The sequence below is a fragment of the Lepidochelys kempii genome, chromosome 7, assembly GCF_965140265.1.
Source record: "Lepidochelys kempii isolate rLepKem1 chromosome 7, rLepKem1.hap2, whole genome shotgun sequence".
NCBI lineage: Eukaryota > Metazoa > Chordata > Testudines > Cheloniidae > Lepidochelys > Lepidochelys kempii.
In genome coordinates this window covers 17,965,614-18,109,792 of record NC_133262.1, presented here as the reverse complement: position 1 = coordinate 18,109,792, position 144,179 = coordinate 17,965,614, and the positions used below count along the sequence as shown (strand labels likewise).

Below are 144,179 nucleotides of genomic sequence, written 5' to 3'. Positions count from 1 at the left end.
GGCACCCCTGTCCATGGCTGGTGATTTTATTGATCCCTGACCATGTAGCAGCATTCCTTGGTAAACATGCTTTGTAAGTCATGCTGAGGAAGACCGAAGAGTGGTGTATTTTTACTCTCATCATCATTGTCAGCTGCTCCATATTAAGTGGCAGGGCAAGATCAGCAATGAGGCTATTCGTAGCCGAACACACTGACTGCCTCCATTGGCACTGATTTGGTTTCAGCGTCTTTCTTGGTATGGGCATATTATTAAGATGGAAGACCAACGAATTATGAAAGCCATTGTAGGTAATTTATAGCAACATGCCTGTGCGTGAACCCCATTTAAAAAATAATTGTCAAAGGGCCCCCTGAAAAAAACCTGCACTCTTGAACTGGCAGACTTCACTCATCTTGTGTTTTCAGTGTACAAACCTCACTTGTGGGTGGAAAGCCATGTATTCTGCATGCTTGCAATACTGACAATTAATCAGATGCATACGAGTCCAGTACAATGACACCTGCATCCGCTTTGCCCCCCACTCCCTGATTTAACTGTTCATTGAAGAATCGTGGTTATGCAATTAGACCTCATTACATAAATTTGAAATAACCATAATTTCCAATGGCAAAGCTTTGAGTATGAAAATGTTCAATTAAATGTCAAAGAAAAATGACAGCTTTTTCACATTCTAAAAGAGAGTCTCTCTAATTAGGTTGCTTGAATGTGAGCAAATGCTATCTGAACGGATGGCCTTGATGATCTAGAAATGCAATCTAGGCCTTTTCAGGCTACAGCCTGAGCACACAAAATGGCTGGTAATTTCTAAATTGGCTAGTAGGGGAAAAGATAGGTAGAAAGATGCAAAAAGCAAGGAAGCAGCTATCTCTTTGCTATGACAGCTTCTTTAGAGCTTATTCACTTCCTAATCAGACAATGGCAAGTGGGTATCAAGCAGCTGAGTAGTGGTGTATCTCTGCTTTTCAGCATAACACAAAATAAAGAGCAAGAAATTCACTGAGATTGGAAAAAAATTGGCTTCTATCCCAGGGAAGACTTAAAAACAATGTGTCTTAAACATAAGTTGATTTATTTTCCCTGTTTTTTCACAATTTCTTTTTACCACTTGCAGCATTCGAGCTATTTTTGCTTAAAGGGAAATAGTTTGTTTTGCACTGGACTATGGAAGGGTTTTGGGGGAAATCCCATTGGTTTCTCATGGTAGCATTAAATCAGTGAGAGTTGGGCCCACAAATTTGTGTGTTGATCAACTGGGGACATGGGAGTCAGGCCAGGATGTTGGGGAGGATGTAGGTGGATTCTGGGATCAGGATCTCCAAAAGCCACAATTTCTTCTCACTGGACGCGCCCAGGTTTTCTTGCCTATGCCTAAAGATCACCAAATGGCATTTTCACGTTGTTTTCCTGCTATGCTTTCTACCTTGCAGCATCCCCATTTATCATCGCCATGCTCCTAGCAAGTTTAAACAGCTGTTGCAACCCGTGGATCTACATGCTTTTCACAGGCCATCTCTTCCACGACCTTATACACCGGTTCCTCTGCTGCTCCACACATTATTTAAAATCCAGGCAAGGATGTGACCTGAGCATCAGCAAAAAAAGCAACTCCTCCACATTTGTCCTGAGTTGCAAGAGCTCAAGTCAGAAGAGCTTCACTCAGCCGTCCACAGCCTGAGAACTGTCCCAGCACTCCATGGACTACATCACTACTTCACTCTGACCATCTTCAATATGTATTTGTAAAGAAGCTGTGATTAAGAATATGGTGGGGAGGCGACCGGGGTTGATATATGTATACATATATGTGTGTGTGTGTGTGTGTGTTGAATTCTTTATTTAACTGGGGCAGGAATAAGAAAAGAACTGCTGTAGTCAAAAGCACAGTTCGGAATGGATAGCTTAATGGAGTTCAAGTCAATGGACCAGATCTTGAATCCTTCACGTGTTCAAGTCAATGGAGGTTTTGCATAACGACTGAATAATAACTGAGGGGCTTGTCCTGAAAGCTGAGTAGACTTACTGAAGCTGACGACCCAAATTCAACCCTGGTATAAGTGGGTACAGCTCCATTGACTTTTGAGGAGTTTCACCACAGGGATAGCACAGAGTAAAAGCTACCTGGGCTGGCCTTACTCAAGTAAGAAAGTATTACTCATGGAAGCAGTTCCATTGATTTCTGTTTGGCTCCAGGTTTGTTTAAGGCCTTCCAATATGTCCTTATTCAGCAATAATGCCCATTGGCATCAAGAGAGTTTTGACTGAGTAAGGATTTTGGTCCTGATCCTGAAACTATGTATGCACATAGAATCATAGACTATCAGGGTTGGAAGGGACCTTAGGAGGTCATCTAGTCCAACCCCCTGCTCAAAGCAGGACCAATCCCCAACCAAATCATCCCAGCCAGGGCTTTGTCAAGCCTGACCTTAAAAACCTCTAGGAAAGGAGATTCCACCACCTTCCTACGTAACCCATTCCAGTGCTTCACCACTGTCTTAGGGAAGAGTTTTTCCTAATATCCAACCTAAACCTCCCCCATTGCAACTTGAGACCATTGCTTCTTGTTCTGTCATCTGCTACCACTGAGAACAGCTCCCTTTCAGGTAGTTGAAAGCAGCTGTCAAATCCCTTCTCTTCTCTTCTGCAGACTAAATAATCCCAGTTCCCTCAGCCGCTCCTCATAAATCATGTGCTCCAGTCCCTAATAATTTTTGTTGCTCTCCGCTGGACTCTTTCCAATTTTTTCACATCCTTCTTGTAGTGTGGACACCGTACTCCGGATGATTAACTTGAAGCATGTGAGTAAGTCCCATTGGCTTCAGAGGTACCATGCACATGGTTCAGTTTAAGGATGTGCATAAATGCTTACAAGATCAGGGTGCTGGTACGTGTATGCTGAATGTGTTCAAAAGCTTTAGTTAAGGCAAAAACTTGGGGTGAACTTCTGGCTCCATTAAAGTCAATGACAAAACTTCAGTGTGGCCAGGCTTTTACTCTTTGGTTTACGTAGGCAGTGAAGTATTACACCAATACACTTTTCTTGCTATGTAATTCACGCGATCTTGGTTATGGCATGGAGTATTTGTTAAAAGATTTTTTTTTTTTTTGGTAAATAAAATTTGATAAATTCAACTTGAAGAAAAGAGAGGAACAGTGAAAAAAAAAAAAGCATACGAAGGAAACCTTGGAGAAAACAATGCTTCATGCACAAACTACAAGTATATCTAGATTGTATGGAATGCTTTTGTTTCTAGACTAATGCACCAAACATTTATGAACTGTACAACATTGTATTACATAAACATAAAGCTAGCAAAACTATGGTACCGCTTTGGAAAAGTGCAAATAGTTATGGCACGATCCTGTTGCTGGTGAAATCAGTGTGACTTTCCCACTGAATTCAGTGGCAGCAAGATGAGGTCATGCAGGACTGAGTGGCCAACTCTTTGCTCATGTTCATCATCCTTTCTCACACAGGTAGTTCCAAAAGCAATGGGACACCATGCATGAGTTATGACTGCACACAAAGGAGGGGCTGACGGATTTGACTGTATTTTTGCAATGGATATAAATACTGCATATTTATCATAATGGATATAAATACTGCATATTTGCTGTTTCATTATCATCAACTGATCCATTTTCAGCTTTTAGGTCTATAGATTTTGTTTTGGTGTTCAGGCAGTTTTTTAAAACAGTAGCTTGGGACTGACTCTTAAGCATCGTGACACTCATTGGTTCAACTTGGAGTTTAGATCCCAGCTTGTTCCCAGGCACTAAAACGGTGGAACAGTGAAGTTCTGCACTTTCTCCATCCTCTTCTCATTTTCCTTGAGTTTAAATGGATAATGTGTAGATTGCCCCCTTTCTGCACTCCCCCAAGGAAGGAATGTACTTTTATTTAAATGGTTTTATTGTGATCATGGGAAAAAATCTACAGCTAGAAATACAGGTTCTCATTCATCCCTATTTACTCTTGTTTTATGTGGGTCAACTCCACTGATTACAGTAGAGTCAGGCCTGTTGAGAGTAACTTGGGTCCCGGTACATCATGTGTGCTGCCCACCCTCCCATTTCACCTCAGTTACAGATACTTTAGGGGCCCCCTGAGCTTGGGGCCCTGGAGCAATTGTCCATCAGCCTTGAGTAGAGCTCCGGTGGTGTAAAGCAGAAGTAGATAGCTGCAGGGGTGAAAGTAGACCGGTACAGCGTAGATGGTAAGAAGAGGCCACCGGTACCGGCCCGTACGCAGCCGACGTTAAAGTACTACTTCGGCAGCACTTTAACATCACTGCCCCTTTTGCCCTGCCCCTTGCCGGCAGGGACTCTACCAGCAGGGCCACTGCCGACAGGGGGAAGGAGGGGAAGCAGCAGCAGCCAGAGCCCCAGGCCCTTTAAATTGCTGCAGGAGCCCCACCAGCCCCACCCCTTCCAGGGGCCCAGAGCTGCCTCTTTCACCCCCCACCGGTAAGTGCTTAATGTTACTTTCACTCCTGCATAGCTGTGACTCAGTCCGACAGCTGAGCACCAGGCTAGTGCGGCAATCTTAGCATGCACAAAACTCCAGTTGGACGATGTCCAGTCTTGCACTGTTCTATCATGCACAACTCCCACTGAGTCGAAGTGTGCACTGCCTGATGGAGCGGGATTCTGATTTAGTTAATTGCAAGATTTCAAAGCACTTGTTTCCTATTCAAATTAGAGAAAGGACAAAACCAAAGACCCAAATCTAATCTTTCCCAAAGGTTTGGAAAATTCAGAACCTTGTCCTTATTTATATAATAAGCCCAACTAAAACCCTAAATCCTACCCACACATGCCCTCATATCTCAGGATTATTTAGACTGAACTTTGTGGCTTGGACCTATCTCTACAAATTGCCCACGACACTGACTTTTTGTATAAAACCTAGTAGAATTGATTCTCCTCCTGGGCCCGATTTGCATCTGAGAAAACTGGGTATTAATACAATAGCCAATGATGGCCAAAAATTGAGTATCCTGCCAGACCACCTTGAGGACTGACCTAGCGATTGAGCCAGGTGGTGCTAAAGATGCAAGGAGGGTATGGCCCTTTAGGATTGGACAGGATGATTGATGATGACAATGGGTATTAAATGCTATTGTTTTGCTACGATGAAGTTTTAGTGCCACTTTGCACAGGTGTAAGTGACTCCATAATGTGCCAGCCAGTGGAGAATCCAGGGCCATTGCGATTTCCTTGTGTTATTCCTACCATCCATTGTACATTCCAGATCTTTCTGGAACTGATTACTGTACAGTGCATTATATTTCACAGTGTGCTGGAAACAGACGGCCAGCACGTAACCTTCTTACTCAACCCTTACTTGGGCAAAACTTCCGTTGACGTCAATGAACTTCAGTTTTGCCTGAATAAGGACTTAAGATTTTGTCCACTGAGCTTGATCATGCTCTTATGAAAGTCCAGTTCTGCACTTTCTTCTTACCACCATCCAGATACGGCAGTTTAATTTGTTTGTCCTGCAGCTGCATCAGCATGCTGTATATTAAGGGAAGTGAATGATGAGCTTTTTTGCAGAAATGGTTTACAACCAGAAAGCTCAGTAAATTGTTTTTGAGACACAATCGCTGATTATATTTTAAACCTTGGGAACAACAAATCATAGTAATAAAAAATAAAGTCCCCACCCCCCTGCAATCTACCTATTTTTTAACCTTTATTATTTGGGACAGGTCATGATCCTGGATACAATCCTACAGCATAGTCAGCAACTTTGCGGCACCGTCTAGGCTATTGGTCTTGTGTGTGGAGCGCAGGGGAAGAGCAGCCACCACTGAGCCACTCCTTCTCCTCCTCCTGTGCATGGTGAGTGATGATGGGTGGGCAGAGATGCGGAGAGGGTGGAGTCAAGGCTCTGATACTTCCTCCCCACCAAGTACCAGGCAGCACAGCTGAGTTAGCATGGAGGAGTGTGTGAACTGTACCAGGAAAAGGTCTGATGCCACTTACTTCCTCCACCAAGCAAGAGGGAAGCAGGGAAGCTTCTGGGTTGATGTAACTACTCCATACTGACTGCACTGCAAGGTGCCAGTAAGCCCACTGGAAGGATTTCACTAAAACACTGCACGGCAGAATCCCTGACCCAAGGCACTTATAACCTAAGATGCAGCTGAATGGATTGGCAGCCCAGGACAACTGCCCTTTAACTTCCAGACCTCCTGCTTTGAAATGGCTTACTTTGGAACATTGAAAAGATGAAACAAGACACCTTAAATGAATAAGTGCATTGCATTAACACATTTCAAAAGGCACATGAGCTCAGAAACAACACCGTAAAGGCTGCACACGTACTAATAGCCCAAGAATACAGCTGGGAAGAGGTGTGTGTGTGTAGCTTTTTGAGTTGAGCGTGTAATCAATAGAACAACAAGCCTTATTCTTTTTTCAATCACGACATCCTTTTTTTCTCTATTAATCCTTTAAAAACATTCGTGTCATTGGCGTGTTTAGTGCCATTACTTTGCAAAAATGAGAGCACAAATCCCCGACATCATTGGAGTAGCACCAGTAGAGAATTTGGCTCTTAGTAGTCATTGGAGGAGCACCATTGATTTCAGTGGGAGTTAAGCACCTAAAGACCTTTTGAAGATCTGGGACCTAGTACTTACGGGAAGCCAATGCACTGAACTGAGTAAAGGACCATTAACCCGATCAGGGAAAATGTCTGAAAAGTGAGCTAGCTCAGGCACTGATTCAACAAGGCACTTAAGCACATGCTTAACCTTAAACATGTTTAAGTGCCTTGCTTGATAGTAATGGAATTACTCACATGCTTTACATCCAGAATAATCTTCCTAGGGAATTGATGGGTTCCTCACTGTGTGATTCCTTAAAAATGGGCTGGACAAATTACCTGAGAATACAGAGTAGGAAATACCTTTGCACTTGACATAATGGCCCTTTTTTAATCCCTAATTTTTATGGGCCAAAACCCCTCTGACCTGAAATGTGCAACTTCCATTGAAAACAAAGGGTCTCTTTCTCCTCTTGCTTGCACGGTGGTATATCTGAACTAAATGCATTAAAGACACTAGGGTATCTCGTGTTAAATACTGCATGAGTGAATTAGGCCCAATGAGCTAAAATCTATTCTTGTTTATACCAGTGCAACACCATTGATGTTAATGGGGCCCCACAATTCTAGGAATTTTAGCTAATTCTTGCTCCAGTGTTAAGACAGCTGTAACTATAGGGAACATAGAAACATGGCAACAGGACTGATTAGCTAAGACTAAACACCATTAGGGAGGAAAATGAATTCCCTAGTTTATCATGAGATCAAACAAGCAAATAACATAACCCCCCCCCCCACCTTCTCAGCAAATAAGCCAAAATCTTTTATGAAAACCAATCTGGTAATTATTTAAGTGACTTAGTCAAATATGTTTGCGGTCATTGAGGTAAATATTCAGATGTGGTGGGGAGGCCCAACCGTCCGGTTTGTAAGTGTAATTTGGGTCTGAGAAAAAAATTGGGCCAAATGTCTGCAGCTTTTGTGCCTGCCATTGAATCCTGGATACAGCTTGTAATAGCTGCATGTTTAACTACCTGATTTATGCCCACAGTTAGTTAGCGGGTCTAAATGCCACGATATGCACTTGCAGCCACAAAACAACAGACACAAACTGCACCCCTCGAAAAGCATGTTCAGCAGTCAAACATTTACCCAGTAAGGTTACCTGGATTTAAAAGCTTAAATGGAAACACACCTGGAAACAAAACTTTGTCATTTACATCATCAATCCATACACTTCTGGCATATTGCAAATTAAAACAAAAGCGTTTACAACAGCCACTATTTGCAGCAATAATACATAATTGTGCTTCCTGATACTATTTTGAGCTAATGGCTAACTAAACCGACCATTTTGCACGATACCCTAATGTACTTTAGCTTTCTCACACCCTTATTTGTTACTTAATAAATGCATGTGTTAATCTAAGGTTGTGGTCCATGAAATAATTACAGAGGAAGTTCTGCTCTCCTTTACATTAGATTGAATGTGTAGTAACTGCATAGGCATCCCTGGTTACTCCAGTGTAACTGAGAGAAGAATATGGTGCACAGTCTTTTAGGAAAACTTCGGAAGTGTGATTGTTGGGTGAGTGATTGTTTCTGCTAGTTTTCTCCACCAATCGCTCTAGACTTCCTTGCGTAGGGCAAGTTTGATGCTGCTAAAGATCTGCCCCAGGGCCTTGCACAGTGGGTCACAGAAGGTGTGGATGCAGAGGGAGTAAATTCTGCTGAAACACTGGATTTCGATCACGTAGCTTTTGATGCAGGGTACCACTGCCCAGATATGACAAAAGGAGATTAAAGCAAAGAGGAAGCCCCAGATGACTGCCAGAGGGATTCCCAACACAACCGAAAGCAGCCGGTAGCACCAGTACTTGCTGACTGTGAAGGTGGTGTAGCTGGTTTTCCACACTCCATCAAAACTGTATGTACCTGCTGGCTCAGCAATGACATCTTCAAAATCCACCTGAAATGCAGACAAGACAGAGGGGCGGGTTAGGGGGGTGCCACTCACACGGGATTCAAGCAGGGCAGGTAATCATCATCCAACTGAAGAACAGTGCTCACAATTACTCTTCTGTTTATTGGCCAGTTGAGATCTCTTGTACGTCGGCATGCTCCTATTCTAGTAGTGAAGATTCCAAAGTTTCTGAAGATGGAATCTTAACATACAAGTAATTGTGTTAGATCTGTAGAAGCACAGATCTTTCAGCCACAGTACAAGGCTCCTTTTAATCTCACTTAAGTCTAATACCATCTTCCTCCTGGAAATTTCAAAGAGATTCCTTGACGTAATTCTGATAAAATTCTATAGTTCCACCTGTAGCAACCTTACACCTTTACACTCTCTGTTTTTCATTTAGGTATGGAGACACAGCCAGTCTGTCCTATGTTTATCCCCTTATACAGCAGTTAGTGACAGCAGCAAAGTGCTTTAGGCCAGTATGTTGGAGGACGTAAAACGGAGTCAGATTTCTGTTACTGAGGCAGCAACACTGCAGAAGAGGGCAGCAGCAGATCATTGCAGTAGGAGAAGAACATGAGGAGAAAGAGGGATCAAATGTATTTGAAGATCTCATTGGAAAAGAAAATATTGTGAAGTGGAATTTATTTTTATTGTGTGAGATGATGTCACTGGGGTGCTTCAAAGGTGAAGAAATTAGAAAGATCGGCAGTCTCCTGTGATAGCTTTTGCCCTGAGCGGTTTACTTAATAAAATGTGGTCATCTGGGGAGGGATGTTCTTGCAGAATCTACTTCAAAGAGAGGACAGTGGACTAGGGGGGAAAGTGAGCACATTACATGCTTTTCACATGTCATTAAAGCTATATAAAGGCCAAAGGAGGACTAGAGATGAGATGAAGTGACCTGGAACAGTTCAGATGTTTGCAACCAGGGGCTGCTGGTCCATTCTCCCCGTGTACAAGGTAGCCATTTGGTGACATCTTAGAACTAGGGGCTGAATGGCTCCAAAGAGTTTTGGTTCCGTTTTTAACTCAAAAATTTGCAAACGCAAACTTCATCTGCAACCGAAACTAGCTGACTCCAGCGGAGTTGCTCCTGATTTACACTGTTTGAAGTGAGAAAAGAAATCAGATGATTTCCATCTTCTCTATCTCCCCCTCCTCTCCCTCCTCATGATTGAATGCAGGGTGTTTTAACCTCTCTCTCCTTCTTTCTTGGTTGCTTAATGGCTTAAGGATCTTTATGCCTCCAGTAATTTTTCTGTGTCACCCTGTGTGCACCAAACAGCACGGGGAACATTTCTGCCCTTAATGTTCCACAGCCACTTCCTATGATTAGATTCACATCTGATACATAGTGGCTGCAGAAAAAGACTTTGGGATCATAGACAGTCTTTATTCTCACTAGATATGATGGACACTTACTGCTCTCACTTATATGGGTGTCTGATCAAAAATAGCTTTACTCCATATGTACATTGGTATAGCTGAGTGCAGTGTCTGGAGCAATATATTTACAGGTATTAACAAACCAGATAGTGACGTGCAGAAGAGATACAAGAATGCATGTTTGGTGGGGAACATATGCTGGATATAACATCACTACCCAGCTGTTCCAATCCCATTTTGCCCTGCTCATTGAATGTCCATCTACAGCACGCGAGCAGTTGTGCTTGGTGGCTGATCAGTGAGCCTCCTAGTTCAAATACTAAGCTGGCCTTTGCATCACCTATCTTCAAAAGTGGCTCTTTTTCTAAATGCAGAAACCAAAGCTCACATTCCAAGACATCCTCTATTGATTTTAAGAGGTTCAATCCACACTCATTTATCGCATCTGAATTCCGGTAATGCTTCAAGGAAACAGAATAATTTAACAGAGCCTTTTCAATCTTCTCTCTTACCCCCAAGGGGCCAAATTCACCCTTGGTGTAACTCCATTTAAGAGGATAGAGTTGCACCAAGCCCACACTCTTCAATGGTAAAAGTTAGAGATAACGCCCTTTTGAGGTTCAGTCCAGTGTTCCTCGCTCAGTGTCTCTCTTGATCACGGCATGAGGGAGAAACAATTCTATTCTAAATAAGACTGTGATACTGTGAACACATTCAGCTGCCCCATCGACTTCTCCACTGCTCCAAACAGGGTGAATTTGTGTGGGGGGGTGGAGGGTGAGAAAACCTGGATTTGTGCTGGAAATCACTTTAGATAAGCTATTACCAGCAGGACAGTGGGGTGGGAATAGGTATTGTTTCATATTCTCTGTGTATATATAAAGCCTGCTGCAGTTTCCACGATATGCATCTGAAGAAGTGAGCTGTAGCTCACGAAAGCTTATGCTCTAATAAATTGGTTAGTCTCTAAGGTGCCACAAGTCCTCCTTTTCTTTTTGCTGACACAGTGTCCTGAATTTTGGCAGGTTTTTTTTTAAAGGTTCACTTTAATTCTTTAGAGTGACATGGGCATGAGTCTTTGTTTTATATTTGGCTTCCTGCTCCCCAAGACTAATGGGAAAAGGTCAGTCAATTGGCAAGCTACAGCCACGGAAGTTGGAGTGAGTATGTTCAAAGAATTAAACAAGCGCATTCATCAGAGATGGGAAAGCCACATGGGAAAGCCACATGAAATCACCTAGTCAGTTTATGCATCTCCCTGGCAATGCAGGATTTCTCCCTACAGCACATTTTCAAACTACTGCCCTCGATAATTCCTCTTCCTCTGGCATATTGTCCAGCTACACCCTATATTTAGTGATTTAAACATACAGTAGAATTTGAGCCTGATATAAAAGCAAAATACCAATAGATTTATTGCACTAAAATGCAGAGATGCATATAAAATCAAAGGCGCTCAGAAAATGTACCTTTATAACATCTTCATTAATGTGCTTTGGATCTCTGTTCACCAGGTCTATTTCCTTTGTGTGCTGGTCCTTTATTATTATCCGCTCCTCGAGTCCAGTTTGCTCTTCTGCCATAGTTTCTTGATAGAATGGCACAAGTCAATTTAAAAAAAGTTCCAGAACCTTTGCTCTGCTGGCAAAATACCTCGAAAGATAGTTGTGCATTCAGTATCTCAAGCGTTGTGCTCTTCTTTACTAAGCAAACCCCACCCGGGATACCAGTGAACAGCTGCCTCGCTATAGCTTCAAGACCCTCTGCGAAATCTGCCTGTGGCAAACCTCCAAGCTAAAATTAATATTGTAGCTCACACTGAGGCCTGAAAGCATTCCTTAAAGGGGCACTGGACTCATCTATGCTTTCATACCATACAACTATCTTTTCAAAGGAGTTAGCCTGGATGAGTCAGAGAGAGATTGAAGAAGGGTAATTTTAAAGAGAAAATAATGCAAAATACATTATTGGAGGCTTTAATGGGACTGCACTCTGGCGGGCTGTTAATTCAAGGTATAGAATAGAGAACTTCAGGGACACTGCAGGGGTACATGCTGGAATAGGAGGTTAGCATACATTTCCAGAGTGCAGTATGATCGCACTCTTCTGGTTTAGCTTCACTGGTGACTGCAGGGGGGGCTTGGACTATCCTACTCCCACATGGGACAGTCTAACAGTGGTGTCTGTGTTAGACTAATGCAGTGTCAGGACTGATCACCATAGTTATGTCTACTGTTGCAGAGGGAGGGGATAGGAAGTAGGCTGAAGGTTCCTTGTGCCTCCTCGCCTCTTGTACACCTGTGTAAGGCCAGCCACAATCTGGACCATGGCATCACCCATTCATCCTTCGATGTGCCCAATGGCAAGATGTAAGCCCACCCAGAAACATACAAGAGACATTATGGGCCAGATAGTGGCTAGTCTTTGAGTAGGTGTGGAGCCTGCTCCCTGAGAATAACTCTTGGGTCTCACAGCACCCCACAAAAGGGTAAGGAAGGTGAGGTGGCTGAAGCCCCTGCATCCTACTAACTGGCTGGGTGATGAAGAGGGAAGGGAGAAACGTACACAATCTGCTCCTAAGAGATTGTGTAGCAAGCATGCGCTCCTCTGTATGGTGGAGCACAATGTTTCCCTGTGCTACCAGAAGGCAGCATGATACATCCCATTGCTCCCACTGAAGCTATGCAGCTTTGCACTTCCCCCAACACAAGTCATCAACTAACTACCAAAAAGCCAGGCAACACAAATAAGAGCACCCCACGGGCAGCATCATGATGAACTATGCTCTGTGCAATCCTCATATCAATAAGGGTTGTATTTTAAACATCCTTCCAGCTCCCCATTACCAAAGGAGACAGAAGAAAGCAACAAAAATGATACATAGATCAGAGTGCAAGACCATATGAGAGGCTGAGGCAAATAGAGTTATTTGGAGCCTGTAAAATAAGTGACTCAGGGGAGGCAGATCATGGGCTATAAATATCTCCAAAGAAGCTATACTGTCACGGAACAGCCGAACAAATCCCCAGAGTCCTTTTAAAAGGCAGCCAAAAATATATAGTCTCGGGGAAGGAACTTGGAGTCTTCTAGCTTTTTCACGTAAATAAAATTTCAAACAAACAGAAATAATCAAAGTCACAAATCAAGAAGGGCCCATACTAATGGATATCCGGCTTCTTAGAAAGTTAGGCAAAGTGCCATCATAAGTATATTAATTAGGATTCATTGAACACTTATTGCATTTAAATATCCATCTGCTATCTCTTTCCAATGCTTTGTAGGTTCTGGTGACTAAGTTAGTACATTTATTCTAAACAGAGTGTAAAAAATTTCCAGTAAGAAAAAAATGATGTTTACAAACATCTTAATTTGAAGAAATTACACAGATTATCTGGACAATAACTAATCATTATTTTCTCCTGCCATAGACATGAAGGGATTGGAAAGACCTCACTAAATCATCTAGTCCAGTCCCCCGCACTGTGCTATCATGTGCTATTGTGGAATAAACAACTAAATGAGAGTTATTTTTCAGTGTTAGATTTTCCCTAACGGGGGTTGTCAATAGTACCTACATTAGCTCCTGCAAAAGCAGCAGGTTCCCACAGCAAAGCTGCTGGCTGGCTGGCCCGTTACAATCCAGTGAGGTTAGATAAGACAAATGCGGTCTGTTCACAAATAGTGTGTTGTGACATACATCAACGACCAAAACGGGCCACAGTGAAAAGCAAGCGAATGATCCACACTGTTATAGGATGGTACAGTAAGGCAAATAGTAATGGCTGGCATATAAGGAAGAAAGGGCCTGATTCTCCCCATACTCTGTACCTTGTGTAACCATTACAACTGAGCGAAGAGGGAGCAAAATGCATGTAAACAGTCCTGCAAAACGCAAGGAGTCAGACTGGAAGATGGTCTCTTCAAACCCTTCTGAGCTGCCTGTGTCATTAGGGATTCATTTGCCAGTGTTATTGGCTGGACTGGTGAACAGATTCAGCAAAGGATTTGTAGAATTTGCAATTCAGTCAGAAGAGTAGTAATGTTTTCATTGACATGGGTTAATAGATTTCTAGTTGGGAACCATTCCGTTTATTTTTCACACAAATGAAGCTAAGATCATGGCTAAATACAAAAAAGGAACCTATTAGCATGTCATAGTTCTAGTCTCTATAGTAGGCAATGGTGGCCATGTTGGATGGGTATGTCGATCTAATGAAAGAATTCTCTTCCCTCAACTGAAGCCGCGTTGCAAGATGATGCCAAAGCCGAAACATTAATGAAAATGTGAGATTTCACACGTTCTGCGACTTCTCCCAAGAGGCAATACTTCAGTCAAAGATATTTGTGTCTCTGTGTGTGTACATAGACATTTGTGTCTGCATGTTGTGTGTGTGAAGGGAGATTTGGGATGTGTTGGAGGTTTGGAAGGGGTGTTTTCAGTAGGTCCACAAAGTGTGAGGAATGGCAGGTGAAGGGAGGAAACTATTAACGGCAAGAGTTTACAGCCCCTGTCCTAATGTGCCTATGTAAATGATAAGTCTAGTTACCTATAGACTTGATTTTGGTCTCATTCAGATTGTACACCAGTCTGACTTCACTGACTTCATTTACAGAAATGCAGAGTCAGGTCCCAGACTCACAAGAGTTGCAGGGCCTGATTTGCAGAAGTGCGGAACATCTATAGCTACAGCTGAAGTCAGTAGATGCTCTGCACCTCTGAAAATCAGACTCTGTCTGCTATGCATTTCAGCTGATTATCCCTAGCATGATCTGAGCAAGCGCTGGTAGCAGGTTATCCAACAGTTGCCTCACTTCCTGTTATAACTTTCTGAAACCTTCATGTCTTGGACGCTTTCTCACAATGAACACTGAGCAGAGACAGTTAGCAACCACACAAGCAGCAGGTTCCCACAGCAAAGCTGCTGTCTGGCTGGCCGATTACAATCCAGTGGGATTAGATAAAACAAACGCGGTCTGTACACAAACAGTGTGTTGTGACATATATCAATGACCAAAATGGGCCAAATTCAAATTGTCTGCAGTGAAAAATACAGCTTTAATTCAGTCAGCTGGTTCTACTGAGGTCATAGACACGTAGGCGGGGGTGCTTTTCAACATTAGCTCCCTTGGGCCTATGATTTAGTACTGGACAATGCGTTCTGGTTTTATGGTCTCTTTCCTTTACAAGCATCTTGCTGGTAAAAAGTTCCTTCCAGGTCAAAAATCTGCCATGCAGAGAGAGTCTGATTTAGAGGCTGTTATGATGAGGTTGTATAATGAAAGCAGTAGGAAAAAGGAAAGAGATATGACTCATTAGAGGAATGATCATTGCCTAGAGACACAAGCAACTACCAAATAAGAGTCGGTGATTTCTAGTGAAGATTTTATTATGTAAACAACAAACCACTAATGACTGCAGCCACTTGGAATGGGGCTAAAACATCACAATAGCAAAAAAAATATTTTCCCTTCAGCTTCAACACCCCCAACACAGTGCCTCTGCTGCTTTCATCAACAACAGTCTTTGATGTCTGAGGTTAGCAGTGCTGAGGTATTTTCTGTACAAACCCTTTCTCCTTAACTACCTCTTTAAAACAGTTCATATAATGAAGCACTAAAACCGGATTTCATTCTCTCTTTCATTGGTTGAAATGTGACCGGCCTCTTAAAACCATCTCTCCTACAAGGGCACCTTTTGTAGTGGTAGGGACCGGACTGAACTCCAACCACCTTCTGCTTGCTTGAATTCTAGAGTGCACCATACTTGGTTTCATATTAAAGTCAATGGAATCACCCAAGGAAAAAGATATCTTCAACGTGTTTAAGGGGATCACCATCTGGTCCTATGAAAGCATATGTGATGGCCGCCATCTTGGCTAACACACGTGGGATTGAAGCAGGGACCTAACCAGAGCTATAAGCATGAGATGCTATGGTGTGAGTTAAAGAGCCTCCATCCCATAGCCTCCATCCCATAACAAACTCAAACCATCTCAGGATTGCCACAAAGGCAGACTGTAACCCACACTGGCCAGTGGGTTTTATGGAAATAACGCCCCCCTCCTCCCCCTCCCCACAAATTCAGGCCCAAATTTAGCAAGGTATACAAATACGTAGTCCTTGTGTCTTCAGTGCTCACATGCGTAAAGTTAGGCATGTGCTTAATCAAGTGCTTAAAGTTAAGCATGTAACTTGGTAACTTACTGGATCAGGGCCCAGAGAAGATTGTTGATGAACAGGAAGAATCATAGAATCATAGAATATCAGGGTTGGAAGGGACCTCAGGAGGTCATCTAGTCCAACCCCCTGCTCAAAGCAGGACCAATCCCCAATTAAATCATCCCAGCCAGGGCTTTGTCAAGCCTGACCTTAAAAACTTCTAAGGAAGGAGATTCCACCACCTCCCTAGGTAACGCATTCCAGTTTTCACCACCCTCCTAGTGAAAAAGTTTTTCCTAATATCCAACCTAAATCTCCCCCACTGCAACTTGAGACCATTACTCCTTGTTCCGTCGTCTGCTACCACTGAGAACAGTCTAGAGCCATCCTCTTTGGAACCCCCTTTCAGGTAGTTGAAAGCAGCTATCAAATCCCCCTCATTCTTCTATTCCGTAGACTAAACATTCCCAATTCCCTGAGCCTCTCCTCATAAGTCATGTGTTCCAGTCCCCTAATCATTTTTGTTGCCCTCCGCTGGACTCTTTCCAATTTTTCCACACCCTTCTTGTAGTGTGGGGCCCAAAACTGGACACAGTACTCCAGATGAGGCCTCACCAGTGTCGAATAGAGGGGAACAATCAAGTCCCTCGATCTGCTGGCAATACCCCTACTTATACATCCCAAAATGCCATTGGCCTTCTTGGCAACAAGGGCACACGGTTGACTCATATCCAGCTTCTCGTCCACTGTAACCCCTAGGTCCTTTTCTGCAGAACTGCTGCCTAGCCATTCGGTCCCTAGTCTGTAGCGGTGCATTGGATTCTCCCATCCTAAGTGCAGGACTCTGCACTTGTCCTTGTTGAACCGCATCAGATTTCTTTTGGCCCAATCCTCCAATTTGTCTAGGTCCCTCTGTATCCTATCCCTACCCTCCAGCGTAGCTACCTCCCCTCCCAGTTTCGTGTCATCTGCAAACTTGCTGAGTGTGCAATCCACACCATCCTCCAGATCATCTATGAAGATATTGAACAAAACCGGCCCCAGGACCGACCCTTGGGGCACTCCACTTGATACCGGCTGCCAACTAGACATGGAACCATTGATCACTACCCGTTGAGCCCGACAATCTAGCCAGCTTTCTATCCACCTTATAGTCCATTCATCCAGCCCATACATCTGACTAAAGAGTTAACTTCTTTAACTTGCTGGCAAGAATACTGTGGGAGACAGTGTCAAAAGCTTTGCTAAAGTCAAGGAACACCACGTCCACTGCTTTCCCTTCATCCACAGAACCAGTTATCTCGTCATAGAAGGCAATTAGATTAGTCAGGCATGACTTGCCCTTGGTGAATCCATGCTGACTGTTCCTGATCACTTTCCTCTCATGCAAGTGCTTCAGAATTGATTCCTTGAGGACCTGCTCCATGATTTTTCCAGGGACTGAGGTGAGGCTGATGGGCCTGTAGTTCCCAGGATCCTCCTTCTTCCCTTTTTTAAAGATGGGCACTACATTAGCCTTTTTCCAGTCGTCCGGGACTTCAGCTGATCGCCATGAGTTTTCAAAGATAATGGCCAATGGCTCTGCAATCACATCCGCCAACTCCTTTAGCACTCTCGAATGCAACGCATCCGGCCCCATGGACTTGTGCATGTCCAGCTTTTCTAGATAGTCCCAAACCACTTCTTTCTGCACAGAGGGCTGGTCACCTCCTCCCCATGCTGTGCTGCTCAGTGTAGTAGTCTGGGAGCTGACCTTGTTTGTGAAGACAGAGGAAAAAATGCATTGAGTACATTAGCTTTTTCCACATCCTCTGTCACTAGGTTGCCTCCCTCATTCAATAAGGGGCCCACACTTTCCTTGACTTTCTTCTTGTTGCTAACATACCTGAAGAAACCCTTCTTGTTACTTTTAACATCTCTTGCTAGCTGCAACTCCAGGTGTGATTTGGCCTTCCTGATTTCACTCCTGCATGCCCGAGCAATATTTTTATACTCATCCCTGGTCATTTGTCCAATGTTCCACTTCTTGTAAGCTTCTCTTTTGTATTTAAGATCAGCAAGGATTTCACTGTTAAGCCAAGCTGGTCGCCTGCCATATTTACTATTCTTTCTACACATCAGGATGGTTTGTCCCTGTAACCTCAATAAGGATTCTTTAAAATACAGCCAGCTCTCCTGGACTCCTTTCCCCTTCATGTTATTCTCCCAGGGGATCTTGCCCATCAGTTCCCCGAGGGAGTCAAAGTCTGCTTTTCTGAAGTCCAGGGTCCATATTCTGCTGCTTTCCTTTCTTCCTTGTGTCAGGATCCTGAACTCGAGCATCTCATGGTCACTGCCTCCCAGGTTCCCATCCACTTTAGCTCCCCCTACTAATTCTTCCCGGTTTGTGAGCAGCAGGTCAAGAAGAGCTCTGCCCCTAGTTGGTTCCTCCAGCACTTGCACCAGGAAATTGTCCCCTACATTTTCCAAAAACTTCCTGGATTGTCTGTGCACCGCTGTATTGCTCTCCCAGCAGATATCAGGGTGATTGAAGTCTCCCATGAGAACCAGGGTGTGCGATCTAGTAACTTCTGCGAGTTGCCGGAAGAAAGCCTCGTCCACCTCATCCCCTTGGTCCGGTGGTCTATAGTAGACTCCCACCACGACATCACCCTTGTTGCTCACACTTCTAAACTTAATCCAGAGACTCTCAGGTTTTTCTGCAGTTTCATACTTGAGCTCTGAGCAGTCATACTGCTCTCTTACATACAGTGCAACTCCCCCACCTTTTCTGCCCTGCCTGTCCTTCCTGAACAGTTTATATCCACCCATGACAGTACTCCAGTCATGTGAGTTATCCCACCAAGTCTCTGTTATTCCAATCACATCATAATTCCTTGACTGTGCCAGGACTTCCAGTTCTCCCTGCTTGTTTCCCAGGCTTCGTGCATTTGTGTATAGGCACTTGAGATAACCCGCTGATCACCCCTCTTTCTCAGTATGAGGCAGAAGCCCTTCCCTCTGACGCACTCCTGCTCGTGCTTCCTCCCGGTATCCCACTTCCCCACTTACCTCAGGGCTTTGGTCTCCTTCTCCCAGTGAACCTAGTTTAAAGCCCTCCTCACTAGGTTAACCAGCCTGCTTGCGAAGATGCTCTTCCCTCTCTTCGTTAGGTGGAGCCCATCTCTGCCTAGCACTCCTCCTTCTTGGAACACCATCCCATGGTCAAAGAATCCAAAGCCTTCTCTCCGACACGACTTGCGTAGCCATTTGTTGACTTCCACGATTCGATGGTCTCTACCCAGGCCTTTTCCTTCCACGGGGAGGATGGACAAGAAGACCACTTGCACCTCAAACTCCTTTATCCTTCTTCCCAGAGCCACGTAGTCTGCAGAGATTTGCTCAAGGTCATTCTTGGCAGTATCATTGGTGCCCATGTGGAGAAGCAAGAAGGGGTAGTGATCTAAGGGCTTGATGAGTCTCGGCAGTCTCTCCATCACATCGCGAATCTTAGCTCCTGGCAAGCAGCAGACTTCTCGGTTTTCCTGGTCGGGGCGGCAGATAGATGACTCAGTCCCCCCGAGGAGAGAGTCCCCGACCACCACCACCCGCCACTACTGTGTTTATTCACAGGCAATGCAACAACCAATAAACAAAGAGAAATTAGACAAAGTTCAGTACTGGCAGGTCCTGATTTAATAAACCATATCCAGCCTGGGTATAACTCCATTTGAGTCCTTGCTAGTTAATGCTGGGTTCGCTTGCTTACTTTCCGCAGCATTAAAGCTAGGTCTGCCCACCATGAAGATAAATAGTCCTCATGCTCTTCAAGAAAGGAGAGATGACTACATCTAGAATGGAGCCCCCACACAGTCTGGAGATCAGGCATATGAATTAGGAGTGTTTAAACAATATTTGCAATTTTTTTTTTGAGACAAGGGTCCTGTGAGTAAAAGCAGCATTAATCCATAGCTGTGCTTATTGTGGTTTGTTCTCTGCATTTCAGGAAGTTCAAGGGTTTTGATGTAAGTTAAGACTTAGCTAGTATGGGGGTCAATGATCTCCACAGAGGGCAACCTCGGGCTACAGAAAGAGTAAATCTCAGTGATGTTTTCGTTGCAGAGATTTCTCTCCAATTATTCCGTCATAGTGTGGGGTTCACCACTGTGAACAAGCTCTTGGTGCCCACTGGCAGAGGATAGAGAGGTGCATAAGAGTTAGAGGGCCCCCTGGGTCTGGTAGCTACATACTCGTTTGCCAGAGAATGTCATGTAAGGGCTGTGTCACACTGATCACCATAATTATTGTGAAATGTGTGTACAGATAATATGTAAGGAGTTGTGTATTATGTGTCTTTCAGTGGAAGTCTATTTGCATATGGACTCACCAGCTGATCAAGATTGTAAAGCTGACAAGAAACACAAAATCTGCAGGAAGGAACGCATAGCAGGAGGCTGTCTGGTTTATGACTAAGCTAAAATAATTAGTCTGGTATATCAGGAAAATGCAAGGAGACACCTGATATCCTTCACCTAGTAATGAAGCTGACAGTGGGCTTGCTTCATGAACAAAAGATCACAGTCTTGCCTGGTTGTAACACGTTGGAAGGATTTTGGGTGAGCTTTTGCCCTCATGACATAATAATGTCCTATTAGTTAAGTTTAGGCTCTAGTGTGTGTGTTATGATTTTATTTTATATGTAACCCTTTGTTTCCAACATTTCTGCTGGCTAGCATTTGAATCTCCAGTCATTGTTAAATAAACATATGCTTGTTTTCTCTATAAACCAACCCAAGTGCTGTGTGGTAAGTGGAGCTGTGGTCTAAGCGGTAAGCCGTGGTGTCCTATTCCTTTGGGAACAGCGGGTCTGGTAATTCTGCAAGTGTGCTGTGGATCTGGATCTGTACACTCCAGGGAGATGTTTGGATGACCAGGGGTTGGCATGTGCCTATCACTAACCTGCAGAGGTACAGCGGAGCTTGTGTGTGCTGAGGGGAGAGTGCTTGTCTACCTGTGGCTGGTGGAGTCAGGATGTTGACACCTGCTAGGCACAGACAAGGCTTGTTCATGTTAAGGGAAGTTGGTAGGAAGGTGCCTCAGGTACCCAGGGGGGGTACCTTTGGGAAACATCACAGCCACCTGCCCCTTCTCTCCCCCACCAACCCCCCCACCCCAGATCTGGGCAGGGGTACTAACCTCCAAGAAGTCCTGGGATCTTATGTATCCTAGGCAGGGATATAAGGGATCCTAGAGTGAAAGGCTCCACAACTCTACATCAACTCCGGGTGTCTGGAGCTCCACCCTCTGTTCCCCCCAGGACCACCCTCTGTATTCAAGATCCCCATCTGAGTGGGGGAGAAAAGGGCAGAAAAGTAATACAGCCACAGACCATATATCCTCTATGCGGGGAGTGGAAAAATGATGAACTTCACACCCAGTACACACCCACTGTGCTTGAATGGATCATCAGACCTGTGGAGTGCCAGCCATGCCATCTGAGAACGGGAAGATGGTGCTGTGGAGTTGGTTGGCGCTCCTTTCCATGTGGGAATGGGAGATGCATACAGGAAGGCTTCCCTTTGGAGGCATATCTTGGAGGAATGATCAGGCTCACTGCTGCTTCCTTTGAACTGCTAGCCAAGATAGGACTTGTCAGTTCTGTATTAAGCATACAAAGCATATTAAACATACAAAGAATATTAAGCATGTTAACATACCAAATATGTACAAAACTCAGGAGAGTAAAGAGGCTTCTAGAGACCAAAGCAACAGGAATAGAAAGGAGAGACATGACCCTACATCTCCAAAGTTGGGATACTTCAGATAAGTTCCTGCCTCTACCACAGGCTTCCTTTTGCAACCTGAGGCAAGTTCATTAGAGGTCTACATGCAAGCTGGGCCTCCAGTTGTGTTCGATGCCTGCGATGAACTGTGCCCCCACCAGTTCTTTGGCTGCAGTGAACTGCCAACAAAATGTCCAAATGAAGCCTTGGCACAGAACTGTGGGTGCAATGCATTAAGGTACAAAATCATGGATTAAGAATTAGATACAAAATCCATTGCTGAAAGGCAACCACATCTGGGAGAGAAGGAAGCAGCTTTTAAATTGTGTAAATCAGTACTACCTAGGACAGATCGTGAAGCATACCTTATCCAAAGGAAGCTATTTTTGCCTTGCTCTGTGGTTGGGACACACACTTCCTAGTGCAATCAGTTATTTCACTCCAGACCCCTAGCAGTGGAGTTGATCGCTGAAAATTTATGAGCAACATAAATCTCATGGAAGAGCAATGCTTGTCTGGCAGGGATCCAGAGAACAGGCAGTGAAATTAGGAAACACAGCTGTTCCAAGAAATACCGTCTCCTGACAGACGGAGAAGGAAGTGATCTGGGATATTTTCCCCACTAGCAAGCCTGTCGTTTACACTGAGCAATGATAATGTTAAGGGCCCTGCTCTGGTTTTTACCAGCAGTAAATGCACTAGGAGGTGGGCTAGATGGGAAAGAAGGCAGAGGGCTGGTCTGAAGACACTGCGGCCCACTAACAGACCCAGAAAGGATTCTAGCTGACTCGGCCAGAATGCCTTTAGGAGCAATGGGGACATGAGAATGCCAGAGCAGAGGCTGTAACATAGTTTGAAAGGGTGCAGCACGCACCCTCCCCTACTTTGGATGTGCCCTGCCCCCACTCTGCTCTCTCTAGGATGTCTAATGGTGGTAGTCATTCACTGTCTTTATGCCCCAGGAAACTTAATCCCGCCCTGCCCCCTTCCCCATTCACACATAGACACAAAGAGCTCTCCTTGAATTCAGAATAAGAGGAAGTTACTCAGATAGTTTTGTGATAAAGGCAATGGCCTGGGAGTGGGAAGGTCGGAGTGAGATTCCTGGCTCTGCCACTGACTCCAGGTGTGACCTTGGGCGAATCACTCTCTCTCTGTGTCTCAGTTCCCCATCTGTAAAAAAGGGATAATAAAATGTCCTTCCCTCACAGAGCGGGGTGAGGATAAATCTGCTAGTGTTTACGAGCACCTCAGATTCTATATAGTCGGGGGGGGGCTTATAAATACTTCTGGGCCCTTGGGGTGGAAGGGCTAATATTGGTGCTTCCTATTCCACATAAGGTAGGAGCTAGAAGAACACCTGGACGACTTCCTTAAGGCCGACTGTAATCTAGAACTGAAGGTCTTTCTCCTTTGTCCCTACCCTCCCAGTTGCCAAAATCCAAATCCACTTGTCACACATTCCTGAGCACCAAAAGCGCCAGCTTACCCAGCTGGCCAAACCTTCAGCTACTCTCACCCCTGCCAACTTCCACAATGGCTATTTATTGTCCATACTCAAACCTGCAGCACAATGAGCAATGAAAATTGGGGGCAGGAGGTGAGATCGGGGTGGATACTCTCTTGAATTGAATATCAAAATAAATAAAACACCCTGGAAGCTATAGTACTGGTACTGGACTTGCCTGGCATGGGAGACCACAACGGATGGTGGTGCTTGGGGATAGACAGCTGTATAAGCCTAAAGGTCCTGCTATATAACTTAGGTCTGATGTACAGAACAGGACACAGGGCTTGTGCATGCAGATGGAAGGCTACACGATAGCTCAGTGGTTTGAGCATTGGCCTGCTAAACCCAAGGTTTTGAGTTCAATCCTTGAGGGGGCCATTTAGGAATCTGGGGCAAAAATTGGGGATTGGCCCTGCTTTAAGCAGGGGGTTGGACTAGATGACCTCCTGAGGTCCCTTCCAACCCCAATATTCTATGAATAATGTACGTCTCTGTGGTATGTGTCTACCATCTTCTAAATATTACATTTGCATTACATTTTATAGTGTATAGATCTGCTACATGTGTTATTCATACCTACTTTCTGTGTTGTGTGCTACAGTCTCAGGTCATTAAAATTCCCTCTGCCCTGCAATGTGGAATAACAGTGATTTCCTATAAGAAATGATGACCTTGATCCTTAGCTTCCTTTTCAACAACAACACACAAAAAAAGCTGAAAAATCGCAAGAAAGGAGCAGCTAAGGATGCATCCATCAGAGGGGAATCCTCTGGTGGTACACAACTGTTGTAACCAACACCTATCCCTCTCCACCCTGTATGATGGGCATGTTGGGGGCAAGATGGGGTCATGCCAAGGGCAGGGCTGAGCACATTGTGCTCTGGCAGTTCCTTGGTGGGGGGAAGGTAAAGCAGCCTGAGACTGCTCTATGTTACACTGAGGGCTGTTTTGGTTTATAACTCTCTTCCCTTCTTCCCTTTCCCTCAGCCCATCTGCAGGATAAGTGGGACTTTGAGTCCAGGTCTGTAGGGCAATTTTTCTTTTAAAAAAAAGAAATATTAAACATAAAAAAAATCCCCAACCCATTAATTATCACTACAGACCTTGGACGTTTTTCTCTACTCATTCTCTTCAGTCTCCCAACCCCTAAGAAAATACTGACTGAAAGCCAGGAAAAGTCGCAGGTTACCCAGAAGAGAATGAAGTAAAGGAGAGCAATCCCCTCCCTAACTCTATGAATCAGTCCCTCATGCAAACCAATCCATCCTTCCAAAGAACTTCTAGTTATTCATTTGAATCAACAACGCCACCTCCCCCTGCTTGCCATTTCAGGGAGAGAAATCACACCTCCAAAAGGCCAGTCTCAGCCCAGATGTCGGGATCATTTTCTCCACTTCATTTGTCTGCTAGCCTGGCTGATTAGAATGAATAACTCTACGCTATTCTCTTTGGGAGAAAGACCTGGGCTCTTTCTTGACTTGTTCCTGGGTATTTCTCGCTCTTTTCTTTCAGCATTCTCTGGGGTTGGGGTACGGATGCCTGCAGGGTTGGAAATATGAGCTAATTTCCAACTCCCACTTCTGCTAGTGGTATTTATGGGTCACTTCTGTGATGCTGACACACAGAACAAACAGCAATGAATAGGACGCATGAGTGATAGACACTTGAGACCCTGGAATTACCATTGCACTTTTCCCTCAGGGAAATAATGCCATTTTGTGTGGTGTATAAAGACTGGGACGGTCCATGGAGTTTATAACTACAATATGCTGTGGAGAGGGCTGTCTAATTAAACCATAAAGCTCAGGAGAAGAGCTGTGAGAGCTCCATTTATTCAGATTTAATTTTCCAGGTATAATAATTCAGATTATATTTGGTTCTGTTTCATGGCTTTGGGGCTGGCAGACACTGTTATGTAGATTTATGCCTTTTAGGGTAAATTGGAAGGCCTTGGATGCAATGAAACTGGTGTGTTTCTGCCAGGCAGCAAGTCTGCACCACTAACTGCCACAGGGCTGTGTTTTATGGAGGCTCCTTGCACCCTGACTGAAGGATGTTGAGCAAGCAAGGAAGGGGCCAGGGCCAATGGCCCTTTAACAATGCTTAACAAAGTTTAACAAGATTTGTCACCGTCACGGGTGGGGTGCACAACAGCTACAAGGGCTACTGCAACCCCGAGACTGGAATAGTGGCTGCAAAGCAGCTCCACTGCGGCTTCTTGACCTATGGGGAGGAACTAAGACTCCTCCTGATTTTCTTAGACCTCCCCTGCTCTTTTTGCAAAGGGTTTGCATTTGAGAGAGGCCGGTTCTGCACAACAACAGGATAGGCCGGTACTATGAACTTCTGAACTAAAGGAGAATCTATTTCCCATGTTAAGTATCCTCAGACCTTCTTGTCAACTGTCTAAATGGGTCATCTTGATTATCACTACAAAAGTTTTTTTTCTCCTGCTGATAATAGCTCATCTTAATTAATTAGCCTCTTACTCCACCTTTTCATGTTCTCTGTATGTTTGTATATATATATATCTTCTTACTATATGTTCCATTCTATGCATCTGATGAAGTGAGCTGTAGCCCACGAAAGCTTATGCTCAGATAAACTGGTTAGTCTCTAAGGTGCCACAAGTACTCCTGTTCTTTTTGCGGATACAGACTAACACGGCTGCTACTCTGAAACCTGAACTAAAAGTGCATGCCTCACACACTTCAAGGCATAAGTTTGCAAAGTGTTGTTAGAATAGGGTTTCAACTTCATGCCCTTCCTAGAAACATATTTGACCTGAGAATGTTCTATGTGGTGCATTTAATGGTTCAGAACAACAGGCAGTGTCAAAGGAATTGTCTCAAAGGAAAGTAAATAAAGAGTCCAAGAATAATGGAATTATCAAGGGTGCTCACTCATTGGTCTCCACTGCTGGACTGACATGCACAAACCCAATCCCTACTTATCATTTCTACTCCAAAGAGGAAGCTATGAAATAATTGCCCAGTTTGGATTCTCAGAGCTGACTACTGTGACCATTGGACCCTTCCCCCTCTATTGCTGAGAATACAGGACACTACAGTTAGGATTTTCAATGGCACCCAAGAGAATGAGGGGGCCCAACTAACACTGACATTCAATAGGAGATGGGTGCCTAAATTGTTTAGGCTTCTTTGAAAATCCCTGCCTAAAAATCTATTGATAGTTAAACTCTCTACTAGTACTATCTAGCATTCATCTCATGAACTAGAACTCCTGATTACATTCCTAATTCCAACCAGGCAGCTGGGATCCCATTTGTAAATGTAAGCAGTGTCAGGATGAGCTCCACCCTGACATCTGGTGGTGAGGTGTGGCAAGTTGTGGAAAAGAACTTCAGGGGCCGATCTCATTTGCATAGGCACACCCACCACGCCTAGAATGAGACCATAGCTGCCCAAATGGTCACTTTGGCTGCTGTGGGATCCCCAGTGTCTCTGTTATTGGGGCAGGAAGAATAAATTGTTATTACCCTGATTATGGGAACTGTGCTTGGAACTGTACGTGGCCTTTTGTTATGATGGAGGGATTCACCATCAACTAAGTAGCACTCGCTAGGCAAGGGTCATGGGTTCCAAAACTGTGTGAATGGAGAGAGGCTGGGGACAAGTATTAATACTTGGTGGCATGGGTCCCTTGGTGAGGGCCTTACATGCTGATTGCACTTCCTCCTCTCTCCACTGTGGAATATCAGAGCTAATTTTGATTTCATTAGAAGTCTAGTTATAGGCTGCTGAGCTCACTTTGGGCTGACAGTGCACCAGCACTGGGGCTCCCCTACTATAAGCTGAATTCACCTAAGAGCTGAAATCACTGAGTGTTGTGTTAAGTAGTGGGGGAGCCTGAAGATATATTGTGGAGCAGTTTGCGGGACGGCTGGTGAAGCAGTTCGACGCGGAGCAGTGTGTGGATGGCAGGAGCTGCTTGTGGGCCGTGGAGCTGAGTGAAGGAGTTCGTGGGGCGGCTGGCGGAGCGGAGCGCAGCTGAGCGAAGGAGTTCGTGGGGCGGCTGGTGGAGCGGAGCGCAGCTGAGCGAAGGAGTTCGTGGGGCGGCTGGTGGAGTGAAGTGCCGCTATGGAGCTATGGGGCGGTCAGCTTCAGATCACGTAAGGTGCCTCTTACCCCCGTCCCATTTCCACCCAGGTTGGGAGGTAAAGCTCCGCCGATAAACTTTCGAACTCTGGGGCTGCCCTGACCAGGGACAGAGACTTTTGGGGCATTGGACTTTTGGGACTTTGGGTGATTTGGGGTTGCTGGACTCAAGAACCAAAGGGAAAAGGGCATGCCCCAATTTGCCTGGGGTGGGGTTGTTTTTGCTCATGGGTTGTGTTATGAATCCTGTTGGTGGTGTTTCCCCAACATAATGCCACACTGTTTCTCTCTGTTATTAAAAGACTTTTGCTACACTCAGACTATGTGCTTGCGAGAGGGGAAGTATTGCCTCTTGGAGGCGCCCAGCGGGGGTGGTATATATTTGTCCCAGGTCACTGGGTGGGGGCTCGAGCCGGTTTGCATTGTGTTATTGGAATGGAACCCCTAGATATTGAACCCGGCCCTTGTTGCTGCCAACTCTGACGGGCAGAAGGGTTACATTTACATATCATCAGCCCCCTCAATTGTTCCATGGGATAGGTCTATTTACAACATAAACCTAGAGGACTCCTGTTTCCGTAGATCTAGCATGGGAAGCATATTGCTTGAGATTAGAGAAGAAATAAACAGACAGAAATGAACCAAATGTGCAGAAAATCAAAGCTCATGAGCAACCCAAGAGCCCAGGGCCACAGAGGGTAATAAAGAGAAAAGGAATTTGGGGAGCTAAAAACCTTTGACATGAGTCATCCTATAACAGTCTGGGATGTGTTATGAGTGGGAAAGGGAAGCCAGGCAGAAAAGTGATGCTTATAAATTAGGTCCTCATGTTAAAGTGACAAAACACCCAGTGTTAAGTGGGTGCAAAGGAGTTGCACCTGGGCTGAATATGCCTTGCTTTTGGAACGGCTAAATCTGCAAACTTAACCAGGAATTCTGCCTTTGTCTTTCTCACCGGATTGAGAGACTGTCCCTTTGTATTGCAGCTGATAATTTTGTTCATGCCAAATGAGGCACACTGAAGTTCAGATAGCTCTTCCATACCATTTGTCACCCTAGCCATAAAAGTTAGTAAAAACATAATTATGCCATTCAAGCCAGCGAATCAGGCTTTAAGACACATGGGGAACAGATGTGCCAAGTTAAAAGTTTCCATTGCTGTGCAGTTTTCTAGCAACACATTTTAAGTATGCTTCAGGGAATTACACCTGCTTTAAAGTTACAAAGAAAATTTTGGGAATTGATCTTCCCCATTTACCTACCAAAAATATTTATTTTCTACCTTTAGGGACCCCTGTTCTCTACCAGAGGAACCTTATCTTCAGAAATCTCATCCTGATCACAAAACTTTTCTTCTCCATCTTCAAGGTCTGTCTGGACGTGCTCTTCTCTCAGAATGACTGCATCTATTAATCTGGAAGAGAAGTCCAACCTTACTACAATGCTTTGTTAGTATCTGACCACTCAGATGAAACAGCTAATGCCCATGGGACTGGCACTCTTAGCTGGCATCAAGTTTTCCTGTACATCTATTGGAGGAATGTTTGCAAGATGGTGCAGCAATCAAAGCATTGTAGAAATGGCCTTGGAAGCCAAACTGCCCTGACTCACAATATTCTTTTATGAGAGGCCTGGGGTCTTTGCAGCCTCATCTTTCTCAGTTTGAATTCAAGGATCCCTCAAGTGCTGATGAAGACTGAAGCTGCTCAGAGTAGTCGGGCATTAACATCATTACCATTTAAACAGAGCTGGAAAATGTATGTTGCAAACAAAAAGCTCAAAGAGAAACTCTGTTGTATTTAATATCTATTAAAATTTTAAATTCACAGTGGAGGAGGTACAAAAACATCTATTTATTATTAAAGTTAAACCTTCTCCTTAGCACTTTTGAATTTAAAGCAGTTTGGGACTTGAGAGAAAGAAGAAGCCTTTGAAAAATCAAACCCATGCCCTAGTGGCAAAACCCCCTCATCATTAAGAAAGGGACAGATAATAGGACAGAAAATATCATATTGCCTCTATATAAATCCATGGTATGCCCACACCTTGAATACTTTGTTCAGTTCTTGTCACGTTTCAAAAAAGATATATGGGAATTGGAAAAGGTTCAGAAAAGGGCAACAAAAATGATTAGGGTATGGAATGGCTGCCATATGAGGAGAGATTAATAAGACTGGGACTTTCAGCTTGGAAAAGAGATGACTAAGGGGGGATATGACAGAGGTCTATAAAACCATGACTGGTATGGAGAAAGTAAAAAAGGAAGTGTTATTTACTCCTTCACTTAACATAAAAACTAGGGGGTGACCAAATGAAATTAATAGGCAGCAGGTTTAAAACAAACAAAAGGAAGTATTTTTTCACACAACGCACAGTCAACCTGTGGAACTCCTTGCCAGAGGATGTTGTGAAGGCCAAGACTATAACAGAGTTCAAAAAAGAACTAGATAAATTCATGGGGGATAGGTCCATCAATGGATATTACCCAGTATGGGCAGGGATAGTGTCCCTAGCCTCTGTTTGCCAGAAGCTGGGAATGGGCAATAGGGGATGGATCACTTGATAATTACCTGTTCTGTTCATTCTCTCTGGGGCACCTGGCATTGGCTACTGTCAGAAGACAGGATACTGGGCTCGATGGACCCTTGGTCTGACCCCATATTGCCATTCTTATGTTCTCTTTGCATTTATGGAAATGTTTATGTTAGGAGAGGAAATTAAATAAAGCCCTCTTTACAGAGAAATGTCTTACAGATGCTGAAGGTCCACTGATGGCAATTGTTTAGGACAAAAATTATAATGGTTTTTCCAGTCAGGTGAGATTTGGGGAGAGTAATGAGAGCCATATAGTAGTTAGACGAAATGATAGTCTTTATTCAGATTTGAGCCCATCAGAAAGAAGAGTTTTTGGCTGTGCGATGAGAGTGGATGGATGAAGGCACAGCAGTAGTACCTCACCTAAGAAAAAGTCTTTCATGCCGAGTTCTGCAATGGAATCTGATAGCATGGATGTTTGTACTACTGCAGGGTCTGATAGATTTGCGGCTGAATGGAAAAACAAAAACAGGACAATATTAACGTTAAAGCTGAATCCAAGCACAAGCAGAATGTGGATTAGCATGAAAGCACAGACTACTGTGGGAAGATTCAGGACTGTGGACAGGGAGACTGTCTCAGAAAAGCCTGTCTGAATTTCAAACTCAGCTGAGGGTGCTCAGCACCTTGGCCAATCTGGCCCCAGGCACTCAGAAATGCAGGCCACCAAAACTGCAGTCTGCTTTTGAAAATGTGGACCTAAAGCACCCAAATGAGGTATTTACCCATCTTTGTGATGTGCCATGGGACTCTACAGGTGGACAAGCACTATATAATTGAAACCTCTTACCAAAAGTTCCACCTCTCCAGTTAATACTGGTTTGTGTGATTTTGTTTTATTCATTATCTATTGTTGTAATAGTTCAGATTGACAGTATTGTGAAGTGAGGTGGTCAACCCTGATAAATAGTTGCTGGAACTGGAAGCCCTTTGCTACAAAAATGAGAGAAGTTAGGCAGATGAATAGCATGTACATAGAGTTATTGCTGAGAAAATATTAGGTTAAAGATAACCTATGATATTGTATAGTCCCTAGTTGTTATTATCATTAAATGTTATTTGTTTAATGTTGACAATGAACTGGGTGCTGTATAAAACACAAAGACAAATACAACTGTGATTCCTATTATTATTTGGACTGTTCCCACAGGACACTAATCAGGGTTATAAATAAGAGTTACACATATTTACTGGTTTCTTTTAAATCTCACTAATGTTGCTGCTAAAGCCAAAATAAATTGAACAAATAACTATGCCCTTTATCATAAAAAAAATTAGACACTAAAGAAAAGTGTATGATTAAAGGTAGGAACTTTTCTGAAATCATCTGACATCCTGCAGCAAAGTTTCACGGTTATCTGTATTTCATGGGTCATATTCAGCTCTGGTGTGACTTCTGCAGTGCTTAAATCATAAACATTCAGTTTCAGGTACAAACAGCTGGATTAAATTATTAATAACTACAAAAAAGTCAATCAGAATCAAAATCCTTTCCTGTAACAGAAAGTGAAATGTGAATTCAAGGCAGTAGCATGGGGGGAGCGCAGGTGTTTATTTAATATCCTCTAGGTTGTTGGTTCTTTTCTACCAATATGCTTATTCCCGATGAGTATTGCTCTGTATGGCCGCACTACTGGTTGTTTATATAATCCAAGCACCGGTTACTGGCCACACTTTTCCTAGCTACTTAAGGGAAACAACATTATAAAAGGTAATAATTAGTCTTAGTTGGAAGAGTAATTATATAAACCAGGGCTGATTAGCTGATTGTTTCATTTACAAGGCAAAAAATCCCAGATGTATTTGTGACAAGCCAGAATGGGAAGAGTATTGATTCACACTCAAATCTTTGAACGTTATTTGCTCACCAAGAGGGCATCTAGCAAAGCTGACATTATTTTAACCACAACATTAGATCAAGATTGTAGAATTTTTCATGCAGCAGCAGTGCCCAGGTCTGCCACACAGTGGTGCCAAACTAATTTTAAAAAGGCTACTTTAACATAAATCAAGTTTTTTGCAATATCACAGCAAGTCCCTGGCCTGATGAAAGCATAAGACAGAAGTTTTGGAGCAGAGCCTTTTAGCTTGAGTTTGTATCTGTCTTCAGCCCAGTCTAATCCCCGCTTTATGTATATATTTCTCTCTTGAATTGCATTTTATAACATCCCCATTTCATAATATAGACTCCCATGGCTTTTCCTTATTAAGAATGAGCCTTTTGTTGATTTACCACCTATGACTTTACCAATTGGATAGTAATTAAACTAGATTAAACCAGTTTGTACTTTGCTGGTTAGAAAACTATTGCCAATGTGTTCCTATCAGCTCTTATTTATCTTGGGGGTGGGTGGAGGAGGTTAGCTAGTTTTTATTCATTCATGCCCCATTGCCAAAATGAAGCAAACTAATAAATAAATTAATTAAATCAAATTAATTAAACAATGATATGAATAAATTAATAATTAATGACACTTTCTTCCCAAGAGAAGAAAAAACACACACACAAGCTGCAGGAAAGCTGTTACAAGCAGCACGGTAATCAATTGTTCTCCATGTTCACTAAAGTTAGGACAAGAAGTAATCTGCTTAATCTCCAGCAAGGGAGATTTAGGTTAGATAGTTGGAAAAAACTTTGTAACTAGAAAGGTAGTTAAATACTGGAATGGGCTTCCAAGGGAGGTTGTGGAATCCCCACCATTGGGGGTTTTTAAGAACAGGTTAGACAAAGACCTGTCAGGGAAGGTCTAGGTTTACTTGGTCCTGCCTCAAAGCAGGAGGCTGGATTTGAGGTCCCTGCCAGCTCTACATTTCTCTAATTCTACCAGGAGTCAGGACAATGAAAGAAATTATCACCAGTGTGTAGCAGACTCTATTCACTCCTAAAACAAGTACCATTTTTTCCAAGCTGCAATCAGAGAAACAGAAGAGAAGTCAATTTTATTTTGCTTAATAGCCGAGTCAGGGTGAGAAAAGAGCAAGCCACAAAAGCCCTGCAGCACAGGAGCAGCGGGGGAAAGTGAACATTTTAAAGCCTTTTTTCCCTTTTTCGCGGTAGTTGTAAACACAACTGTACATCTATCTGGTTTGGAAATGTGGCCCTGGATATCCGTTTTAAGCTGGGAGGAGCAGTGGTTAAAGGAGACTGCAAAGGGGGTGCTCTCATAACAACAGCCATAGAGGACAAGGAGCTGTGGGAAGCTCATCCAAGCCAGGGAGTGGGGAAAGCGTTCTTTATACTTTTCAGAGTAAGGAGGAGAGTGAGTTTGTGTGTGTGTGTGTGGGGGGGGGGTGAGAAAACCTGGATTTGTGCTGGAAATGGCCCACCTTGATTATCATGCACATTGTAGGGAGAGTGGTCACTTTGGATGAGCTATTACCAGCAGGAGAGTGAGTTTGTGTGTGTATGGGGGTGGGGGGGTGAGAAAACCTGGATTTGTGCTGGAAATGGCCCACCTTGATTATCATGCACATTATAGGGAGAGTGGTCGCTTTGGATAATTACCAGCAGGAGAGTGAGTTTTTGTGTGTGTGTGTTTTTTGAAAAAAGGGGGTGGGGGGTGGGGTGAGAAAACCTGTATTTGTGCTGGAAATGGCCCACCTTGATTTTCATACACATTGTGAGGAGAGTGGTCACTTTAGATAAGCTATTACCAGCAGGAGAGTAAGTTTGTGTGTGTGGTTTTTGGAGGGGGGTGGGGGAGTGAGAAAACCTGGATTTGTGCTGGAAATGGCCCAACTTGATGATCACTTTAGATAAGCTATTACCAGCAGGAGAGTGGGGTGGGAGGAGGTATTGTTTCATGGTCTCTGTGTATATAATGTCTTCTGCAGTTTCCACAGTATGCATCCGATGAAGTGAGCTGTAGCTCACGAAAGCTCTGCTCAAATAAATTGGTTAGTCTCTAAGGTGCCACAAGTACTCCTTTTCTTTTTGCTTTATACTTTTAGCATCACCAGCCAAGGAGAAAGGGGAGTCCTGCTTTTAACAGCAGGGCTGCATTCTCCCCTGCCTCCCTTTATTTTAATCCCTGATGGGGAGGCTTTCAAGGAATGGAGATCACACAGATTGAGCAGGACAGCACGGTGGGGCTTTGTGGGAAGAAATGCTGAGTCATAGTCATCAGTGTCTAGATATGACCCAGAATGAGACTTTTTGGGGATAGGGAGTGCGGGGAGATTGAGGGAAGAAACGACACTTATTACAGTTGAACATGGTGTCAATATACCTGATTCAGCTGGGGGCCAGTCATGGTGCTTTATTTTGACTCGGAACAAGAGAGTGAAAACTTGGGGAGTTCTGTTCGCGGTCCACCTTCTGAGCTGTTTTTAGGCCCTTAATTAGAATTAATTCTAACAACCGGAGCTTCATGCCAGAGACAAACTCCCTGGTGGGAGCTCTGGAGCAGGCCAGACTGTTGAATGTACACAGACTCAGGACACCAGAGGAAGGAGCAACTGAGTGATCTTTATTTGTGTACTATACTAGTCTTTTTACCTTTTCCTCTAATGCCCCCTAATGGCCTACCTACACAATGGCTCCAGGCAGCCACAACTACATAGCATTTTGCAGCAGACTGGAGCAGATCCTAAACAGCTGGTTACCTGCATTTCAGTGCATTGTCTTTCTCACTTTGCTTCCCCCCACCATAATCGAATGTGTATCTCCTCAGTATGCAGACAGGTGCTCCTGTCTCCTACAGGCAGCCCAGGAGGTAGAAATGATGATTTCATTTATCCCAAAGTACCCGACACTGTGATTCTATCAGTTATATTTACAGAACAGCGCCTGTTTTGCAATTCAAAGGTGTGAAACTTTCCTGTGTTGTTTAACTTTGCAAGATTTTGGCATTAGCTGCAATGTGGAAATGCTAAACGCAAGTAGCTGTTCCAAAGTCCTTCTTTACAATAAGCTCCCTGTGGTGGCAACAATTTCATAAGGAGCTCTTAACAACTGGGATAAACCAGGGCTAAGGGACAAAGTTTTCTTTTGTTACATTACAGTTCCATTCTATAGCATAGTTTGCTTCAATTGCAAAAAATCTGTTATGTTCCTTTTAAGATTCTAGGGCTAAATCAAATTTTGCTCTCAAGTTATACCAGTAAAAATTATTATTTATTATTTGTATTATCATAGCACCTATAAGAGGGGTGGGCAAACATTTTGGCCCGAGGGCCACATCTGGATGGGGAAATTGCATGCAGGGCCATGAATGTAGGGCTGGGGCAGGGTGTTGGGGTGCGGGAGGGAGTGCAGGGTGTGCGGTGTGCAGAAAGGGGCTCAGGGCAAGGGGTTGGAGCAGAGGAGGGGTGCAGGGTGTACAAGGGGGCTCAGAGAAGGGGGTTGGGGAGCAGGAGGGGGTGTGGAGTGTGGGAAGGGATTCAGGGCAGGGGTGCAGGGAGGAGGCTCAGGGCAGGGGATTGGGGTGCAGGAGGGGTGCGGGGTGTGGCAGGGGTTTGGGGTGCAGGCAGGGAGCTCAGGGCAGGGAATTGGGGTCCAGGAGGGGTTCAGGGTGCCGGCTCCAACCCAATGCCGCTTACCTGGAGCAGCTCCAGGGTGGCAGTAGCACACAGTGGGGCCAGGGCAGGCTCCCTGCCTGCCCTGACTCCACTTTGCTCCTGGAAGCGGCCGGCACCACATCCCTGCGGCCCCCTGGGGGAGGCGGGGGCAGAGGGCTCTGCGTGCTGCCTTCACCTGCGGGTACCTCCCCCGAAGCTCCCATTGGCCGCAGTTCCACAAGAAGTAATTCTTCTGCTCCACTCTGTGCTGATTAAGCCTCATCTGGAGTATTGTGTCCAGTTCTGGATACCACATTTCAGGAAAGATGGGGACAAACTGTAGAAAGCCCAGAGAAGAACAACACAAATGATTAAAGGTCTAGACTTATAAGGGAAAAATGAAAACACTGGGTTTGTTTAGTCTGGAGAAGAGAAGACTGAGAGGGGACATGATAACAGTTTTCAAGTACATAAAACATTGTTACAAGGAGGAGGGAGAAAAATGGTTCTTGTTGACCTCTGAGGCTAGGACAAGAAGCAATGGGCTGAAATTGCAGCAAGGGTGTGGAATCGCCATCATTGGAGATTTTTAAGAGCTGATTAGACAAACACCTGTCAGGGCTGGTCGAGAAAAGAGGTCTTCAATCTGAGGGGTGTGAAGTAACATTCAGGGGCGGGGCTGGGGCTTGGACCAGCCCCCACAGGGAGCGGGGAGGGAGTGCTGCCCAGCTCCACTCCTGACTCTGGACCTGGCTGCTGGCCCCGCGCCTGGCATCCTGGCTGCCGGTTCTGCACCCGGCCATGGCTGCAGGCCTCAGCCCCTGACCAAGAGTCCACTCCCATCTCTAGCTGTGGCCCCAGCCTTAGCCCCCTGACCCATATCCGCATACCCCCCCTTCTGGAGCCATGAGGTAAAAAGTTTGGGGATCACTGGTTTAGATAATACTTAGTTCTGCAATGAGTGCAGGGGACTGGACTAGCTGACCTCTCGAGGTCTCTTCCAGTCCTACAATTCTAGGATTCTATGCTGAACTAATAGGTAGGGCGGGGGCTTCTCTCTTTTTTAATTTATAATAAAGTCACCAGTGCTTATAATCATGTGAATTCACATAGCACCTGTTCTTTACAAAGGGCCTTAGACATCTTTACAAAGAATGTCTGAGTTCACAGTACCTTTTTGAGCTATTATTATTTTACAAATGTGGCAACAGAAATACAGAGAGGTAATGTAATTTATTCAGCGTCACACACACTGAGTTGGGAATAGTACCCAGAAGTCCTGGCTCACTGTCCCTTTCCCTTCCTCTAAGCAGTAGACCAGTGGTTTTCAACCTTCTTTTCATTTGCGGACCCCTAAAAGATTTCGAATGGAGGTGTGGACCCCTTTGGAAATCTTAGACATAGTCTGCAGACTCCCAGGGATCAGAGGTTGAAAACCACTGCACTAGTTGATACTGCCTCTTTGGTTTGTATGTCCAACTGCCGATTTGTTCCTTGACGTTACTCCTCCTTGGGAATTCTTTCAGACTTGTTAAGCAACATTCCCCTTTACAAATGCAAGGAAAGGTGCATTTTCCATAGCTCAGTGGTGAATGCACATACCCCACACAATTCTGCTCCCCACAAACTCAGAGTTGTCCAGTGTTACAAACTCAGCCACTGTTTGCATTGTCTCTGTGTGAATAAGCAGGTCCATGAAGTTTCTGAATAGGATGCCCAAGGCTGAAGATGGAGATTGCAAGGCATTTTACCCATCATAGATGCTGAACGATATACATGTTTGGAAGATGTTGCGACAAGATTGCTCTCAACGTGTATTAAAGGTTTTATTGAATATTGCTTAGGTGAGGAATGCCCAGAGGCTCAGATTACGTACAGATAATATCATCTTTTAGATATATGTAAGTGGTGCAGTTGAACAGATTACCACACAGTTATCTAATTCAGGATGCAGTTTTTTCTGTTGACAGACACACTTGGGATTTAACGAAGCATTCCACAAAAGCTTTTCACTTCACTGGGAGTTTTAGGTACACAAGAATTAAGACCCTGGTTTCATTTTTGCCATCTATTACTTTCTAATTCGGAATTACTATAACTACCTATCTCCCAGTCAGGGAATGACTGGGCTAGATACTGGGCCAGATTCAGCCCCACTCTGGCCCCTAGAAATTTTCCCCCAAGACAGGGGCAATGTAGGGCAAAGGTGCACAGTTTTATGCCATGTTCCTCTATAGCCCCTGGTATAGGGATATACTGCAGGCAAGACAAGGAGTGGGAGTGGTCACCATACGGGAAGGAGCAGGGAATGGCCAGATTAGTTTATATGTTATGGTTAGTCTGGTATAAATTAGAGCAACTCTGGGGTTGCTCTAAATTATGACAGGGACCATACCAACCTCTGGAGCAGTTAGAATTATGGAGGCATGAAACAGTAGCTATGTCTATGCTGTGTGACTCCTGCGAGATGCAGCACAGATTCTGGTCTACTACAGTGATGGACATTAAACAGCACCATAGCCATAGACAGACGCAGATACAGTAGCACAAAAAGAAACCAATGTCTTCATGTGCCCCAGAGACTGTTTGTACCATCTGACCCAGCCAGACTACACTGCCAGAGAAAATTCTGCATCTGTCCAGAGAAATATTGCCTGCCCTCACCAAACAAATCTATAGTGGTGTGTCCTAAGTCCATGAACCTTGTGTGATCTCTTGATCCATCATGTCTTTGAAACACAGAAACAAAGAATATGGTGTTAAACAGCAGAAACAACAACAGCAAGACCCCTTGTTTCATTCTGTTCCACGCAGAATTAGGTTGACAGTAACAAATTGGCTTTTGATGTGCTTCAGTTCAATTCGTTTTGCTATTTCTTTGTATTTTTTAAATAAAATATATTAATTAAATTTTGTTTAGGCATTCAGCATACAAGTACGTGTCCAATTCCATCACAGAGTTGCTCCATTTTTTGTTGGTGTGCCTTCCTTTCTTCATATTTTACTGTGTTGCGAACATAAAATAAATTGCAACAATTATCCCCATGCCGTGCTGTATTTATAGACATACTTGATTCTTTAGCAATGCAATTGTAGTGCTTTGCTTACCTAGCTGATCCATGGAGTTCTTGCGTTAGGCTAGATATGGAAATCAGTCGGGTATTTACAGGATTTACAAGAAGGATGTGGATAAATTGGAGAGAGTCCAGCGAAGGGCAACAAAAATGATTAGGGGTCTAGAACACATAACTTATGAGGAGAGGCTGAGGGAGCTGGGATTGTTTAGCCTGCAGAAGAGAAGAATGAGGGGGGATTTGATAGCTGCTTTCAACTACCTGAAAGGGGGTTCCAAAGAGGATGGCTCTAGACTGTTCTCAATGGTAGCAGATGACAGAACGAGGAGTAATGGTCTCAAGTTGCAGTGGGGGAGGTTTAGATTGGATATTAGGAAAAACTTTTTCACTAAGAGGGTGGTGAAACACTGGAATGCGTTACCTAGGGAGGTGGTAGAATCTCCTTCCTTAGAGGTTTTTAAGGTCAGGCTTGACAAAGCCCTGGCTGGGATGATTTAACTGGGAATTGGTCCTGCTTCGAGCAGGGGGTTGGACTAGATGACCTTCTGGGGTCCCTTCCAACCCTGATATTCTATGATTCTATGATTCTATGATTTGTATTTACATTTGCAAAAGGGAATATGTGTGATGGGTTTACATGTCCTCATCAGTCATTTTTAAGAGAAATGTTTTGCAGACTAGACATCATTTGCATTGTTCCACTCTGTGTGAATAAGCAGGTCCAGAACATTTTTGAATAGGTTACAAGGCACGTTACCTCTCATTCAGGAATACAAAGGCTGACAAAACTGTCTCATATCCAAAAAACGTCATGCCTGTGTGCTCTATTTTTAAAAGCTTTTAGCTGTGGTTGTCTTGCTGAGGGAGGTCCTGCAGCTGAGGACTTCTGTAGATAAAGGATGAAATCCTGGCTCTGCTGAAATCAGTGGCATTTGACTCCCATTGACTTCAACAGAGCCAGGATTTCACCCAAGACCTCTAGTGTTCTCCCTCTAGTGTTCTCCCACTATTGTAACAGAATAAATTATTCCATAATAATTCAAGATACAGTTTTGGAACCCTAGAGTTCCTTAAAAGCAAAGTCATTTCGTTACTGATATGGCCCCCATCATCACAGAATTTGAGAGCCTTAGAAACATTAGTGAAGTTATCCTCACAACAGCCCTGAGAAGCAGGGAACTGTTAGCCCCATGTAGATAGCTGGTGTGCTAAGATCACTGCCATTCATGCTGACCAACACTGTCTCTTTGTTTCCTTTTACTCTCCTGTTGGTACGTCTGTATCCACCTTTTGTCTCTTGGCTTAGACCTAGATTGTAAGGCCATTGTGGCAGGGCCTGTCTTTTTGTTTTGTGTTTGTACAGTGCGTAGCATGATGGGGTCCTGGTCCACAACTGGAGTTCTTAGGTGCTACAATCATACAATAAATAAGTAATATCCAAGGTCACACAGGAAGGCTGCGGAAGAGCCTGGAGCTGAACCCACCTCTTGAGTCCTAGTCTAAGTCCGCCCTCCCAGTGAATCACTTGACACACTTTTAGGGCAGAAGCAAAGCTATCAAGAAGGTTGCAGAATTGGTAAAAAGAAAAGGAGTGCTTGTGGCACTTTAGAGACTAACACATTTATTTGAGCATAAGTTTTCATGAGCTACAGCTCACTTCATCAGATGCATTCAGTAGAAAATACAGTGGGGAGATTTGTATAACCATGTCAAGTTTCCTTCCCCACTCTGAACTCTAGGGTACAGAGCTGGGGACCTGCATGAAAGACCCCCTACACTTATTCTTACCAGCTTAGGTTAAAAACTTCCTCAAGGTACAAACTTTGCCTTGTCCTTGAACCCTATGTTGCCGCCATCAAGCGTGTTAAACAAAGAACAGGGAAAGAGCCCACTTGGAGATGTCTTCCCCCCAAAATATCCCCCAAAGTCCTACATCCCCTTTCCTGAGGAAGGCTTGATAAAAATCCTCACCAATTTGCATATAAACAATGTGTATATAAATCTCCCCACTGTATTTTCCACTGCATGCATCTGATGAAGTGAGCTGGAGCTCACAAAAGCTCATGCTCAAATAAATTGGTTAGTCTCTAAGGTGCCACAAGTCCTCCTCTTCTTTTTGCGGATGCAGACTAACACGGCTGCTACTCGGAAACCTGTAGAATCAGTGTTACTGTCATTCAGTGGCAGCTCCTGTTCCACAAGCCCCAATATCCGCCATGGTATCTGTTCTAGTTATCACTGCCAGCCTCACTATATTCCTCCTGCTCAGTCAGAGCGCCATTAGTTTGTTATGGTGGATGCTGGACTAACTCTAGCTTATTCCCCACCACTCCAGGTGGCAGGTTCCGTCCTAAATGGTGACCAAAACCCTTCACTTTAAAGGGACATTGTCCCATTGTGCTCATTCCAACATGCTCCATTTTCAGTTGAAGCTCCTTCCCATTCTGAATCATTGGACATTGTAGGCTCCAGAATTGTTTCCTGTTTTATTTATGGTTCTGGCCTTATTTATATTGCAGGATGAAATCTAATTACATTTGATTCTTTATTAGTTTTCCTGTATGTGCATTTTTCTTGCTATTCTAAGAGCAGCCATGTGCTCTGGAACATGAGAAGAGCGGCTAGTCCTATAGGAAAAGGGGAAGAGTCATGATATGAGCCCCAAGAGGATACAGGATGGGCTGAAGGGGATTACAAGGGAGAATAGGAATGGAAAGAACTTGCAGCCAGAGGGAACAGGGGATAGACTGGAGAATAGCACCGTCACCAGGAAAAGGCAGGTCTATGTGATCGGGGACTCTTTACTGAGAAGAATAGACAGGCCTGTAATCAGAGCTGATCCAGAGAATAGAAGGGTATGCTGTCTTCCAGGTGCTAAGATACGGGATGTAGACCTGAGGTTGAAAAGGATCCTAAAGGGAGTGGGAAAGAATCCCCTAATTATCCTTCATGTGGGAACAAATGATACGGCTAGATTCTCGCTGGAAAGTATTAAGGAAGACTATGCTAGGCTGGGAAAGACGCTAAAGGAAATCGAGGCTCAGGTGATCTTTAGTGGGATTCTGCCTGTTCCTAGAGAAGGGCAACAAAGGTGTGACAAGATTATGACTATCAACAGATGGCTTAGGCAGTGGTGCTATAAGGAGGGCTTTGGGATGTATGGCCACTGGGAGGCATTCATGGAGAGAGGACAGTTCTCTCGGGATGCACTTCATCTGAGTAGGGAAGGAAATAGACTTCTAGGATGGAGGCTGGCACAGCTGATTAAGAGAGCTTTAAACTAGAAATTTAGGGGAGATGGTTGGGGGATGTCCGGGTAATCTCCACGCCGGATTTTAGCATTGAGAGGGAAGAAAATGAAGTAAGAAAGGATACAGCCGTGGGTAGGAGAATCTACATTAGGAGGAAGGGCAGTGTGGATACCAGTCTAATAGGTGATACTGGCTGTAGAATGACCGTGCCTCATAGGGTACAGAACATGAGCGAGGCCAAACAGCAAAAATGAAGATGTTTGTTCACCGATGCGAGGAGCCTGGGTAACAAAATGGAGGAACTAGAGCTACTGGTGCAGGAAGTGAAACCAGATACTCTAGGGGGAACAGAAACAGGGTGGAATAGTCGTCACGACTGGACTACAGGGATTGAGGGGTCTGTGCTGTCTAGGAAAGACCGAAATAAAGGTAAAGGTGGTGGAGTAGCACTGTATATCAATGATGAGGTAGAATGTAAAGAAATAAGAAGCGATGGAATGGATAAGACAGAGTTTGTCTGGGCAAAAATTACATTGGGGAAGAAAACTATTCGAGCCTCCCCTGGGATAGTGCTTGGGGTGGGCTATAGACCACCGGGATCTAATTTGGATATGGATAGAGCCCTTTTTAATATTTTTAATGAAGTAAATACTAATGGAAACTGCGTGATCATGGGAGACTTTAACTTCCCAGATATAGACTGGAGGATGAGTGCTAGTAATAATAATAGGGCTCAGATTTTCCTAGATGCGATAGCTGATGGATTCCTTCATCAAGCAGTTGCTGAACCGACTAGAGGGGATGCCATTTTAGATTTGGTTTTGGTGAGTCGTGAGGACCTCATAGAAGAAATGGTTGTAGGGGACAATCTTGGTTCAAGTGATCATGAGCTAATTCAGTTCAAACTGAACGGAAGGATTAACAAAAATAAATCTGCAACTAGGGTTTTTGATTTCAAAAGGGCTGACTTTCAAAAATTAAGGAAATTAGTTAGGGAAGTGGATTGGACTGAAGAACTTATGGATCTAAAGGCAGAGGAGGCCTGGTATTACTTTAAATAGACGCTGCAGAAGCTGTCAGAAGCCTGCATCCCAAAAAAAGGGGAAAAAATTCATAGGCAGGAGTTGTAGACCAAGCTGGATGAGCAAGCATCTCAGAGAGGTGATTAAGAAAAAGCAGAAAGCATACAGGGAGTGGAAGATGGGAGGGATCAGCAAGGAAAGCTGCCTTATTGAGGTCAGAACATGTAGGGATAAAGTGAGACAGGCTAAAAGTCAAGTAGAGTTGGACCTTGCAAAGGGAATTAAAACCAATAGTAAAAAGTTCCATAGCCATATAAATAAAAGAAGAAAACAAAGACAGAAGAAGTGGGACCGCTAAACACTGAGGATGGAGTGGAGGTCAAGGATAATCTAGGCATGGCTCAATATCTAAACAAATACTTTGCCTCAGTCTTTAATGAGGCTAAAGAGGATCTTAGGGATAATGGTAGCATAACAAATGGGAATGAGGATATGGAGGTAGATATTATCATATCTGAGGTAGAAGCAAAACTCAAACAGCTTAATGGGACTGAATTGTGGGGCCCAGATAATCTTCATCCAAGAATATTAAAGGAATTGGTACACGAAATTGCAAGCCCATTAGCAAGAATTTTTAATGAATCTGTAAACTCAGGGGTTGTACCATATGATTGGAGAATTGCTAACATAGTTCCTATTTTTAAGAAAGGGAAAAAAAGTGATCCGGGTAACTACAGGCCTGTTAGTTTGACATCTGTAGTATGCAAGATCTTGGAAAAAATTCTGAAGGAGAAAGTAGTTAAGGACATTGAAGTCAATGGTAAATGGGACAAAATACAACATGGTTTTACAAAAGGTAGATCGTGCCAAACCAACCTGATCTCCTTCTCTGAGAAAGTAACAGATTTTTTAGACAAAGGAAACGCAGTGGATCTAATTTACCTAGATTTCAGTAAGGCGTTTGATACCGTGCCACATGGGGAATTATTAGTTAAACTGGAAAAGATGGGGATCAATATGAAAATTGAAAGGTGGATAAGGAATTGGTTAACAGGGAGACTACTGTGGGTCATACTGAAAGGTGAACTGTCAGGCTGGAGGGAGGTTACCAGTGGAGTTCCTCAGGGATCAGTTTTGGGACCAATCTTATTTAATCTTTTTATTACTGACCTTGGCACAAAAAGTAGGAGTATGCTAATAAAGTTTGCGGATGATACAAAGCTGGGAGGTACTGCCAATTTAGAGAAGGACCGGGATATCATACAGGAGGATCTGGATGACCTTGTAAAGTGGAGTAATAGTAATAGGATGAAATTTAATAGTGAGAAGTGTAAGGTTATGCATTTAGGGATTAATAACAAGAATTTTAGTTACAAGCTGGGGTCGCATCAATTAGAAGTAACAGAGGAGGAGAAGGACCTTGGAGTATTGTTTGATCATAGGATGGCTATGAGCCGCCAATGTGATATGGCTGTGAAAAAAGCTAATGCGGTCTTGGGATGCATCAGGCGAGGTATTTCCAATAAAGATAAGGAGGTTTTAGTACCGTTATACAAGGCACTGGTGAGACCTCTCCTGGAATACTGTGTGTAGTTCTGGTCTCCCATGTTTAAGAAGGATGAATTCAAACTGGAACAGGTACAGAGAAGGGCTACTAGGATGATCCGAAGAATGGAATACCTGTCTTATGAAAGGAGACTCAAGGAGTTTGGCTTGTTTAGCCTAACCAAAAGAAGGTTGAGGGGAGATATGATTGCTCTCTATAAATATATCAGAGGGATAAATACCGGAGAGGGAGAGGAATTATTTAAGCTCAGTACCAATGTGGACACAAGAACAAATGGATATAAACTGGTCATTGGGAAATTTAGACTTGAAATTAGATGAAGGTTTCTAACTATCAAAGGAGTGAAGTTTTGGAACAGCCTTCCAAGGGAAGCAGTGGGGGCAAAAGACCTATCTGGCTTTAAGATTAAATTCGATAAGTTTATGGAGGAGATGGTATGATGGGATAACATGATTTTGGTAATTAATTGATCTTTAAATATTCATGGTAAATAGGCCCAATGGCCTGTGATGGGATGTTAGATGGGGTGGGATCTGAGTTACCACAGAGAATTCTTTCCTGGGTATCAGGCTGGTGAATCTTGCCCACATGCTCAGGGTTCAGCTGATCGCCATGTTTGGGGTTGGGAAGGAATTTTCCTCCAGGGCAGATTGGAAGAGGCCCTGGAGGTTTTTCGCCTTCCTCTGTAGCATGTGGCACGGGTCATTTGCTGGAGGATTCTCTGCTCCTTGAAGTCTTTAAACCATGATTTGAGAACTTCAATAGCTCAGACATAGGTGAGAGGATTTTTGCAGGAGTGGGTGGGTGAGATTCTGTGGCCTGCATTGTGCAGGAGGTCGGACTAGATGATCATAATGGTCCCTTCTGACCTTAGTATCTATGAAGGTCCAGTGAGATACATGTGCTTCCCTAGTACTGGAGCTTATGGCTTTCTTCCTCCAAATACATCCATGTTGAGCATCATCGGATGGTTACTTTTCTAAATCTTTTAAAGCATTACTGATGCCATAGCTTATTATTTTTAAGTCACTTTCAAAAAATATCACTTTAAGAATAAAAATTGCTGAGTGCCCTGTGCTGTTATGTGTTAATGAAGTTCCTCTCTTCACCAGCACGCTACGTGAAGGCTGGTCATGTGAAAGACCAAGTGAAAGGAAGAAGTCAGCAATAAAAATTAATCCTGCTTCCCTCCTCGAATCAGGACATGTTGCTCAACAACAACGAAAATCTCTTTTGGAGTTTCATTTCTTCTTTTAAAAAACATCAGCTAGCATGCACGCTTGCTGTATAAAATGGCTGCTGCATAACACCCAAGAAGTAGCTGCATTTTAACAGTTGGTGAGTGTAGAGATTTTTTACCTCCGCTGCACTTCCCTAAGTCAGCAGGGATTCACCCAAACAGGAAGTTGGCGGATATTTGTAGTGAGGCCTGTCCCTCCCTTAGGAATTCTACTAGAAAAGGCTGCTTGCGAGATAATGAGCCAGTGCATTCCACAGACAATTTAGCGGTTGCCCTTCCTGGCCAGTGTCTTGCAATTTGGCGTGGAGAAGCCTGGGTTATTGAGTAAAGCCTGCAGAAACCAATATAACTCAATATTGAATCAACAGGTAGATTTAGATTATTACTTACAGAACACAGACTAATGACTGTACTCAGGACAAGAGGAACAAAACTATAAAGGCCAACAAATGAGATGCACCCGTAAATATCCATATGCTACAGTAAAAAGAGATGCCTCAGGAGAACTCTTAGACTGTGGTGGGCTGAAAGAGTATGAATTTAATAGCAAAGCAGCATGTAACCCGATTGTTAGGAGGACTCAGTTATTCTATTGACTTGTATTACAGTATCGTCTAGAGTCAGATTGTGCTAATCATTTCGCTCATCATTGTACACACAGATGTTGAGAGTCCCACCCTGCCCCACAGAGCGTACAGACTGAAGAGACAAGCCAAAGAACGGGAAAGGAAGTACTCTTAACCCCATAGAAATGGGGAAAGGAAGTACTTTTCACCTCACCATGCATGAGTTTCCTATTTCTATGGGGTTAAGTCACTTGACCAAGTTCACACAGGAAGTCCATGGTAAATCTGGAAATCTGAACCTCGATTGGTTACGTCCAGAGCGTTCCTTCCTCTGAAATCCAAAATCGTTAATTTAAAATAATTTATTAATTATTATTATTATTACTATTATGGAAAAGAAAATACATCAACCCCTTGACAGGGGTCCTTGGCCATACAGACCCAAATATTCAGAAGCATTCATTCTCGGAGCCTCAATTTCTGACTTAAGTAGGCACTCTCAATTTGATCCACTCTAAATTACTGGACACGTTTGAAACCAGAAGCCATGTTATATAAACTGTGTATCTTCCATCACTATCCAATCACTCACCATCATCTCTGGCATGATTCCAAATCTACGCTTCATGCAGTACTCGTAATGAAGCCCATGAAAGTTCCTTGCATGCAATGACAGCTGAATCAGGTCCTATGAGAATATGCTAGGAAGTTCAGCACTGAAAGAGTTAAAAATATTCTAGGAATGCCCATGTAAATGTTCTTAGGAATCTCCTTAGAAAAAGTATTTATCCTATACCTCTGATTCAAAATCCAACAGCTGACAATAACCTAGCAGTTGTGTGTGTGTGAGCTATTGATGCAGAACACACAAATTCTTTTTAAACACACACAGCCTTAGCACCAACACTATCAATCTTCACAGTAACCAGGTGGTGTCCTTAGAGGTGTGCATCTGAGTGGCACAACAGAACTCAACACATAAGGGCCAAGACCACTCAATGCCAATGACACTATGCATTGTGACTCTGTACTTGTTCAAAACAGCAGCTGCAACCACAAAGTTTCCACAATAAATATACCAGCAAAGTAACAGCTGCACCCAGGATTGGAGCCGCTAACCTCTGCACCTCGGACCAGGCACTGTGATATCCACACTCAATAAGAGACTAACATCTGGCAGAGTTCAGTGCCCTGCTTGGTTTAAAGTAATGGAATAGGACACACTACCTACATATTTACAATTTTTTTATCAAAGCTAATGTTAAAATTATATAATACACAGGTTGAGAAAAGAGTGCCTGTATATCTGGGTATAGTGCTTAGATTATCCACAAAAACAAAGTTTGTTTTTAAAAGTCATATGGCACAGATAGTACACGATCAGCAATAACCCAGATTTAGGTGAATAAATTTAAGAATACAGTTTAGATATTAGAATCCAAGTATTCGTGAAACGTTGTACAGTAAGTTGGTTGTGGAAAGCAAAGTATATCAATGGGTGAAGATTGTCCCTCAGTAACTGTGAATTAGGGTAGTCTACACCTTAAATGTTCCAGGCATCAGCCTCTGCAGAGACAAAAAGAACAGGAGGACTTGTGCCACCTTAGAGACTAACAAATTTATCTGAGCATAAGCTTTCGTGGGCTAAAACCCACTTCATCAGATGCATGCAGTGGAAAATACAGTAAAAAAATATAAATATATATATATATGTATGTATATATATATATACACACACACACAGAGAACATGAAACAATGGGTGTTATCATACACAGGATAAGGAGAGTGATCAGTTAAGGTGAGGTTTCAGAGTAACAGCCGTGTTAGTCTGTATTCGCAAAAAGAAAAGGAGTACTTGTGGCACCTTAGAGACTAACCAATTTATTTGAGCATAAGCTTTCGTGAGCTACAGCATCCGATGAAGTGAGCTGTAGCTCAGGAAAGCTTATGCTCAAATAAATTGGTTAGTCTCTAAGATGCCACAAGTCCTCTTTTTCTTTTTTCAGTTAAGGTGAGCTATTACCAGCAGGAGAGAAACAAACAAACAAACACCTTTTGTAGTGATAACCAAGATGGGCCACTTCCAGCAGTTGACAAGAACGTGTGACGAGTAACTCCCCCCACCAAACCGGCATATGAAGGGTGCGGAGGACGGAACCAAAAGCAAGGGGCTGGCTTTTCCCAAGGAAAAGCATCAGCGCACAAGTGGGTGTGGGTGACTAGGCAAAGCAGAGCAGCCCCCCGCCAGCGTGCAGGATCCCCCCAGCAGCTATGGCAGCGGAGGGCCAGGCGATCAGGTGAGGGCTTCGCAAGTTCGACTCCTCTTTGGGACTGGTCGGGCGTCTCTTTCGGGAGAGCGCAGCCTGCCTGCCTTTCGCTTTCGTTTCTGTTCCTGCGGTGGGGCGGAGCAGCGGCCCTGGAAACGCACTGATCCGAGGCAACAGCGACTGGGGGCTTTGGGGCAAGGGAGCCAGAGATCTGGAGCGCCCAGCTGTCCCCTCCATGTGCCGGTCTCGGAATTACCCCTCTGCTCCTCTAATCAGCCCAGACTGCCTCCGGGCAGGGGCCCTAACACCGAGCCAGGCACTCACTTCCTGCAGGGCTCTCCTAGGAAAGCAGTGGATGCGCCCCAGGGTCAGCTGCGCACAGAGCAGCCCAAAGTTTTCCCCAGAGGGAGCATGTCTCAGCCTCACGCAGCCGGGCTTTGGTGTTAGCTTGAATAGGAAGTGGGAGGGGTGAGTGGGCCACAGGGTTTTAGCGAGGGAGTGGGTGATCTAGCTGCGTTCCCCCCCAAAGTGATGTGTACCCAAAAGATATGGGGCCAGATCCACTTAGGGTGACCAGATGTCCCGATTTTATAGGGACAGCCCTGATTTGGGCGGCTTTTTCTTATATAGACTCATATTACCGCCCAGACCCTGTTCCGATTTTTTACATTTGCTATCTGGTCACCCTAGATCCAGGGCTGGTGTAAATCAGTGTAATTCCATTGAAATATATGACTTACAGCAACAAAGGTTCTGGCAGCAAGGACTGCAGTGTGTGTTGTGTGCCTGTGCGCTAGTGTTTTAGCTGGTTGTCTGGGTTAGAGAATTGGGCTGTGAGTTTTCCTCTGAAGTGGCTGAGGCTATCTTCCAAGAGTGAGTTCCAGGTCTGTGGCCGGTCTCAGAAAAAACTCTGTCTCCTGCACACTTGAGTTTCACCCTGAAGGCTGACAGAGTTCTGTCGTTTCAATGGGATGGAGCTGTCCTAGGAGTACATGGTAACCACCTGAGGACAGATGCCTTCCTTGGATAGTCATGTTCTATAGAGGTGACTTCGGTGTGTTTCCCTCTCATTGTCATCACTTCAGCCTTTCCAGGATTCAGATTCATTCAGCTACTCTTCATCCAGGTGCTGCTCTTAGCCCTTGGATGGCAAAGAAATACAGTAGCGGGTTCTGTGAAGGTGATGCAGTAATATCAGCAGTACTCGACAGATGTAACCACTGAGCTGAGACTTGTTGCTTTTCAAGTGTTGACCATGAAACTATAGAATTACTTTGCCTCCAGTACCGTATTATGTGCCTCCTAATTTTGCTTATATTAAAGTCAGTTTTCCTTGTGTGTTAAGTTTCTAATATAATAATTTTTAAATGGATCCTTCAAACAGTGAGAAACTTTCTCACCCTGTGGACAAGCATAGTGATTCTATAACACAGAAGTTATTAAGACATGCAAAATGTCAGTGTTATTGCACAGGCTAAGAAGACACTGATTTCGTACAACTTTGCAGTGCAGATCAATTTTTTCAGACAGATTTTACACCCCCAAAACCAGGTGTCAGAATGGAAATGCCAGTGAAGGCTTTTGGCGGAGCAACTTGAGGAGTATTTCTATAATTTGAGGTCATTTGTGATCTAGAAAATATTTCCCATTAAAGCATTGATATTAACTGGCATCATAACAGCCTTTCAGAATTTGTGTAGGAGTATCCATCAAGCTAAGTGTGTCATATTGTTTTGCATCCTAGGTTTAGTAGTCTGCTCAATAAAATCGTATCTTGGCATCTGAAATGCGAAGCTACAGCAGTTCATGCCTTCCCAAATATAAAGCATATTCTAGGCTGGTACGGCCAGGGTGCTTTAAAGAGGAAAAATGTGTCTCCGTCCAAATTAGGCACAATGGCTGAGATTTACAAAAGTCAATGCCTAAATTAGTTACTCACATCCTGATTTAACTATCTCAGTAAGTGGCCTGATTTTCAAAAGTGCTGAGCACCAAGCACATCAGTCTTTCCATAAAGTCCAAAGAATCCGTAAAATGTCTTTAGAGCAGAAAGATTCTTCTTGCGATCTCTCTACTTTTGCCCTTCCGCATCGCTCCAGTTCCCTCATTTCTCCATGTCCACTTCCCCATTGCCTTTTTTCTACATGTTTATTCCTAAACACTCAGATTGCCTGTTTTCTTTTGCTTTTTCGATCAGAGTTTCCAGCCAGTGTTATGGAGCTGTTGATCAGATGTCTCATGCCTCTGCTGAAGGATATTTTGGTATGAAAACCTGAGCAATCAATGACTCTTGTGACACTGATGTTTGCTTTGCTGGCTGCGCCAGTTCTTGTTTCAGTCTTTGACAGGGAACTCAGAATGGACCCAATCTAGATATGCCAATTATCTAATTGGACAAAACCAAACACCTTTGTCCCACCCCTGCCCTGCCCTGCCCATTGCCCAGAGGCCTTGCCCTTTCACCGCCCCTTTCCCGAGGTCCTGTCCTCCACTCACTCCATCCCCCCTCCCTCCATTGCTCGCTCTCCCCCACCCTCACTCACTTTCACTGGGCTGGGGCAGGGGGTTGGGGTGCAGAAGGGGATGAGGGCTCCAGCTTGGGTTGTGACTCTGGGTGGGGCTGTGGAGGAGGGGTTTGGGATGCAGGAGGGGGCTCTGGGCTGGGGCTGAGGGGTTTGGAGTGTGGGAGGGGGTTCTGAGCTGGGGGCCGGGGTTAGGGCACGGGGGGGGGGGGTTCGAGGTGCAGGCTCTGGGAGGGAATTTGGATATGGGAGGGGGCTTAGGTCTGGGGCAGGGAGTTGGCGTGCGGGCTCCAGATAGGCGGCGCTTACCTCAGGTGGCTCTTGGTCGGTGGTGCAGCAGGGCTAAGGCAGGCTCCGTACCTGGCTCTGCGCAGCTCCTGGAAATGGCCAGCATATCCTTGTGGCCTGTAGGTGCAGGGTGATCAGGGAAGCTCCATGCACTGCCCCCACCCCGAATGGCAGCTCAGCAGCTCCCAGTGGCCAGGAACCACAGCCAATGTGAGCTGCGGGTGTGGCACCCATGGGCGTGGAGCTTCCCAGCCGCCCCTGCGTGTAGGAGCTGGGCTGGACATACCGGGTGCTTCTGGGAGCTGCGCAGAGCCATGTAGGGAGCCTGCCAGCCCCGTTGTGCTGGCGACCGGACTTTTAACAGCTGGTCAGCAGTGCTGACTGGAGCTGCCAGGGTCCCTTTTCAACCGGGCGTTCCCAATCCTGCACTCCTTGCTTGAAGTCAGTGGGAATTTTGACACCATAGAAGGAGTGCGGAGTCATGAAGAGATTGATGCACAAAGTGCGTAATGCATTGTCCTTTGAAATGCAAATTTCTTCCCATTTTTGTGAATAAACATCAACATCTAGTTAGTTAATGGGAATCAGCATAAAGTTATTTACTTTTCTTCCTGCTGAGTGACTTGTGTTTGTGGTTCAGCAATTAAAATGCTTGCAATTAAACAATTGCAAATTGAACCACTATGCTGACATTCAGAATGAGAGAGTGGAAGAGACTTTCATTTCTTCAGAAGAGCTCAGTGCTCTGATCATAAGGATCTATTTATTTTCTTTCCCTCATCTTCAGTTCCTGCTTGTGGTAGATAACAAGGTTCGGTATGGCTCCCTCTAGTGTTGCTACTAGTGAGTAACATGAGTCATAGTTTGCTACAGGTGGATTCAAACAGGCTCTGAGTCCTCCTTAAATGTCCATTTCAGCTACCGACATTCAGATTTCATCAGCCTGCACTGGTAAGCATTGATTCAAATCTCTGTTCAAAACTTTACTGAAAGTTTTGGTTGGATTAAAAAGAGTAAGTGTTCATATAATATATTTCCCTGGGTTTACTTAATGTTTGTGCTTTCTCATTCTGTCTGAAGCCATAAGCAGAAGTAATGAAATTCCACAAGAGAGGCTTTTGTGATACTTCCATTGCAGCAAGAAGCAAACAGAACCACAGGAACATAGATTTTCTTATGAGATTTTCAGGCTTATTTTGCAGACTCTTATTTCGAAGAGAGTCAAGCAGACATCTCAATTCATAGGTTTTTATCCTGGCCACACCTCAAACCTTATGGAAGTTTGCTCATCAGTAGTCTCCATGTGCATGACAGAGGTCACCCATTGCTACCATTTTTAAGGCAAAACTTCCTGGCATATCTCAAACACTTATCTGATTAAAGACCAGAAGTCTGATTCTCCTCTCATACCAGTTTTACACTAGTGTAGCTCTGATGTGACTGGGAGGAGAATTGGGCTCAATATAAAGCATTCTGTGTATCCAGGAACCTAGTTGGTTCGTTGCATGTTTGAGTGAGGACATTATGACAACTTTCTATTGTTAAACTCTTTATGCTGTAGGTGCCATCGCTCCTGATCACATGACCAATGGAGAAGAACCCTCTGCTCCCCCTGCTTATCCAATAGACGAGATCTCCGGCTATGAAGGCACAGCACTGGGCGATGGTGGTTAGTACATAAACCCACAGACTATTCTTTTTCCTGAGATTGTCTATCTCTTTAAAAAGAAGTCAGTGTACAGCGTTTTGTATCAGCTGATTGACACTGTCTTTTCTATATTCCTGAATGTAATCTTGTTATCTGTGGCATTTTCCCAAGTGATAGGGTAGGAGAGAGATTCCACTGGGATCAAACAGCTGCCAAAGTTGCGAGTTACCCCCACCTATGCCAGAACCCCCTACCCCTGCTGTGCCACACAATTGCCTCTTTACCCCTGCTGAACTATCCAATGAATAATTCTGATTTCTCTCTTTTTCTCTAATGGATCAGTTTTCCTCTGAGATATTTTGTGTGTCCTGTGCTAATCAGAGGCCGTTCATTAGAACAAGACAGAAACCGGTGATTTTGGCCTTATTTCAAAAGCAGGCAGGAACTGAAGGACAAGTAACAAATGTGTGTCTCTCTAAACCTGTAAAATGCCAACTTCTACCTTTTCGTTTCTCGCAGGAGGAAAAGGTTTACCTCCTCCATCAGATCTGGTGACTGATCATGGAGGTGGGCCCCCTCCAGCCCAAACAGACTGGAAGTAAGATGTGCTTTCAAATGTAATGATGATGATTAAGAGTTACCCTGCATCCTTTGTAAACTAAGCACAATCAACACAGCTGATGAGAGGGTGGCAGCCAACTGGCACACTGCACACAAGAGAGCAGGGGGAATTTTTTGGCCAATGATATGGGGTTAGACACTGCTTTGATCAATGGTGCTATGGGAGCTTTAGGCCCTCCCCCTTTTCAGCCAGCATATGAGTACCTACCTTACACGTCAAGATATGTGCGCACAAAGCCATGATCAGCATACCCTGCTGAGTAGATAAGCATGCACTTAGCCATGGGTGAGCAAATTCAGGGATTTTACATGCACACATCTGAGGTACACAATAGGCATACATTTTCACATTCTCAGAGACATGTTGACCTGATGGTTGAAAATCAGGTACCAGTGTCCATGAAATTCTGACAGGACCTCACTTGTTAATGTTGCATCCTAAACACCTCTCATCCTAAACTGCCTCATTTCTTGGGAGAGATGAAGGCTTGAGTTATCATTCCTGGGATTTGAATCTCTAAGAGAGTCTAGGTTTTTCCAAACCTGATGCTTGTAGGACTAAGTCATCTTATCCAGCATTTTTCTGTCAGTGCAGCGGAGTGCTATGTAAATTAGGTCAAGGCCTTATATGGGAGAATGTGTGATGCTGGGATGTCTTCTGAAAGGGGAAGGGTGGATGTTTAGTGCATGGCAGAATTGCTCTGCAAATTGAAAGGCAATTTCAAACCGGTCCATGCTTTCTTCTCTCTTTCTGGTAGCATTCCTGCTGTTTCAGAAGATGCAGCCAAAGAAGCTCTTATACAGTACGCGGCCAGTAAGTGCTGCTACAGCTCGGCCCCTGCCAAGGAAATGGTGTTTCGGAATCTGCAGCCATTCAACACCTACAGAGTATGTTCATCTTTTGCAGCCCAACTTACTCACACTGAAGTCAGTGGAGTTTGTCCACTAACTTCAGCAGGAGCTGGGCATTTCACGGGGATCAAACAGCTGCCAAGCATTGCAAATTACCCTTACCCATGCAATAGCCCCCTTACTGAGAAATTCCCAGTGGGGTGGTGTGGCTAGCTTCAGTTTGGAATTGTGTTTGCATGCTCTGAACATCTCGGGACTCATAAAGGGAATGGAATCTTTAGACTGACAGCAAAGAGCTACTTCCACTTCGTAGCTTTTCAATGATTGCTTGGTTTAGAATTGGGAAAAATATAGGTTCATAATTTGATTCCATTGCTATGGACCTTTTTTGCCAGTGTCAAGTCTTTAAAAATTATATATTCCATTTTGATCCCTGCTCCAAATAGGGTAAGGACCTGGGTAAAAAGGTCAGCCACCACCCCTAGAACCATTGGAGATGCACCATTGGTAGTGAACAGTGGGAAATATCCTGAAAAACTGACAGCATAGACAATGTCAGAGAGAGAAACAGCTTTTGGATATAGCCATTGTTAATTAATAGGACCAACCACTGAATTCCAAACAACAGCGAATATTCCATGGCGACTTGTACTCTGGAAACCCATAGATAGATAGCGTTAGCTTAGGTGAAACTAAAGTGAAGAGCAGAAGTGTGTGGGGATAGAAGAGAGGGAGGAGATATGAGGAAAATAGTCAAATGAGAAGGTAAATAAAGAAGAAGCGAATGACTAAAACAAAAAGAAATAGGGCAATTAAATAGAGCAGGTGTGATAGCCTTATTGGCGTTTTTGGTTTTTAGAGTATAGAGCAGTGGTTCTCAACCTATTTATCATTGTGGGCTGCATATACGGCCCACAAAGTGTTATTTGGGCTGCAGGGTGAGAACCACAATATCCCCCACCTAACTCCCCCCCGTAAACTCCTATGCTCAGCGCCCTCCGCCCAGAGACCCCTCCACAGAGTGGGGCCAGGAATGGAGAGCTGGGTGTGGAGCAGGGGACAGGGACCCCGACCCCAGACCCTGCTGCTCGGGGACCCCTGACCCCAGCTGTGCAAGACCAGGGGGCAACCAGGACCCTGACCCCAGACCCGCCATGTGGGGCTGGGTGGCGGCAGCAGGCTGCCTGGACCCCGAGCCCCACTGTGTGGGGCTGGGTGGCAGCCAGCAGCCCGGAGCCCAGAGTGTGCCATGCGGCAGGGCAGCCGGCTGCCCAGACCCCACGGCAGGGGGCCAGGGGGCAGCCAGGACCCTGACCCTGGAGCCTGCCATGCAGCAGGGCAGCCTGGAGCCTGTGGCCTTTAGCTCACAGCTGAGTTGGGCCGCTGCTGTGTGCTAACTGGGCTGCATGCAGCCCGCAGGCCGTGGGTTGAGAATCGCTGGTATAGAACAAATATAGGGCCTGATCAGAAGACCATTGATAACAGTGGAAAGTCTCCTGTTGACTTCGATGGACTTGCTCAGGTCCATAACGCAGCATTCTATGAAGATATCACCTCACCCTGTCAACAGTGAGATTGGTCATTATTTTGGCTAGTGTGAATTTACTTTCTTAAGCGCCACAGATTGCAGTCCCAATTGGGTTTTTGTATAGACTGCACTGAATGCCCAATCACTCCCACTTTGGGGTTGTTACAGGTTTTTTTGTTTTATGTTAATTAATTATTTTTTTAGTATCGGCTAGAGACCTTCACTGAATCCAGATCATCTGAATGGAAGACAACACCTTACAGGGGTAAGTAGGATTCTGATGTCAAGTAAGAATCTTGCATGATCAGCCTCTTCTATAGTACAGGTCTAACTGCTGTGTTGTGCATTTCTGCCAGAAGGTAATGAAAAATTTGCACAGGAAAAGTTACCTTCCTACTCAGCTGCCAAACTGCAGTTATTAAAAATAAAATAAAACACATGCCCAGATAAAAATACTATGACAATTCATTACACACCTTAAGCACGATAAGCCAGTTGATTTATGAGTGTGATATATGATTTATGTAGTTTGGAAGTTGAAATAAACTAGATCCTTGAAGGAAGCGTTCTAACTCCATAAGAACACAGACGTTCTGGTGTGTACTGGAGCTTACTGAGATTTCGTGCCTAATTTATACAGTTTTAATGTAATGGGGGGAACACTGCGGTCTATCGTAAGGCAAATGTTATAGAAACTGGGAGACAACCAACATTTCAGAATTATTAGGAGTTGGCAAACCAGAAGAGATTTGGGTTCTGGTAGCCTTCAGGCAACACGTCAGATAGAGTTGGTTGAAATTTTTCAAAGCAAACATTTTTGCTGAAAAATGGCCTTTTTTTCAAAAATGAAAAATTTTGCAAAAAAAAAAATCTTTAAAGAAATTTCTGCTTTATTGATTTAACTGGGAATGAATCATTTTCACTTTTCATTTTTTCCCCAGTTTTTGTTTTTTCCTTTTCCTCCTCTTTTTGACAGGCAAAAAAAAAAAAAAAAAAAAGAGAAAGGAATGGAGGGGGAAAAAAAAGAAAGGGGAAAAATAGGGGTGGGGGCTGATGGAAGAAAAAAAAGGCCAAGAAAGGGTGGGGGGAGCAAAGACCCAAACCCTGAAAATTCTTGGTTTCATGAAAAATTTCAAACAAACAATAATCATTCCTTTTTGCAACTTGCAAAATGGATGACTTAGAAATTTTCAAGATATTTTGCAACCTTTTTTTTGACTGTGTCTAGTTGAGTCATATAATCATGGAGGGATTTGCCAAACTGGTGTGGAGTGATTCTATTCCTCCTGAGGGAAGCAGAGCAAAAAAAAAAAAAAATGGGGGGCGTTTCTTGGCTATCTCTCAGTTTAAGGATTTCTTTTTCTTTTTCATGACCACTGACCATTCCATTCATTGGGGACATGAAGCCAAGATTTACTGAACACAATTGCTTGTAACTAATATGTTCCTGATCCTGTAAACACTTAGGCATTTGCTTAATTTTGCTAACCTTGATTTCAATTGGGACTACTCATAGTAGTAAAGATAAGCATGCAGAAAAGTGTTTGCAGGATTAGGGCTCACAGGAAGTGTTTTTCACTGAATTTGGGAAACAACGGTGAGTTTGATTTTTTTGTAATCTTAATTTCTCAGAGGAAATTTGACTATGCTGCATTCATACCATTTTGGTTGAATATTTTAGCTGGAATCGATTGTATTTACAAAATACTCTATAACATTTTCCTTTTTGGGGCAGGAAAGAAATTATGGTTAGTAAACAATGGAACTCTTTGACCTAAAAATGGTATTTATTTTAGTTAATCACCTTAACTGGGATCAACATAACAGATACAGGTGTGGCATGATTTAATTGCAGGTGTCAGGAAATACCAGGTGTTTGTACTCAGTACAGTTTTGTTTCTGCTTCAGATGAATTTGTTGACTCCTTTTTGCTTGGGCCAGCTCCTTTGCCATGGAATATACAAGTGGAAGTTCCTACCTTGTTCATAGACAACATAACCAGAGTCAAAGTGCCCCATACGTCTTCATTAAAGGTATTATAATCATAGAATCATAGAACTGTAGGACTGGAAGGGACCTCGATAGGTCATCTAATCCAGTCTCCTGCACTCAAGGCAGGATTAAGTATCATCTATCCATGTGGAGATCATTGTGGGCCGAGGAATGTGTTGCCTGAGGGATGTGCTGGCCGCTGCTTCCCGTACACGGCCCATCAGGAAAATCTGCTGGCGGGCCGGGATGGTTTGTTTAACTGCAGCGTCCACAGATTCGGCCCATTGCAGCTCCCATTGGCCGCGGTTCGCCGTTCCAGGCCAATGGGGTCTGTGGGAAGCAGCGGACAGCTTCCCACAGCCCTTTTCTGAATCTTTTCTGAATCTTCCTAAATTCCAATATATCTTTTTTGAAATGGGGCAACCACATCTGCACACAGTATTCAAGATGTGGGCATACCATGGATTTATATAGAGGAAATATGATATTTTTTGTCTTATTATCTGTCCCTTTCTTAATGATTCCCAATGTTTTGTTCACTTTTTTGACTGCCACTGCACATTGAGTGGATGTTTTCATAGAACTATCCACAATGACTCCAAGATCTCTTTCTTGAGTGGTAACAGCCAATTTAGACCTCATCATTTTATATGTATAGTTGGGATTATGTTTTCCAATGTGCATTTATCAACATTGAATTTCATCTGCCATTTTGTTGCCCAGTCACCCAGTTTTGAGAGATCCCTTTGTAGCTCTTCGCAGTCTGCCTGGGACTTAACTATCTTAGCTATCGGTATCAAGTGGAGTACCCCAAGGGTCGGTCCTGGGGCCGGTTTTGTTCAATATCTTCATAAATGATCTGGAGGATGATGTGGATTGCACTCTCAGCAAATTTGTGGATGATACTAAACTGGGAGGAGTGGTAGATACGCTGGAGGGGAGGGATAGGATACAGAAAGACCTAGACAAATTGGAGGATTGGGCCAAAAGAAATCTGATGAGGTTCAATAAGGATAAGTGCAGGGTCCTGCACTTAGGACGGAAGAACCCAATGCACAGCTACAGACTAGGGACCGAATGGCTAGGCAGCAGTTCTGCGGAAAAGGACCTAGGGATGACAGTGGACGAGAAGCTGGATATGAGTCAGCAGTGTGCCCTTGTTGCCAAGAAGGCCAATGGCATTTTGGGATGTATAAGTAGGGGCATAGCGAGCAGATCGAGGGACGTGATCATTCCCCTCTATTCGACATTGGTGAGGCCTCATCTGGAGTACTGTGTTCAGTTTTGGGCCCCACACTTCAAGAAGGATGTGGATAAATTGGAGAGAGTCCAGCAAAGGGCAACAAAAATGATTAGGGGACTGGAACACATGAGTTATGAGGAGAGGCTGAGGGAGCTGGGATTGTTTAGCCTGCAGAAGAGAAGAATGAGGGGGGATTTGATAGCTGCTTTCAACTACCTGAAAGGGGGTTCCAAAGAGGATGGCTCTAGGCTGTTCTCAATGGTAGCAGATGACAGAACGAGGAGTAATGGTCTCAAGTTGCAGTGGGGGAGGTTTAGATTGGATATTAGGAAAAACTTTTTCACTAAGAGGGTGGTGAAACACTGGAATGTGTCACCTAGGGAGGTGGTAGAATCTCCTTCCTTAGAGGTTTTTAAGGTCAGGCTTGACAAAGCCCTGGCTGGGATGATTTAACTGGGAATTGGTCCTGCTTTGAGCAGGGGGTTGGACTAGATGACCTTCTGGGGTCCCTTCCAACCCTGATATTCTATGATTCTATGATCTTGAGTAGTTTTGTATTATCTGCAATTTTTGCCATCTCACTGTTTACCCCTTTTCCCAGATCATTTATGAATATGTTGAATAGGACTGGGCCCAGTACAGACCACTGGGGACACCAGTATTTACCTCTCTCTCCATTCTGAAACCTGACCATTTATTCCTACCCTTTGTTTCTTATCTTTTAACCAGTTACCAATCCATGAGAGGACCTTCTCTCTTATCCCATGATTGCTTACTTTGCTTAAGGACCTTTGGTGAGGGACCTTGTCAAAGTCTTTATGAAAATCTAAATACACTACATCCACTGGATCCCCCTTGTCCACATGCTTGTTGACCCCCTTAAAGAATTCTTGTAGATTGGTGAGGCATGATTTCTCTTTACAAAAACCATGTCGACTCTTCCCCAACAAATTATGTTCATCTATGTGTCTGACAATTTTGTTCTTTACTATAGTTTCAACCAGTTTGGCCGGTACTGAAGTCAGGCTTACCAGCCTGTAATTGCTGGGGTCATCTCTGGAGCCTTTTTTAATAATTGTGTCACATTAGCTATCCTTCAGTCATTTGGTACAGAAGCTGATTTAAATGATAGGTTACAGACGACAGTTAGTAGTCCTGAAATTTCACGTTTGAGTTCCTTCAGAACTCTTGGGTGAATACCATCTGGTCCTGGTGACTTATTACTGTTTAGTTTATCAATTTGTTCGAAAACCTCCTCTAATGACACTTCAGTGAGACAGTTCCTCAGATTTGTCACCTAAAAAGAATGGCTCAGGTTTGGGAATCTCCCTCACATCTTCAACCATGAAGACCGATGCAAAGAATTCATTTAGCTTCTCCGCAATGGCCTTATCCTCTGTGAGTGCTCCTTTAGCATCTTGATTGTCCAGTGGCCCCACTGGTTGTTTAGCAGGCTTCCTGCTTCTGATGTATTAAAAATTTTTTTTGCTAATACTTTTTGGGTCTTTGGCTAGCTGTTCTTCAAATTCTTTTTTGGCCTTCCTAATTATATTTTTATACTTCATTTGCCAGAGTTTATGCTCCCATGTCTTTGACCAGGTGGGGACATCCTCAGCCTCAGGGCTGCCCTAATTTGAACTGAGCTGGATAAATCTGCTTCCCTAATGTGCTATTATGACAGCTGGGGCAGGGGAACACCATAGCCACCTTCACTTCTCAAAGAATCCTCCTGACGCGCACTCTGCAATGAGGGATTCAGTGCGGAGTGGAGGGGAAGATGCATAGAGCCAGTTATGCCAGTGTTGCACCATCTGCAGGTTCCTCCTACACCAGGAGATACCACATGGCCCATTTAGGGTTCTTAGGACAATCATGAATAAAGCCCAATACAGAGTATATACAGAGTGTAAAAGCTAATATAATCATAGCTGATACTTAACTCCTTTGTAAAATGTTCTTAGATCTATGAGGGAAAAGTACTATACGGGGCGAGGTTTTATTTCAGAGAGAGCGAGAGAGAGATATTGAACCTACAGGACTGAATAAGTTTGTTAAAGGTATGTGGCAGGTTTAGGAGCTTTTTCATATCAAGATGAATTCGATCTATCAGAATCCCAAATAATTTAATTATAAGTAAGAGAGTTATTTGTTTTTTTCAGTTTTTATTTCTATTTAAAATCACTATCCAAATATGGAAGCACCACTTTCTGCTTCCCTTGAGACATTTTTTTGTGTTTTGTAAAATCATGCCCAAGAGGGACTGGTATTTTGTGAGAAAAAGCCCTGTCTTTTGGGAAACCAGTGCTACAGTCCAGGAAAAGAGACGCTTTGGGACATTTTAATAGGGCGTGATTTAATAGATGTTTTTCTTTCCCTTGCTTTTGTAATAAGAAAGGAATTCTGAGGGCGTTATCTCACTTTAAATATGTGACCTCTTCCATCATTTAAATCTTACTTCTTAAAGGTGGGGAGGAGTGGAGGCTGGAAAATGGGCAATACACAGCCATGAAGAAAGACCAAGAACAAACTCAATAGGAGTCTAATATATGCTTTGATATGGAAGTTATTATTGTCTAATGGGTAAAGCAAATGAACTGGGGATCAGTACTCCTGAGTGCTGGTCCCAGCTCAGACACAGTCTCACAGTAGCCGCTCTGTGCCTTAGTTTACCCATCTGTTACAATAATCAATAAGTGCTTCATTGTAGTCAGGAATGTTTGAATTCCAGTTATCCCCTTATAGGGAAAGAAATGAACTGACAGAATCACAGGACATGGTATCATAGTTTAATTTATTTGTGTGGGTATTCTCTTTGGAAGGGAAATTAGAATCCGTAAGTGAAGAGCAGCTTGTAACTCACAGATGTAGCCCTGCCCAATGAGAGGTCCAGCATACAGACTGAGCATTCGTGCTCTCACGTAGGCTGTTCCCTTCTTGCTTCTCTACCATCTGTGCTAATTCTGGTTTAGCATGAATTTTTCTCTACACTAAGGCTCTCACTAGTGCTACCCCAGGGTCTAGTTGAACTAGTGTTAACACTGGTGGCGGTTTCCCCTCCTAGAATTCCCTAGTGTAAACATGGGTTTTAACCTTACTTCACACAAATTATAGAAGTGCATACATGGGCTATCATTCAAAATCACTCTCCCACTTGATTGGATGGACCTTTGGGTGTTGGCACCAATGAGCTTTCAGCTACTTTGCAACAAAAGACACGCTATTACTTAATGACTTCTCTCCCAGTTTCACCTGTAGAAGTGTGGTTGTAATTTGGCTGTAGGTTGCTGTATAACTCTTTAAGAACCTCGAATGAAAGGCCTTATAAAAGTGTAAAGAATGAGGTTTCTCTAGAATGTTTCCAATAAAGAAGAAAAAACATTTCCCATTGTCTTTTTTGGGGGGGAGGGGCGGGGGGGGATACCAAGAGGCAGCCAGATAGTAACATAAACAGCTAAATTAAAGAAATGTCAAACCTTTAAAATTTCTCCTTTGATTTAAGGGCTGCCATAATTGTCGATGTTCAGGTACAATTCGCTGCACAAAGTGTCATGGAAAAGGAAAGGTGAGTAGCCATGTCTAAGGGGATCCTTTGCTTAGGACTGAATTTATTCTGGGGCAAGGTGTCAAACCAAGAACCAGGCAAAGATGCTGAAATCAAATAGCTTTGGGAGGTTAGAAGGGGAGTGAGGTTGGCTGTGAAGAGTTCACAATTGTATTGTGCTCTGTTTTACAGCATTTATTGTTATTTATTATTTGTATTATCGTAGTGCCTAGGAGTCTCTGTCATGGACCAAGACCCTATTGTGCTAGGCACTGTACAAACACAGAACAAAAAGACAGTTTCTGTCACAAAGAGCTCACAGATCTAAGCATCTCTCAAGCAGTTCATGGGACTTACTTGTGTAGTAAGGTGCAATGGTGTTTTGTGGAGTAGGGCCCTTAAAGATTAATTTATGCTTATTAGGAATGCTTTGGTCAAACACGTTACAGGACTCAGTGCAGGGTTAACTATGTGAAATTCTATGGCCTGTGTTGTACACTCTAGATGATCTAATTACCCCTTCTGGCCTTAAAGATCTATGAGTCTATTAAACTTGCAATCCATTTTCCATGTGAGGAAATGAAGGTTACAACACCAGCAAACTGCTCTGGCAAAGTATATATAGCTCTGACTTTTCCATCTAATTAATGCAGGTACAGTGCTGGATTTGTCATGGCTCTGGGAAGCAAATGAATGAGGACAGATGCACACACTGCAGAGGTTCTGGTCGGAGCAGGTGAGTCCACACTCAAGGAGAAGCCAACATGGGAAGTCCATATTTTAATTAGCATCAGCTTCAAAACTAGGGCTCGTTGGCACAGGGATGGAATACTGCTATATTCAGGGACAGTTCAACGTCGGATTCTTAGGTGGGCTCAGCTAGCCACTGTAGCTGTACAAGTATTGATTGGTTTGTGAAAATGCCTCTCAGTGCTGGGCTGTGGCTGCCCAGGATAGTCAATGAAGTCCAGCTGTTGCTGTTGAACCTCCCGCTGGAATGAGCAAAATGTATTATTCATTCTGGGGCCGGGGCTGGCCCTGAGTTTTTTAATGCGCTCTTCAAAATAAGACCTGTAGAGTCCCATCCAACTTCCTTCCCACCTATAAGGAAGCTCCGTTTATTTGCAGAGCATGGTGTTTCCCTCCACTGATCACTTTCTGCCTGCAAGTCTCGTGTTTTTTCTGTTTGTGAAGATGTATTGCCTTCGATGGCTTCCCTAGGAAACCATGGGTTACAGGGGAAGCAATTATCTCCAAGGCAGGAGGGCAGTTGGAGAATTCAACCCAGCTGCAGCCTAGCTCTGGAAGAGCTATTCCTTGAAATTTACAGCTGCGAATAGTGTGTAGCACTGGGATGAAGGTCAGTCTGTTCTACTGTGCTGTCTCATTTTTCTGATGGGGTGGCAGTACCTCAGTGGCAGAACTGCCATGTACATGAAACTGAACTTTGTGCTTGGAGAACAATGTTTCTCCAGTGCTTTGGTGGCATCAGCTACCCAAGACATTGCAGTGAAGCTGTACAGTGCTGCTGGAAACACTTATAGAATCATGCTAAGTGTAAATAAACTTGTGACTGGAAACAGAGAGTAGACTTCATGGCTTATACATATATATATATAAAATATCAGATTAGGACTCAATACTGTAAATACTTGCTAATGGGTATAGTACTTTCTAGCAGGAGTCAATGGGTCAGTGACTTTATTGAAATCATGTTCTTCAATGAGACAACTCCTGGTAGTAGACACGATGGCAAATACTAAGCATTGGCTGGACTGAATCCCCAATGTGATGCCAAATGAAGTGTGATGTGTGTGTGTCCATGCACACACACAGTGTATGCATTCAAAATCATTGTAGTAATAGTTTCTCACCATCCATTCTAATGATCATTCTTTGTCTACAGTTGCAACAGTTGTTCTGGTTCAGGCCACAAAACCTGCATAACGTGTGCAGGAAAAGGACAGTTGCTGTACTACATTGAGCTTCAAGTCAAATGGCAAGTCTAATAAAACTTTAAATAATTGCAGAGAAGCTCCTTCTTCTTCACTGTTGTACATACAGGGTTTAACTGGCAGTGTTCTGACAGGCCAGATTGTGATATGCTGCTTTCCCTCAGGAAGGGGGCTGTTAGGATTTCAAGAACATTACCAGCTTCATAAAGTCGGGCTGTGCACATATCCATACCAGCTAATTATCATTTCAAAAAGTCTGTTGAAATTTACCAGAAAGCTCCAAAAGAGAGCAGCATCTTAAGAAAGAAATTGGAGGAGACAAACTTTGTGAAAATTTACAGTAATCACGGTGAAGTTGAAAGCTTAGTTGTGGCCCTTTACTAAAATGGGATCAAAGCTATGGGCTATGTCAACAGATCATCTCTCTGATGTGCCAGCAACAAAGAAACATAGATTAGGACTAGACTCAGTATCACATCACTGGCTGTTTAATCATTGATGACTATTTAGGGAGGAGCCACAGTAGAGAATAGGAGAGTTATTCCCTGCGTATTTAATTAATGAGATCGTTGTTATTCTACACTGCGCTTCATATGAAGGAGAAAAAATGTCCTTCCCTGACTCAATGACCAGGGTGGTACATGGAGTACCAGACGGGGTGGTCTAACAAGTGCCTGACAGAACAGCAGTTTTACCTCTGGTTTTGTATCCTGCCCCTTTGCTAATCTACTGTAGTGCAGTATCTTCTTTGACTTCTCAGTCTCCAGATTGGGTTAGAGTTCCCAGATGGTTTTATATTGTTCTGAATTAAACCACTGTTGTCCTCTGTTGGCCCAGTCACTGACTTAAAGATGTTCAGCCATTGTTATTTTAATATTTGTAATTTTCAAAGGCATTTTATTTTAATATCACTTGATGGACTTTTTAAGAGGATCGTTACAAAGAACAAATATAAATAAACCATCTCAGCATTTCAGTTGGATCCATTACAACTGGAATTTGAATGCCAAAGTCTCGAAGTTTGCATTCCAGCATAGCATGCCTCCATATTATCATTAGAAAAGTACAAAGAACACCATGTGGTATGTTTAAAGCTCTGCTACCAGGAACCTCAGTATAGACTGGAGAACTTATTTAACAACTCTGCCTTGTGGAGTTTGATGTTTTTGTAGCACAAGAAACACAAAAAGGAGGGGCCCCTCTAAAATCCATTTGAGTAAGAGGAGATACAATAGGTGACAATATCTGTGTCCTTGCTCTTGTAGGAAGAACAACATTTTTGAATATGTGGCGGACCAAAGATCTGGGTTTCCTGCTGACCGCTTCAAGGAGGTCACTGGGCAGAAGAAGTTTGTTGATGAACAGTCCATGGTAATGAAACTCTAGACTCTACCACCTCTTGAAATAACAAAATGAGAGGTCTGGAAACAGAACAACTCACGTAGCCTGAGGTGGAGTTTACTGAGAATTTAAAGTGTCACAAGAAGAAAAAGACATTTGAGAACACAGCGTTCTGTTATTCTGGTTACTAATGTAACTAAATTAGTTAATTCTCCTATGTCATCTACAGTAGGGTTTTCCTTTTTTTAGTAAAAAATGCTGGTTTGGGATATTTTGTGTGTGTATCAATTCACCTCTTTGGCTTGATAACCAGAGGTGCTGCTCACCCGCAAATCCCAAATGAAGTCAATTGGGAGTGAGAGATGTTCAACACTTTTTACTATTCAGACCAGGGGAAAGTCCTGTAAATCCCTGCAACATGGATCTCATTAACAACCTATATTCTCCACAAAAATGGGCCAAATCCTCTGTTGGCATAAACTGGTGCAGTTCCATTTAAGTCAATGGAGATGTGCTAATTAACACTAGCAGATAATGTCGTCCCATGTTTACCTCTGCGGATCCGGGTGTATGTGGGTTGAAAGGTGCACTTGCCCTGCATTTGGCCTGTCGGTCATATATCTATTGGGCTAGCAGTGTATGGGTTTATGGTCACTGGGCTCATGTAAATTCCCAGTGCTCACACGCAAATAAATAAATTTCAAATATATTTAGTTACATGCAGTTTACTTTAGAGATGGTCCCAAAGAAACCCCCCAGATCTAAACAGCCTCCAGCTTTGTGATGTTGGAAATCCAGATCTAAATTTTGCAGCTTTGTTCCTCTCCTGTTTACATATTTGCAGGAGCTTTCAAATAGCAAATATAAATGCGATTTCTTCTGATTTTCCTGGTGGCTAACCCTCTAGAGGTTCTCCAGGGACCAGCCACCCCTGCACAGCACCTACCATAGTTTGTTAATCTCAGACTGGTTCTGTGTTCGAGCCCATGTCTGGGGCTTCTAGGTGCTGCCATAATACAAATAATAATAACAGAAGCACTCCTTTTTGGGGTGGCTTGGTATTTCATAACACACTCCAAGTCCTTCTTAACCATCTGCTTTTGGAGATGCTACAAAATGGATGCTACATAATGGATTTCCTACAGGGTATATTTGGAATTGATTGCAGTGATTCTTTAGAGCCTGCCAAGGAATCCACAATCAAATGCAATTAGGCTACTGCCCTGGAAATCCAGAGCCTATTCCTTTTCAAGTTTTAGCCCATAGGGTTTATGTACACTTTTTGCCCCAGTGTAGATGTGCTGTGTCGGTGTAAGACATGACTTGCACTAGTGTGACTAATCCCCTTTTGAAATCTAGTATAGACAGGCCCTTAGTTTTTAGCAACTGCAACACAATTAGCTGATACCTCGCAGCAATGAAGACTGCTGAAAAAGATACTCGGGAAGAATGCGATTGTTTTCTTTACAACTGGCACAAAACGTCCTACAAAACCGTACTCACGTGAGTCGCTTTTCTTTATGCAAGCAATCCCATTTACCTCACTAGCCAGATCCTCGTTGATGTAAATTGGCATAGCTCCATTGATTTGGTCCACTGCTGTGAACAAAGATTACTCATGTGAGTGAGGGTTTGTCTCTACTGCGACGCTCAGGAAAATTAATCTGAATTAACTACAGATGTGAATTTTAAATGAATTAGTTAAACTGCTTTAAACCCCTGTCTGGATGCACCGTAATTCAGAATTGAAGTGGCCTTAATTCACTCTGGAAGTGAATTAAACTAAACTGAATTACAGCCACTTTAATTCTGAATTACAGTGTCCACACAGAGATTTAATAAAGTTTAAAACTATCCACTTAAAATTCCCACCTTTAGTTAATTCAGATTAATTTTCCTGAGTGGAAACAAGCCCTGAGAGACCTGAGGACTGAGATGGGCCTGATATTTGGAAGCAATTGTGATCTCCTTCCAATTTGTGTGTCTTAAATATTTTCCATTTCTCCAGGTTTACCCTGTTGTGAATTTTCCTGATCCCCTCATCAGTCAGGCTTCCCAGAATGCTGTTGTGCAACATCACACTCAGTTTGCATCTACATCTCGTGTACTGAGACAGGTGAGTGCACTGCAGCCCAAGTGTAACAAGAGGATGCAAAGCAACTAGTTTGTGGAAATCAGACTGTACCAGCTTAACATTTGTGCAAGTTTCACCATGCCCTTTTTTATTGGACCATTTGAAACAATTCTTCAAGCACCAGAGCAAAAGACTTTCCATTAGGTGGATAATGACTATTAACATTAAAGCGTTTGGATTTTCTTAAGTGCCTGCATTTCAAGACCTTTAAAACATCTTTAATTTGATTTAGAATGGGAGGGAGTGTAATACTGAGCATAAGAGAACTGTCAACGAGATAGAACATGGTACTGGGAGACTGGAACTCCTTGAGTTAGAATCACAACTCTGCCACTGATTGCCTGTGGATGGGTCAGCTCACTTCTCTGTGTGCCTCAGTTTCCACATCTGTAAAATGGGACTTATCATGCTCTCTTACCCGGGGTGTGGTGCGGATTAATTATTTAATGTTTACACAGATTGCAAAGTGCTACATAAAGTGCTTTTGAAAATGCCACCAAGAGAGTTTACAAATCCTCCTGTATTGTATAGATTTAGCTTCATTAGCCTTGTATTTTCTCTTTCTTTCTTCCAGAGGCAAACTATTGAGCTGATCCCTCTTACTAAAGTGGAATACGAGTGGCAAGGGGAACGGTATTCCTATTACGTGTATGGAGATGAAAATAGGGTGTACGCAGAGAACTACCCCAAAAAGTGCTGCTGCTCCGTTATGTGACTTACTGATCACTTCTCAGCACGCCAAGGACCGCGGCGGTTGTCCAGACCCATGCAAGGAAAAGCTTCATCTCGTACTCGTTTTGTTTTGTTTTGGTCAATAGAAGTTCATTGATTTGCATGTTTGGGGCAGGCTGCAGCAGGAAGAAAATGGGGGAGCGAGAGTTTGTCAAGCTGATTATTCAGTTCCAGGACTGGATCCTGTATGTATGTCACAATCCCTGTGGGGCTGCTTGGCTTTTGCTGTGGCTCTCCCTGACCCGCCCTTGCCACTCGTAGAATACAAACTCCATTTGGGATTACAGTACCATTTAGTTTCTGCACTGTGTGTGGGCCTGGCCTAATCTACCTTTACTCAGACTTCACTGGGTCTCTTGGCATTAATAAGGTCTACATTTTTATGAGTAAGGGAATACAAGGAAAACAGGGCCTAGGTCTGTGTCTTCCATTATCAGTAGTAGTAAAAATTATGTGACCGAACAGTCTGCCCTGTCTTACGCTAGGGAAACCCGCTGACTTCAGTGAAGTTGTCTGTGGCAAACCTTGAGGCAACATTTTAACTCTTCTAACAGAATCTCCAAATGAAGATAAACAGAGAAGGAAACAGGACAAATTGTGGATTTTTTTTTTAAATTAAGTGTATAGGGCTTGACTAAAAGCCTCTTGAGGTCAATGTGAATCTTTCCATGACTTCAGTGGATCAGGTTTATAATGCATATTATTAATCACCCACTATCAACTTCTAACCTTTCTTGCTGCTGAGTTTTCAGCATGTTTGGATCGTTCCTCATTTGCCATGTGACTGTGATACACACACACACACACATCTGTAGTTTCTCTTTCTGTACCAATGTCATAGTAATAAAATATGACTAGGTAGGATTCCTGTTAAGAATAAATGTATCTGGGCAGATGTGCTAACAACACTGTAGTAATAATGCCCAAGTGTTTACTTGCACGTGCTTGTCAAATCCAGTTTTTGTAGGTGGGATATAACCAGGGTGGACTGCATTGTTCTTTTAAATAGTTAAGTGGGATTTAGTGGCTGTGATAAGAGCTCCGGAGAAGCTATTTGTCCACATATCCAGTATAAGCAATGGGAGTTTAAACGTCCTCCTATTCTGCTAACATACTGTCAGTGTGCCCTAACCTTGACCTGAAGGGATCAAGTTGGGGGCTAAGATGGTAGCCCAGCTGCCATACCCACTCAGTCTTTGTCCTCTGCTAACACTATCAGTAGTTCTAATTGGTGTCAGTTTATTGTTATTACTATTAGTTGTGTTGCACGGGAGCCCCACTCATGGACCAGGACCCCACTGTGCTAGGCACTGTACAAACCCAGAACAAAAAGTGAGCCCTTGCCCCAAAGAACTTACAATCTAAGTTACAGTTTACAATCCAGTTGAGCTGGTTTTGTCCACTAGGAAATGGACTGAAATCACTAACCAATTCTGCGTACAGCAAGGAAAGGCCATCAGCTGTGGTCACTCACTTGGAAGTGACCTAGACGAACCAGCGCTAATGACTGCATGGATAACATTTTCAAAAGCACCTACGTCTCATTAAACATGGGCTCCTAAGTCACTTAGGTGCTTTTGAAAATGTTACCCTACATTTAATATTTACTTGGGTGATAGTGTATCTTACCCAATATTTTGCAGAGTAAAAAACCACTTTCAGACTGATTTATTGTTGCAAAATGACTTCTGTCATGAAAACCAAAAGTATTAGTCACCATAAGCAGAATAATTGAACCCCTGATACCAGCAGTCAGGATCGGGTACTTTTGATGCCACTGCAAGAATCATATTATTTAGTATGTTTATAACACTTCACCAATTATAAACATTCAGCTTTAAATTCAGGGATGTTTAGAAAGCATCTCTTTGTCTGATAGTGAATGTAAATTTGGATGGGCCATGGATCAGAATTTAACAGACTCTGGTACCCTTTGCTTAAACATCTAAGGTAAAAGAGGGCTTGTTCTGTTGTAGAATTGATACAAGTGTCACGGGTGAACATTTTGATTTGGGGGTAAATCTGAATGAGCTCCATTGACTTCAGAAGAATTATTGTGGATTTACATTAATGAAACCAAGATCAGAATCTGACCCTTGGTAGAAATTAATGTAATTTGTTTAATTTTTCAACAGCAGAATTATGTGGCTAAACTAGCTATTACTTTGCCCCAGTCCCATCTTTCCCAGATTAATGTGTATGTGTGCTGGAAAAATTTGAACAGGCTGAATAATTTCAAAAATATGGATCTGAATGTTTCCCCTTGTAGTATTTTTGGATAGTCTTTGTTTTTAAAATCTTTAACCAGGATCTTTTCAGCAGATCAAATGTAATTTTTTTCAAAAGTGCCTCAATGATTTAGAAGTAGAGCTGGTTGGCAAAACTTCAATAAAACCATATTCCATCAGAATATACAGTGCTGTCAAAATAAAAATGCTTTGCTAAATCAGGTCAATTTTTCTGGAATTTAATAGTGGAAGAAAACTGGAAAAAAGTTTTGATTTTTTTTTTGTTTTACTTTGAAATCACTTTTTGTTTTGAATTGTTTTTATTTTGTATTATAAAGTATTTTTTTAAAAAATGTCAAAACTAAAACATTTTGACCCACCTTACATGGAAATTCTTCAGAATCTTCCTTTGCAGAGAATTTAAAAATACTTGGTTTGCATTCTAATCTGAAATGAAGTCAAAATTTGAGATCTTGAAATCCTCTATGAAATGGAGCATCCATCCCTTGCATAGCTCTGCTTAACCTAAATCCCCAAAACAGACTTAAGAACCTAAGTCCCATTGAAAGTCAATGGGTCTCAGGGTCCTAAGTCTGTTTTGAAAATGGATCTTACGATCTTTTGTATATTTTACCCCAAATCTTTTCAGAGAGCAGCATAGGCATGAATACAGCTTAGGTGCATATACAGATAAGCAATGCAACATTTAAAACAAGAGACACAGAATGAGATTTTATTACATTATGTTCCTAGACTATATATCATGACTTTTTAAAACTGGAAAGATATTTCATCAAGTCAGATTTACTTTTCCCATAAATGTTGCATGGCACTGCAATATACAGAAGACCAAAGAGCAATACAAGTTGCCAGTTTTCAAGGTGTGTCTGCAAGGGTGGAAAATGTGTTTAGTTTATTGTAATAACACATTTATGAATAAATAATAGCATAATGTTCACCTCCAAGAATAACTTCTTATCTGCTAGTTTCAACATTTATTAGTTCTATGGTGCCATCTAGTGTGTGATTATATCAGTGCAAACAATAAAACATTTCCCTTTTTTCTAACAACAGGCCCATTGGGCCTTATTCTGTTTTCATTCACACCAATTTTAAACAAGTATAGCATGACGTACATTGACTTTAATGTAACATTTTGTGTCTTCGATGTGTGACTTCAGTGGAATTACTCTGAATGTGCAAGAGAGTGAGAGACTGTCGCCCTGGTCTGTGCTGCTCAGATGACAAATTTCCACCTTATCTGACTTAACGATTCATAAATCTTTGTTCTCCCTATTTGGGCTGGACTTCCCAAGACAAAATTTTGTCACCAGAACCTGTTGTTTCTGATGGAGGTGGATTTAAAGTAGAAATAGCGGCCATATTGGCATTTTGCCACTTTGAGAACCATGATGTACAGAGGCCTAAGAAAATGAAAAACAAAGTTAGCCAAACTTTCTCAATCCTGGAGAGTTGCAGTTTGAGTTTTTGGTGGAGGTTCCCAGGGGCACGGCATGCACGGCTAGATTCTGGTCTAACTCCACTGAAAGTCACTGGAATTGCACTTGTGTAAAGTCAGTTATAGTGAGAGAAGAATCAGGACTAAGAGACTTATCCTGGAATTTGCCTGTATAAATGACAGGTTTCAGAGTAACAGCCGTGTTAGTCTGTATTCGCAAAAAGAAAAAGAGTACTTGTGGCACCTTAGAGACTAACCAATTTATTTGAGCATAAGCTTTTGTGAGCTACAGCTCACTTCATCGGATGCATACTGTGGAAACTGCAGAAGACATTATATACACAGAGACCATGAAACAATACCTCCTCCCACCGCACTCTCCTGCTGGTAATAGTTTATCTAAAGTGATCACTCTCCTTACAATGTGTATGATAATCAAGTTGGGCCATTTCAAGGTGTCCCCTGAATAGATATGTGGACACAGTTGGCAACGGGCTTTGTTGCAAGGATAGGTTCCAGGGTTAGTGGTTCTGTTGTGTGGTATGCGGTTGTTAGTGAGTATTTGCTTCAGGTTGGGGGGCTGTCTGTAGGCAAGGACTGGCCTGTCTCCCAAGATTTGTGAGAGTTTATCCTTGCAACAAAGCCCGTTGCCAACTGTGCCCACATATCTATTCAGGGGACACCATCACAGGGCCTAATAGCATCAGCCACACTATCAGAGGCTCGTTCACCTGCACATCCACCAATGTGATATATGTGATATATGTGGCACATATGCCATCATGTGCCAGCAATGCCCCTCTGCCATGTACATTGGTCAAACTGGACAGTCTCTACGTAAAAGAATAAATAGACACAAATCAGATGTCAAAAATTATAACATTCATAAACCAGTTGGAGAACACTTCAATCTCTCTGGTCACGCAATTACAGACATGAAGGTCGCTATCTTAAAACAAAGAAACTTCAAATCCAGACTCCAGCGAGAAACTGCTGAATTGGAATTCATTTGCAAATTGGATACTATTAATTTAGGCTTAAATAGAGACTGGGAGTGGCTAAGTCATTATGCAAGGTAGCCTATTTCCCCTTGTTTTTTCCTACCCCCCTCGCGCCCCAGACGTTCTGGTTAAACTTGGATTTATGCTGGAAATGGACCACCTTGATTATCATACACATTGTAAGGAGAGTGGTCAGTTTGGATGAGCTATTGCCAGCAGGAGAGTGAGTTTGTGTGTGTATGGGGATGGGGGGTGAGAAAACCTGGATTTGTGCTGGAAATGGCCCACCTTGATTTTCATACACATTGTAAGGAGAGTAGTCACTTTGGATAAGCTATTACCAGCAGGAGAGTGAATTTGTGTGTGTGGTTTTTGGAAAAAAGGGGGGGGGTGAGAAAACCTGAATTTGTGCTGGAAATGGCCCACCTTGATTATCATACACATTGTAAAGAGAGTGGTCGCTTTGGATGGGCTATTACGAGCAGTAGAGTGAGTTTGTGTGTGTGTGTGGGGGGGGGGGGGGCGGAGGGTGAGAAAACCTGGATTTGTGCTGGAAATGGCCCAACTTGATTATCATACACATTGTAAGGAGAGTGATCACTTTAGATAAACTATTACCAGCAGGAGAGTGGGGTGGGAGAAGGTATTGTTTCATGGTCTCTGTGTGTATATGTCTTCTGCAGTTTCCACAGTATGCATCCGATGAAGTGAGCTGTAGCTCACGAAAGCTTATGCTCAAATAAATTGGTTAGTCGCTAAGGTGCCACAAGTACTCCTTTTCTTTTTCCTGTATAAATGAGATCAGAATCTGGGACTCAGTCTTGAAATCTTTCCATCAGGTGGGGTATGCAATAGGCTGCTTACTAACAATTTTGCCAAGCAAATAATCCCACCGCAGGGAGTTTACCATTTTAGAGTCTGAACTGTTATGCCAAAGTGTTAATAAAATGCATGTAATGACTTAAATATATGTGTGACCCAAGCATGCCAACTGGCAGATGGCTTAGGGGTACATATGGGTACAGGGATCCCCTGATTAGATAACGTCCATGCTGAAAGCCTGTGTCACACTGGTCCTCATAGTCATTATGAGATGTACGTATGGAAAACGTGTGAGGAGTTATGTGTATATGCTGAAAATTACGTTCTCTAGGCCTTGCAGTTAAAGGCAGGTTACATAAAGTTAGCATGCCTTGCAACAAACTTCTCCAGACAGAAGGTGTGAGGTGGACCACAGTGAATCTCACAACAGAAGTCTATTAGCACACTGAGACAAATGCTAATGAAGAGCTTGTGGAAGCTTTAGAAGGAGATTAACAGGAAGAGGTGAACAACAGAGGGAGACTGGAACCCTATTTTCAGATGATCATGAAAGGTCTGGTCTGGTCTATGTAGGTAAGATGAACCCTCAGGCATCCTTCAGTCTGTGAGGACAAGCTGCCAGTAGGTTTGATTTTATGAAAGGGGGATCTCAGCCAACTGGGCTGAAAATGCTGGGGAAAAGGACTTTTTAAGCTCTCTTGTATGAGACAGGGAACTATCTTATCAGTGTAGTTGTATCTGTGTTGGTCCCAGGATATTAGAGAGGACCTCCTGAGTTCCCTTCCAACCCTGATATTCTATAATTCTATGAGGCAAGGTGGGTGAGTTAATATCTTTTATTGGACCAACTTCTGTTGGTGAGAGAGACAAGCTTGTTTGGTGATTTAAGTTTAGGGTCTAGAAAGTGTATTTTGATTTTGTTGGATATGTAACCATTTGTTTCCAATATTCTTACTTCCTATTATTTGAATCTCTGTCCTTTGATAATAAACTTTATTCTTGTTTTCACTATGAACATATCTGGCCGCTGCGTGTTATGTGGAGTGGTGATTCCGAGCTGAATCTTACAAGCATTGGGAGCAGCACCTCAGCGAGTTCTGAGAGTGTTCAGTGGAACAGGGACTGGACACTCCAAAGGGACGCTTGGAGGACTCAGGGGTTAGAGAGCTCCTATCACTAACCTGTACAGAGAGAGCAAGGTCTGCAGAGGCTTGGCATGTAGCGCTTGTGTCGTCAGAGGTTAAGGGCCTTGCAACCTAGGGTACCCCAGGGCAGTATCACAGTAAGTATGCAATATGAAACACTTCATACGTAGAGGGCCTTGCCCCAGGGACACCATACTGTAACAGCATCCAGATGGTCGCTAAGGGATGTGGAGTAAGCCTTTTCCTGCGTATGGGGTTAGTAGAGAAGCTGTCTCCACATAAATCTGTAGCGGTTCTTTTCTGTTGCAGAGCAGCTGCGCTAAAGCAGGGTTAATGTCCAGACCCTCCAATATACCCCATACAGGCCAGAGCTAGGCGTTTCCAAGGTAACAAATTCAGGGGCCCAGATAGGAAAAAGGAAGATAGGGCTTGTCTGGACTACAGTTTTAGAAATACACATTTTTATTCTAATCTAGACAAGCCCAGTGGGCTGAAGCAGTCAGTGACCAAGAGATCTAGGCCCTTTTCCTGCCCTGTTGAAGTCAGTGGGAGTCTTTACATTGGGCACAGGATCAAGCCCTTAGAGATCAACTTTTTAAATAGCTGGCCCTGGCTGATTAAAAGTAGGGGGATGGCGTGTTGAAACCCTACAGGAATGTATGTGATCCTGTACTTTCAGATTTAGTACAGACACTGCAACTTCCTTCAACTGTGAGGCCTTTTGGGAGCTAAACACCAGCACAGGAAGTGTCATTTCTTGAGCAAACAGCAGTCAGTGTCTTTCAACAACAATGGAGCAAGAGCTGCAGATCGGGTGAGCTTAAGAAATAAGAATGTATTTTTGTGAAGGAGAGGCACAAACATTCTGCCGTTGGAATAATCATGGAATTGTACAGCCACTGCATGCGGTTTTAATACAGTAATGCAGAGAGAGGGAGGCTGCAGATTAAGAGAGCTATGAAACTGCGGGGTTTTTTTTTAATCCAAACAAAAATAAAAATGTGGGGAGAATTTGTAGAAACGTCTCAGTTGGCTTTTAAATGTTAACTGTAATGTTTATAAAATGAAACAGTTTCCTTTCAGTTTATGCTGTTGCTAAGTCAGAGGGAGTTTTTCATCCGACTCTGGAAAGTTCCAGTGAATGCCAGTTAGTATTCTCAGTGTTGCCTTTTGTATGTTGTGTAAAGATGTCTTCATCCCATGATATGTATTTGAGTCAGTTATAGTTTGTTTCCATCAAAAACTCCTAGTTTTTGCTGCCCAGGATAAATACAATCCTTCCTGAGTGAGGCACGATAGACGCTTTCCCAAGACTAGGGGCAATTCAGTATATTCAACGAAGGTGAATGGCCATATTTTCAGATGTGGTTGCAGTGGATATATCTTTAAAATCCCACATTTTATCGTTGTAGCAATCTGCCCTGGTTTGAAAATGTAGTCCTATATGAAACTCACCAAAACAATGTAATTCACAGGTAAAGATTGCAGTACAGTTACACACCTAAAAACTGCATGTAATAATGTTACTACGGTGTTTAGAGTATTTATTATAGAATAACACAGTATTTTTCCTCCAGAAGGATGCTTAAGCATGATTTGAAGACTCTCAATTATTTTTTCAAAATGCAGCTTGGAATTGGACAACACTTCTTAAAGTAGGGCTATCCCTATGCCCCTTCCATCTCTTGAACAGTGCTGTGCTTGGGAGATTAATTTAGATGTGCAACTGCCAATACTAATAATAACAGGAGGCGTACATTTATCCTTTGAAGCACAATGGGCCAGATCCTCACTTGGTGCAAATAAGTATCTCCACTGAAACCTATGCTGATTTACACCAGTTGATAATCTGGGCTAACATTGCAAGTGTTTCCCTTGACAATGATGTATGCTGGGAGGGGGGCGGGGTTGTCGGTCTGTTTTCAGAACAGGTTAAATTGTCTCTCTGAGATCTCTTCCAGCTAACTGGAATAAGGTTTCTGTTGACGTCTTTCCCCCCCTTATTTTAAGCTCCGCACCCCTCTGTATTACATGCTTCTGCCTGGGATGTGATGAGAGGCTATTTTTGCAATGTTTCTAGTCCAGCTGAGAGCAGGAAGTACCAGAAATGCTAGGAAAATTCCTGCAGGACATTTTCAGAGATTCAGATAAACACATCATTCGTTTAACAACACACGGTTATCTCTAACTCCGTTGACTCCTGGGCAGTGACTCAGAGATCACACCGGTGTAAATGAGATAAAAATTTGTCCTGCCAGGACTGTTAGTTATAGCAATAATATTACCCTTACAGCCCATTTTGGACTCTTCCCCTTTTTATTTTTAACCTTATTTGGATTTCCTTTTTAGAATCAGACATCTGGCATGATTCTAAACAGGTACCAAGAGCAAATTATCCAATGTCTATAAAAAACCTCAGACAGTTGACCTTTTTCAAATCAGCAAATTATCCAATGTCTATAAAAAAAACTCAGACACGTTGACCTTTTTCAAATCAGTAGTTTTTTAATGCTGTTTTTATGGTATGTTATTTCCTTAGGTGTTCTTGTTGAGGTTTTTTATGGAGATTGTTAGAGAAATGCTTAAGAAATGAAATAAAGAATAATTATCTAGGGTGAGCTACTTATGACAACATTATAGACTTTGGTTTACAAAGTGTCTGTAAGTTCTGCTTCAAGCATCTAGCAAAGTTTCTTTAAAATTTACAACACAGACTCAAGTATATGTTTAATACATCATATTATACCTGCATTGTTAAATACAAATAGTAAAGGGAAAATCTTAGGTGGCTGGTGATAAAGGTTTCTACACTCTGGGAATCAAGATTAAAAAATATCAGCTTATCAGTGGTAGAGTGGTCTACAAAAGGAAGAAAGGGGCACCATGCATTAAAACAAGATGTCTAAATAGCTTAATGTATTGTAAAGGTTGCCTTAGTGTACCCTGCCCTTCTCTGTATATTGTCCCTTTTGAACTGTAGCTCAATACAGTTTGAAGGTTTTTGGCTGACGTAGAGACAGACCGAAACTTTGGATTACTTAAATGCTGGAAAATTCATGATCCACCTCTGGACATTGTGTCTCAGCCACATTTGTAGTTCTTTCAAAAAGTTCCAGGCTGATGACACTAAAGTCATTTATTTATTTTCCGACCAGATACAATTTGATCACTGGCACTGCAAACATCCTCACTGTGCCCCTAAGCCCTGGCCTGGAGGGACCACCTCTAGGTGTATGAGAGTTGTTCATTCTTCATTGCCACTCAGTCCTTGTCTTCTCTGCTAGGCACATTGATTGTGATGATTTTTTTATGTGATGTGGACACCTGACTTCTTAGAACTGAACCGAGACACCAAAATCATCTTTACCAACTACAGATCATCAGCAGTCACCTGATGTCTGTCACTTGTGGCCTAGACTCCAAGGCAAGGAGACTGTAAAACTGCTTTATCAGGCAACTGGTGATGACCCCGGAATGGGGGAATCTTTGGCTTGCGAGGTCGGTGTATAGACAGTTCTGTGCCATTCTATCCCATTGCCCCACAGCATTGAGGGCATGCCAGGGATAGGAGAAGCCTAAACTAGAGAGTGCTGTGTTCCATCCATCCACTCATTGTACAGTGTATTGTGCAACCAGTTAAGTTAGTATGGAAAATCCAGTGATTAAGGGCTTGAAAACAGAACTGGCTTCTGATGAATGATTAGTGACAGTTTTGTGGTGAGATTGCTAGCAGGAGAAAAAAATGTAAATAGCACTTGCAATGGTAATCAAAGTTAAGAAACATTTTAAGGAGGTGAAGCTGGTTTCTGTTTACTTTTATATTAAGAGAAAACCTAACTCTGTTTCCATGAACATTCCAGACAACCACAAATCTAATTCACGAAGGTGTTTGCAAAAGGGGTGCAAATACTTTCACATTGGTTTAAAAATGCAATGGACTATTCACAGGGCTTTTTTTTTTTTCTTTGCCACATTCTCACAACTCAAAGTAGCACACCCAACAAGCACAGCAGAGCATAGGCAATGGCAGAATGAGTTTCTCCTAAATTGCACTGCCAATGTGTCTCAACCTTCATTCTGCTGGGGCCTCCTCTAGGGGTGAGCGGATAATAAATACCACTAATCCTACGTCATAATGAATCATGACCTTGCTGTGCATCCCCTTCTCCTAGCAAAGGGCTCGTTTCATTATATTCTTTGTTTGCATTCTTCCAAACAGAAATGAAAGCCATCTGGATTATGGAAGTGAATGTCTCCTTTCTCCCTCTGTTGCACAAGGTATGGACAATGGTATTTGTAAATTAGCAGCTGTTTACCTGAGATAAGATCTAAACTACTGAGCAGGCCGTTTTCAAGCAGGATTGGCCAGGAGCTAAACACCCACAATCCTTAGTTTTGTTTGTTGTCTTGTCTAAAAAATGAGGGAAACAAAAGAAAAGACCATTGTCCCACCTTGTTGACTTCAATACCAACAACACTGGGCTTCAAATAACTTACGCAATAACTAACAATTCAAATAGCCCATGCTTTGATTTTTGTATGTATCTTTGGAAGCATTCTTAATGACATCATACTGGTATGTCAGAAAAGAATAACCCAAGCGCATAACAGTTCATAGTATATGAAGATACTAATATATTGCAAATTCTTAGGGCTTTGATTCTCCCCTTAATGATAAATGCTGTGTACCTGAAGGAAGGTTTGAGGCTCTCTTCTGAGAGATGCATAAAGCACATGATGGTCAGTGCTTTTCTTTTGCAGTCAGGCATGCTGATCATCACGATTGCAGCTCACATTGTGAAACGCCACATGGTTATGCTTGTTCCCCTCGAAAAAGCCCCCTGTCCTTTACCATGCATGAGCTGCACTTTCAAAGAAGGTAGAGTCATATTCAAATATTTACCCATTCTTTGACGACGTGAAAATCAGTTTTACAACAGCAACAACAGATCCAGTTATACTAACAAAAGAAACAACAGACCTCGTTATATTATCTAGCACAGTCGGCTCAACTCATTTGGAGTCACAATAGGCTAGGAGTCTTCACCATACAGCAGAGGGTGCAAGATAGAGACAGCTGTCACATATACAGTACACTAGGTAAGTGAGAAAAGCAAAAATTCATGCGTTCCATTCTCTTATTTCAGTTATTTATTTTGGGCCAAATTCTGCACTGAATTACACACTGCACAACTCCACTGACATCAGGAAGGTTTCATGGGGCTATAATCAGTGCAAACAGGACTCTTAGTTAACTTACAGTTTGTGAGTAAATTTAATGCTTCTGAAAGTGAGCGACTAATAGCACCAGACGGAGGCAGGCCTGTTTTTTTTGTTTTTTTTTTTTGGAGTGAAACAGCAATGTTATTATACTTAAAAATGAAGACTAAAAGACCCAGAACATTTCGGGCTGGTTTCTCACCCTACCAGTTGAATTTGCGGTTATTGTCAAGCTCCATTGGAAAGCAGTTATTCAAGGGCTTAGTCAGAAAAGAATCAAAGTATTATTTGTATTAGGAGAGGGCCCAGGGCTCCTGGTCAGGGATAGGCACCCTACTCATTGTACTAGGCACTGTCTGCACTGGGGCAGCATGCACAGTGTTGAATCACAGAGGATTTGCATTCGTGTCAGTTCTTGCAGATGCTCCCAGATTGAAGTGGGGGCCGGGGGCTCCCAGAGCACCACCGGCAATTGTCTCAACAGGCGATTCAGGCCTGCCCAAGATTACAGCTGTGATGCTATCACTTCTTGTTGGAGGCCCGGTAGGCAAACCAGAAGAGAGCAACAAGGTTTCCAAACAACACCTGAAACTGCACCGGGACATAATTGACATTAATGAACTGGACTGGGGTCCATACTTTCCAGTTCATTTTGAGTGCTACCCAGTAACCACTCTTTATCTTCTCAGCATGTTACAAGGCAGATGCTTTGGGACCTTCTCCCACACAGCCCTGCCGATGCACCTTAGGTCCTTAGCTTGCAGCATTCCTACTAGTCCAGTCCGGAAGCTATCTTGAGGAGAGGCTATTAAACTGTGCTAAATGGTGTGGTGATTTTGCGATGATCTTACACTAATGTGGATGAGGGCAGGTAAATACAATTCTGTCCATTTTTACAAATGAGGAGACTGAGGCACGGAGGAGTTAAGGGGTTTTCCCAAGGGCACATGGAAAAAAAACCTGCTGCAAAGAATAAAATCTGGATGTTCACAGTCATGTTCCTTAAAGACAAAATGGCCTTTCCTTCTCTAGCATTGTGGCTAATAGTAACAATAAGTGCACATGAAGGAATATCTGAAGGTGGGTTAAAGCTGGCCAATAGTAAAGGGTAACAAAACCAATAATATGCCAGGCATGTGCTGCAGATACTGTACAAACTGAATGCTTCCTTTAAATGTATGAGTATTGAATATATAGCACACTGCCTGCATATTTATGAGAACAATATTGCCACGTTTCTGACCTGCAGTAACACAAAAGTTCCCATTAGAGGAGGAAGAGTCCTGTGGCATTTGGTGTTGCTCATTGCCACACCTTCCTGAATCCAAAGAACAAACTTGATGTCTGCATCTTGAACTCAGAAACATGGCAGAGATGTTTCTGAAACAAATTAACAGTGATTGTTCTTTATTCTCTTTGACTTTGCTCTTTGAGTCAATTTATTATGAATTCAATGAGCAGGTTTGTTTGCTACTGAAAATAGGTTAATTTAGCTAATGACTTTATAAACTCTCTGGGTTGTTAAACACTTTTGGCTGGGCAGATCTGCCAGAGTGGATTCCTATGAAAGATTATTGCCTTCCTCCCTTGGCTACTAGAGAGATAGATTAGTTAGAAAGACAGTTCCAGCACTGCCTTTTGCCTCATTTTGCTTGATCACATTCACTGCTTTTAGATTCCCACCCTCGAGTCTTTACCACCAGAATGCACATTCTTACCTGTGGCCACCATCTAACACTTCAAAGACTGACTAGAAGGGAATGCTTGAATAATATGTTTTTATATGGTCCAGAAAGGGGAGATCTTATAATTCAATGACCAACCCTGTTATTTTTGCAATATGGCTGATCTCCATTAACTTAAAAGTCAGGAATTTTGAGACTGCCCCTTAACCCACATTTTCTGCATCATCACAATACCACGGCCATCTACTTCTGTGGCATTTTTTAGGCAGTTCACATGGGTATCCTAGTTCATGGGATCTATGGTTAATGCACCAAAGGAGGACTAGTCAAGCCAAAGATTCAATTCTGGAGTGGTAACTAATTCAAATATGGACTAATCATTTTGCAGAAACACATGATTCTTGATGACCCATGAGTACCATAGTGGTAGGACAAACTGATTGGGAACGTGCAGTATACTGATCTGAAAACATCACACTATTGTTGTGAAGACATCACTTCCCATCCAGGTCTAATCAATACAGCACATTTCTTGGAACCTTCTGCTGAAGGTTTCCCATCATTATTTCAAACTGGCATTAATGACTTCATATGTTGTCTTCTCTTGATGTTTTTATTGTATTGTTAATGACTGTTTCCTTGCAAAGCATTTGCACTTGTATGTACTTTTAGATCCCTACCAGAATTCACTTCTCTTAAACTCATATGTTGCAGATGCCCCTGCTCCTTATTCCTCGCCCCATGAAGGACCCTCTACGCCCCGCTTGGAGCTGATGGACACGGCTACTGAAGATGAAGGGGAAGATTCAGGAGACTGCGGTTGGTACAATCTTCCACATGTAGATTAGGGTTGTTTGTCCAGGGTAATGTCTGTCGCTTTAAAATAACCACCTGTTGCAGATAGTGTTAAAGAAATCAAGGAACAGGTCTTTATTGTGCTAGGCCCTGTAGAGAGAGACAGTAAAAAGAGAGCCAAAAATCTAGGTTATGATACAATACTACAGGTGAATGAGACTAATAAAAGACACAGGAGGATGAGGTGACAGTGTAAAGCCAGCAAGCTATATTATAAGAAGCAGAGTTCTGAACTCATCATCTGCATCTTTCTAAACTAGTGGAAAACTGAACTGTGGCAACCGCAAGTTACTAGATGCGAGCAACTCTTCTTGCTGCTATTTCACTGTAGGAAACAAAGGTTTATCTCCCCGAGCTGATCAGCTGCCTGAAGGAGAGCACAATGATTCCATTCCATTTCAGACAGAGTGGAGGTAAGACGCCTTTTAGATGCTGTTTCCAGTGTAGGAGCGCAAACCCTTTTTGAACTCATATTTACATTATTGTCTATGGAAGATGGAGGAATTACAGTGTAAAATTCATAGCCAGAATGTCCATGTTTTATTGATGTACTTACCTAGATAAGTTGATGCTGGATACCATCTATCATATTGCTTGGATGCTGATTGCTGTTATCTAAGTTTGGACCTGATTCTAATCCCACTGAAGTCTATGGGAGCTTAGTCCATTAAGTACCTTCGACTAGCAGCTAACAGAATTGTTCTTTGCTGGTCTTTTCCTACAGCCTTGTGCACATTGCTTTAAAACAGCAGCATTATGAAGAGAAACATCTTCTAAAACAGAACAATGTATTTTCACCTTACCTTGGAAAAGAAAATTAGAACATAAGAACAGCCATACTGGGTCAAACCAAAGGTCCACCTAGCCCAGAGAAAGAGCATAGAGAAAAGAGGTGACACTGAACCAGAATCTTGGGTCCAAGCCTTGCATCAGAGTAACAGCTTGAACTAATCTCAATGCTCTATTGAATTCAAACACTGATTCTGAACATTTGGGAATTTGGCTCTGAGTCTGATCCGAACTGAATTTTTTACAACCCCAATGTTCAGGAGTTTTTGGATTCAGGGATTTGATCTGGACCTTTCCTGACCTTTATTTGCCATCAGAAATGTCAGCCTACTGTCAAATTAGTCCAGACTTTACAAACAACTGTAAACTAGTGTGATGGCCACAATTCTCATAAGTAACTTGTGAGTTAGAGCACCCCAAATTTTGGGTGCTCAACAAGATATTTTAAAGCAACTTGATTTTTCAGAGGGGCTCAGCACCCTCAGAAATCAGACCCTTTTCAAATGTGTCTTTAGCGAGGCACCTAAAAGTGAAACATGCCATATTGCTAGCCACTTAAGAAAATGGTGGCTGATGGTTTTACATTTTTTCCTCACTGTATACCTCAGGAAGTAAAGTGGGTTGTCCAGTTTTTACCAAAACATTTCTTTTTCTTTCCTTTTCCAGCATTCTCTCTATTTCTGAGCATGTAGCCAGAGAAGCCTTGGTACAGTACACAGCCAATAAGTGCTGCTATCGGATTGCCCCTGCAAAACGTATGGTGGTCCAGAACCTGACTCCGCTCAACACATTCAGAGTAAGTACATATAGTATTGAAAAGAGCTGACCAAATTTAGCATTGCATGGCAGGCTTAGTTGATAGGCTTATTCCTATACCAACTGCAATGATCTACGGTTTCAGACAGACACCCGTCACAGCTGTTACGGGAAGGTCGGCAAGATATTCACAACGAAATCTGAAATCTCAAAAATTCAGCTTTTGTCATGTTACCAATTTGAAAGTGGTCCCATTTCATAATCCCCCCTCTCCACATACATACACACTAAAATTGCATTGGCCATTTTCAGCTAAGATAGGCTCATTAAATTTTTCTTTGCTCCAAAATGTGGTGCTTTCTAGGGAGACTCTGTGTGTGTGTGTGTGTGTGTGTGTGAGAATCTAAAGTACATCCCAGAGAAGAGAATTTTTCCCTAAATGTAAAGTTGGTCAGAAAAGTTCTCGATCTCATAGATTTCTCCACTGTGGACTGGAAGACGTGAGTGTTCCCCTCAGTATTGTGGTTAGGCAGCAGCAAAGAAAACAAATACTGAAGTGATTTATGCTAGTGCAGTGACCCTCCCAAGATGCGTCTTCACCAAGTTTCACCAATGACTTTTAGCAATGTAGCACTGATCACTCCCACCTACCCTTATGCTAGCATGTCTCTGTGATATCAAGACTGCTTATGCCTCAGCCAGACACAGCATTCTCCAGGCTATTATCAGGAACGGCTCTAAGCACCAGCAAAGCAAGCACATGCTTGGGGTGGCACATTTCCAGCGGCGGCATTCCGGCCTTCCTTTTCTTTTCGGGGCAGGTGCGCTCTCAGAGCTGCGCCACTTAGATGGGGCGAGGGCGCCACGCCTCCGGCCGCAGTGGGAAGCAGAAGCTCCAGCCCTGGGATGCTGAGCTGCCAGGGCCCAGCTGCTACCTGGGGAGGAGAGGGCGAGTCCTGCCAGGAAGCGGGGGCTGCCCCACTTCACGTGCGCACTGGCTGCTGCGCTGCCTTGTGCCACCCCATATATTGGGGCTTCTCTGCGCAGCCGGGCAGGGGAGGGGGGAAAGTCCCTGCAGGCGCTGGGAGAAGGTGACTTCACTCCCTCCGCTTCCAGCGCTGCCTGCGAGCCCCAGCCCCACCTGAGCTTGGGGCGGCAAAAAACCTAGAGCCGGCCCTGGCTATTATTCCCCTGTGCAATCATTTAGTAATTTAACTATTTTATTGCTCTGTCTGGCTCTTGCTCTTGAAATCAGAACAGCTCTTATTACTCCAACGCAGGAACCAATTCTACTCTCCTTGAAGTCAATAGAGGTTGTGCCATTGGTTTTAATGGGAGCAGGATTAAGCCCAGAATTGCTTCATCTCCTAGCAGAGACTAAGCAGCAGCTTTATATTAAAGTTGACTTTTGTTTGGTCTTATCAGTATCATCTGCAAACCTTCACTGAAACCAGAGAAACATTCCCGGTCAGCGAGCCTTATAATGGTAAGCAAATCAGCGCTCTTACCTAGCAGAGTGAACACTGTAGAATGCACTGTGGCAGGGGATGACTATCTCAGTGGACGTACGGACTTAACGAATGACCACATGCGCCTTAACTACACAGACTAGCAGAATCATAAGGGGTGATATTTTCAGAAATGGCTACTGATTCTGAATGCCTCAATTTTGGAATCCAACATGAGGTCTCCTAGGGCCTGATTTCAGAGGCACGGAGAACCGGATTGAGTACTAAGCCTTTCACCTGTTTAGGTGGTGAGTTTAAATCCAGCCCAAATTGGTGGAGACCAAAAGGTTTAAAAATTGTAATTTATTGTTCAAACTTTCTTTGCCAATCACCTTTTGTGACATTTGTTTTCTCTTTGGCTTTTGGACAGTGAAACAAGGCGAATCTGCTTAGACTAGTGCTCCTGCAGTAACTCAGTGATGATGTGTTTGGCATCCCATTCTGGCATTTTAGTCCAATTTCCGCCTCCATCCTGCTCTCCCTGAATTAAAAACCATTGGAAAATATTTCTGTTCATGTAATGTTTTGTAACAGAGAGGGAGAGAGAAGCGAAGAGGTAGATGAAGGAAGATCAGATAAACGTGCCAGGTGAAGAACGGGAAGAGAGGAAAGGAAAAGTATAGAGAGGAGAAAGAGGGAGAGGAAGTGGGGAAGAAACAGAGGTAGGAGAAGACGAGAGTGGAAGAAGAGATATTAGATGGGGTGGGATCTGAGTTACTACAGAAAATTCTTTCCTGGGTATCTGGCTGGTGAATCTTGCCCATATGCTCAGGGTTTAGCTGATCGCCATATTTGGGGTCGGGAAGGAATTTTCCTCCAGGGCAGATTGGAAGAGGCCCTGGAGTTTTTTCGCCTTCCTCTGTAGCATGGGGCATGGATCACTTGCTGGAGGATTCTCTGCTCCTTGAAGTCTTTAAACCACGATTTGAGGACTTCAATAGCTCAGACATAGGTGAGAGGTTTTTCGCAGGAATGGGTGGGTGAGATTCTGTGGTCTGCGTTGTGCAGGAGGTTGGACTAGATGATCATAATGGTTCCTTCTGACCTTAGTATCTATGAATCTACAAGAGAGATGGAGGAGAGTGGAAGGTGAAGAGGTGAGGAAAAAGTGAGGAACATTGGAAGTGGAAGGTGAATGTTATCATAGGGGCTAGCTAAGTCAAAGCTAACTTCCTGGCAGTCCATTATGTGGCCTCTAATATTTTTTGTTCTTCTAAGTTGGTTTGCTCTGGGCCTGATCCAAAGCCCAGTAAATGAATGGGAGTATTTACATTGACTTCAGTGGGCTGTGAATCAGGCCCTGGGGTTATTCACACAAGCTAAATTTAAGCTGGGGTAATAGATTCGTTTAGAACCTTTCCCACCGTGTACTGTAATTGTCTTTTATAATTTAAAAAAAAAAGTCCAGCTCAGGAAACAGCATGTTCCTTTGCTTCAATTTCCACTGACAGATGCAGGTTTGTTAACATAACAGAAGTTGCTCACTGGAGTCATAGTTCCTGATATACAATTAACTTCCCCATTAGCTCAAGCACAGTGAGGCCAGTTTACTTTGACCTCAGAGTAAAATGGATTGTAACATCTTCCTGCCTTTGGAGAGAAAAGGGGGGAGAGGGGAAAGGACTGTTTAGAGACCAGGGGTATGGGTGCAGTGTACAAAGGGAAAGAGAAGAGATTTGAATACACTAAGGTTATACAACCTTATATGGTTACAAATATAAGCTTTCTGGGGACATTTTCTCATCTAATTAAAACAGGTTGGCCTCTGTAAAGGGCTGGGTCAGGAGGGGAAAGTCCAAGGAGCTTCCCTCCATCCCCCTGAAAAAAGGGCAAGCGACAATTGCAGGAAAATGATTCCAAATGGGATGAAGCCAGGCACCGCTCCAGCCTTGGAGAACAAGCTACTGGAGGAGAAGGGAAGAGTGGCAACGTGTTTAAAGAGGGCACAGCTTCCATGTTCCTTCTGAGCACCGGAGACCCGAGTGGTTCCCTCTGGGGTGCAGTGACGCTGGTGTGTTTTGGACTTGAATGTAGCACAGATTAGCAGAGCCCTAATGTCCTTCCCAGATGATGGATTCAGTAGTTTTTCTTGAATGTGTTAGTGAGTCTCAGCCCAGTGAACAGAGGCTGGCATCAGAGGAACCAGTCAGTATTAATTGGCACCTCTCACCCCTAGGAAGGATCCCTGTGGAAATGGGCTGGGGCTGTAATGGATAAGATCTGAACTGCCACTGTCTAAAATGGATAACCTGCTTCCGTCAGTTTCCTCCACTGCCATCAACCTGTCACCTTCGACTAGCACTGAAATGCACATGTGAAAGGAGGTGCCTGTGTTTGTCCGTTCCATGCTAACCTCCCGTTCTTCCTAATGCACCACTGTCTTTTCTGACTGATCTTTAGTCTTTTGCTCCAGGTGGATTTGTGGACTCTTCTGATGTTGCACCAGCACCTGCCCCATGGGAAATAGAAGTGGATGCACCTCCTCTGTTTACGGATTGTGAAATGCACATTCCAGTGCCGCACACGTATTCAGTACAGGTAACCCCCCCCCAAACATTCCAGCTGTTAAAGGATCATTAATTGGGTGACAGGAGTGCCCCATTTGAAATCAGGTCCCTATTGTGCTAGGTACTGTACATACACATGTTAAGCGACTGTCCTGACAATCTAACTAGACAAGACAGACAAAGGGTGGGAGAAGGAAAATATTTTTATCCTATTGTACAGATGGGCAACCAAGGCACAAAAAGAGGTTAAGCAATTTGCCTATGATACCACAGGAAGTCTGTGGCAGAGCCAGGACTGAGACCAGGTTTTTTAAATCCCACTTCAGTGCCTTAGTACCTACCCTAATAGAAAATATTTCTAATCCTAAATCCAGCAGCATGTAACTCAAAGTCTGCTCTTCTTCAAGGGACTGATACTACTCTCATTGAAATCAATGGCAAAACTCCCATTGGCTTCAATGGAGCAGGATCCTTGTCCCAAGGCAACATGTTATCTCAAATTCAGAAGGCTTGATTACATCCTGATTTTAAAATCACTGTGCCATCATATTTCAGTTCTATGGTTTTGGTTAAATATCTAGCACATATACCTATTTTGACACAATTATTTTTACTAATTGCAATAGCTCTTCTGGGGTATAATTATATTTTTTGCTTCTTCCTCTCCTGATTTAGGATAAGAAAAGATAACTCAGGTTTCTGGCAGGTAGTATTGTTTTTGCTGCTTTAAATAATGAGATATTATTTGTATTAGCTTCAGATAAAGGATTGACCCTTGTTTTTGGCAAGGAGTTGATTTTACTGCTCCAGATAGTCTGAAGTGTGCATTTCAAGTGGGCAGGCTGCCATGAAAAAGGATTTGTATCCACCCAACAAAACAAAGCGAGACTATTTCTGGAGTAAAACAAACAAAACCAGACAGAAAAGCCAACCCAACTGGTTTTGTGTGTGAACTCAGTAACCTAGGTAAGAAAATATATATCCTGCTTCCTGATGTTTCCACTAGGAAGGGGACAGAAGACCTCTGAGCATGTATTGCAATGTAGGGATGACAATGAAACCAGTCTTTTTATACTTTCTGCTCCCTGTGATATGATCATTTAATTTCACAATGGAATCCCTGTCTGCACTAGTAATTTTAGGTTTCTTTGCCAATGGATTTCAAGCAAGGCTCTCCTTACCTACAGGTGTAATAGAGAGAGAGGATGAGGTTTAGGTGAGAATGATGGCTCTTTGGGGTTAAAAAGTAATTGCCCATGGGCTCTAATGCCAGAAGCCTCAAGCTGCTGTATTTCTCTTTCAACCCACTGCTCTGTTACTTATACCTTATTTGCTTTGCTTTCAGGATTGTCCTAATTGCCAAGGACGTGGTAAGAATCAGTGCCACTCGTGTAGTGGATCTGGAAAGGTATGTTATAATGCAACTATGGCAAGTTCTCTTTCATGTGTCACCATTTCCTGTGCACTACAATTCTACAGGGAAGGAAGAAAACACTCACACTTCCCTTCGAAAATACTTGGAAAACTATATAAAAACCACTTGGCCCAAACTTTTCTCTTTCTGAGCTCTTGACAAGCAAATTACATCAAGTCATCTGAGAACAATAGTCACTAGTAGGAACTGGTCCCACCTATGTGTCTGTTGGTCATTCAATTCACATTCTTTCTTCCAAATAGATGGAACAGATAAAGTTAGGTCTTTAATAAATACTGAGGGAACATATGTCTTCAGCTTTCAAAAAGGGGGCAGCTGTTCCCAGTCTTTGACAAAGCTCTCAAAGAGAAATGACAAAGTAAGGAAGGAGATGTAAATGGTTGTGTGACAGCTAAAGAATTGAAGGTTACGGGCCTGATCCAAAGATCATTGATGTCACTGGGAATCTTTCTATCAGTGGGAGTTGACCATGGCCCTTTGTTATTTGAGAAGAACTTGATTGCAATTTATATTGACAAACAAGTCTGACCTTTCTTTGAACCTAGGGCTTTCCATTAATAAAGGAGTGATTTAATCTAACCTGTTTTAAGTGAACACTGAAGGGAATGACAAAACTTGGGAGGTTTAACAGAAATGACATCCTAATCAAGTTGGAGCAGATTTGTACCCAGAACATTTGGGAAGGTTTCAAGACAGAAGATTAACTGCTAAGAGTGGCTTCTTATACTAGTTTCACTGTGTATTGTCTGCCCAGATATAATGAAAGGGGGAAACAGAAATGCCAATATCACAGTTGGTGAGTGACCAGAGTAGAGAATAAGATGACATTAGAAGGCACCCTTATGCCTGTACACTACTATGATAGAATCATAGAATCATAGAAGATTAGGATTGGAAGAGACCTCAGGAGATCATCTAGTCCAATCCCCTGCTCAAAACAGGACCAACTCCAACTAAATCATCCCAGCCAGGGCTTTGTCAAGCCAGGCCTTAAAAACTATAAGGGTGGAAATTCCACCACCTCTCCAGGCAACCCACTCCAGTACTTCACCACTCTCCTAGTGAAATAGTTTTTCCTAATATCCAACCTAGACCTCTCCCACTGCAACTTGAAACCATTGCTTCTTGTTCTGTCACCTGCCACCACTGAGAACAGCCTAGGTCCATCTTCTTTGGAACCCCCCCTTCAGATAGTTGAAGGCTGCTACCAAATCCCCCCACACTCTTCTTTTCTGCAGACTAAATAAGCCCAGTTCCCTGAGCCTCTCCTCATAAATCATGTTCCCCAGCCCCCTAATAATTTTTGTTGCCCTTCACTGGACTCTCTCCAGTTTGTCCACCTCCTTTCTGTAGTGGGGGCCCCAAAACTGGATGCAATACTCCAGACGTGCCCTGAGCAGTGCCGAATAAAGGGCAATAATCACTTCCCTCGATCTGCTGGCAATGAAACTACTAATGTAGCCCAATATGCTGTTAGCCTTCTTGGCAACAAGGGCACACTGTTGACTCATATCCAGCTTCTCGTCCACTGTAATTCTCAGGTCCTGTTCCGCAGAACTGCTGCTAAGCCAGTCAGTCCCCAGCCGGTAGCGGTGCATGGGATTCTTCCATCCTAAGTGCAGGACTCTGTACTTGTCCTTGTTGAACTTCATCATATTTCTTTTGGCTCAATCCTCCAATTTTTCTAGGTCACTCTGCACCCTATCTCTACCCTCCAGTGTATCTACCTCTCCCTGCAGCTTAGTGTCATCCGCAGACTTGCTGAGGGTGCAATCCATCCCATCATCCAGCTCATTAATGATGCTGAGATTTTGGTAGCAGTTAATAAAGAGATCCTCAACTGAGGTTCTTCCTTTGTAAATATCATCTCAGTATTTAACCAAGCACAAAAAGAAGGGCTGCCCATCTGTAGCCACTACAGTTGTCAATATTAATCCTTTAGCACAAGTCCCCTCAAAAGTTTTCCCAGGCTCTCCTATACAAATTTAGGATGAGAAGTTTGTAAAAAAAATTGAATAGAACTTCCGTTCTGTGGTATATAGCTGTCACAGTCGTTGCTGGCAGGGAGTTGTCCTTCTCCAATAGCTAAACCATTGTCACTGTCAGAAACATGCAGGGTTTTTATCGGAGGAGCTGGTTGGATGACTCAGGGAACAAATAATAGGATGCTGAGCTTTTCATCACTTTGTTCTGGCCTGGTTCATTTGTAACCAGAATTCATTGTGATACGATGGCTGTTCACATCTGATCTAGCGCCAGCTGCCTGGCAGTTTCATCAAAGAGGCTAAAGGACTGCTTAGGAATGGTGACTCCGTAACTGCTCACTCTCATAGGTCAGTCAATGTGAGTAATATGGCAGTGCTTCTGCGAATGCGGTGCCTGTAAATAAAGGACATGAATCTCCAGAGGACGCAAATTATAGGAGAAAAACAGGTCCTGCAGGTGGTAAGGGCTACTTTTATGAGTATCAGCTAGACTAGATAACTGCCTGAGCATGGACCTTTATCAATAACAAGGAAGGAAGAACAGGTATTGCTGGAATCTCTTGCCTTTAATTTGTAGTCCTAATTCTGGAATCTGCAGGTGCTACTCAATAATGTTCAGGTGAGCATTGCAAAATTTGAAACTGAACAGACTCTACTGCCATCTTCAGGCACAGAAAACGCGTTATGAAAAGTTTCTTTCTAAAATATCAGCTAGTACAGACTATAGAGTAGATCCAAGGATGTGCCTACCTCATTTTAACAGTAATATTAATGGAATGATGTCACCTACATAAGCAGCAGTATTAAGTTGTCTGCAATTAAATACTCCGCTGGATATGGAATCCTTACTTGGAAGACTCTGCATTAGGGGATAAATTCATTCCTGTATAGAAATCCAGCATGAGGCCTATGCATTACTTTAATTCCATTTAAACCCTCAAACCTAGGATTTAAGTGGGAATAGCACGGTGCCTGGACCTTGTGTGCGTTCTTTACACAGGGATGAATTTCATCGTAGGTGCCTTTGCCGCATGATTTCTGCATTTCTAATGCACCTTCTAGGCATGGGATGAAATAAGTTCACTTAGGTTACCCCGTTCTGAACTCTAGATACTTGTGTGTACTTTTGTTGTTGAGAATGTGGACTTGACAAAATGAAAAGTGAGAAGATCAAAATCTTGTCAGAGAAAAAAATATTATTTTCTTTTCTTTTCACCTTTTTAAATGTAGAGAAGATGTACAGCTTGTAATGGGACTGGCTGGCAAGACACATCCAATCAGAGTTGTTTATTTTGCTCAGGTTCAGGAAAGAGACGGTAAGAAAAAGCTAAAATATGAGATGGCAATTTGTATTTCTTTCACAGTTTTTGTTTACCAGACATCACTTCCAATCCAGGTCTACACATCCCTCAGCTGCTTCCCACAGCCCCCATTGGCCTGGAGGGGCCGGTAAACAAACCGGCTTGGCCCACCAGGGGATTTACCCTGGCAGGCCGCGTGCCAAAGGTTGCTGATCCCTGCCTTACCATTTAAAAAGTCAAGTCAGACAACTGTTTTTCCCACTCCTTGGTGCTATATTAGAACACACCCATGCAGACTGGTGTTGTCTGATTAATGAACCCATTGAAATTAGACAGCCGACTGAACCTATCCAATTTCTGGGTGAAAATGAGAGTGCTATAAAGGATGAGGAATCAGGACTTCGCTTCACATAAAGCAGGCTTGTGTGTGTAAAGTGAGTGCATAAATGTTATATTTCTTCCACAGTTGCTCAAACTGTCATGGAGGTGGTTGGCAGAAATGCATTCGTTGCTCTGGAAAAGGCCTCTTGCTATATCATTCTGAACTTACAATCACTTGGTAAGTTGAAATCAAATGAACACAGGGATTTGTTGTTAGACAGGAGAGTATATACAGTTGTTGGCCATTCTCAAGCATGCTGATGTTACTGAGACATAACATTCAGCCAGATCCTCAACTGGTGTAAATGAGGGTAGATCTGCTGAGGTCATTCCTGTTAAATGCTGTGCCATGGTTAGGAGTACTGACTTCAATGGAACCATGCTGATTTACACCTGCCAGTTACGTGGCCCAACATTTTAAACATTCAAACATGAGATCAGTGCTCCTAGTGACATTTAACAGAAGTGTTAACGAAATCCTTAGAAATTGATATTTTACATGTAGATTTGAAAGAAAGAGTGGCATTGAAATCCAGCTTTCACCTCTAGGAAGTATAATTTTGTAAATTTCAGAAATCACTTGATTATATAATTTTAGTTAAGCAGAATGAGAAATGACATTATCACCGTCCATGCTGAATGCATCTGGCACACAAATATTCAGAGACCTGGAGTGTTCAACTAGATTATTGGAACTTTTGGATCAAATAGAAAACCACGGTCCCGAGCATTAGTGCCCATTAAAACTCCCTCGTATGGTAGGCTAGAGCACCTTAGCTCAATGCTCAGACAGAATTCTGAGCAAACTACTTTTCACCTCATTAACATTTTCTTGTAAAGGGGCTGATTCTTATTTACACTATGATCCCTTTACCTTGCTCTAGCATTACATGTACACTCACTTGACACTGCCACTAAGGTGTAAAGGAACTTTCGTGTAAATGAGAGTCAGACCCATCATCTTTCCTTTAAATTCTGATCTGTTTAATGTTGCTGTGCCTTACTTGAAGGGTGCCTCTCATACTCCAAAAGTGGTTGAATTTCAGTCATGGAAGAAGCCATCTCTATATATCTTAGGCCAAACGGAAGCCCTCACTGTTTGTAGCTTGCACAGTGGCACACATTAATCAATGCAAGGGCAGAATTAAGGTAGACCTGGGACTGGCTGTGGCCCTGGAAATCTATTCTCACATAGTTTATTCAGGCCAAGGAAAGCAGTAACCTGCAGGGGGTGGTAAGGTCTGAGACATATGCACTAACACATGTGAACCACATAACCAAAGCCCAACCCCAGAATTCCTTCTAGCTACAAAGGCTTGAACTTGACAGATTTGGGGGGAGATAAGAGCAGAGTACAAAAGTTACCCCTAATGGTTCCCCTCCCAGCTGTGGCTTTTCCGCCATAATCCTGTGTACTTCCCAAGGCGTGATTTTGTCCCAGGGCTTGTAAAACATGTTGAACACTATGGGGTTTTGTTGTATAAAGCTAATCATAGCAATCCTAACTTTTAAGGAAGAGAAATAGAAATCAACATGCTCCCCCCTTTTTCCCAACAGGAAGAACAGCGTTGCTGAATATGTTGTTGACAAGAATTTTGGGTTTCCTATTTATCACCTGCAGGAAGTCACTGGGAAGGAAATATTTAGTGATGAAAATCAAGTGGTAAATAATGATGCTATTGTGTTAAAATTCTTTTATCTGGAATCCACTGAAACTGCAGAGCACACTGCCATGTTTATGAACTAGCTCTCTAAGTACCAAGTAATTTTAAAGGGACAAAGAAGTAAAATTAATAGCCATACATTTTATGATAAATGTATAATTTTTATAGGAGTGTTTGCGTATTTGTAAAAAAATGTCACAGCAGTTTTCCAATGACAGTACAACACAGTAGCAGCCATTGCTATATCATCATGGGCAACATGTTACAGTCCAGTTAAACACTGGTGACAGCTATCAATACTTGTGGATGAGCAATAAAAGAGACAGGCCTGAACCAGAACCCTGGATCTGAACTACTAGGAATTTGGGGAAAGTTTGCATCCATAGAGGGACTTTGCATCTCGGTCCCATTTTTTGTCACAGCACAAGACAGGGAAAGGAGTTCTCCAGAGTGGTTATTGGTGCTCCCACAGCTTCAGGGAGGTGTGCAGAAGCCAGTATGGTGGCTTTGTGCCATCTGAGAATCTCACTATCCTGCAATCATCCTCCTGTGCTGATTTAGCCAGCTGCAGGTCTGCTTTGTGCTGGGGATGTGAGGTGCTGCAGGACAGTCGGATCTGTATTTAAAATTAGATTAAAACTGATTTATCCCTTGAAGCACTGACATTTTGCCAGCTGCCAGTCAAATTCATGCTTAAGAGGGCGTCTGCACTGTACATGCGGACCGTGCAGTGGGCTAAAATTAAAATATACCCAAGGGACTACAGTTCTTTACTAATGATCCTTAACATGATAAAACTGCATTTTGGAGGGTGTATAAATATGTCCTTCATAACTCTGTCTTTATTTTCACAGGTGTATCCTCTAGTGAATTTCCCTGAGCCGACCATTGATAGGGGTTCAGAATCATGCATTGCGCAACACCAAATGCAGTTTGCCTCCCATAGTCGTATATTGAGACAGGTAGGTAACATCCACCAAACAGGTGTGAGCTCATTGCCCCAATACATGGGAGGCGGCGGGGGAGGATATTAGCCTGCTAATCTCCAGCATATGTAATATACAATTGTAAACTGGTGAAACAACACAGAAAAATCACACAAGGTCAGCCAGTCAATTCCCTTACTCAAGGAGAACTGTGCACTGCAATTACAGAAAACTCCCCCAAAACATCAGCATGCAAAATATTCCCCCAGTCTGAGGAATCTTAACTTAGATCTACAGCCCCACATTCAGAGACCAGCCTTCAGCCAGCCATTCTTTCCCTTCTTGTTCCTGGAGGCACAGCAGCTGTTTCACCGCATCTCTCTGCAGCACCTATGTGAGCCCAAGTTGCTACTAACTTACCATCTGCCAGGGAGGTTGTATCTTGTCACGTTTACCAGATCTCTGTTGCATGATTCTGATCTGACTTTCACTGGGAGTAAATCGATCAAAATCAATGAAGATCCATCATGTAAAATCAGTGTAAACGATGTAGTCAGTCCCCAAGATTTTTTTATAAAAGGAGAGTCAGACGGGGGGACAGTAAGTTTGAACAGCTTGTTTCACAGCCACTTGGGGAGGGAATAATTTAAGTCATATAAACCTGTACAATGAAGTCCACTATCTCTAGATATCCTGGTGTGCAAGAAAGATGTAAAAATGTTGCCATCAAAGGACACTTGGGAAAGAAACTGAAACCATTCCAAGAATTCATCATCACCATAGCAATTCTGAGATGAGTGAAACACTAGGCTTAGATAGGCTACACCAGTGCTGGTTCCTGAGATCTTCTATGGGCTTAGGATCAGGCTCTTTAAACCAAATAAAAGCCAGGTTGTGATCCACTTGCTCACGCTGAGTAGTATTTTACCCGGGAAGTGAAAGGGGCTATTTGTGAGTAAGGTGCACCTCAACATAAGCCAGGCCAACAGGATCTGACTCCCAACCTCTGCCCTTTGGATTATTATCAGATATAACCATATATTTCCTTTGTCTTTTCCAGAAACAAACCATTGAGCTGATTCCACTTACCAAGGTGGAATATGAATGGAGAGGAAAAGTCTATTCCTTCTATGTCTTTGGAAATGAGAATAAAGTGTATACAGAGGACTACCCAGCAAAGTGCTGCTGTTCAGTCATGTGATTCGCAGATAGGTCCTAAGTTCTGCTAAGAAACACACCATTGGGCACCACAGAAGATCTGGAATTATTTATTCTCCTTAAAGTGAGCAACTTCTTCCTTTCCAACTTTCACTGGAGAGCAGATCTAAAGATCTTTCATTCCCATCATCATCGCAGAGGGTGGTGGGTGTCTCTTTATCAGTGCAATAACGATTCATGCAGGTCATACAGTACTTAAATGAAACAGCAGAACACCTCTCTAGTGCACCCCTCGCCATTCGCTCTATAGTTATGGAGATGAATGAATCGTGATAATGAAGATTGAAACATTGCTAACATATTGTATGACAGAGATTTGAATTCAAAGCTTTTGGTTTTGGTCTCCATAGCTTTGCATTGAGATATTTAGCTTGCTAAATGTATCCTTTAAATTCCTGTGTGTGGAATGCATATTCTAAATGATGGAAATGTAAGCAGCTTCAGGTAGCTTTCTTACAGAGTTTGAAATGAAGGAATGTGATCTGTAATTTTCCAAATACACTATTACTCTGCAATAGCTCTCAGGGTCAGGAGCAACAGGTGTGTGTTCCATCCCCTGATAAGGATCTTCACAAGAAAGTGTGGGATGAGATTGGTTCAGAGAGGGATAGGTAGTGATGTTAGCACATGTCCATGTGTAACCTACACAAGGGGAATGTGAGTCTTTGTCTCCCTCATTGTGACTGAGCTACACAATAGCCACGAGTCTGCTTTGAACTGCAGGAGTTACTCCTCTAGATCAACTGATAGCATCTCATGCTTTCAGCTCCGTAGGACTTGCGCTCAAATCACACTGTCAGCACAAGCAGGGTCAATTACAGAAGGATCTCAGGAGGCTCCTTACTAGGGTGGTCTGTTAAAAAATTAATATTTAGGACAGACCCTTACACTGCGAGACCCAGAAGATTTCTGTTGGCCATCTGTTTACGTAGCTGGCCTATATACATAGGAGGGAGCTCTTCACAGCAGGGAACATGAACTCCTCCATGTCTTGAACGGCACCAAGCATGCAACAGACAGTTTAATTAAGAAAATAAACACTGGAGCTGAGCTTTCTCACTTGAGGATGATGACTGCTCCTCCACCCCGGGGCTGTTCTAAATGAGTGGTGGAAAGAGAGCAACACTCTCTTCAAGCACTTCACAGATTGGTTATATTCAGACCTTTCTCCCTTGCCTTCATATTTTATAGTAGATGTTACCTCCAAGCAGCCAATGTGGTTGCTGGCTATTTCCTGCTGAGGTGCAAATCATATAGTTACTGTTGTCATTGCCTGCATTGTTGTCATTGACCGAGGTGTATAGCAAAGTAACTCCAGTCCCTGGACTGACTGCACCTTTTGGTAAGTGACATCAGACTCAGGCCCTCGAGCAGCACAACAAGTGATTTGTCTTTGAAACCAACTCATGTGTGTAGTTAAATGCCATCCTTTTCAGACCCAAGATCTTTGTCATAGACTATGTCAGGGTAGACAGAGAAAGAGGGGCGGGGAGTAGGAAATGTGTTGAGTGGATAAATGCCAACACTAAAGGCCACCAGATTAGTAACTATGATAGCACTCCAAAGCCATTGTAGTCTATGTTGTTGTGTAACTGGGTACAGTTACTAGCGCAAGCTAACTGACACAAGCAATTATAATATGCAGTGTTGTTGTAGCTGTGTTGATCCCAAGATACTATAGGACAAGGTGGGTGAGGTCATATCTTTTTGTCCCAGACCTGAAGAAGAGCTCTGTGTAAACTTGAAAGCTTGTCTCTCTCACTGACAGAAGCTGGGCCAATAAATGATATGACCTCACCACCTGGTCTTTACAAGGAATTATACCACTGTCAAAACAAGGGTCGAACATTTAGCCAAATGATTATAGCCCTTGTAGCAGGACAAGTATGGAAAGATGTAAGGGAGAGCTCATTGCAAGGTTAGGTTTGGACACAAATTATTCTCTCTGCTTTGGGTATTGTTGCAGGGGATTCAGATTTATCCCAAATTGACACCAACTTGGCAAAAGGCTCAAGCTGCACATTTCTTCCATGCAGTAAACTCAAAACAAAACCGGAGAGTATAAATCATACAGCAGAGCTCCTTTCCCTGGTCAGCATAAGCCTCTCGTATCTCCCTCCACTGACAGTAGCACCTTTCTTTTAAGATCTTGAGCCTAAACAGGCCCAGCAGTATCTAAATGACTCCAGCTTATAGTACCTCTCTGAGCTACCCTCGAACACGGGCTGGAATTAAACTTCAACACCCCAGACCAGTCTGGTTTGGCAGGATCTTCTCCTAGTGACACCACTGGGGTGGGGTATGCCTTTGGACTCGGGAAGGGGGCAACATGAAACAGTAAACTGGTCAATATTTTCCTATCAAACTGGTTTTTGACAGAAAATTGGGTTTTTGACAAACTAATATTTTGCAGAGAGTGTTTGTTTTCCATGGAAATTTTTGTTTTTCGCTAAAATATTTTGGTCAAAACCCAAAAGGTTTTGGCCAAAAATGGGAGCTATAGTGTTTCATAGCAAGTGATAGTTTGCATCTCATGTCCTCTTTCTACATGCTAGCATTCCCAGCAGGACTACATCTCCCATAATACATCATAGTCTCCCCTACCAATAAGGGGACACCTGTGTAACATGGAATCCCTGGCAATAGTGCACTGTGGGAGATGGTGTCCAGCTGCAGAACCTGGTACGCAGTGGGGAATGGGGACACAAAGAGCAAAGTACAAATCCAACTCCCATTTTCAGCCAAAACTCGATAATTTCCATGGAAAATGTAGATGGACATGGACATTTTCTCATTTTCATCTAAAATTTAAGTGGGGAAAAAATTTCAGACCACCTCTACCTCACAGCCCTAATGTAAGCAATGGCAAAATATTACTGATTATGTGATTTGCTTAGCATTGGAAAGACTAGACACTACATTTTAAATGGCTGAACACCCAAACTCTGTAAGGAATAAAACACATGTGGGAAATATCTGGCAGAGGTTCTTTCCTTTCTGATGTGAAATATTTATCTAAGCATTTGTGCCATATCCATCACCATTCCTGCCAAACCCAAACATTCAAAATTCATGAGTCCCCCCCACATAAAGAAATTAAAATAAATAAATAATGTTGAGCTTTTTTATTTGCCTTCAGGTTTTTTAACCTTTCGGGGGCACCTGGGTCATGTTTCCAGACTTTTCTTTGCAACCATCAGGGGCGGAAATTTTCATAAAAAAATAAAGAAAGAAAGAAGAAGGCTGAGAATTGCACCTAAGTGCGTGTCTCCAGGAGCTGGGGCTTTATGTAAAACAAAATCTCCCCACTATATTTTCCACTGTATGCGCCTGATGAAGTGAGCTGTAGCTCATGAAAGCTTATGCTCTAATAAATTTGTTAGTTTCTAAGGTGCCACAAATACTCCTTGTCTTTTTACGGATACAGACTAACACGGCTGCTACTCTGAAACCTGTCAAATATGACAAGACTCAATAAAATCCAAGTGTTGGCAACCTTGCCATAGTATCTGAGTGTCTCATTCAATCATTCCTGTACCATACTTGCATTTATGAAACTCTATAAACAGCTTTATGACACTGAGATTTCTCTGTTACTCCACGGCAGCTGGCAAGATGGGTTGCTTGCAGTTTAGAACTGTCTAAGTTAAAATAGACCTATTTAACTAGAAAAACAGATGACGCGTAGCATCAAAGATAAATGTATTTGTTCCTGATTGAAGTTTGTACGTTCAATCTTCGTTAATCATAGTGCAGCAGGGATCCCAAACCAGTCACTTATCTTCTGAGTGCACAGAATGCTATCGTTCCCCTGGGAGTGGCATTGAACTCCACCACCATCAGTGTGCCTAGTCAAACTTTCCACAGGCCAAGCAAACGTATGTCTTTTTATAAAGAAAATTCCAAAGGGTTGTTAACAATTGAGGGTAGCTTTTCCAAACACTACACAGAGGTTTTACAGCTATATGTCTCCCATTGATTTTACTGACTTAAATCCTACATGAAACCTCTAAAATAGGAGGGAGTATGTCCATTGGGTAGAGCATAGGACTTAAAGCATAGGACTTAGAGCATAGGACTTAAACCAGGACGCTTGGTTTCCTAGCTTTGCCACTGATTTGCTGCATGAGCTTGAACAAGTCATTTTATCTTTCTGTACCTCAATTTACCCTTCTGTACTTGGGGTGTTGGACTATGAGATCCCCACATGAAATATTTATTTAAAAGTATTATTTAACTATACATCCAGGAAGATCTTTTCCACTCCAAACGTTCTGGGAGAGACATCAACTTGTTCCAATCAGAGATGATGCAAGCACATTCATAAGGTATTGTATATAATACTTCCCAGAATCATTGCTATTTCACAGATTGTTTTTTATTCACACCAGATTATCCTACTGAATGGAATCTAGGGCTTTCCCTTGCTAATATTTACACTATAATTTGTTGTTCTTGGGGAGAGTTGATAAGTCAATAACAATGTTATCACAATTTAACAGGCAGTTTTGTTTTATTTACACCATACAATTCAAATGCAATGAAGGGTGTGAGCATTTCTCAGTAGTCAGGTTTTGGATGGGCCGTGAAACTATGAGCCCTAATTCTACAGCTGACAACTGACAAAACTCATACGGCCCAAACCAGAGTCAGCAATGTCTTAATATAAAAAGGGCAGTTATAAAAGTGCATTCATTCCCACCCACAAATCCAACACCAGACACTCTATAAGGCCTCTAAAAATGTGACTAGCTAACAGGAAATAAGATCAGCTATACAGCTGGAACCAGCCAATGCCATGCAGCAACTATAGCTATAAAGGTGTCTCTTTTACATGTATTCCTGACAAAGAGAAATAACATGCTAATTCCAGAGTTCCTTGATTGGGAGGGAAGACCCAGTACAATATACATTCACATAGGTATAGACAATAATGTTACTGATACCATGAACACATAGAATTGTAAAATAAGCATCTTAAGAGTAAGGAAAAGGTCACTGTTCACATAAGTCCTGTTAGCCTGAACTGAGACTGTGTGACCAGCTCACTTGCTCTCTCTACCAAGGCTGGTCAAAAAATGTGGGGGAAAATCCAGCATTTTAAAACATGTTGTGACTTTCTTTTTAAGTCTTGACATTTAAAAGTCTTGACATTGACCAGTCTGACCCCTCTTTACAGGTGGTCCAGAAAAAAATGCTATAAGAAGGTTACTCCATTTTTTTATATTATGTTTTATTTTATTTTATTTTGCTTTTTTAAAATTCCAGTTGCAAAATTTGAAACCCTCGGCCTGGTCTACTCACTGGTAAAGGGAAGTGAGAGTTGTAACGGGAGTGAATTTAGCAAAATAGCACAAACTCAATGAGTGTCTCCAGTTCATTCATTCCGGTTTCTCTTCACTTGGTCTTGCTATCTTTTCCACCAGATCTTAGGTCTTCTAGTCCCCTCAGGGTTCGGGAACAAATGCATTGTAATGGGATTCTACTCAAGCCCCACCCAAAACTTAATTTCTGCCAACAATCCCAGAGTTTTTGGAAGTTTCTACTACAGTAACCAGCAGTAAATTAATTAACAGTGACATTTAAACACTCTTTTTAGGATTCAGCACCAATATACTATTGAGTTGGATGGAATTTTTCTCTCTCTCTTTGGTCCCATTTACACTACAAAAATAACAGTGCCAGAGGTTCCAGTTACACACTGGTGATCCCGACTGTTAAACAACACAGTTTGGTTTGCAGTATAGATGGGGCCTATCTGTATTAACCATATATCCAAACCATACTACCAGCCTCCTCCATCTGAAGCTGCAACATGAGGAGAAGGGTTGCACAATATATAATAATTTCTATAAAAACCTCCACTTTCAAGGGTAGTAAATGCAGTCACAAATTATAATAACCCTTAGGAGGACTCAGTGCCTCTGTGCCTTGTCCCGCTTATATCAGACTGTTCCATAGTTTTAAAAGATGAACTTCACCAAAGAAGTTCTCAGACCCTCTGGCTTTCACTTGGATGATGAAATGCAGCAAAGCACTGTAATCTAGTCATGCCTCAATGTGGTATAGTACAGACACAGTGGTGGAAAAGATCAGAGACCCCAGAAAAGATGTGACCATCAAGTTCTATTAAGTTTTATTAGGACAATTAGACTTTTATTAAGACAGGTCTGACTTAGATGGAAAGAGAACAGTTATGAACACATCAGGACAGCCTGCAGGCCTTTTCACATAAAATGGAAGGGACAGACGGAGGAAAGAAAAAAAAACAGGTTTTTAAGCAGCATATTTAGGTCCTGATCATGCAAATTGCCCTACCCAGGCAGACCCAGGAGCCCCAGTAATTTCAGTGGGGGTTCACCCATGCAGCTCTCATTGCAAGATTAGGGCCTTAGAGTCTGTTCAGGATGCCTGAAGCTTTTAGTTAAAGAGTAAAAATTAACAGCAACATGAAGTCTAGCTCGATCATTAAGAGCCATTTACTTTAATCTTGAAGGTATTTAATGAATCACAGCTTCTCAGGTTGAAATTCTAGTGTAATAACAACCACACCTAGCACACTGACAGCATTTAATGACCACCACCAACTGTCACTGGCAGTAATAATGCTTAGCACTGGGGCTAGTGGATCTATTCATTGCTATTAATACATGCTGTTAATTTATTCCTCTCAGAGGTGTGGCTCTATGCCACAGTTTAGCTCAGTGTTTATCAGCACTGTCCCATGGTGGTTGGTATTTTTAGATTTTTTTAAAAAAATCTGATTTAAATAATAGCCAAAAAATTCCTAGCTAAGGCTGTAAGTGCTCTAAAAACTCCATTAACAATTACATTTCAGCTGCATTAAATTATCAATTCAGACAAGAACTCAGCCACCCAGACACTTACAGAGACTCCTTTCCCCACTCAGTCGTTGAGGGACCCATACTCTCAGCCCCCTCCAAAAGCCCTATCAAAGAGATGTCACTAGTTACCAAATTCAGACTATTTTGGACTAAGAAGGGGAGCAAGTTCCAGAGTCCTGGTGCCCTCACTCAGAACGCTCTGTTAGCCACCCCCTCTCTGTTGGAAAGAGGGGGAGATTCAGCTCACGTGCTCCTGCTGACTGCAGCTAGCAGTAGAATGTAAACTCTCTTCCTTGATGACCTGAAAGCAATGTCAGTATGGACTAAAATGTATAAAGGTTTTGGAGCTATAATAGGGACTCATTCTGAGTTACACTGTCAGTTTATACAACTCTGACAGCGTCAACAGGCCTTAAAGTATGTGTAGGTGGCTCCCCCAAATATCTCTTATTTAGGGAGCCTTCCTGGCTGGTGAAGTACTGGAGTGAAAATTATACACCAGCTGTGCACCCAGACCTGACATAAGGCATGGATCAGGGCATGCCAGTGGTGTGGCCAGGGAACACTACACTACAAGCATTCTCCACTTCTCACAGTTTATAAGGTCCTTACTGATTCCCAGTTGCTGTTGATGAGGATTATGATGTATTTGTTTTGCAGCAGCACCTAGGAGCCGCAATCGTGAACCAGACCGCACTGTGCTAGGCACTATACAAACACAGAACAAAAAGACAGTGCCTGCCCCAGAGAACACCCAATCTAAGTATAAGCATCATGCCTGCAATTTTGCTCGTCCGTTATGCAGTCCATGCAAAAGGATATTTTCATAAAAAATTCATGTCTTTTTTTTTCTGTCAAAATTTTTCAGTGAAATGTTGCCATTTGGAAAATTTTGACCAGGTCTATAGCAGTTGAAAAAAGGGATGGAAGGAACTTTTTGCCCAAAGATTCTTTTTTGGTCAACATTTGACTTTGTGATGGATTAAAGTGAAAACAAAAATCCAAAATTTGACCAGCTCTAGAGAAAGGCTCCTACAGCCTCTCTCTCTCACACGTGCTTCATACCTACATAAGGATGACACAGAATCAGGCCCCTAATGAATCAAATATTTGAATATCATTGGATATTAACCTTTTGGCCACATGAACTAATAAGTAAGGCACTGAAAAATTGGCTAGTAACAACATATCCTCCATTCAATTCTTTTTTTAAAAAACTTCACATTTTTTCTTTTTCTATAAAATATAAACAATAATGAAACAAAACATATATAAATACATGTGCAAGATGGAAATAGCATATAAATAACAAAAAAATTCAAGAATAGGTTGGTTTCTTAATTTATGATAATCATCAGCTACCTGGCCAAAGTATCTCGTTAACTGTTTTCCCAGACAGGCAATGGCTTATTATCCTTAACCATATCAATCTGTTCCTGATATTTCAGCTCATAGAAATGATGGATAACATTAGAGAGCACACATATTACCAAAGGAATGCTGTCTGCAAATAGTACAGTTCAGTTAGTTTTTTTGGATGAAGGTTGAAGTTCTAAAAGGAATTATGTTTGTGGAATCAGAGAACAAAAAGAAAGGGATGTAAGGTACACAAGAGGGAGTTGGGAAAGCTTAGCATAGCTTGGCACAGAATATTTATTAGCTCATTTGGTATAGCTACAGTATTCACTAGGGGCCACAAGTATCCTAATTTGAGTTGTAGTAATGTACAGGATTCACATATATACAAGTCTGGCTAACTGAAGAGCAATGAATGGAGGATTCTGATCATTGCTTAAGTCTGCCAAAAGCTCTGGTCTCCAGCTGGCATGTATTTAGCAATCATAATCATACACAACAGCAGAAAATACCCAACATCAGATACAAAAACTTCTAGTGACAGCAAAATAGGTGAAAAGGGAAAAAAAAGACAATGTCCCATAACAGGAAGGTATTTGTTACATACATATAAAACAGTACATCTGTATTTTGGGTGGTGAATAAAAGGAATAAAGCCCATGATCACGTTTAAACCCACAATGAAAGAACTACCTTTCTCATATTACTGGATGGAGAAGAGGGACAGATGGGAATATGCTGTGTAGGGGGACTTATCACCTACTGTACAGCCCCCTTATGTCAGGCTAGCTGACCTGAAGGGCCCATTGAGTAATCTGACCCTGTGTGTTAGTCTTTCTAAACATTTTGTCCCCTCTTATGGGTTTTGCTCTGGGAGGGGAACGTGACACTCATGAATTTGTTTGGCTTGTATTTTCATCACTCACTTTTGCGTCAGCTTTCACTTTAATTCTGACCTTTGAATTGTTTGTGAGGTGGGAGTGGCTGGAGGGGATGGGCTTTAGCTACTATGAACACAGAATGCTCAGAAAACAATGCATTCCATGGTGGAAATTGGGATTAGAAAATCCTCTTTGCCTCCTAACCCTTGAAAATGGACCATGAACAGAATGAAGATGACAGTAAGTAAAACTAAAGGAAATATAGCCCATGTCCTGAAGAGAGTATTAGTATTCTCTAATACTTTGTTTTCCTATTTTGTTATAATGCATGCTTAAAGATAGTTATAGGCTTTTCTTTCAGGCCACCCACCGAACAACAGTATGTTTCCAGCACTGAAAAGGCCCACAGTAAATACATGCATGCTTCCTCCCATTGTCTGTGAAAACGTGGCCGCTGTCAATGCATTCCTTAAATACACCTCTCTGGACAGCTGAAGATGTTCAGTTCAAATTTAGGGTCTGATCCAAAGTCCACTGAAATCAGTGGAAAACTCCAATTGCATTCAATGGATCAGGCCCTTAAAATCATCTTCCATAACTAGAGTTCCACAGTAGTTTTACATCACAGTTTTGTTTTTAATAAACAGAGGGTTTTTGAATTCTACTACTATAGCAAGAATTGAACAGGGACATTTATGTCTTCTAATAAAATGCTGTGTAATTTAGACATCTATGATAAAGGATCCTTGATCTTAAACCTTTGTCTGCACCTTTTTAAAGAGATTATAATACAGTCCAAGAAGAGACGCCCATTTCAAGGGGCCCCAATGATACACTGCTGTCACTAATACTGCTGAAATGTCATTGAGTTCTGATGTTTAATTCATGAATGAAAGTCTTGATTATTGTAGGGAGAAATAATGATGCTACATGAAGTATTGTTAAATCAAGGGAAAAATGAGATATTAATCTCTATCTAAAGCACTCAACACCAGGTCTGACTAACTGCTAAAGAGTTCAGAAATAGGTGAAATGATACAGGGTGAACTGGGTTTAAATGATGCTTTCCTCAGGTGTTGTGAGAAATAATTATGTTTGAATGCTATATTTTTCTAATGAGTGAGATTGGCTAGATGTTGTTTGGAAAGGGTTGATCCAAAGTCATTGAAAACAACGGGAGTCTTTCCATTGACTCCAAAGGGCTTTAGATCAGACCCTGCAATAACATATATTATTACAAGTATCCGTTAAAACAATTGCACATCAAGAAAATGGGCATCATTATAAGCAGATTACAATTGAAAAAAGAAAATGATCATCCCAATATATTATGAGTGTCATATAAATGCATTGACACCATTTACTTCTAGCTTTAAACCTTTCCTTTCTCATCAAAAGGAAAAAAAAATTTCTCAATATGTAATTCCTGCCGATTATGGATAAACTTTCCCACAAATATTCTTTTATATGTAGGGAAAGGATGACAGATTTAAACCGGCTGTAATACCAGAATTCTTCCAAACCATTTTTAAATTTTGTCCAAACATCACTTTCTCCGTTTCCAGTAAAAATATATAAATTCTTTTTGTGTACTGAATTGCACAAAAGAAAGGTGAGAAAATAAGAGATGACAAAGTTCTGTGTATTTTATGATAGGGGAAAAATGTATTTGGTCATTTATTTTATACGTGCCTATCACTCATCCACTCATATCTACATTGTGGATTCTTAACCAGCCAGTCCCAACCACTCTGCGCTTCCATATTGCTCCATGGAAGGGATGGGGCGTTGGTTTTGCAGTCTAGTTATAGACCCCCAAAGTCTGAAAAACAAATGACCGAGATATCACAGAAAGTGTAAGAATGCAACAGTATAGGATAGGGCATACAATAGTTTCTCTTAGCCAGAAACTCAAACCCAACGGACCTGCCCCGTTGGAGTTTGCTGGAAAAAAAAATCACACTCCTGTAACCTTAGTTTCATCATAAAATTATGGTGTTTCCATTGAGAAATTATTCTATTTGATGACAGCTCAGACAAACATGCTTTTGAATTTGGGGTGGCCACACTGGAAAGCATCTACCCGAAGATGAGCTCTGCATTCTGGAGGTCCATCCATACACACATATGGTCTGTGGATGGAATTCTGGGCCATGGGCACTTCCAAATTGGTGTCACCATGTGCTTCCATGCATTGCTGAAGTCAATGGGAATTTTGCCACTGACTTCAATGGGTGCAGGATTAGATCTCTAACGTACAATACAAGAACATGCTGCAAACTGAAATACCTAAGGCACAACTGATGAGTAACAACCTACACTCTCAATTTCCTGGCTTTGGTCAAAGTGCTTCTCAGCACTTCTCATTGTTATTCTAAAGTACAGCAATACATGTGTTTATATATTATTGTGATATCCAGCAACAGGAAAAAGTCTGTTGGTGATTTATATGCTCCAAATTCAGGATATTTATAACTCAGCCATTGAAAACATTGGCATGGGGCTGGAATTTGGAACACATATTCTCAGCTCAATTTTTGTTGTAAATAAGTTACTTAAAATTGCTGGGCTATTTTTAACTTTAGCCCATTAAAAATAAACGTTTGGGTACTCTTAAGAACATGCAGAGCTAGATTTTTTATAAGTACAGTGTGATTTAGAAATCAAAAATATCGGCAGAGATTGTGGTGTAATGGTTAACAGGGTTCTAGGGGTAAGGACACTTGGGTTCTTGTGTCTGCATTGACAGTGCCCATCGGTAAACCACTGACTCTCAGTTTATGCCTCTATAAAATGTACCTAATGCACACCTACCACACAAGGGTGATGTCAGTCTCAAAGAATGTTTATAAAGGGTTTTTAGTTCTCCGAATGAGACAAATTTATAAAATTGACTGATTTCTTGTGGACATCATGGCCTAAGTGAGTTCCACTGGTACGTGATATGAGTTGGTGAATTGGGTTGGTTATCGCAGTCTAGTCCAGGGGTGGCCAACCCGAACCTGAAAAGGAGCCAGAATTTACCGATGTACATTGCGAAAGAGCCACAGTAATAGGTCAGCAGCCCCCCATTAGCTTCCACCCCTCCCCCGGCTCCCAATGCCTCCTGCCCACTGGCAGCCCCGCCAATCAGCGCCTCCCACTCCCTCCCCACACCTTCTGATCACCTTTTCCATGGTGTGCAGGAGGCTCTGGGGGCGAGGGGGAGCAGTGAGGGCATGGCAGGCTCAGGGGAGGGGGCGGGAAGGGGTGGAGTGGAGGCAGGACCCTGTGCAGAGCCAGGGGTTGAGCAGTGAGCACCCCCCGGCACACTGGAAAGTTGGCGTCTGTAGCTCCAGCCCCGCAGTCGGTGCCTGGACAAGGAGCCACGTATTAACTTCTGAAGAGCCTCATGTGGCTCCGGAGCCATAGGTTGGCCACCCCTGGACTCGTTCATAGTGGACAGCTGTTCAAATCATTAGTGGGAATCTCAGCAGAAATATCGTGGAAACTGAACTTGTAGAGAGGCTGTGAGTGAGTAGGCATCAACTAATATGGGCCCTAATTCCTGGGTCTGTCACTGACCTACTGTGTGGCCTCTGGCAAGTCATTTCAGCCTCTCGGAGCCTCTGTTTCCATGCTCATCCTTTGTCTGTCTTGTAGCTGGAAAGCTCTGTGGGGCAAGTATTGTCGGTAAGTATCTATTTGTATGGGATCTAGCACAATGAGCCTTCAAAGTCCATTGGGTCTCTAGTCACTACTGTAACATTAATAATTCTCATATTATCCAGAGGTGAACCATCCATAGATAGGTGTAGGTTCTCCAAATCTCTTTTTTCAGCAGATAATTTCTTTTGAACACAGAGATGGGGCAAAACTGGAAGTATTTATCCAACACCTTTCCCTATCCCTGGACATTGGAAGTGCAGATAAAATGGGACCAAGATCAGAATTCTCGGACTACCCCTTGATTTTAAATTTTCAAAACCAAACTCTGACTCCAGGGACTTTAGAAATGCATAATAGACTAATATAATCTGTGATCTAATCTACTACTCTAGAGATGCTTTGCTCATTGCCTTAAATAAAAACACTTTGAATTTGCTCTGGACATGACCAAAATAATTATACTGAAAGCAACATTGGATTTTTTTAAAAAGAAAGTGTCCTGTACTGTTTATCTCTCAACATTAGGCTGACATCTTCACTCCTTCAGTACAAGGACAACCTTGTCTTCTCCTGCACAAGAAAGGTGACATTTCTACTGAAGCATATAATTTCTTATTTTCATAGGTAAAATAATGAAGAGGTTAATTTAGGCTCTCTGAAGAATTAAGAATGGTCTCAGAAGAAAAGTCAAGTAAATCAAATTGATGGATGACTGCACTGAGCCATTCTTTATGTCGTTTGAATTGTACATTGTTAGCAGATGACATTTCCTGGCTCTTCCACGTGTGTCTTTGTTTTCTTTTATTAACTGAATTTTCTTCATGGTGCAGACCACTCTCATATGATGGGAAAGGTCACTGGATGGAAGGCTAGTTAATAAGAGATTGTTTCTGGATGAAGAATCAGGAGTACCAATTGTTATAGCTCAATAAGGGGAGTATTTTTAGAGCAGCACATAAAGAAACAAACATCTGGTGTCCCAAGATTAGGATTAAAATAGTTTAAAGTGTGGCAAAATTTTATAGAAGCAACTGCTAGTTACCAGCGTTACTATTACTAAAAACAAAGGGTGAGATTTCTAAGATAACTAGGGGGTTTGGACACTCAGCTTTAATTATCTTTAATGGGCCTAAATGCCTTGGGCAATTTGAAATTCTCATTCATATTTTCTTATCCAGTTACTAAATAGAGAAGTCCAACCTCTGGAAAACTGGTATTTACAGGAATACTTCTGTAAGGCCCTAATTCTGCATGCTCATGTTTAACATTACAAGTATGAATAGTCCCATTAAAGTGATGTGTGTATAAAGCTAAGAATGTGCATAAGTATCTGCAGAATCAGGACCTAAATTCTAATATCCGATATCAGTTACAAGTTTGTTTGTTTTTTGCTTAAAAAGTTAAGTCAGCAGCCATTTCCCTAAAGAAGTACTGCTGAAAATTAATATGATCCTTTAGTTTGTGGAATGTTTTAATTACATCAAATATTATTATTAAATCACAGTGGTAGTATTTTCATCGTTTTCATTATAACCAACAGGACAAATACTTTATGAGTAGAAATGATTTTGTTTGTATTCAATAACTTTCATCTGAGGATCTGAAAGCATTTACATTAATGACAGGTTTCAGAGTAGCAGCCATGTTAGTCTGTATCCACAAAAAGAACAGGAGTACTTGTGGCATTAACTTGGGTTTGAATAGAAACTGGGAGTGGCTGGGTCATTACACATATTGAATCTATTTCCCTATGTTAAGTATCCTCACACCTTCTTGTCAACTGTCTAAATGGGCCATCTTGATTATCACTACAAAAGGTTTTTTTCTCCTGCTGATAATAGCTCATTTTAACTAATTAGCCTCTCACAGTTTGTATGGTAACTTCCGACTTATCTGTATGTGTATATATATGTTACTATATGTTCCATTCTATGCATCCGATGAAGTGAGCTATAGCTCACGAAAGCTTATGCTCAAATAAATTGGTTAGTCTCTAAGGTGCCACAAGTACTCCTGTTCCATTTACATTAAGATATCTATGCTGAAAAGGCAAGCATTATTGTACCCCATTTACAGATGGGGGAATTAAGGCAAAGTTAAACAATATGCCCAAGGTCAACGATTCATTGGAATGATAGGAATAGAACCCATGAATCCAACCCCAGCTCTAACAATTAGGCAGCATCAGTTACATTTCTGCAAATGTGTAATTTGGGAGAGTTGCTCCATCCCCAGCCTGGAGACTGAGCTCACAGGAGGCAGGGCAAAGGGAGATGACAAAGATAAAAATGGAGAGATCACAGCAAACCCTACCCCCCCCCCCCAAATATAATGCCAATTGTTGATGTTGCTGAACAGACACCAGTAAAACTGTAGCACAGTAAGTGATTATTCCATTTTATTTATCACGCAGTGTTCCTTATTTCTACACTAGCTACCCTGGATCTGGAATCAGAGCCTGAAAATCCACTAGCACCCCCTGCAGATCTTCTAGAACAACTGGACGGATATGAATGGACTCTCCGAGATGGGGGTATATGGGCAGCATTGACAGTTTCTCTTTAATTACAATCTGTATGTGAATTTGGTTCTGTGAAAGTGAGGGATTAATTGCCCCGGCTTTATCCAAGCAAGAGCCATGCAAGCTCCCTCATGACTCTTTCCTAAAAGTTTCTGTTCTGGTGTGAAAACTTTTGCTTCTGTGGTCCCAGGCCACTCTTGAGCAAAGGCAGCTGTTCATGCCAACATGTGCGGCAGCTTTGTTATGTGAGTGGGGCTTGGATGAGATCAGTACACTAATGTTCACTTAGGACCTAATCAGGACTGGGTTGGAAATCCCTAGAGAAAGGAGCATGAACACACTCTGCTACCTATCTATGCCACAGTGTTAAATATTTCTGGATTGTGGTTAAATACCGTAACCCGGTCCCACTGCAAGATGTTGCTGCGAGTGCTGGGGTGCACCAGTCCCACAGACACTTGGTAGCATGCTGGGTGTCTCCAAGGCTTCAAAGATTAGGTTCTTTAGGCTCAGTGGGTTCCTCAAAACATTTGCATGCTTTGAGTCACAGAAGATTTCTTTACTAGGCCTGTCAGCAGAAAGATGTGCAAACACCTGAGCCACAATGTCTTTCAGTATTACAACAAAAAAAGATAAACCTAGCATAGGTGAATACAAGGTCATAAGGACCCCATGAAAACTCTGCACACTGTCTTCCCTGCAAGCTACTGCCCTGTATCCTCCTGCTGGTCCTCTGCCAGCAAGAAGGTGCATCTCTGTCCAGCTCTCAGGCCACCTCCACCTCCCAGGCTACCTCCATCCACTGCCAGCTCCCAGGTTATTGTGTTTGGTTTGCTGTTACTCCTACTGACAACAGCTTCCATCTTCCACCTGAGCCTAGCCCATTCCACCTCTGGTTGCACTTCTCTTTCCCAGGCTTGGGAGGTTATGGAGCCCTCTGCTGGATGTTGAGCTGGGAGTTAACAGTGCCTAGTAATTAACTAGTAAATCTTTTACAATCTAATATTTCTGCATTATTAGGCTACTGGAACTCCACTGGAATGAATGGAGTTTGCTGGCTTGGATAAAGTTCAATCGCTACATAAACTCTCAAAAACCACAAAGAAAAAGCCTTTGACAAAACTCAAACTGAAACTTTTTTTTTTAAAGTGATCAACATTCATCATTCTCCTCAATTATTTTCATTTTTGATTCCTCTGCCCTGCTGAATTTTGGCCAGGTCCAAAACGAGAATTGTTGAAGCTCTGAAAGAAAATGCCCTTCTTTCCCAAACTCTGGCCTGCCAGAAAATAGAAAGGATTAGAAACCTCATGAGAAAGTCTATTCAAGAGATTCTGGGCCAGATCCTCAGCTGGCATAAGTCAGTATAGTTCCACAGAAATCACTGGAGATTTGATGATTGACACCATCTGAGGATATAGTCCAACAACCCTACTTTGCAGACTTTGGATAAGCCTCCAGACTCCAGAGACCTTATCTAAATTCCTCTCTTTTTGGAGGTTCCACCATTACTAATTCATAGCAACATGCAACCTCTGTAAAGTAAAAGATTTTACTGTCAAATTTTAGACTAATTTCATATTTTGATTGTTTCCCTTAGGAGGAAAAAACCTACCACCACCTGCAGACTTACAGAGAAAGCTCAGTGAACAGAGAAACAGGCCCATATTTCTTGAATACAGGTGAGATCCTTGCCTTTCCTGCTGTATTTGCTTAACGTGACCTAGGGCCCTAGCCTGCTGCCCCAGGAGTAGTATTTTGATGATTATTAATATTACAATGTCATCTAGGAGGGGAATGGGGGGGGGGGGGGGGAGGGATCGCTCAGTGGTTTGAGCATTGGCCTGCTAAATCCAGGGTTGTGAGTTCAATCCCTGAGGAGGCCCTTTAGGGATCTGGGGCAAAAATTGGGGCTGGGTCCTGCTTTGAGCAGGGGGTTGGACTAGATGGCCTCCTGAGGTCCCTTCCAGCTCTGAAAGGCTATGATCTTCTATGACATAATGAGAGAGAGAGTTCCTGCCCTTATAGACAAGCCAGACAAATGGTGGGAGAAAGAAGAAAGCATTCTTCTCCTCATTTGACAGAAAAATGAAATGATTTGCCCAAGGCCAGACAGGAAGTCTGTAGCGGAGCTAGGCACTGACCTGAGTCTCCACCAATGCCTTAGTACAAGGCCATCTTTCCCTCTCTCGTCTCATTGGGACTACTCATGAGGGAATGGACCCACTCATGTGAGTGGGGGGATGCATCTCATTAAGTGGCACTTTGGGCTAGCCCTCTGCTCTGGGGGGAATTTCACCTTAAACGTGCAGCCCCAGGTGTTGAACTTAGCGCCTTCCATCTTTGCCTCTGCCCTCACCCTTTTAAAACAACCTTCCATTTGCTAGTAAAGTAGAAAAGCAAAGCACAAATGATAAAGCGGCATTTTAATGAACTGTAGTATAGTGTAATGAGTGGAGGGAGCCTCAAAAAAGATTTCATCTAGGTGTATAGTGGGATTGTTTCTCAGTCTTTATGAGAGGGAAGGGCATTAGGACCTGCCTGAATGTCTTTTCAATACACCCTGGAAATGACAAAAAAGGTAATAAAGAAACATAGGAGTTGTGAGTTGATAGTTATCTGCTAAACACTCATTAAATTAAACATCTGAGCCAAATAAAACAGGATCTAGAGGCTCAGGAATATTTGCTAAGAGCAGATGTGTTTTAAATTTCCTTTGGATAGCGTGAACACAAGGATGATTTATTAGCCCCCAGTCTCTAATCAAGGTGTCATGGATGTTTCAGACATCCATGTTACTGATCAGAAGGCCTGCAAGGGTGATTTATCCTGTCAAGAATTATCTGGCTAATAGCCTATAAAATGGTCGTTTGCGCTCTCTGATAACTGCCTGTAGCATCATATTATTTTAGGATTTGTGATATTAGCTCTTCCTTTTTATTGAAAAGGGGCTTCTTAATATAAGTTGTCACAATCCTGACAGCAAAGATTCTTAAAGGATATTGTCTCGGGTCACAACAAATCCTTAGCAAAACTTACTTTACCTGGGAAGATTCCGTCATCATTGCCTCCTAAGAAAAGAATTGCTTACTTAAGCATTCCCTAAACAGCAAACACTGAGATGAGCTCCTCTATTAGCATCCACTCTACAGTATTTCAGTACATCTTTGCAAGAGCATTTTTACATTAGAGAAATGTACCGCCTATATAAAAGGAAAACGTTCAGTGTTACAATGGGGGCATGTTAGGTCCCAGTCTTGCACCTTCGCAGTCATTGACTACCGAAGGCAGTAGGAGCAGGGCTTTAAGAATCAGTTATTACCACTGCGAATGCTAGCATGTCATTCATATTCTATTTCAGTTGTATATGTAGGTATGCTCTTTATATTGTGTACTGCATCCTTACGTTTCTAGGCGGCTGCTGTCTGCAGAGGCAGTTGCCACTCAGAGCAGAGCTGTTGCAGCATGTTACAGAGGACACATATAATGCTCTCTTCATGTGCACATTAGTCTTTTTGTTGTTGCCATTTCTATTAGCCTGAAATAAAAATAATCCAGACTCAACATATGGCTGCTCTTCATGTGTAAAATTATCTATAGTTTCTACGTGTGTATAGAGATCGGACAAGAAAGATGTTTGCATTTTGGTTTGGATCTGGCGAAATCACAGGCTGGATTTTGATTTTGCAAAAGCCACCAGTGATGTTTTAGATCTGGCATTTTTCTTATCCCGACCAGCAGACGTTACGGTGGGGGTTCAAACTTTTGCATTAGATCCATTTTTCTAATAATGAGCAAAGTGAGATCTTTTTAGTTTTGCAGGTAATTTAAAAATAGATTTGTCTTTTACTTGTTTGTAATTAAAAAGATGCTGAGGCCAGCAGTGATTAGTGTCAAAGATTGGGCTTCTCTCAAATGGGCTTCTCTCTCCTGCCATGAGTTAAACATGCTAAATAGATATGGCTGTTGCTTTAAAAGGTTAAAAATTGAGAGTTTATCATTTTAATGTTAATCCTTAGGATTCCCACAATGACAGAAGACATGGCCAGGAATGCCTTCCTCAGCTTTGTCAATTCCAAATGCTGCTATGGCAATAAAGCTGCTGGAGAATTGGTCATTCAGGATTTGAAACAGCTGACTGTATACAGAGTGAGTATATTCAGATCTGAAACTGAAAAACCAGTGGTTGGGCCATGTTTGGCCAAGTTGCTTGGATAATTTTCCAGCTGTCAAGTGATACTGGTCCATGAATAATCATCTATTAATTAAATAAAATATTTTTAATTCATTTGTCTTGAAATGGAATTCTATTGCTCAAATCAATATTTTCCAAGGAAAACCCACCTTACAATTATTTTCAACCTTCTACAAGTGAAAAAGTCCATCTTTCTCTATAGCACAAGCATCTGCAATACCTAAATGCTACAAGATTTCTGAAAATTTTCTCCTCCCTTCTGACCTATGGAATTTGTCTGTGGCATAATACCCCTAAAATTGCTGCCTTTTCCCAGGCAAAACTGGAGCTATATGCTAACCTGTACTTGGTTTACGCACACAAACACAGGGAACAAATTGTAATCCTCAGTGTACTCTCCCAGAGTTATTCACTGTAATGTATAATTCAACTGAAAACTGACTGATCTAGGTTCTTTATGTCACCCCCATCACGAATTTATTAAGGTGAGTTCAAGAGGAGCTCTCCCTCTCTTTCTCTCCTTCCTCCATTCTGTAGCAAAGTTCTTTTGTGTATGTTCTTTTATGTTTTTAAAATATATTTTGTGCTGCTCCAAAAATGCCAGTTTGCCATTGAATTTAGCATTAATGCATTTCAGAATATAGACCCACCCTTATTATATACACTGGATCACACAACTTTCTCATACAGATACAATGGGACGAGCCTAGCTGTTAAATAGAACCAAAATGTTATGCTGTAGCAAGTTCTAATATATAATTGAGCACTTCTCTCTTCAAAGCTTTTAAAAAGAGAAATAGAAGACACCAAATATCACAATAGACAAAACTCGTTGAGTTGTCAATGGAGTTTATTGAATAACTCACTAAAATAATATTTATTGCCAATCTAGCCCTTTTTTCTGTTCACACAAGACTTATGAGGTGTGAGGTCATTAGTAATTTGGAAGTATTCACTAAATATTCAGAATCAAGCCTATGGCCTGTTAGTTCTTCATCATTTGTGTTGACTGATGGTTCATCCAAGTCACATGGTATTGTTTCTGCTCCCCAGCGGGTTTTCTGAAGCCTTTCAGATTAGACAATAAATGACAATGGATGAATAGGAAATCATAAATACCGCACCTTTTGTTTCAGACAAATAACCATTTATACTAGGTTGTTCAACTTTTGGGATTAACAAACATTTTATCTAAACATTGTTATCTAAACATTCCCGAGAAAACAAGCAACAGAATCCCATGAATAAAAGACTTTCCATTTGTATTTGCCAGTCCAATTCTTTAAATAAATAAAAAAATAAATAAGTTGATGGAGCTCTATCTTTGGTCAAATGATTCAGTGAACGTCCTTGCCGACTTTTTCCAGCAATTTATTGTGAAAACTTGAAATGGAAAAGTTCTCCAGTCTGATTTAATTGGTGTTGGTCTGATTTAGTTGGTGTTGACCTTGCTTTGAGCAAGGGATTGGACTAAATGACCTTCTGAGGTCTTTTCCAACCCTAATATTCTATGATTCTATGGTGGCTTAATACAATTTCACTTAACAGTAATTGATTGCATGTTTATTTCTCTTTTCTAGTATCGACTGGAGACCTTTCATGAATCAAGGCTAAGTGAATGGACTTTTCAACCTTTTACTAGTGAGTAACTGCCACATGACCAATTTTAAATGACACAAACAGGAAATGCTTGAATAACTGAGGCTGTGCGTATACTTGGAGCTAGGGGTGTGATTCCCAGCTCATACTCATGCCAGCTCTCATTGAACTAGTGTAGTGTTTCCCAAACTTGGGATGCCCCTTGTTCAGGGAAAGCCCCTGGCGGTCTGGGCCAGTTTGTTTACCTGCCACATCCGCAGGTTCGGCCAGTCATGGCTCCCGCTGGCCGTGGTTCGTAGCTCCAGGCCAATGGTACGTTGAGGTACGTCCCTCAGCCCGCGCCGCTCCCCACAGCCCCCATTGGCCTGCAGTGGCGAACCGTGAACAATGGGAGCCGCGATCGGCTGAACCTGCAGACGCAGCAGGTAAACAAAGTGGCCCGGCCTGCCAGGGGCTTTCCCTGAACAAGCAGTGGCCCTAGTTTGGGAAACACTGAACTAGTGCATTGAAAGTAATAGTATAGCCAAGGTGGCATGGGCAGCAGTGAGAGCTGACATGTGCTAGCTGCCCCCGAATAAGTATCCATGTGGTCTAAGAGAGAATATGTGATTTATTCAAGGTCACAGATGAAGTCTATGGTGTCCACATGACTGGAACATTCTTCCTCTTGCACTAGACCATCTCACATAGGACAATCCTCTACTAGTACCTATAAGATATGGACCTAAGATGAAAAGTTTGGATGAGGAAATGGATCAGATCTCTCTCAAAGCTCAGGAGAAGGATAGTCAGATCTGGGATTTTGTTTCACTGTGTACAATATGTACCCATCTATAATAGGGTACATATTATACACAGTGAAAATCAGAATCTGTTCAGAGACCCCATGCAATGCCTGAATATTGTAGCAGGAGGATAAGAAGCTGTGTCAGCTCTGCTATTCACTGCTTAGATCATTAACTTAATTTTAACATTTAAAACTATTTCATTTCAATTTAAAGTCAGATTTAATTCATTTTTTTGCATGGGTTCTCTTGATCAACTGTTTACAGTATTTTAAGACTTGGGACTTTAAACCAAGAAAGTAAGCTTCACCTGACTAGTTTAAAGAGGATTTCGTCAGATTACGGTATGTGTGATAAAAAGAATAAATGAAAAAAAAATAATGAGTAAAAAGAGAGCCGCTTGTGAGAAGTCAAGGACATAATGAGGTCTGTCTTGCAAAGGTGAGGTGTGATGGGTTTCTAAGAGAAGTAATACACTCTGGCTGAAGTGATTGGCATGACCTATTATATGAAGCAGCTGAGGGACTTTGAAGAGAGCATTGTGGATGGAAGACTTTCCTTTACAGATCTAGGTTCATTTTATTCCCATTTTGTGAGGTTTTTGTGAAGGGTCTTGGAAGCCAATGACATTATTTCCATTAGAAAAAGCAGATGGCCTCTATAGTAATAACTTCAAAGCGTGATATACAGTGGGGCCTGTGAAAGATTTCAGACTGACAGCCCTAGAGAGTGAACTTCTTTTATTTATCTAGAAGAAAGGTACAGCTTGAGGAACAGCAGAGATAACAGTCCCTTACACTCCTTGAACAATGTGCCTGAACCCTGACTAGGATGGGCCTTAGGGATCTGTGAGAGGCAGTTGAAGGAGTCAGTAAAAAAGTACACCAGAGAACGAGTAGGCAGTTCAGTCTTCGTCCTTTGCTGAGAATACCAACAAGAGCACCCTGTAGTGCAATGCCATTTGTGGGGCTTGTTGGTGTTCCATTGGGAAGTGGCTGGAGGATACCAGACTCATTTCCAATCACCTATACAGCAGGACAAAGTGCAACCAAGGTTTATACAAGGTTTTCTTCCCGTTGCAGATAATTTGGTAGATGGACCACAAAATGGCGCTTCTCCTCAGCTATGGGATATTAAGGTCCAGGCTCCGCCAATGTTTCAGGATGATACAAAGAAGTTCCGAGTACCTCACTCTTCATTAGTCAAGGTAATTCAGTCTATGGATTAGTTAAAATCAAGGGCAAAGCATGTTATTAATTAGGACACATTTGTTTAGATGAGCCTTCCAAAGATCTAATGAATTATTTATGGTTGTGGACGGCAGAGTTCAATACATTTTAGTGTTAGTTTTGTAATTTTATCTTATGGATCTTCATATGAAGATAATGTCTGTATATGTGAACGCGCACACACACACACACACACACACACACACAATCTGTATAAACAGATGGGCAAATAGGTATAATTTATTTTTTACTACTCTTTTGTTTAGCAGAAATTTTGCTCTAAGCTTTATAAGCAGCGGTGTAGGGTGATTTTTCCCTTCTCTCTCTCTTTCTTTTTTTTAATACTGACAAAAATTGGCAGAAACATTTCCAATATTTTTTCATGACACTTCCCTCCTCTTTTGAGCACCTCCATGGGTAATTTAATATTTTTTAACTAAACTTTTGATTAAAAAAAAAAAAAGAAATTCAGCAAAAGTATGCATAGAAAATGTTTTCCATTTTTCTGGTAGGTCTAATTAGAAATTCTCCTCTGTTAAATAATATACTATTGATGGTTCCTTTAGTAGTCTTTTAAGACAGGTTTTACTGTATTTGATGCTGTCCAATTGTCCACGAAAGTATTTTTGATGTAAAATGATTGCATAATCCTATGTTAGTGTTTTTGAAATATCTTGGTAGCTTTATACATAAGCAACATTTTGATTTCAGGCATGCCACAAATGCCAGGGTCATGGCCGACACAAATGCAGTGCTTGCCATGGTGCAGGCAGGGTAAGTAGCAGTTATGGCTTCTTCAAGACAGTCCCCAATTCCCTACTTTTCATTTGGATGCTTCATTCACAGATGTCTTATCTAGTAATGCAGTTCTACTGTACTTATAAAATGGGAGGATTCAGGATAAGTGTATGGGTGGTAAATCAGCAGGATAGTATTGTTTACTTCTAAACTTTGCACAGTAAAAGCCTGATCCTTCTTTGTACACCCAAACTTCCTATTGACATCGAGGGATCCACATATATAGAATCTGTGTTGTGACTTTATGAATGAAAATAATCTTATTTGGAAATCCACTCAGGTAGATAGGCAACCTCAGGAGTTGTAATACCTTCCTCCTCTTTAGCCTATGGATTACACTGGGTTTGTCTGAGAGTAGATTTGACTCTGCATGCAATCAAATGAGTGTGAATCCTAAACATACAATACAGTAAAACCATCAACACATTTGCTCAGATCATAGCTTTGAAATTTCTCAGTGGAAATGAGTCCCCAATCCAGCAAGCCATATGCCTAACTTTAAGCGCAAGAGTAATCTCACTGAGTTGTTCCCAGCTGTGCATTTGGCCTCCTCTTTTTGATCTGCTCATCCTGCCTAAAGGTTCCCAGCAACAAAAAACGTATTGTTCTTCACAGCACTAAGAGCATACTATTTAGCTAAATCTAGTCCGATTTTAAAAAAATGTGTCTGCAAAGCAGCTTGCTAATCATTACAATCACAAATATAGGTGCAAAAATGTGTATATAATATAAAATACATTTCATCTCATTGCAGTTGTGCCCATTTATACCAGTGGTAAATCTGACCAACAGACCCCTATTTAGCTCACTTTCATAGGCACTGAGATTTAATCAACCTTCTATTTTCCACATTATTGTTGTCAAGGCTGACTCCCCACTCTGGCACTTTGAGTACAGAAGGTGGGGGCCTACAAGGATTTTAAAAATGAATACTGGCCACTCCAGGCTGGTATTAAACTCCCAAGGTCACAGCTTCTCTCTGACCTTGGATGGGTAGATGCTGCCACCACGCAAGTGCAAAAAAACCACAAACCTTTGAAAATCCAGAAAGGAACACTTGGGAATTCCTTCCTGTGGCGTACCCTTAAGCCCTTTCACCCCCCCTTCCCAGGAAGAGCTGAGAAAAAAACAAAGGAAATCAGCTGTTGCCATCAGCTAATTAAACAACATATGCACAAACCTCTTAGGGACACAAAAATCCAATCCTGTTCTTAAAAAAGTTAAATTTTATTAAACCCCAAAAGAAAGGAAATACATTTGGAACTTAGGCTTTTTGTTAGATCTTAAAAGAAACAATTACAAAAATTAAGCATCAAGATTGCTCTCTTGAGGTTCAGCTTAAAGGTTACAAGCAAAACAAAAGCATCTGGGGTTAGCACAGAGGAGTCCACAAGCCACTAAAAAATTAAAAGAAATAACCCTAATTGCGTCTTCCTAGACATTCCCTAATTTGCTTACATTTCTGGGGTTTCAGATCAGCCATCTTTAGGTATGATCTGATGATTTTTCATATGTGGCTTGAAGCTTCTCACAGCATAACTGCTCTCTGTTCCCCTCTTTCCCAGAGAACAACAACACACAGACAAAGGGAAGTTTTTTCCCAATTTTAAAAAGTTCTAGCCCTCCCATTGGCTCTTTTGGTCAGGTGCCCACTCCTTTCCTTTCACCTGTGGGCTTGTTAACCCTTCTCAGGTAAAGCAAGTAGAGAACCACCACCAAGAGGGATTCCATAGCCAACTGGCTGGCTGGGTGTCCACAAAAAGGAGCTATCCCCCGTCTCCTTTATCACAATTGTGCAAAGCACATACCTAACATAACTTGTTTTTTTGCTGAAACCTGACTGAGCAGGGTTGTGGTTAGAAAGCATAATGATAGTGTGCAAGACAAATCTGGCTTTTACAAATCTGAAACATGGTTGTTTCTAGTATCAGGGAGGGCATATTTTATTTCTCTGGTTCATTTTCAGATGAGATGTGTTACGGGCAGTGGGGCCAGACACCGGGCAAAGCAGCAAAAGCGGTGCCAGATGCGTTCAGGTACTGGACGTAAAAGGTAAGGTGGGCTCATCGGCATTTTGCCACCATGGCTCCATTTGGATTATTTTCTAGAATAATTTGATTTATTAAGAAAAAAAATCTATTCCTCGTTCGTGCACAGAGAGGCAGATCTTCTATGTGGAAGTTGCACTGTATGTAAAAGATGAGTATGATTGCTTAGCGCTTCAATATGAAACTGGAGAAAAGCCTGATGAGAGTCTTTGGGTTAAGTTTAGACATGGGAGCAACAAGGGTGATGTCGTGGTGGGTGTCTGCTATAGACCACCAGACCAGGAGGATGAGGTAGATGGGGCTTTCTTCGGACAAGTAACAGAAGTTTCCAGATCACAGGCCCTGGTTCTCAAAGGGGACTTCAATCGCCCTGATATCTGCTGGGAGAGCAATAGAGCAGTGCACAGACAATCCAGGACGTTTTTGGAGAGTGTTGGGGACAACTTCCTGGTGCAAGTGTTGGAAGAACCAACTAGGGGCCATGTTCCTCTTGACCTGCTGCTCACAAACAGGGAAGAATTGGTAGGGGAAGTAGAAGTTGGTGGTAACCTGGGCAGCAGTGACCATGAGATGGTCAAGTTCAGGATCCTGACAAAAGGATGAAAGGAGAGCTGCAGAATACAGACCCTGAACTTCAGAAAAGCGGACTTTGACTCCCACAGGAAACTGATGGGCAGGATCCCCTGGGAGGCTAATATGAGGGGGAAAGGAATCCAGAAGAGTTAGCTGTATTTTAAAGAAGCCTTATTGAGGGCGCTGGAACAAACCATCCCGATGTGTAGAAAGAATAGCAAATATGACAGGCGACCAGCTTGGCTTAACACAGAAATCTTCAGTGATCTTAAACACAAAAAGGAAGCTTATAGGAAGTGGAAACTTGGACAGATGACTAGGGAGGAATATAAAAATATTGCTCGAGCATGCAGGGATGTAATCAGGAAGGCCATAGCACAATTGGAGTTGCGGCTAGCCAGGGATGTGAACGGTAACAAGAAGGGTTTATATAGGTATGTTAGCAACAAAGAAGGTGATCAGGAAAAGTGTGGGACCCTTACTGAATGGGGGAGGCAACCTAGTGACAGATGATGTAGAAAAAGCTGAAGTGCTCAATGCTTTTGTTACCTTGGTCTTCACTGACAAGGTTAGCTCCCAGACTGCTGCACTAGGCAGCAAAGTATTGAGAGGAGGTGAGCAGCCTTAAGTGGTGAAATAACAGGTTAAGGGCTATTTAGAAAAGCTGGACATGCAGAAGTCTATGGGGCTGGATGCAATGCATCCGAGGGTGCTGAGAGAGTTGGCTGATGTGATTGCAGAGCTATTGGCCGTTATCTTTGAAAACTCATGGTCATCGGAGGAGGTCCCGGGTGACTGGAAAAAGGCAAATATAGTGCCCATCTTTTAAAAAGGGAAGAAGGAGAATCTGGGGAACTACAGACCGGGCAGCCTCACCTTTGTCCCCGGAAAAATCACAGAGCAGGTCCTCAAGGAATCCATTTTGAAGCATTTGGTAGAGTGGAAGGTGATCAGGAACAGTCAACATGGATTCACCTGACCAACCTGATTGCTTTCTATGATGAGATAACTTGCTCTGTGGATATGGAGAAAGTGATGGGCATTATATACCTCGACTTTAGCAAAGCTTTTGATACTGTCTCGCACAGTATTCTTGCCAGCAAGTTAAAAAAGTATGAATTGGAAGAATGGACTATAAGGTGGATAGGAAGCTGGCTAGATCATGGGGCTCAACGTGTAGTGATCAGTGGCTCGATGTCTAGTTGGCAGCTGGTATCAAGCAGCATGCTCCAGAGGTTGGTCCTGGGGCCGGGTTTGTTCAACATCTTTGCTGATGATCTGGATGATGGGATGGATTGCACCCTCAGCAAGTTCGCAGATGACACTAAGCTGGGGGGAGAGGTAGATACACTGGGGAGTAGGGATAAGGTCCAGAGTGACCTAGACAAATTGGAGGATTGGGCCAAAAGAAATCTTATGAGGTTCAACAAGGAGAAGTGCAGAGTCCTGCACTTAGGATGGAAGAATCCCATGCACCGCTACAGGCTGGGGACCGACTGCGTGAGCAGCAGTTCTGCAGAAAAGGACCTGGGGATTACAGTGGATGAGAAGCTGGATATGAGTCAACAGTGTGCCCTTGTTGCCAAGAAGGCTAATGGCATATTGGGCTCCATTAGTAGGAGCATTGCCAGCAGATCGAGGGAAGTGATTATTCCCCTCTATTCGGAACTGGTGAGGCCATATATGGAGTATTGCATCCAGTTTTGGGCCCCCCACTACAGAAAGGACGTGGACAAACTGGAGAGAGTCCAGCGGAGGGCAGTGAAAATGATTAGGGGCTGGGGCACATGACTTATGAGGAGAGGCTGAGGGAACTGGGCTTATTTAGTCTGCAGAAGAGAAGAGTGAGGGGGGATTTGATAGCAGTCTTCAACTACCTACAGGGGGGTTCCAAAGAGGATGGAGTTAAGCTGTTCTCAGTAGTGGCAGATGACAGAACAAGGAGCAATGGTCTCAAGATGCAGTGGGGAAGGTCTAGGTTGTATATCTGGAAAAAACTATTTCACTAGAAGGGTGGTGAAGCACTGGAATGGGTTACCTAGAAAGGTGGTGGAATTTCCATCCTTCGAGGTTTTTAAGGCCTGGCTTGACAAAGCCCTGGCTGGGATGATTTAGTTGGGGTTGGACTAGATGACCTCCTGAGGTCTCTTCCAACCCATATCTTCTATGATTCTATGATCCTTAGCTGGGATAATTTTCACCAGCTGAGGAACTGGCTCAGGATATTTTTGGCCATGGTTGAGGCACATTAGAGGGGCAAAGTCAGGAATCTTATGAAAGGCTCTATTCAGCACAGTAATCTACATGACCAGTTTCCCTGAAGTCAGTAGATTCCACCTGCGCTCTTCAGTGTAGGGCTGGTGCCTAAATGACTTCATTCTCCAAGCTTTACAGTCTTCTATGTCACCAGGATGAAGATCTCTTTAAAAATATTAATTTGTTAGAAAACCCTTTTTTCCTCCCCAGAATTTTAAACTGATAATTTATGACAATATGCTTATACCTATATAATACCGCCAACCTCAAATGTTCAGAGATCAGGAGTCACACCCCAAAAATCATGGAGCAGACTTAAAAATCATGATTTTTTTTAAAAAATAATACATTTGGCATTCTGTTTGTTCATTTTCTGGTTTTTGAGCCTTTAGTCTGCAACCAGAGAAAGTTACTTTAAAAGAACAAAACAAACCAGAAAGAAGAAACCTAAGATTCTGATACCTGGAAGACATGGAGACACCAAATACCGTGAGATTTCTGGTAAAGTCATTAGAGTTGGCCCCTACAGCTTTTTCCAGACACAGTATGAATGTTTAAAACAAGGAAGAGAGAATGGACCCAAGCAACTCTAATAGCCTTGTGGCACTGATCCAAAAGTCAACTGAAGCTATTGGAAAGAGTCTCATTGTCTTCAGTGGGCTTTGCTTCAGGGCTTACATTTCTACAGAGCACTGTTTGGGTTTAAGAGTGTTTAGAGCTAATGCAGCTTGGAGAATTATTGCTCTATTGCCTTTCTAAATACCAAACTTAACACGTTTAAAAATGATCTTTAAGTGACATACCAAAAAAGCCCCTGTGCTAAACTGTTTTGCTTATTTGGCTCCATTAGGTTTAAAAGAACAGAGATGGTATTGTGGCACCTTAGAGACTAACACATTTATTTGAGTATAAGCTTTCATGAGGTACAGCTCACTTCAGTTGTAGCTCACGAAAGCTCATGCTCAAATAAATGTGTTAGTCTCTAAGGTGCCACAAGTCCTCCTGTTCTTTTTGCGGATACAGACTAACACGGCTGCTACTCTGAGAGATGGTATTGTGGATAATCATGGCAATAATTGTAAAGCATGAATCCACTGAGGCTAACGAAGGCTTGAAGAGCTTCAATTAATCAGTTATTAACTGCTGCTAATCTGAGTTGTGTTGAGGCAATCAAAATGTACCATGCATGAGCATATGCCTCCTGCATCTGTTAGAGGCAGAGATAGTGTCTGGAAAGGGACACTCAGCCTTCTACAATTGTTTAGGGAAACTGTTATTATCCTTAATTAGATGCACAAATAATTTCTTTGACTAATTCCACATTTACAAACAAAGTCTTTGTGGTGGTATTAGTCATTAAGTTTATACGATAAATGCAAATCCCTTGCATCACAGAGAAATGAAAGAAGTACACTCACTGCATATAATTTTGTTAACCTCTTTACTGCCTTACAGAGATGGGCTCAAAAAAGAAACAAACCTGTCATAAATATAAAGGGAAGGGTAAACACCTTTAAATCCCTCCTGGGCAGAGGAAAACCCCTTTCATCTGTAAAGGGTTAAGAAGCTAAGATAACCTTGCTGGCACCTGACCAAAATGACCAATGAGGAGACAAGATACTTTTAAAGCTGGAGGTGGGGGAAAACAAAGGGTCCTCTCTGTCTGTGGGATGTTTTTATGGGGACCAGAGCAGGAATGCAGGTCAGAACTCCTGTAAAGAGTTAGGAAGCAATCTAGTTAGATATGTGTTAGGTTCTGTTTTGTTCAAATGGCTGATAAAATAAGTTGTGCTGAATGGGATGTGTATTCCTGTTTTTGTGTCTTTTTTGTAACTTAAGGTTTTGCCTAGAGACAATCTCTGTTTTGAATCTGATTACCCTGTAAGGTATTTACCATCCTGATCTTACAGAGATGATTCTTTTACTTTAATTAAAATGATCTTTTAAGAACCTGATTGTTTTTTCATTGTTCTTAAGAGCCAAGGGTTTGGGTCTGTGTTCACCTATGCAAATTGGTGAGGATTTTTATCAAGCCTTCCCCAGGAAAGGAGGTGTAGTGCTTGGGGAGGGAATATTTTTTGAGGGGAGACATTTCCAAGAGGGCACTTCCCCTGTTCTTTGTGTAACACTTTAGTGGTGGCAGCTTTTAAACTAAGCTTGGTAAGAATAAGCTTAGGGGGTCTTTCATGCAGGTTCCCACATCTGTACCCTAGAGTTCAGAGTGCGGAAGGAACTTTGACAAAACCAAACAACATTGAAAACATTGTAGGGCCTGAGTCTCCAGATTTCTCAAATGTTTAACTTGAACCATTTAACTGCTATTGAAACAAACCTTTATTTTTGCCTTTAGAAGGTGCAGCACCTGTTCTGGGCGGGGCAACAAAACCTGTACGACATGCCAGGGAGAGAAAAAGCTCTTACATTTCATACAGCTGATAATAACCTGGTAAGTAGGGTGGGTAGAATGTTGTAGTTATTATATGTAGTACAGCAACACCTTGAGGTTCCAGCCAAGATTGGGGCCCCATTATGCAAGATAGGTAATAAGAGCTAGATGCAGATAAAAAGATTTATTTATTTATTACCATTCTATAGATAGGGAACTGAGGTGCACAGGCCCAGCTCCAACTCTCATTGAAGTCAGTGGGAGTCTTTCCATTGATTTTTGTGGGAGATGGATTGGGTCCAGAGAGATAAGTGACTTACCCAAGGTCAGAAAGGAAGTCTGTGGCAGAGTCAGAAATGGAACTCTGGAGTTGAACCAAAAGACCATCTTTCTTGCCTGTAATCAGATGCATCTCACAGTTGGAAGCATCTCTTTTGTGCAGAGAGTGAAATGAATGATCAAGTCTGAGTTAATGGTAGGTTGGCAGCCAGAGCAGAATGGATGACATTAGCACTCTGCTATTAACACTTGTTGTTTGAGTGGTTCAGTGCCCGTCGTGACATCTGAGTCTAGCAGCTGAATCCCACTTACCAGGGTTTATGCTACAGTAAAAGGCTGGTTCCCTCTGTTGTGGCTTCAGCATTAACGCTTTTAATTTGGTAGCTTTGGAGCCAGAGGTAACAGAAGGGTCTAACAGCGTCTCAGGTTGTGAGCTTTTGTTCCACTTTAAAAGTCACACATTGCCTGTTGACCCACATCCCAAAATACTTTCTAATGGATGCCCAAGCGCCACCGGTTTAAGAACTTTGCTTCTCAAAAATTCACGTCTGTTCATCCTTTAAATCGGGAATTGCCACCAAGTGGTGCTGATAGTTTTTATGAAATGCACACCAGACTGCTAAAGAAAAGGACAGTGACCCTGAGCTGGGAAGCTTTGTTTTCTAATCACTAAATCCTCAACACATGAAGTCCTTCAGGCAATGAAATGATCTAATAAGGTATGTTACAATATTGTATACACATGAGATATAGGTATGCCTACTCTTGGAGCTGGGGATATGATTCCCAGCTCACGCAGACATACTTGTGCTAGCTCTTGCTGAGCTAGTGAGCTAAAAATAATAGTGTAGCCTGGGGTCTCATGAGCAACAGCGAGTGGCAGCTTGGGCTAGCTGTGCCCATGTATGTACCCAGGGGGTTCAGGCGGGTTTGCACTTGGCACGGCTAGCCGGCTGCTCGCTGTTGCCTATGCTACCCAGCCACACTACTATTCTTAATGTGATACTTTTGCTAGCTCTCATCAAACTATGTCTCTGCAAGCTGGGAATCTCACCCCTAGCTCCACGTGTAGAGAGATCCAGATACAGCAGTGGTGGGGAAACCTGTGGCTCACGGGCTGCACACGGCCCGTCAGGTTAATCCGCTGGTGGGCCGCGAGACAGTCTGTTTACATTGACCGTCCGCAGGCATGGCCGCCTGCAGGTTGCCCACCACTGATCTACAGTATATCCAATAGCATTGTGTAACTTCTTTTGAAGTCTTTCTTATTTAGTAACCAAGCCTTTATCTTGTAAGCCATAGCGCAAAATAATTAATTATAATAGAAACCATGGCTTCTGATGGAGGATATACAGCTGAACCTGCAATAGTAAAATAATAGGTTTATAAGTCCTCTTGAAAACTGTAAGGTAGCCTGTTAACCATGAAGTTCTAGTTTCAGGATCTTTTAATGCAAGAGTCATCCATGCCATAAAAGCATTTGAGGTTGTTAAGAAATGAGGTTGTTGCAGAAGAGCACAAAAGTTGCAAAGAGGGAATATTGTCCTCAAATCGGGAAGCGTTAGAGCCTTACTCAAGCGTTTAGAAATAGTTTAGTGTATGATGCTTTTTCTCTCCCAGGAAGAACAAAGTGTTTGAATTTGTTTCTGAGCACCAGCTGAACTTTCCAGGAGAGCTGCTCAGTAAAGTCAATGGAGAGAATGTATTTAAAGATGAAAATATTCTGGTGAGTAAATCTTAGGGCTGGAGGAAATTAGTGATTGTTCTTACCTCACACCCATTTCTGGACTTTCTTCCACTTTACCACAAGTCAGCTTTAGTGCAGGGTGGACTTGAGTTAAAATAACTACCAGCTCCGCAAACCACTAACCAACTGTAAATTAGCTGAATTCTTTATATTATTTATTTGTATTGTGTCAGCCATCCCCCAGGGCTCCATTGTGCTAGGCACAGTTCAAACACGTAACTGAGCAGAGTCCCTGCCCCAGAATACTTACGGTTTAACTAAGCCTGTCATGTCAGTAGTAAAGATCCTGCAATCAGAATTTAGTTCAGGGGTGTGTGAGGCAGAATAGAATCCAGTTCACTATCCCAGAGCTGTATTGCCTCTGAAGTCTTAAGCATACATCACTCACAGGTGTCTAGGAAACAGTTATGTTCATGACCTAGACAGATTTTTTTTTTAAATGTGTCTCTCCAAAGCTCAAGGGACATGAACAAATCATTCTGAAAAAGAATCCATTCAGATTTTCATTTGGCTGATTGACCAGGACAGTGATCCTTCCCAATGCACAGAAGCAGTACTTCTTCCATAAATCATCAACACACACTGAGAAAGCCATGGTGAGAGAACGAGGCTTTGCAACAAGCCTTCGAAATTCAGAAGACTGGTGGGATTCTGTTGGAACAAGACAGGAGTGAATTCCATAATGGAAATCCTTTCTATGGAATTACCACCTTGGCACTGGAATCTGGGGCTTCTCAATTAGAGAACATCAGCTGATCTCAGCTGCTGTGGTACTGCATGAGAAGAGTGTTAGCTTCTAAGTCGGAAGATGCCATCTTTACACAGTCACTTTTCCAGCCACAATTACATTTTGAGGTCTGTAATGTTATGGTAAAATGGATATAAATCTGTATTCACAATTTCACTATTTAAGGACATTCAATAGGTTTTCATTGTGCTGTAGCTGGCTCCTTGCATGGGTTGACAGGATGGCAAACCAGATAGTTTGTGCCACGCAGGTTGGGTTTTTATTCCCTTTTTTTTCTTAATTTCAGGTGTATCCCATCATTGATTTCCCTATACCACAGATCTCCCTAGCTTCACAGAGAGCCATCATGGAGCATAATGCAGCATTCACCACATCATCACGCATTCTACAGCAGGTAAGCAGGGAAGCCAGATAGTAGGACCAAGGGTAGAAGGTGTGGAGATCTGATTCTTACTCATGCAAGGCAAGGTTGTGGAATTTAGTGGCTGACCCAACATGCCCTGACAGCAATGGGAGTCAAAGGATCAGGTTCTTAGCCAGTAGCCCATATTGTAGGTCACACTTACAAGATTGGAGTCTGTATCCTGAAATGCAGAGACCGAAAAGGACTTAGGGTAATGGTACATAACCAGTTGAACATAAGTTCCCAGTGTGATGCTGTAACTAAGAGGGAAAATGTGATCCTTGGATGTACAAGCTGGGGACAATCAAGTAGGTAGGTGGTATTACCTCTTTACTTGGCATTAGCCAGCCCATTACCGGAATACACTGTCAAATTCTGGTGTCACACTTCAAAAAGGAAGCTAAAAAATTGAAAAGGGTTCAGAAAAGTGCTACAAGAATGATCTGAGATCTGGAAAACATGCCTTACAGTGAGGGACTTAAGAAGCTCAATTTATTTAGTTTCTCCAAGAGAAGATTAAGAAGTGACTTGAGCATGGTCTACAAGTATCCACCCGGCAAAGAGATTTCTGACAGTAGATGGCTCTTTAATCCAGCAGAAAAAGGCACAATGAGATCCAGTGGCTGGAAGAGAAGCTGGACAAATTTAGACAAGAAATAAGGTATGCATCTTTAATAATTAGAAAAATTAACCAATGGAACAATTTACCTAGGGATGAATTCTCCAACACTCCACGTCTTTAAATCAAGACTGGATCTCTTTCTAAAAGATATGCTATAGCCAAACAAGTTATGGGTTTGATGCAGGAATTGCTGGGTGAGGGTTTATCACCTGTTATGCAGAAAGTCCGATTAGATGATCATGATGGTCCTTGCTAGCCCTAAAATACATTAATTTATTGTCGGGTGGCAGGAAGCTAGGCTACTCCAAGGGGGGCCTGAGATATTATCCCTCTCCAGCACCTAGGGGAAGGGACACACTGCACCATCTCATTGCTTCACTCTTCATGGCCAACTAGCTCTGCAGGCCAGTGTCTGCATGTAGGGATGGGAAGGTGGGGAGAGAGGAAAGACAGAGCAGGTGGTGCCAAGTCTCTGCCCTATTTGGAGCAATTTAAATCCCTGGGACTATGCAGGGGAAGATGGCCCTGTACTTCCCTGAGAGCAGGGGCGGCACAATTGCCCTTGGCCTCTGAGTCGATGATGAGGGAAGGCTCTTTGTGTCCCTCCCCAACTCAGAGTCAGAAACCGGCGCAATCTAGTCCTAAGGCATCAAAAGTTGGGCAGCCAAAACCACTGGTCACTCCTGATAATTTTGGATTGTGTTTATTTCATTAGATTTATTCATGCAATTGATTAAAACCAGTGATGTTGGGGGAGGATGTTAGATTTTAATTACTAGGTTAGTCATTTAAGAGCAATATTATTTTTGAGCAGATGTAAAGCCTGATATCTTTAAAAATCAGAATTAAATCCCAGGGGAAATAATGGCACTTTTCTCTAAAGACAAGAGAAACTTCTTTCCCCCTTTCCAAACAGTCACTGCCAATAAATTCTTTATTCTCCCGGGTTAATATCCTAGCAGCTAACTTTGCATAACCATTATGTTCCATCAAGTCACATCTATTGCCTTCATTAGGTTGCAAATGCTAAATTATAGCTGGTACATACTGCCTTTTCCCTCGGGAAAGAGAAAAATGCCACCTTAAAAAAGAAAAGTAAATTAAGGGACCAAAATAAGCTAACAGGGAAATGGTTTGATTTTCCATATGGTCTGTCAATCTAAAATCAGCTCTTTGGCAAGCTCTGCTTTCCAAATTAATTCCAGGCAATAATTCTCACTATCAAAAGCAGTTTGTTCACTAGGTTGGGACACACCATCCAAATGCCTCCTCTAGCTGCCTGGGAAAGCAGGTGTCGAGAAGCTCTTCCAGTGCCAAATCTCCCAGACCATGTGTTGTTTACTTAGGTCTGAGCTGCGTCCTGCCAGACCGTTCCTCACTACTTAATTCTTTGCACCCTCCACTTGCTCTTGCTAAAGTTCTACCACTTAATAATCAGCATCTTTTGGAAGAAAAGAGGAGAAACACCTCTTACTGCATATTTGCTTGGCTGCTGGCATTCCAGCTTTTTATGAAGTCGGCCATATGATGGAGGTAAATATTGTGCCCATAAACGTTCCATAGGTTCAGCGTGACTACAGTCTGGTGGCTTTCGCTTGCTTCATTTAGTTGTGTTTAGAACACTAACCTTCTGTGTACTTGTAACACCTCAGGGTGGGCAACTGAGGATCATTACATAATGAGAGCAGGAGATCATTACTTAATCTACCACAGCTACTGCATTTCTCCTCTGCCTTTTTAGTTTATACTAAACGAGATCCCAGCTGCATTAGCTTTGCTTCAGCACTGGATGGCAGTGTCTCTTCATAATAAATGCTACCAGTGGAGCTGTACACCTTTGCAAGGCTGAATGGGACTAAAGAAAGAGAATTATGTAGACAAATGGTTTGACTGAATGCTTGCTTTCAAAACACTACAGAACAGCGAACAGTCATTTAACCTAGGTGTTAGCTTCCTGTGCAGACCTTTTTCTGGCATGGTCCCTCATTGAAATATTTGCACTTGATTAGTTATTTCTAGCTGTTGAAACACATTTGCTAAAATGTCCCCCAAACAGGATTTTGTTCCAGGTAACTCTCTAATTGGCACGTGTGATTTATCTGCAGCTTTCTGCACAGAGACTCAAAATGTTTTACATGGTGTGAGTGGGTTGGGATTACTATACCCATTTCACAGATGTGCAAACTGATGCACAGAATTGTTAAGTGAACTGTCCAAGGCCATGCAGCTAGTTGGGATGAGTCAGCAGGGGCTAGCATGGCAAATCTGCTTATGGTGATTCTTTGTCTGCTCTTTCACTCCTACTGGAGTATGAGGGAGTGATAGGACCATCAGAAGATGCAACTGGGCAGAGTGTGGGACAGAGTCAGGGTGTCTTTGGCCCTGGAAAGAGTGTGGCGTTGAAGGCATTGGGGTGCAACAAGGAACCCATTAGTGACAGAGTCTTAGCAGCTGAAGTATCTACAGTGCTTATCTCAGCTGTGGTACAACGGGTGTCCTACCAGGCGCTGCGTCGGATGAGGTTTGGTACCATGACGCCCCAGAGACTCTCCGAAAGACAGTCACACAGTTACTGACTGAGCCATGAATAGAATCCAGGAGTCCCAGGTCCCTGTTCTAGCCACTGGACCACACTGTCTCCTAAACCTCTTCCTCTCCTTGCGACAACTCATCCTTAGACCCTTATTTCTATATGCTCCAAAGACAATTGATGGGCTAGTCTTTACCTTTCTCAATGCTGCTTCTTCACTGACATGCTACCCTCCCAGGAAGATGCTGATCCTTGAAGAGGAACACCAAGCATTTGCTGTCATTGTCTTTGAACTACTGTGGAAATGTTTTGTGAGGCCAGCATTTGGAGGGGACACAATCAATCTGCATTGGTGACACTTTCTGCCATAGAAGGCACCAGACTCCTAGAAGATGGTTTGTTTCTGATTCACAATCTTCTTGAGTTCCAGCAGAAGTGAAATGTACCCAAACATATTCTTGAGGCCCTTGTACAGGGTACAGGAATTTTGCAAGTTTCCTAAGAATTCTTCCATTAGGGGAAGAGAGTGTCATGGAATTTATGGCAGTTCTCTCTTTCTGCCCCCAGTCCCTGTGTGCTTCTTCATGCTACAAGGGGCTATCCACAGGCCAGTACACCAAGAATCCACCCTCCAAAAAAATGCAAAGAGGGAAAGGTGGGTGGATTAATGCTAACAAGGTCAGCATTAAACTTCACAAGAACTCTGCTGGGTTGCACTGTGGTAAGTATGATGCTGGGTTGTATGTAGGGTTGGGAAATAGAATACCGTGTATGCAGCATGTCCCTTGTTTGCATCCTCCCCATCCACATAACTGGAAGCCCGGAGAGCCCTTGTGTCTTTTGGGTAAGAGAAAAAGAGAACAGTGCTATTGAGACATGCTTCCTCCTTCTAAACCATGAGGGTACGGAGCCTGTAAACACCTCTGACTTACAGTCTATATAGCCCAGACAAGAGAAAGGAAGTATTATCTCCATGTCAAGGAACTGAGGCACAGATTCCGTGACTTACTAAGGTCACATAGGAAGGCTGTGGCAGAGCCAGGATGTGAAGCCAAATCCCCTGAGTCCCTTAGCCCAGCACCTTAACTCAGAAGGATGATCTTGTGGCTATCTTGGGTACTTATATAGGCCTCATCTCCATAGTGTCTGAACACCTCACAATCTTTAATGGGTTTATCGTTGTAACATCCCTGTAGGGCAGTGGTATTATCCTCATTGTACAGATGGGGAAACTGAGGCACAGGGAGACTCAGTGACTTGCCCAAGGTCACACAGGAAGTCTGTAGCAGAGCACAGAATTTAACCCAAGTCTCCTGAGTTCCAGGCTAATGCACTAGCCATTAGCCCATCCTGCTTCTTTCTTTTATAAAAATATATGAGAAAAGAAAATCTGCCACTAAGGGCAGGATGGTGAGATAAATATAGTATAATATGTAGAAGGATGTCCTTCTCTGAATATAAAGGGGTCACTGTGAGCTTCCCATATAAAAAGACACCTATTGAATTAGTTTTATTAATAAACGGTCAGTCACTACAGAAAAAGATTACCAAAGAAGTGTGTGTTCATATGCCACTCAGGTATCATAGGCATAAACTTTAAGTGTACATAGTGCAAGTTCACTATAGTAAAATTGAATCTACATAATGGAGGATAAGGAAGAAACAAGTCTAAAAGCTCCATTAAATGTTGGGTTGGAAGAATAACAGGAATAATCCTTATTCCCTTTGTAAAAAATGTCTCTAGCTCCCTGGGCATCAGCAAAACTTCATATAGTTCTGGTATTTTTGGCTGAGAAAAGAAACAGATGAAATAGGAACCAGTTGGAAATGGATTACAGACAAACTAAATCAAACAGAGAACTATAACCAGATAGTGTGTAAACTGTATATAAGTGAAAAGCAGGTAGATTACAATATGGTCTCTTTTTTACACAAGTTTACTGTGTATTTTGAAACCACCCATCTAATTTTCTTTACGCTGTAGGAGCACTGTAAGTTAGAGAGAGCCTGAGCAACAATTTTTGGGAAGGTTCAGATTTAGAGCCAAGATTCAGGGGATCCTGGGTTGGCGATCTTGATTTGGCACATTATTGAAAGAGCCATGGATCCAAACTTTTCCAGGGTTTGATTCTCATTAGAAAGGGTCAAGACCTATTGAACCCTAAAGCCTCTCCTCCCTGCAAGGGGAAAACCTATTAGTAAAACATTTCAGTTTATTTTAGCCAAAAGGCTGATCTTCTCCCTCATTCAGAATAGGCACTATCTAGGACAACTGTGTAGTAATGGCTGATTCTTTAGTGTTTTCCACTGTAGAATATTTTATAGAAAGAACAAGGGTAGGTAGACTAAAAGTGAAGGTTTAAAAAGTTTAGCTGCTTTCTTCACATTGCCAAGGTAGACATGCTCCTAACAATCTTTATTTGGGAGCAGGGGGATGGGGCTACATGGAATGGAGGCTGAAAAGAATCTGCAACTGTAATTTAATGGACCAAATTATGCCTTTAAGGATGGCCTTCTCTAGGCAATCTCATTGTCTAAAAGCTTGTAATCTGTGGCTTTTACCATGCTGCTGCTTGTCTATATACTTCACTTTAAAAAAAGTCTTAGTACTCTTCCCACAGGGAAAGTTCCGCAGACATTTTTCTGGGAGACCTGAGGAGAGACTGTCTCAGGATATTCACACTGTGGGCTGGAGATTAGACTTCTGTACTCTTTTACCCTAATCTTCCCCTCCACACAAAAGCCAACCACTATCAACAACCCCCCACTCCCCCGAAACTAGGAAATGACTCACAGTAATTGTTTGTGCATCAGGCCTGTTAAAACATACTAGCCCCAACTCCTAGATAACCAAAAGAACCCATCAAAGCTTTTATATAGATAAACCCTTCACAGAAATTCAAACAGAGAGCCCTGCTCACCCAAAACTAAACTAACTATACTTTTTTAGACTACAGGCCTTGCTACTACCCTCCCCCTCAGCCTTCCTGATTATTGACTTGAGGGATCCCTTTATAAATGAAGGTTAATAAGGAACTCACACCTGGGCCCTGGTTGACCAATGAAGAGTTCTAATTAGCTCTGTCAGTATCCTTCAGGGGGTGGGACCCAGTTTAGGCATTAACTCCCTGATTGCTGGCTTTGATGCAGACCTAGTTTCTGAAGCAAAAAACATGTCTTTAATTTCCTTTCATCTGAAATTTTCCTGGAAGCTAAGGATTTATCTATCTACAAGTACTCAAATAGTTTTGTAACAAGGTCATGATTGACATGCTTATCTGCCCTGGTTACAGCAAGCACAGATGACTTGTACCCTCGTGGCTTTTAACCAGAAAACCGTATGTCCACCGTTTACACATCTACTCATACAAAGCTGTTGTACTATGTAGCTATCCCATAGTGCCTTGCAGGGACAGAGAGGGAAAATTGTATCCACGGGAGATGTACCAACAATATATGAGGCAATGTTTTCTGGGGTGTGTTACCACACACACAGCTGTGACAATACAGGACTGGCTAACCTGTTTACACAGTGAAAGGGTCACATTTACCCAGCAAAATAACACTGTCATGACACGGTTACAGGAAGACAACTACATGCTGGCCTGGCCTAGGCACACAGTTAGCTCCCAGGATTACTGAGTATTAACCTTGTCTTGTTTGTGAACAAGTCGAGCATGTCACAAAGTGGTTATAAACTCCCTGCCAATGTTCTAGTGTGCACAAGGCTGAAAGCTCCAAACACACAGGATAGTTTGTTGAAGAAGGGGGAGAGCATTTGACAACTGATTTGGTGGCTGAAGGCACCTCTCTCGATCAGATGTCAGGCGTTTCTTTCTTCCTCTCAAGATGTGGCAAAAGGTGAGGCATCAGCCTTACTTAATTAAGGCTTTTCATATGCTTTTTTTTTCTTTTCTCAGCGCCAGACTATTGAGCTGATCCCCATCACAGAAGTTCATTATCTGTACGCAGGGAAGACGTACCTATACTATGTCTATGGATTAGAAAACAAGGTGTATGCACTGGACTACCCAGAGAGGTACTGCTGTGGCTGCACCATCATATGATGGCAGTGGAATGCTTCTAGAGTTCTTCAGTGTGAAACAAACAATGGCTGCATTTACAATGGCAATATTAAGATCTGTAACTTCCTGTGGATGCTCTGCCAGCGGGGTCAGCATCAGAGGAAGAAACAGCATGGCAGGACCTGGGTATTTTCATCACTGTGTCATCTGGCCCGGCTCACGGTACAGTTAGAAGACAGGGTGGTAATAACTCCTGAGTCCTGTGTACTCTGCAGCTTTATCTAGTGCTACCACAGAACTGCATGGACCTAAAATTTCCAGTGTAGACGAAGTAAATGAAAGAAGAAAACAAACCCTACCAGGAGAGAGAGAATAAGGAACACAATTCACATACACATCAATGCTATTAGCAGCTCAGAGCCTGATTCAGCCTCATTAGAGTCAATGGAAAGATCAGGCCTTCAGAAAAATATTTCCACCTGAGGATGTTTTGGATTTTTTGTTTATTGCTGTAATAATTCACCATTACAATGTTACATATTTTTAAACCTTTTTTTACATTCAAGGTTATGCTACTTATGATTGATGCATTCTCGTCTCTCTTCTTTTATTTTCTTTGTTAGGATTTCCCTGAGCTACTACATATAACCCACAGTAACAGATAACATATTTCTATATTTATTAAATTTATTTTATTTTAAAATACCAACTAGAGTTTGCCTGACGTTATAATACTTGTATAGAAGGTATCAGATAAGAATAAATAGCATTTTCAGGCACCCTGTACGTTGTGTGCAATGTTCTTGGCAGTCAGAGAGGAGGTGAAGAACATCGGGCCTGTGGGCACATCAAAGTGGAATTGTTTATTTAATTGTATGTATTTTTATGGTGGAATTTTTAACTCTGTTCCCACTTAAATCAATGCTGAAACTCTCAGCCATTAAAGATTATTGCTTTTCCTGAGAAACCAGCACATGCTCCCACGAGTAGCAGAAAAACCACGTTACTCAAATCCTGATGCAATTCCTATAATCTTGTGAGGGGTCAATTTCACCACCTGTTTGTGCCAATGTTTAATTCCTCTCCCCATCCCTAACACCAGACTTTAGGGTTCAGGTTTTTTAGAATAAGGGGTGGATGGGTGTCCAATACAGCTATGTGTCTATGGGAAGTTAAAAGTCCACTGGGAGCTGAGAGACAAAGATCAAGGAGTCCATCGAGCTGGGCTGGTGATGATCATGGAGTCCTGGAAAAGCATGGAAGACTGTTCAGGACGGTCAGCATTTTTTTGAAAAGGATTCTGACAGCTTTGTGTATCCTGAATTTTCCAGCATGGATTGGGATGAAGGTGGAATATTCCTCAGGCAAACTAGCCATGTGAAAATGTTGTTATAGCACTAGAGGTGAAGACTTGTAACTTACTGTTCCCATCACCTGGTTCCAGACAGTGCTTGCTGCCCTCTGGCTGGCAATACTTCATCTAGGAAGGATATCCAATGCTGGGACCTGATCCAGTACACACTGAAGCTAAATGGGAATCTTTCCACTAACCTCAGTGGGTGCTGGATCACGCCTAGAGTATGTAGTGTTGCCTGCTCTTGCAGTTTAACCACTAATCTTGCAATATTTGGTGTTATTCTTAAAGGCCCAGCTAGGGTGATCAGACAGCAAATGTGAAAAATCGGGATGGGGATAGGGGGTAATAGGATCCTATATAAGAAAAAGACCCAAAAATCAGAGCTGTCTTTATCTGGCCACCCTAGTCCCAGCTATTGCCAGAGACCCCCTAAGAATCCTAGCTTTCATTTAAAAAAATGTCTAGCCCTAATTGTGGAAGAGAAAAGCTTGAGTGGGTGAAGTGAGCACCCTCTAAACGCTCAAAAACCAGAAAGCCAATAAAAAAAGCCAACATTTTTATTTTAAAAACTCTCATGTAGGTGAAACCAGATAATCACTATGCTCACGAATGAACTCACATAGAAACATGATAAAACCAAAAACACCCATGGGCCAACACTTTTTACAAAACAATCATTCCATATGTGACCTCTCAGTCCTTGTCCTCAAAGGAAACCTGCACAACACCTTCAAAAAACGAGCCGGAGAGCTTAATTCATAAGTTTGCTAGACACTAAAAATCATGGTCTAAATAAGACACTGGATTTATGGCTTATTACAACAATCTGTAACCCACTCTTTTTGTCCTATGACTGCAGAGTTATTAAGAGGCCACCTCACCTTGAATGATCCCTTAGAATATATGTTAACTAATTATGCTAAACAATTTATTCCACCTTGTATTTAGTTGTGACACTCTCAGTACCTTCCTCAGACTGGGAAAAGACTGTAGCTCAAAAGCTTACCTCTCTCTCACCAACAGAAGCTGGTCCAGTAAAAGATACTACCTCACCCACCTTGTCTCTCTCATGAGTTTTAAGGCAATTTCATAATTTTGGAGCCTGACTCCTGGTTTTCAGATAGTTGGGATTGGCAATAGTGAGTACATTTTGGTACCTTCAGTTTGCACGTAACACTCCTATTGACATCACAAGGTCATGTGGGAGCAGATTAGGTATGGTGCATAGCTTGAATTGTGTTAGATTAAAAAATGAAAAGCTGATGAATATTTGGGTTGATGGACCATTTTTCAGAATTCTTTTCACTGCTCTAAATTTAGCAGAATCCAGTTCCTTTGAAAGTAATGTTACAGCAGAAGAATTAGTTTCTAGAGGAGGTCTGTCTCATATTATTTCTAGAAGAGAAAGAAGCATCCCATTGGTAATCTACTGTAACACACGGAGAATGAGAGCGGGAGAGGTACATGCCCTTATAGTTTTGCCCACCAGAGGGAGGCAAATGCAAACAGAAACGTAGTTTTGCCTGGCATTCCATTTTTCATCAACGTTGTTTGCACAGATTCAAGACTGTATGGTTTCTGGGACTTCTGCTAACAATTGTACATAGTAGAATTTAGCCCTGGCATTTGTTCTTAAGACAATTAGGCTCACAGACTGAGTCGGCTGCTGTTAGTCCATAGATTGCTGCATTATGGCTTAAATCCATATTGCTTCGGGTGGTCTTTTATATTGGTCTGAGCATTTGGAATTAGATTTTGAAGCCCTCACATTTGTGGCAAGACATTGTGATCTAGGGCTTTGATTCAGGTGCGTTTCTAAAATCACTGAAAAACTGCTAAGAAGAATGCACTTTAAAATAATATTTGACTTTTCTTTTGCCTTGCCGCAGTCTCTCCCCCCACTTCCCTGGTGTCATATATGATAATATAAAACAAACCAAACTGCATTTCCAAGGAAAGAAGAGCATTTCAAAGGGCTGTTTCTGAAGCTTCCTCTAGCCTTCTTTCCCCACTTCACAGATACCTTTACAAAGCACAGTTTGAAGCAACTTACTCTCCTCCCTATCCATGTCTTTCTCACTCAGTAGCTCTAATACACACTCTATCCCAGTGGTAGGTCTTGCCTGAAATACATCAAGCAAACTCATGTGTGCATTTACTATGTACAAAGTGCTATAGCAGTGCCAGAGCTATCAATTCCTTTAATTTCTTTTTTTAATACACAAAAAGTAAGTTCATTTCTCCAAGATGAGAAACTACTAATACTCACAAACCAGGAAAGAACTCCTCAGCTCAGGCAAGCGCTTAAGGGCATCTGTGCCCTTGTCGTCAGCCTGCAGACAGCTACTGCAGCATAGGAGAAGGAGTCCTGGGCTCCATTTTCTGTTCCGTCCCACTGCATAGAATTTGTTGGGTGTGAACCCACTGACCATGCCCTTAACAGGAGCAAACATTTGTACTCCACTGGGTTCTGTGGCCAGACTACATCTCCCATAATGCACCCAGAGTCACGTGACTCCCGTACTGCACCACACAGGTTGGTGAGTGGGGAATTTGCATTGTATTATGGGACACCTAGTCTACCAGAGAGCCTGACCCCTAGGAGAGAATGTGGGCTCAAACTACAAGGTCCATGAGGCAATGTACTGATAGGGAAATTCAGTTTAAAGTTTTGCTGGAATGATTGGAAAGGAATCATTTCAGGTCAGTTCAACAAAATGAAATATTCTGAATTGAATTTATCCAAATGAAATGTTTCATTTAGATTTTCCCCATCAGAAGATCAAAACATTTTGGAAAAATTGAAATTTCCCTATGGAAAATGTCAGTTTTGTGGAAACCACATTTTCCATTGGAAAATCATTCCAATGGAAAATTCTCAACCAATTTTCTATATAAAACCTGATCATTATCCAACACTTTCAACTGAGGCCTCCTCATAGTCAATGTTCCCATGTTCTATCTTCTTTCTTCTACAGCTCAAGCATTTTTCTTCCCGTCTTTGGCCAAACCTGAATGCAACCTAAGTTTCTGTTTGGCTGTTATCACATAAAGTAATGACATCATTCACCTTTCCTTCATCACTGAGAGACCCTAGCAGGCTGTGTTTGATCCATCTATCATATATAGAAAATCTAATAGAAAGGCTTTACAAGCTAGAACTAATGCCAATTCCATATTCAAAATTGCTTAGCCTTGACCTCCAGGTGGATATCTAAGCCATTTTGAAACACAGCCATGGTCTTATTAAAGTTTTTAATGTTAAACAACATGAGAAAGGTTTAGTGCTATTCAGAAGTCATTTGTTCTTTGAGAAATGTTTTGGCATGTTGCCAGAGTCAGTGTGAGTGTCTGAAGGAAGCAAAATAAGTTATTTAATATTTTCCCTTGCTAGAATCTTTGCATGGCGTTTTGGCTGCACAAAATGTACCTGCATAGAAACCAAAGATCCAAGGGTTTTTCCTAGCATCATGCAGGCTACATTGGGAGAAAAGTCACAAAAATGAAAAGAAAACTAACCAGG

The 144,179-nt window shown here is 42.5% G+C and overlaps 5 protein-coding genes across 12 annotated transcripts in view; 4 read left to right on the top strand and 1 right to left on the bottom strand.

The window, feature by feature from the left end:
• Window positions 1-3,141, top strand: part of OXTR (oxytocin receptor) — a 14,749-nt gene extending 11,608 nt beyond the window's left edge. For both annotated transcript variants that reach the window (XM_073351207.1, XM_073351208.1), the window contains exon 3: window positions 1,431-3,141. In XM_073351207.1, coding sequence (XP_073207308.1) covers window positions 1,431-1,678 — 248 coding nt within the window. In that variant the 3' untranslated portion in view covers window positions 1,679-3,141. The remainder of the gene's footprint in view (window positions 1-1,430) is intronic.
• Window positions 3,142-7,653: 4,512 nt separating this feature from the next.
• CAV3 (caveolin 3) lies at window positions 7,654-11,626 on the bottom strand. Its single transcript, XM_073354818.1, has 2 exons — window positions 11,381-11,626; window positions 7,654-8,525 (listed from the first exon to the last, which is right to left on the bottom strand). Exons 1-2 carry the CDS (start codon window positions 11,492-11,494, stop codon window positions 8,184-8,186), a joined length of 456 nt encoding a protein of 151 aa, XP_073210919.1. The 5' UTR covers window positions 11,495-11,626; the 3' UTR covers window positions 7,654-8,183.
• Window positions 11,627-48,399: 36,773 nt separating this feature from the next.
• Window positions 48,400-72,879, top strand: LOC140914111 (protein SSUH2 homolog). Its single transcript, XM_073351206.1, has 13 exons — window positions 48,400-48,573; window positions 50,741-50,805; window positions 52,915-53,022; window positions 53,521-53,599; window positions 54,381-54,510; window positions 56,207-56,267; window positions 57,911-58,035; window positions 62,737-62,799; window positions 63,432-63,514; window positions 64,685-64,777; window positions 65,999-66,104; window positions 68,083-68,190; window positions 68,783-72,879. Exons 1-13 carry the CDS (start codon window positions 48,548-48,550, stop codon window positions 68,921-68,923), a joined length of 1,188 nt encoding a protein of 395 aa, XP_073207307.1. The 5' UTR covers window positions 48,400-48,547; the 3' UTR covers window positions 68,924-72,879.
• Window positions 72,880-74,377: 1,498 nt separating this feature from the next.
• LOC140914110 (protein SSUH2 homolog) lies at window positions 74,378-101,312 on the top strand. Of its 3 annotated transcripts, XR_012159771.1 has the most exons (15): window positions 74,378-75,732; window positions 76,275-76,409; window positions 79,815-79,873; window positions 83,215-83,319; window positions 83,687-83,768; window positions 84,811-84,940; window positions 86,326-86,386; window positions 88,822-88,946; window positions 90,261-90,323; window positions 93,566-93,651; window positions 94,103-94,195; window positions 95,575-95,680; window positions 96,536-96,643; window positions 97,668-97,889; window positions 100,965-101,312. XR_012159771.1 is itself a non-coding variant. In XM_073351204.1 (14 exons), the coding sequence occupies exons 2-14, from the start codon at window positions 76,387-76,389 to the stop codon at window positions 97,806-97,808; spliced, it is 1,182 nt and encodes a 393-aa protein (XP_073207305.1). In that variant the 5' UTR covers window positions 74,378-75,732; window positions 76,275-76,386; the 3' UTR covers window positions 97,809-101,312. The 3 variants fall into 3 exon arrangements, 2 of the variants coding, with proteins under 2 accessions (XP_073207305.1, XP_073207306.1); XM_073351204.1 differs by having other exon boundaries at window positions 97,668-101,312; XM_073351205.1 differs by lacking the exon at window positions 74,378-75,732 and having other exon boundaries at window positions 76,097-76,409; window positions 97,668-101,312.
• A 5,755-nt stretch (window positions 101,313-107,067) lies between these two features.
• On the top strand, window positions 107,068-140,150 carry SSUH2 (ssu-2 homolog). Of its 5 annotated transcripts, none has more exons than XM_073354817.1 (13): window positions 107,068-107,147; window positions 112,969-113,088; window positions 114,677-114,758; window positions 117,096-117,225; window positions 118,852-118,912; window positions 120,738-120,862; window positions 121,596-121,658; window positions 123,649-123,734; window positions 128,910-129,005; window positions 130,845-130,950; window positions 132,006-132,113; window positions 132,721-132,783; window positions 139,195-139,247. In XM_073354817.1, exons 1-12 carry the CDS (start codon window positions 107,120-107,122, stop codon window positions 132,733-132,735), a joined length of 1,020 nt encoding a protein of 339 aa, XP_073210918.1. In that variant the 5' UTR covers window positions 107,068-107,119; the 3' UTR covers window positions 132,736-132,783; window positions 139,195-139,247. The 5 variants fall into 5 exon arrangements, with proteins under 5 accessions (XP_073210918.1, XP_073210916.1, XP_073210917.1 ...); XM_073354815.1 differs by having other exon boundaries at window positions 132,718-132,783; XM_073354816.1 differs by lacking the exon at window positions 139,195-139,247 and adding an exon at window positions 135,842-135,905 and having other exon boundaries at window positions 132,718-132,783.
• Window positions 140,151-144,179: the final 4,029 nt, after the last annotated feature.

Bases quoted from the DNA above. Each gene is read 5' to 3' on its own strand.
- CAV3 (XM_073354818.1), bottom strand. From the start codon at position 11,494: ATGGCAGAAGAGCAAACTGGACTCGAGGAGCGGATAATAATAAAGGAC. The intron at 8,526-11,380 runs GTACATTTTCTG...TCTGCATTTCAG, and splicing joins TTAATGAAGATGTTATAAAG to GTGGATTTTGAAGATGTCAT.
- LOC140914111 (XM_073351206.1), top strand. From the start codon at position 48,548: ATGGCAGCGGAGGGCCAGGCGATCAG. The intron at 48,574-50,740 runs GTGAGGGCTTCG...TTTTTCGATCAG, and splicing joins GCGGAGGGCCAGGCGATCAG to AGTTTCCAGCCAGTGTTATG. The intron at 64,778-65,998 runs GCAAGTCTAATA...TTGCTCTTGTAG, and splicing joins ATTGAGCTTCAAGTCAAATG to GAAGAACAACATTTTTGAAT.
- LOC140914110 (XM_073351204.1), top strand. From the start codon at position 76,387: ATGGAGCAAGAGCTGCAGATCGG. The intron at 84,941-86,325 runs GTAAGTACATAT...TGGTCTTATCAG, and splicing joins CTCCGCTCAACACATTCAGA to TATCATCTGCAAACCTTCAC. The intron at 95,681-96,535 runs GTAAATAATGAT...TTATTTTCACAG, and splicing joins TTAGTGATGAAAATCAAGTG to GTGTATCCTCTAGTGAATTT.
- SSUH2 (XM_073354812.1), top strand. From the start codon at position 107,120: ATGGACCATGAACAGAATGAAGATGACA. The intron at 113,089-114,676 runs GTATATGGGCAG...TGTTTCCCTTAG, and splicing joins ATGGACTCTCCGAGATGGGG to GAGGAAAAAACCTACCACCA. The intron at 132,114-139,194 runs GTAAGCAGGGAA...TTCTTTTCTCAG, and splicing joins CATCACGCATTCTACAGCAG to CGCCAGACTATTGAGCTGAT.